At 33.6% G+C, this 139,891-nt stretch overlaps 16 protein-coding genes across 25 annotated transcripts in view; 8 read left to right on the top strand and 8 right to left on the bottom strand.

The window, feature by feature from the left end:
* Positions 1-9,181, bottom strand: part of LOC106721489 (dolichyl-diphosphooligosaccharide--protein glycosyltransferase subunit STT3B) — an 11,010-nt gene extending 1,829 nt beyond the window's left edge. For 2 of the 3 annotated variants that reach the window (XM_014516428.2, XM_014516429.2), the window contains exons 1-13: positions 8,883-9,180; positions 8,591-8,809; positions 8,187-8,430; positions 7,774-7,972; positions 7,000-7,171; positions 6,259-6,437; positions 4,606-4,793; positions 3,020-3,210; positions 2,748-2,850; positions 2,153-2,395; positions 1,750-1,847; positions 1,428-1,556; positions 784-868 (exon numbers count right to left, since the gene is read on the bottom strand). In XM_014516428.2, the coding sequence (XP_014371914.2) occupies positions 784-868; positions 1,428-1,556; positions 1,750-1,847; positions 2,153-2,395; positions 2,748-2,850; positions 3,020-3,210; positions 4,606-4,793; positions 6,259-6,437; positions 7,000-7,171; positions 7,774-7,972; positions 8,187-8,430; positions 8,591-8,809; positions 8,883-9,064 (2,232 nt within the window). In that variant the 5' untranslated portion in view covers positions 9,065-9,180. Of the gene's footprint in view, positions 1-783; positions 869-1,427; positions 1,557-1,749; positions 1,848-2,152; positions 2,396-2,747; positions 2,851-3,019; positions 3,211-4,605; positions 4,794-6,258; positions 6,438-6,999; positions 7,172-7,773; positions 7,973-8,186; positions 8,431-8,590; positions 8,810-8,882 lie in introns of all 3 variants that reach the window. The other variant, XM_014516427.2, reaches the window with a different exon arrangement.
* A 353-nt stretch (positions 9,182-9,534) lies between these two features.
* Positions 9,535-15,396, top strand: LOC106721511 (BTB/POZ domain-containing protein KCTD3). Of its 3 annotated transcripts, none has more exons than XM_045681826.1 (13): positions 9,535-9,708; positions 9,852-10,165; positions 10,427-10,592; positions 10,888-10,946; positions 11,041-11,134; positions 11,545-11,762; positions 12,084-12,296; positions 12,868-12,984; positions 13,374-13,513; positions 14,039-14,213; positions 14,445-14,541; positions 14,662-14,849; positions 15,135-15,396. In XM_045681826.1, the coding sequence occupies exons 1-13, from the start codon at positions 9,662-9,664 to the stop codon at positions 15,269-15,271; spliced, it is 1,965 nt and encodes a 654-aa protein (XP_045537782.1). In that variant the 5' UTR covers positions 9,535-9,661; the 3' UTR covers positions 15,272-15,396. The 3 variants fall into 3 exon arrangements, with proteins under 3 accessions (XP_045537782.1, XP_014371943.2, XP_045537781.1); XM_014516457.2 differs by having other exon boundaries at positions 10,888-10,964; positions 15,138-15,396; XM_045681825.1 differs by having other exon boundaries at positions 10,888-10,964.
* Positions 15,397-23,557: 8,161 nt separating this feature from the next.
* Positions 23,558-26,043, bottom strand: LOC106721661 (CAAX prenyl protease 2). Its single transcript, XM_014516677.2, has 6 exons — positions 25,808-26,043; positions 25,485-25,729; positions 24,865-25,032; positions 24,582-24,650; positions 24,167-24,229; positions 23,558-24,080 (listed from the first exon to the last, which is right to left on the bottom strand). The coding sequence occupies exons 1-6, from the start codon at positions 25,909-25,911 to the stop codon at positions 23,845-23,847; spliced, it is 885 nt and encodes a 294-aa protein (XP_014372163.1). The 5' UTR covers positions 25,912-26,043; the 3' UTR covers positions 23,558-23,844.
* A 791-nt stretch (positions 26,044-26,834) lies between these two features.
* LOC106721662 (F-box only protein 11) lies at positions 26,835-38,898 on the top strand. The gene is made up of 14 exons (XM_045681735.1): positions 26,835-27,216; positions 29,460-29,712; positions 31,181-31,348; positions 31,738-31,942; positions 32,312-32,543; positions 32,852-33,076; positions 33,369-33,613; positions 34,268-34,594; positions 34,827-35,021; positions 35,514-35,819; positions 36,189-36,369; positions 36,773-36,920; positions 37,539-37,637; positions 38,594-38,898. Exons 1-14 carry the CDS (start codon positions 27,120-27,122, stop codon positions 38,721-38,723), a joined length of 2,811 nt encoding a protein of 936 aa, XP_045537691.1. The 5' UTR covers positions 26,835-27,119; the 3' UTR covers positions 38,724-38,898.
* A 2,809-nt stretch (positions 38,899-41,707) lies between these two features.
* Positions 41,708-46,081, bottom strand: LOC106721509. The gene is made up of 8 exons (XM_014516454.2): positions 45,910-46,081; positions 45,652-45,834; positions 45,328-45,558; positions 44,784-44,924; positions 43,875-43,995; positions 43,515-43,659; positions 43,380-43,436; positions 41,708-43,267 (listed from the first exon to the last, which is right to left on the bottom strand). The coding sequence occupies exons 1-8, from the start codon at positions 46,021-46,023 to the stop codon at positions 41,767-41,769; spliced, it is 2,493 nt and encodes an 830-aa protein (XP_014371940.2). The 5' UTR covers positions 46,024-46,081; the 3' UTR covers positions 41,708-41,766.
* Positions 46,082-46,559: 478 nt separating this feature from the next.
* Positions 46,560-48,792, top strand: LOC106721543 (RAB6A-GEF complex partner protein 2). Its single transcript, XM_045681888.1, has 6 exons — positions 46,560-46,771; positions 46,865-47,070; positions 47,202-47,482; positions 47,805-47,957; positions 48,179-48,365; positions 48,528-48,792. Exons 1-6 carry the CDS (start codon positions 46,650-46,652, stop codon positions 48,734-48,736), a joined length of 1,158 nt encoding a protein of 385 aa, XP_045537844.1. The 5' UTR covers positions 46,560-46,649; the 3' UTR covers positions 48,737-48,792.
* A 331-nt stretch (positions 48,793-49,123) lies between these two features.
* Positions 49,124-50,574, bottom strand: LOC106721563 (RRP15-like protein). The gene is made up of 4 exons (XM_014516524.2): positions 50,455-50,574; positions 49,966-50,384; positions 49,408-49,724; positions 49,124-49,232 (listed from the first exon to the last, which is right to left on the bottom strand). Exons 1-4 carry the CDS (start codon positions 50,495-50,497, stop codon positions 49,172-49,174), a joined length of 840 nt encoding a protein of 279 aa, XP_014372010.2. The 5' UTR covers positions 50,498-50,574; the 3' UTR covers positions 49,124-49,171.
* A 556-nt stretch (positions 50,575-51,130) lies between these two features.
* Positions 51,131-59,151, top strand: LOC106721497 (DDB1- and CUL4-associated factor 5). Its single transcript, XM_014516439.2, has 13 exons — positions 51,131-51,418; positions 51,966-52,123; positions 52,367-52,526; positions 53,472-53,601; positions 54,178-54,461; positions 54,544-54,662; positions 54,746-54,871; positions 55,989-56,196; positions 56,607-56,712; positions 57,102-57,366; positions 57,754-57,853; positions 57,928-58,020; positions 58,120-59,151. Exons 1-13 carry the CDS (start codon positions 51,229-51,231, stop codon positions 58,737-58,739), a joined length of 2,559 nt encoding a protein of 852 aa, XP_014371925.2. The 5' UTR covers positions 51,131-51,228; the 3' UTR covers positions 58,740-59,151.
* Positions 59,152-59,595: 444 nt separating this feature from the next.
* Positions 59,596-61,821, top strand: LOC106721513 (tubulin--tyrosine ligase-like protein 12). The gene has a single exon (XM_014516460.2). It carries the CDS (start codon positions 59,712-59,714, stop codon positions 61,551-61,553), a length of 1,842 nt encoding a protein of 613 aa, XP_014371946.2. The 5' UTR covers positions 59,596-59,711; the 3' UTR covers positions 61,554-61,821.
* A 137-nt stretch (positions 61,822-61,958) lies between these two features.
* LOC106721557 (zinc finger protein-like 1 homolog) lies at positions 61,959-64,710 on the bottom strand. Of its 2 annotated transcripts, XM_014516519.2 has the most exons (7): positions 64,631-64,710; positions 64,438-64,544; positions 64,252-64,363; positions 63,933-64,126; positions 63,462-63,696; positions 63,033-63,156; positions 61,959-62,166 (listed from the first exon to the last, which is right to left on the bottom strand). In XM_014516519.2, exons 2-7 carry the CDS (start codon positions 64,537-64,539, stop codon positions 61,983-61,985), a joined length of 951 nt encoding a protein of 316 aa, XP_014372005.1. In that variant the 5' UTR covers positions 64,540-64,544; positions 64,631-64,710; the 3' UTR covers positions 61,959-61,982. The 2 variants fall into 2 exon arrangements, with proteins under 2 accessions (XP_014372005.1, XP_014372004.1); XM_014516518.2 differs by having other exon boundaries at positions 61,960-62,166; positions 64,438-64,682.
* Positions 64,711-64,936: 226 nt separating this feature from the next.
* Positions 64,937-67,159, top strand: LOC106721534 (28S ribosomal protein S5, mitochondrial). Its single transcript, XM_045681883.1, has 7 exons — positions 64,937-65,166; positions 65,257-65,476; positions 65,617-65,750; positions 65,896-65,990; positions 66,096-66,231; positions 66,376-66,575; positions 66,803-67,159. The coding sequence occupies exons 1-7, from the start codon at positions 65,016-65,018 to the stop codon at positions 67,157-67,159; spliced, it is 1,293 nt and encodes a 430-aa protein (XP_045537839.1). The 5' UTR covers positions 64,937-65,015.
* Positions 67,160-67,952: 793 nt separating this feature from the next.
* LOC106707650 (autophagy-related protein 2 homolog A) lies at positions 67,953-88,435 on the bottom strand. The gene is made up of 38 exons (XM_045681746.1): positions 88,183-88,435; positions 87,285-87,453; positions 86,726-86,866; positions 86,367-86,469; positions 84,530-85,108; positions 84,255-84,403; positions 83,989-84,141; positions 83,734-83,819; positions 83,137-83,318; positions 82,625-82,797; positions 82,224-82,344; positions 81,689-81,847; positions 80,600-80,774; positions 79,716-79,819; positions 79,344-79,549; positions 78,690-78,813; positions 77,585-77,730; positions 77,021-77,205; positions 76,661-76,811; positions 76,062-76,246; positions 75,549-75,733; positions 75,058-75,319; positions 74,556-74,751; positions 74,352-74,459; positions 73,998-74,260; positions 73,708-73,916; positions 73,278-73,412; positions 72,629-72,815; positions 72,119-72,286; positions 71,884-72,043; positions 71,479-71,661; positions 71,190-71,361; positions 70,770-70,916; positions 70,333-70,460; positions 69,823-69,977; positions 69,221-69,367; positions 68,576-68,771; positions 67,953-68,126 (listed from the first exon to the last, which is right to left on the bottom strand). The coding sequence occupies exons 1-38, from the start codon at positions 88,348-88,350 to the stop codon at positions 68,110-68,112; spliced, it is 6,477 nt and encodes a 2,158-aa protein (XP_045537702.1). The 5' UTR covers positions 88,351-88,435; the 3' UTR covers positions 67,953-68,109.
* An 847-nt stretch (positions 88,436-89,282) lies between these two features.
* On the top strand, positions 89,283-90,192 carry LOC106721484. Of its 3 annotated transcripts, XM_045682024.1 has the most exons (4): positions 89,372-89,397; positions 89,460-89,535; positions 89,602-89,685; positions 89,884-90,192. In XM_045682024.1, exons 2-4 carry the CDS (start codon positions 89,514-89,516, stop codon positions 90,174-90,176), a joined length of 399 nt encoding a protein of 132 aa, XP_045537980.1. In that variant the 5' UTR covers positions 89,372-89,397; positions 89,460-89,513; the 3' UTR covers positions 90,177-90,192. The 3 variants fall into 3 exon arrangements, 2 of the variants coding, with proteins under 2 accessions (XP_014371909.2, XP_045537980.1); XM_014516423.2 differs by having other exon boundaries at positions 89,283-89,535; XR_006756329.1 differs by lacking the exons at positions 89,372-89,397; positions 89,602-89,685 and having other exon boundaries at positions 89,463-89,535; positions 89,884-89,963.
* Positions 90,193-92,143: 1,951 nt separating this feature from the next.
* LOC106721649 (carboxypeptidase B) lies at positions 92,144-96,364 on the bottom strand. Its single transcript, XM_014516655.2, has 6 exons — positions 96,229-96,364; positions 94,231-94,440; positions 94,056-94,155; positions 93,647-93,958; positions 92,821-93,091; positions 92,144-92,494 (listed from the first exon to the last, which is right to left on the bottom strand). The coding sequence occupies exons 1-6, from the start codon at positions 96,300-96,302 to the stop codon at positions 92,190-92,192; spliced, it is 1,272 nt and encodes a 423-aa protein (XP_014372141.2). The 5' UTR covers positions 96,303-96,364; the 3' UTR covers positions 92,144-92,189.
* Positions 96,365-97,657: 1,293 nt separating this feature from the next.
* On the bottom strand, positions 97,658-110,374 carry LOC106721648 (glucose-dependent insulinotropic receptor). 3 transcript variants are annotated; one of them, XM_014516654.2, is made up of 6 exons: positions 110,185-110,374; positions 109,990-110,088; positions 109,565-109,708; positions 109,113-109,241; positions 100,935-101,069; positions 100,670-100,803 (listed from the first exon to the last, which is right to left on the bottom strand). In XM_014516654.2, exons 1-6 carry the CDS (start codon positions 110,206-110,208, stop codon positions 100,756-100,758), a joined length of 579 nt encoding a protein of 192 aa, XP_014372140.2. In that variant the 5' UTR covers positions 110,209-110,374; the 3' UTR covers positions 100,670-100,755. The 3 variants fall into 3 exon arrangements, with proteins under 3 accessions (XP_045537694.1, XP_014372139.2, XP_014372140.2); XM_045681738.1 differs by lacking the exons at positions 109,113-109,241; positions 109,565-109,708; positions 109,990-110,088; positions 110,185-110,374 and adding exons at positions 97,658-98,432; positions 103,270-103,607 and having other exon boundaries at positions 100,654-100,803; XM_014516653.2 differs by lacking the exons at positions 109,113-109,241; positions 109,565-109,708; positions 109,990-110,088; positions 110,185-110,374 and adding exons at positions 99,089-100,164; positions 103,270-103,607 and having other exon boundaries at positions 100,654-100,803.
* Positions 105,704-107,301, top strand: LOC106721650 (39S ribosomal protein L40, mitochondrial). Its single transcript, XM_014516656.2, has 5 exons — positions 105,704-105,833; positions 105,908-105,997; positions 106,075-106,245; positions 106,521-106,719; positions 107,132-107,301. Exons 1-5 carry the CDS (start codon positions 105,799-105,801, stop codon positions 107,246-107,248), a joined length of 612 nt encoding a protein of 203 aa, XP_014372142.2. The 5' UTR covers positions 105,704-105,798; the 3' UTR covers positions 107,249-107,301.
* Positions 110,375-139,891: the final 29,517 nt, after the last annotated feature.

Raw genomic sequence — 139,891 nt, 5'->3', positions numbered from 1 at the left:
AAATAAAGTATGGATGGATTGTGTGAAAGAGGATATGCGTAAGAAGGGGGTAAATTCAGATATGACAGCTGATAGAGATGTATGGAGGAGTACATACTGTGCCGACTCTCCATAGAGATAAAGGCAGGTTGATGATAAAATGAGGTTATATTTCTCAGTGATAATGAACTTTATCAATAATTTTCAAACATTGGACGACTCTAAAACTATATATTTGGCTAACTTGATTATTTAACTGAATAGAAATTAGCTTGAATTTTCACCTTTGAATGTTAACTTAGAATCTAAGTTAAAAATACTCAAAAACCACATCTTAGACTAACTATAGCACTTATTCATTGAACGAGTAGATTTAATCAAAGTGACTGTTATCAAGTACACCAAGTTCATATCGATGGGTCCTATGTATAAGGATCAAAGTAACAAATTGATGATTTTTACTTCTTTATGTTAAAATCTACCTCTTAGTTTAGTTAACAAGATGCACTAAACAAAATATACATTCAAAGGTGTAAATGTTATTTTTGTGCCAGACCAATGTGAAAGGAAAAGGCCAATGTGGCCTATTTTCATTTATGATTGAAACTTTGAGAACCTTTCCTGAAAAGTTGTTCGTAGGAACCATCAATATATACATAATATACATAAAGAATATTATAAAGATTTTTTTTAAACTAATCCAATATATTAGTTGAAGAAATATTAGAGGCTTGCGATATCTATAGTTAGATAAATATTATTTAACTAACAAGCATAATTTCTGTATTGAGTTGATTATCATACCTTTTTAGAGACTGCATTAGAGGTAGGAATTGTTCTCTTAGCAAGAGGTATACGCGGCCTATTGAACTCGTCCGGCTTCTTTACCCTGGAATAAGTACACAATACATTTGAAGTCTAGTAAAATACTATGTAACACTATGAAAAGAGGCATGCCATTATGCCATTGGTGTGCCATTGCCATACATAAAGAAACCCATCAATCGAAGTGAGTTGGTACAGTCACCTTCATTCGCAGTGTTCCGGTTACAAAAAAGATGTATAGTTACAACAAGATTAATAGTTTTAAATATAGTTTTAAATATGAAATACGGCTAGGGAGGCTCACTACTATTCTCATAGAAATATCATTCAAGAAAGGCTAGCTAGAAAAGGAGTTAAATATCTACAACTAGTTAGTAAACTAGTAGGTAACTGTATATCACCCTGTACACACTTTGTATTATATTAATAAATCTTGTCAACTACTATGTATACGTTATTTCAAATATATTGGCCACTCAAGGTCATCTACGTACTGCGCAGTTCCCGCCTCTACATCCCTTTACGCCCCGCCATTGTGTTCTGCGTAGCGACTCGACCGATGTTCCGAGCCGTTAAGATATATGAAAACAGTTATACAATTAAGCGAGGTTGGAGAATGGTACCTGTATATCCTAACGAGCCAGTGCTCGGAGGTGTAGGCCTCCTCCAGATAGGTGAGCTTGAAGCCGCGGTTGCCGGGCAGAGAGCCACGAGTGCGGTCATACCCTGGCGGACTACCGCCGCTGTCGTATCTATGAATTTTAAACAAGCAATTTACTAAACCTACTAAATAGAAACCTTAAAACAATCCTATTTATAAACTGGAATAGTTGATATAAGGCTTATTCTAAACGACAACCAACAAAATAAATTTATTTAAAATTGTATCTTTAAAGTAAGAGAAAATTTCAGTATTAGCAAAGCAGATATATTGTATGTACTTACCGATAATACGATAATTTGTACATTAAACAATTCAACATAGTTTTCGATGCTTCCGAATCTATCCGATATTCTCCGCGCTCCGTGAAGTAATCCGCTTCCTGTTGACAATATTAAAAAAAATAGTACAAATAATATTACATTGTTATTATAAGATTGCAGGAAAAAACAAATTACAAATCCTTAAATACCTTATCAAATTACAAGGATATAAACAAAAATGTGTCTACGTCTCTAATCGTTTGGCACTACAACAGCTGTTAAGTGCAAGGTAAAAAATCAAATTACAGTCAAATTTCTATTTAAAAAAAATTGAACAAAACCTTCAAAGCCTCATATTATTAAATAATTTAATAAACACTTAAAATTTCACAGAAAAGATTAATAATAATTAAAAATAACTCACATGTATATCTCTAGGATGTTCGCCTTCAGCGATGCGCACCATCCATATAAACTTATTTATATCATCACCGGAGTAACCAATAGCACCGCCGAAGATCACCAGCACATAGTCCACGTCTAACATCGACATTATCTCATACGCTGCGCTTTCATTACTGGCCATTGCTTTACCGACCAGTGCAATGTGAGAATTGTTCCATGTATTATTATCCACTAAAGTTGTTCTATTTCCCATACCAGCTATCTGTTAAAATAAATTAAGTTTTTTTTTGTTTGTAAATATATAATGAATATGAAAATAATTTCTTAGTTAGTCGTTTTTTAGCCGACTTCAAAAAGAAGGAGGTTATCAATTCGACTGTTTTTTTTTTATGTGTGTTACCGCGAAACTCCGCCCCTGGTGGTCCGATTTTGATAAAAAATATTTTAATCGAAAGGAAGTGCTTGCAGATGGGTCCCATTTTTTTTTTTTTTTATAACTAGAAGACTTTCGATATGAAGTACCAAGATGTTTAAATGCTCTAATTTAAACTTCGCCTGTAATTAATAATTAAGAGAATGGACGAAAAAACTTATATTAAATTAGTTAAACTTACCTGATAACCATAATCCCACCATGACATAATTCTCGCATCTTCTGCCGTGTTCTGTGACAGCCAACCATACGCCTCTCGGAAGTCGTCTAAAATTTTTCGAGATCTGTTGAAATTAATCCAATTAAATAAATAATTTCTAACTATAATCAAAATAGTTTACTTTAAAAAGATTTAAATCTAGAGCAACAATTTAACTAATTAACTAATTTCACAACAATCATTTTGGTGCACTGTACAAGCTATGACGTCATCGGTCTCCGTCCTTCACTCACCCGTCATTTCCATAGCTGGCCAATACGATACTAGGACTGGAATACGCATTTGATGTAGCCCAGGTGCAGTGGACAGAGAACAGCATCAGCAGGATCATGAAGGCGATAAGTGTACCGGAGCGCACATTCATACCGAGCACCGCGTCAGCGGGCGGTGGGGGCTCGTGGGTACGCTTCTTTACCTTGCCTGCCTGTTAACATATTTTTGTCTATTTATTTTCAAATAGAATGATAGGGATGATGTTTTCATACAAATTAAACGACTGTAGAAAGTTTAACGACAGTTATCGTAAAAATCATACGTAGGATAACAAACACACCAACAACAATTTCAACTGTACTTAATAATATGGCAATACAAATAAATGTTTGGATCTACTAAAAATAAACCTCTATTTTTCAGTTATTTACGATTTTTTTCATATTACATGGTGGCAAACGAGCAAGCGGCCACATGAATTCGTCGAAATGGCGAAGCGACCGCTGCCCATAGACATTCGCAATTGCAGATGCGTTGCCTACCCTCAATCGACGAAGGAGGAGACGCACAAAAAGAGAATATTCGTCCTATGCATCTCCTCCTTCATCAAATCCACCTCGCCTTCCCATCCTTTCCTTATTAGAAAAGGGGTGGGAAGGGAAAGAGGACAAAATTTTTTACTTCTACAGTGAAATAAATCTAATACTAGAATAAAATAGTTATAGCAAAGAAGGCTATTGTAATCAACTGTTTTATGCCTTTGTTAAAACCCAGACAATAAAGTTTTAGATTCATAAACGTTGAGAATAACTTGGTCTCCATATATTGTAATATCAATATTATGAACGAAATGTTCTAGTCCCAACAAGTTACAATCTTGCTAACGTAAACAGAGCATAACAATGGCAACTAAAAATAGCTCTCATTGACTTTGTAATAAGGTACACATAGAATGACATTGGAAATGCTTGACTGATACAGTATTTATTAACATATTAAATGCAATGGCTGTATAATGTTATATTTGAATATAGCATAATATATTTCAATTTAGGACGAATCTACGTGTTTATTTTAAACTTTTTTTAAAGAAAAATAATTTTATAAAATTAAGATATTGTTGGATTTCCTACAGCATGTCTCAATATGCACATGGAATTTGAAAAATTATACAAAACTAGCTATCGTCCGCGTGGAATTAAAACTTGAGAAACAGCCTATGTATTCTTACATACAATTTCTATATGTATGCTAAATTTCATTGAGATCCGTTGAGCTGTTCTTCAGATACCTTCTAACAAATATCCATCCATCCATCAATCGAAACATTCGCATTTATAATATTAGTTAAATTAAATTTATGTTTTTGATAAATATTAATGTTTCCTGACTCCATAATTCTTAATTTTATCACTGAGACCTAAATTAGTTTTGTTAAACATGCATATTTTTATTTAAACTAACGTAATCAACTTTCAGTAACTTTTTCTAAAACAAAATACATCGGATTTGCGACACAGATAACTTGAATAGAAAAAAAATCGATATAATAAAAAATGTCGATAAAAAAAATATATATTTTTAAGTAATTTAAAAATATATTCACCTTGTCATAAAGATTTCTAGATTCTTCTGGCTCAGATGGTGTCATGATGATTTCGTCTTCCTTCAAGACGAGGTCGAGGAGTATGGAGAATGCTATACCAGCCAGGATGCACACAACTGGTGTTAACGTCAACATCAGTCGCACCATCACGCCCGCGAAATATACCGCACTTATGGCATACAGAGCCACTGAAATTTAACACACAAATCTAATTGTAAAAAAACTTGTATATAAACATATTGCTATGTCTCTCAATCTCTGAAAAAAAAGAGGTACCAAATATGATACATAGATTGAGGTATTTGCATCTTACATTATTCAGTAAATATAACTAGAGACTACTTCAAAGACATCCATCCTTCAAACAATATTAGATTTATTTTTTGGTTAGTTAAAATTTCTTGTACAATATGATTAATGCTTTAAAATCAATTATTCTATCATAAATGCATTTAAAGGTGTAAACATTATAGTAGGTCTTTCGGAAAGTCATTTCATTTTTTCTCGACTTAGGATTCGTGTATTTTCGACGAAGATGCACCAATTTAGTTTTTATGGAAATTAATTTATGTATCACTCTTTTAGAGACACCTAGATTTTCTCATCTTTATTTAATTTGGTGTGTATGTGCCTTATACACACAGAATCGTGTTGTACTAAAAAAAATGGACCTTAATATAACTTATATTTTTAATTAATTCATCGTATTTTAATAAATAATAAAACAAGGGTTTAAAACAAATACATTTCAAAAGTAAAAATGTTTTTTTTTTCAAGATCTTTGTTAGGTAACATTCCTAAAAGGGAAATTAAAATGTCACAATAGTAATTAATCTTAAGAGCGATAAAAATATCTATAATAGTATAGCAACACAATTTCGTACGATTAAAAGAAATTAAACCATGAAACATGAAAATTAATTAGTTACACTTTACGATGAAATTCAATCCTTAGTATTTACTGATAGCGTTAAATGCCATTTATTTATGAACTCTAACTACTAGCGACAAGAGCTTTAAGTTTTCCTATTTATAATGTTTTATTACTTATTTTTATTTTTGATATATGAAGTAATTTTGAATTATTTAGTTCATATTATATTTAAGTTTATGTAGGGTTGGCGACAGGCAATAAAACTTTAAGGTTTATAATACCTTGTGTGCCAACCCTATGTGAGTGGGAAAAGGCCAGCAAGATGATGATGATGTTAAATGCCATTTAATATGACTACTTAAATTCAGTAAGAAATATTTCCCTGTGTATGTTAGAATAACATCACTAAAACAATATACAACAACAAATAATAATAATAAAAAATTCAACCACTTTGTCACGCATGGAGTAAAGGAATTGAATTCTGTTAGATGTAGGGAACACAGATTATTATTATCACTAAACATTAATTGATTTGAATTGACGGTGACAAAGTTTCTGTCAATTTCTTTGTAAAAACTAAAATATCAATGTTTTTGTACTGTTGTATTGACAGTTGAAAATTAAGGGTAACATAACCTTTTCTCGCTTATGGAGGTTTCTGTCTAACCCAAGTCCCTCACTAATGGACGTCTTCCATCGGGACTGAACAAAGACTCACTTATTGAGGTTATCCATTTTCAACTGTATATAGGTTATTTAAACTAAATAGAACTTACCAAAAACTCTTTCGTCATTAACATTCTTGATGCAATACCACAATCCTACTGGGAATGTGCATACAAGAACATGAAGGTCAAAGAAGAATGATGACCAGGTTGTCGGCTGATGTTCTGACACTGATGCTATGATAGGAATGTGGATCTTGGCATAGCCTGTATCCCATAGGGAATAAAACCTAAAAGAAATTATACATGTGACAAAAATGCCTGTATGAGGTGACATGCAATAGGTAATTAATTTAATAACCGCTTAAGGACACTATAACTGTCTTAACATCACTCAAAAAGTACTTTCTCTAATTTGTCAAAATTACTATTTTTTTAACCAGTTACTTATTTTTATAACTTACTAGCTTTAACCCGCGACTCCGTCCGCGCGGAATTAAAAATAGAAAACGGGTTAAAAATTATCCTATGTCCTTTTCCTGGTTCTAAGCTACCTGCCCACCAATTTTCAGTCAAATCGATTCAGCCGTTCTTGAGTTATAAATAGCGTAACTAACACGACTTTCTTTTATATATATAGACTAGCTTTTACCCGCGACTCCGTCCGCGCGGAATAAAAAATAGAAAACGGGGTAAAAATTATCCTATGTCCGTTTCCTGGTTCTAAGCTACCTGCCCACCAATTTTCAGTCAAATCGATTCAGCCGTTCTTGAGTTATAAGTGGTGTAACTAACACAACTTTCTTTTATATATATAGATTAGTTATTCAATAGACTTCTTATATTACTTACCGACCACTCCATGGTGCAATAACACCCATATAAGTTAAGAAAACAACCATGATGAAAACTAAAGCAGCTGCTACCAATCCTCCTACAATTAAAAGCTGTTTCCACTGACCCTTGGGATTGAGACTGTGTAAATACTTCATGGCACCAATAGCCATTAATAATGCAAACACACCTACAAATAATAAAATTATTTAACAGTTTCAATAAACAAATTTAATAGTACATTCACATTAAAATACTAGATTTGGAAAAAAAGCTCTCATACTCTTTTACATATCATTATTTAAGTTTGAATTTCTTACAATTATTATAAATCAAAAGGTCACTTATCAATTGTAGTTCAATTACAGAATTTAGTTTAACAACATCAATATCAAGAAAATTTTACAAGTATGACTTGTTAAAATGCCTAGATCAGGGATCCCCAAACTATTTTGTACAAGTGACCTTTTCCAAAATGAACCGTTACCACAGACCCCCATGGAAAAATTACCTACTTTTAAGATCAATTATTATTATTATTATTCATTCTGACTTAGGTTAACAGAAGAAGACAAAATGAGAATTAGCAATGCTTTAAGTTCCATATTGACCCCTTTGGGAATCCCTGGCCTAGATATTTTCATAAGATTCTATGTTTCGAAGTGGAACAAATTCTAATATCATTATCATAGTAGTTTTGTTAATTTTGTTGTACTAGTTTAATTTTATACAACACATTTATTGTGATACAAGATTTTTATATAGAAACCAATATTAACAATATATTTTTACCTGATGCAGCCATGTGTTCACTGGTTCGTATAGGCTGGAAACCTACAAATGGTATCTGCATAGACAGCAACAATCCTATGATATAGAATACAGTGTAACTCACAAACAACCTTTGTGAGAATCTGCCCATAATAAGCAGAACAAACACATGTAGAGGTATCAAGTTTATTATGAACACATATCCACCCCATGCTGATACCTAAAACAAACATTTCATTGATAATTTTAAATAATTAATTATAATATTCTCTGAGATATTTAGTGACTAACACTTTTCTTATTGGATATTTAACTTTTTAATTTTTAACTATTGACACTAAAACTGAGACTTGCATATTCTGATAACCTAAGATAACTCAGATGGATAAAGTTATAATATTTATTTTATTTATTTTAAACTTAAAATAACATACCATATAGAAATAGGAGAGTGCAGTACATATTGACCAAAAGACTGATCCACTTTTTATACTTTTCAACCAGAGATAATATGTAAACTGTAGAGCAAAGATAGCAATGCCCTCATTGTCATAGCTGCCAGCTACTGACCTACTACTGTAGCCTGGCACTATAGCTATGAAGCAAGCCGCAAATAAACCAGCTCCCCTTGACCATAGCTCTGAAGTTAACAGATAAGTAGCTATGGCCGTCAAACCACTGCAAGAAAAATTACAAATATTATTACATGTTTGTTTTTGTTTGCAACTAAAGTTGCTAATTTTAATGTAATTATATTGTTCTTATTAATGAATAATGCTCTGTAAAATTTAAATCTTCAGTGAATTATTGTCAAATTAATACAAAGGAGACTATATACCTGAATACGGGTGCAAGAAAGACACAAATGTCTCTTATATGAATTGGTATATTCAAGGTGTGCAATATCCAATGTATGGTGCCTGAGGTTATCATGAGGCCAGGATATACTGTTCCGCCAACAATACGACCAAGAGGATACCACGCGCGCTCATCAAACCAGTTAAGAAAGTTGTAAAAACCATGTTGCACCATGTACGCGGTGGATCTATAGTTAAACCTGAAACACGTATGACCACGTCAAGACCAAAATTTTTGATATTATTTTGATGTGTTATTTTATGAATACTTACCAAGGATCAAACTCATGAATTATACTTTCAAAACGTATTACAGCAAATAGTCGAGATGCAAAACCGGCCAACCAAGCTAGTGTCAGAACTGTGACCGTAATCAACGTACTGAAGCCGGCCGTATTTTGGAATAACCCTTTATTAGGGCCGTTAACCGGCTTACCCGCCACGGTCGCCGGCATTTTTTAATTTTAATATTCTTCTATTTATCCTAAGTATTCACAATAATAACTTTTTCATACATCAGTTCCAACAAAACGAATTCTAATGAAATTGATTGACTTTTCAGTGACGGACACGTCTCTCTCTCAGGCCTGTGTTGCTAGGCTTAAAAATGTTAAAAAAACAAAGATAGAGAGAGAAAGAGAAAAGGGGTTGCACTATTGAATTTTGGTAAAGGTAGAATAGAAAAAGTTAAAAACAGAGGTTGACTTATTCGTCATGTTTTGTCACGTTACTACATGCGTGCTTATTATCAGGACGAAAAACAAGTCCATTATACGATTGAGCCCATCTGTCCGGACATAGTCCGGAGTCCGGACTTTAAAGCTCTATGAATTTTTTGGCATTTGAATTGACGTAAAATTGCGTAAAAGTTATACGAAATTGCGATGGCGATGAAGCGATGATATATCCTTTGACAGTTGACAGTTGTCTAGTAGTAGTGATATCGAAATGAAAGTTTTGTAATAAATTTCAAAACAATAAAAAGGAAATTTTATAGCGAATCTATCAACTTTAGAAATATCAAGGCACTACTGACACTGAATTTAATTAATATGGCTAATTATCAAGAAATTGTACACTTAAATGTCGGTGGCACAAGGTAATTTTTAATAGATTGATCTTATTTTACTTTCGTTTCACTTTTCCTTGACTATTTATAAGATATGAATTCATAATAGATTTATTATTGTGGGTACTTTATAATATAAGAGACCGTAGTAAATATATTTGTTACTATTTCAGGTTTGCTACTTCTTGGCACACATTGACTTGGGTTCCAGATACATTTTTTACAGCTTTACTCAGTGGACGTATACCCACAGTGAGAGATGAGACAGGTGCTATTTTTATTGATAGAGACCCCAATTTATTTGGTCTTATTTTAAACTTTCTTCGCACCAGAGACATAGATCTGACCACTGTAAATATAAGAGCACTTCGACATGAATGTGATTACTTCGGTATAACTCCACTGAGTAGAAGATTGGCACTATGTGACGAGATGAATCATTCAGCATGTGGGGATGTATTGTTTTATGGATACCTACCTCCACCATGTAAGTTATCCAAGGAAAAAATAATATCTTTGTATCATTGAAAAGCATAAAAATTAAAATTTTAGATTATTCTTATTGGAACCCACAATTAGAAATATTAAACACTTTATAATAGAATTAATAAATTAAAATTAAACTTCAATTTTAATTTATTAATGAAGGATTTTATTCCTTTGTGTTAATCACAACAACATTTCTAATAATTAATTTTGGATTAAACTTTTTCAATCTTATTAAACAATTGACACATTTTGTTTTTAGTAAACCCACCCATTTCTGGTAATGGAAATAACAGAAATACTACAAACTGTTCAAGAAAGAACTCTACAGCCTCTACCACAGAGGTTGCCACAAATAGATCTCATTCCAGAAACTCATCCCTTGACCTTCGCACAATTGGTAGAATACCTTCACAAGATCAACTCAGGTTAGTACTTACGAAATTATCAAATTTTTATGTAAAAAAATGTAATCTAATGAGTCTTTGAATAAAACACCTAACAGAAAACTTATCCAGGTTCAACTGTATAATGTAATTTTAATGTTGGAACATAATTATGCAAGAGTGAGCAAATATCACATTTTGACATGTCCAAAGCTACTACAATTTTCAAATACTAATATGAATTTGTATGGCGAGTCGGTAGCACTGAATTTGTCAAATTTTATATTGTACTACTAACTTATCAGTCATTTTAGTGCAATATTCTTTGCCTTTTCAGCCGTTGTGGTAGAGGGCACTCTAGGGCAGCTTCTCTCGGCAACACTGAAAGCCATAAAGGTCTGCGTCCACCTGAAAGTATGCCTGATATCAATTCCTTCTTATATCTTGTACATTACAGTATTTAAATCCAAATATCTTGTTTTCTTTTTAGTGAATACTTGGGCAGACAGTATGAAAGTACAAATTATCAAGGCACATCACAACTGGATCGCTGTTGCATATACACATTTTGTTACTGGATACAGGTAATAAAAATACTATTTTTATATAATCTGATTTATTAATTAAAAAATTTATCTCTAAAACTGTTGAATAGAGAACCCTATAAGGCTAAAATGTAGAACCTAGATGAAATAACAAATAATTAAATAGAGAGTAGAATGCTGCATGCCTATGTTTATTAGTATATTGAAATTTTCATTATATTAACTTCAACTGGAATAACTTAAGTTTGGTATTAATAATGACATAGGCAAAGTCCTTTTTTTGTTAAATTCTTTGAAATAATAGAGATATTATTGTGAAATTTCCTATTGTTATCTTATTGAGTCATTGTAGGACAAAATATTTACTATACAGGATGTTCTATTGTTCATCATATACAATAATAAGCCCAGTTATGACTATTTCTTGATAAAACATTGTTTACTTCTAGATTAACTGACTCATGTGGTTGGTATGTGGTATTCCAATCGCCCGTACAAGATTCGGTGATAGAACGTATAGCGTTGAATGCTAAAACTGGAGGTGGTGCTACGTCAAGTGGTAGTAATACATCTGGTACTGATGTTATGTTGGGTATAGCGAGCGGTTCACTTGTGCGGTTGTGGGCCTTCTCAACCCATACAGAGCCAGTCAGACGGACATTAGTAGGTAAGTCAATATTAATAGTTGTTGTTATTCTAAGTAGTAATAAGATTAAAAGGGTATTACTTTTATTATTATGAATTATGACGTAAGATTTTGTAAAGTACAGTACGGTTTACTAGCGGTGTTCCATTTCCGTTCCATTCTTGAAATGTTAAAGTCAGGTAAATTACTTTTTTTTTTTCATTTAACATTGCTGCAATTCTCTGTAACAATAGTGACTGTACCTAAATGTTTCTCTCACAGGATTTACAAAAAAATAGCTCATTTATATTTTCTCTTAATGATTTCATTACTCTATGTTTTACATCTTGTATTCTATTCCAGGTACATTTAACCTCGGTGTCCGTGTGGAGCACCTGTTATTCGTAGGGCCGCAGCTGGTCGCGCTGAGCGGCGCCGGCAGCCGCAGCAAGGCGGGCGTGTGGCACACCAGCACTCAGCACTGGCAGACACAGGACGTGGCACACCTCACCACACACGACACCGCCGGCTCCTTCCTCTTACTGGGCACTGCTACCGGCGCTATTAATTATATTGGTAACTACGAACAGATATAGAATACTAACACATAGAGTCGTATAATGTTTACTTAAACTGTCGATTAGTGTAGATTTTTCAGTTACAGTATAGCAGATATAATGGCCGTTGTTCAGAGATACATTCATAGATTCATCAGATATTTACTACCGGCTTTTGCCCGCGGCTTCATCCGCGAGAAATTAAAAAAAAACAGTAAATATAACCTATGTTATTCAGTGATTTTGTTGTTATCTAATGGCAAAAGAATTTGTGAAATCTGTCAAGTATTTTTTGAGTTTATTCGTTACATATAAAAATATAAATCTTTCTTCTATATTATCTAGTATATAAAATTCTCGTGTCACAGTTTTCGTTTCCGTACTCCTCCGAAACGGCTTGATTCAGTAGGTCTGAGAATCGGCCAACATCTATTTTTCATAACCCCCCCCCCATTTTTTTTTTAACTGCGCGCGGACGGAGTCGCGGGCGACAGCTAGTATTATTATAAATATAGATAGGTATTTAATTGTTGGCTATCAATTATCAGTTTGTGATTTTAATATTTGAGTTTTATTAAATTTATTTTCAGACATGCAAAAGTTTCCGTTGCGTATGAAAGACAATGATCTACTGGTGACACAATTGTACAAGGATCCAAATCAAGAACCAATCACAGCAATATCCGTCTATCTCACACCGAAAACGAGTAAGTGAATCAAATTTCCATTTATGTTTATTTAACTAGCAATTATTTCCTTCTTAAGTAATAGTAAAATGTCTACTTTAAATAATATTACTTTTAATTTTTTCAGATCCAGGTATTTATATTATACTGATTTTCATCATAAAGTTACATTTTCATTTAATACTATTTTACTTTGTCTCTCTCTCTCCCCTCCCTCTTTCTCTCTCTCCCTCTCCCTCCCTCTTTCTCCCTCTTTTCTTTCTCTTTATCTATCTCGCTCTCCCCTTCTATCTCTCTCAAATAAACTATTTTTTATAGATTTACTCATTTATTTAGTTTACAAGTCACGATTATAAATTTAGTTGTTTAATTTATTCGCTTATACATATAATATTATGTTGTTTATTTAGATCTGTGCGGCAACTGGATAGAGATAGCGTACGGCACACGGTACGGCTCGGTGCGTGTCATCGTGCAGCATCCCGAGACTGTTGGCCATGGACCACAACTATTCCAGACCTTCACCGTGCATCAGAGCCCGATTACCAAGGTAAATATTTAACACGAAGAGTATCAAATCTCTTCGCGAGTTCACTTTCACATTTGTTTACTTCCTTCTTTCGTAAATCATTTACTTCCATCTTTGTAAAAACAATATGGCGACGTAAAGTCAGTATTACTGTGGGTTTTAACTTTCTTTTTTTATAAGATAAGGGGGCAAACGAGCAGGGGGAACAAAGAGCGAACAAAGCCTATTAACACATATTGACGTCTCTTTTTTTTTTTTTCATATGAATTTTAAGGGATGACAATACATGGAAATATTAGCAAACGTTCTGCTAGTCGCTTAGTAAAAAAGATTGTTTATTATTTCATCTAAACTAATATTATAAAGTTAAAAGATTTGCTCGTTTGTTTGTATTAAATAGATTTCAAAACTACTGAACCGATTGAAAAATTCCTTCACTGTTGGGAAGTTACACTATCTCCAACTGTCATATTCTATTACTAGATTTTTTTAATTAAACGGAGGAAGTGGCGGGCAAATGCTAGTCAAAATATATTTTGTTACCAGGTATCATTATCGGAGAACTATTTAGTGTCAGTGTGCAGTGAATACAACCACGTGAGGTCGTGGCGAGTGACTCGTTTCCGCGGCATGATCTCCACACAGCCCGGCACCACGCCAAAGGCCGCATTCAAAGTGCTCGCACTTGAAGCACCTACAGCACAGCCGCATAATGACTGTGGTCAGTTTATAATCTTACTAATTCATTTCATGATTTTAATTGCGTTTAAAATCTTACTAATGGATGGATGGATGGATGTTTGAATTTATCTCCGGAACGGTTCAACGGATCTTGATGAAATTTGGCACAGATGTAGAATAGAACATAGTCTGAAAGAACACATAGGCTACTTATTAAGTTTTTTTTTAATTCTGTAGCTAGTGATGTAATATTTATGTGATGTAATTTTAGGTCCTTACGGTGAACAAGATGAAGAACAAATATTCATACAAAAAGTGGTGCCAGATACCGACACTTTGTATGTACGATTGGCTTCTAACGGCAAAAGGTAACCATTATTCCTAAATTTACGTATCTTAACAAAAGGTTTAATAAATATAAATATCGTTTAAAAGGTTTTGACGTTGATTTAGCACTGACTATATTATTTAAATGTGTGTTATGTCAGAGTGTGTACCATCCGTTCTGTGGATGGGTCAGCGGTGTCATGCTTCACTGTGGCGGAGTGCGAGGGCGCGCTGCGACCGCGCCGGCTGCTGCTCTGCGGACATCGCTCCGGCGCAGCTCAGCTGTGGGATCTCACCGCGCCTACAGACCGCGCGGCCCGCGTAGGCCCGCCCGCCGCGCCTAACAGCGGTCAGTACATCCAACCTAAGAAAAAATGACACAGATAATTAAATATTTTAACATAAAAATTATTTCCTTATATACCATTTCTTGAACTCAAATGTTTAGATTAAAAATAAATAAAATTTTACCGACTCTATGTATTTCGATTGGAGGGTGATGACGTCACAGCGTGGGTTGATGCGCATATATATTTGAAACGTATTTCCAACGACTGTCATGATAAATCAAAAGGAATAAGTCGTTTCTTTTCTAAGTCATACTATATCAAATACATAAGTAAAGATTATTTAGCAGGCGAGGGGGAGGAGTCTCCGGTGGGGGAGGGCGGTCCGTCCCCCGACGAGTTAGTACGTCTGCTGTCAGCGTGTGACCTTGACGCTGCGCCTGCGCCGCTACCGCACTCGCCCAGCCGTCCGCTGCAGCCATGAAGTCGCGCCCACACGCTCTGCGACACAATACGCAGGTTGTACTCCTACATTGTACACTGACATATACACTGCTCTTTAACTCACACTGGAGTTATAATGGAAACGCGCGCAAGTGGCCAACAGAATTCGCCGTAATAGCGAAATGACCACTGCCCATAGACATACACAATTACAGATGCGTTACAATCGACGGAGATTCTTATGCGGCCACTCTTCCGTCAAATCCACTTCTCCATCATATAAGAAAAGAGTGGGTAGGGGAAGAGGACTAAAATTACCCTTCGACATACAAAACTGTTACTACTCAGTAATGATATGCTACGACATAATTGACCAAATTGATATTGTCAAGTGAATCTGAAAAATTGTCAACTTAAACGTGAAAAAGTAACTACGATCTTGTTTGATTGAAATACAGTTCAAGTAACTAAATGTGTAATTAGTATATTTGCACTGTATTGGTATTGAAAAAGAATTTAAAATGATGTATTTATACAGACGAGAGAGAGGAATTAAATCGATAATTTTTTACATTGATTGTATATAGCTCTTTTTATATTAATATTTTATTTACATCTTTATATTCGGTGCGTTCTATGATTTTTTTTTTTAATTTATCAAGATATATGTTATACTGCTATTATGATGTTATAAAATCACATATCTTTCAAAATTATTTTACATTAAATTAATGTCATCAAATTCACATTAAATTTGTGTTTGAATAAGGTACAAATTAAGGGCAATTGTGTGCCTAAATTTTATAACATGATATGGCCTTTGTTTGTGTTGTTGCTTACGAGAAGCAAACATCTTATACCACAGTATATAAAAGTCAGCAATATCAAGTCACAAAGTTGTTATTATCCAAGCTATACAATTACATACTGGTTTGTAAGGATGCAAAGTTTGACTCTTTCTTGTCCCATAAATGGCATTAAAAAAATTAGAAGTGCTAACGAAGCCTACTGTAGTATGAAATGAGTATAAATAATGTCTTGACTTGCGTTTATATTTGAATGACTGCTGCATCTAAAATCGAATTTACAAATGAAGTATTGTATGTTAAATTATTTAAATTAACTTGGTAATGTGATGAATTGATTTTAAAACTAGTTAGTAAATTACATTTTGAGGTAATTCATCTACTTTAAAATATTATGATATTAACTTTGATGTTATTAACGTCTCATTTTGTGATAATTATTTAGGTTACACTTTTAAAAGGTAACTGTATTATTTATATTTTTACTACACGTGCGCAATGACAATATACATTTGAAAAATTGATTCCAAGAAAAAAATATATATATACAACTGTATTCAGTACAAACAATAAAATAGATTTATTTACTAGGTTTACACTCAAGTTCGCTCGCATGGTCGTGTTACTGAAATAAACTGAAACTTTTTTTATATGTTTGATCAAACTAAAAATCTAATGTTTTGACTTTCTAATAACGTTCATTTATTATGATTCGTTTTGCCACTTGTCCGTTGCCATTCGTTTTTCCACTATTCCTTTGAAGTTTCACTTCTACTTTATGTTTCAGCACACATTTTGTTCATTTTGTTTATTTATAAGTTTGAAATTGATATTGTACCTTGTACTGTATGACCAGGATGCGACTAAGTTTACCGTACATCGCTTGACGAAGCAATATGACGTCATTATTAATGTGTAATGTTATTGCGCACAAGTAGTCAATAGCTTGTTAAATAACATGTACGGCGGGACTTTTCACCGTATTACTTATGTACGTATTTAAAAAAAAAATCGAATATTAAATGTTTTTCAAATCATTTCCTTTTTATTCGTAAAAAATATTTTTTATAATGACAATTAGATTATATACTATGTCTAGTGATGCAACGGAAGTGTCTTACCGGAACCAGAAACGGAAACAGATGTCAAAAATAAATTTTAGCAGAAACGGAAACGGAAACGGAAGCGGAAACAGAAGTGTAAATAATAAAAAAAAAACATATTTACAAAATTTTTTTTTGGTAAGAACAGTTTGTATTCGTTTTTAATTTATTAAGACATTGGATATCGGTGTCCTTTAGCCTTCAATATATGTATTTTTACTGTGCTGCAATAAGTTAAAATACGTTTTTTTTTAATTTATTTTCATTATATATAATTAAACAAAATTACACTATTTACAAATTAATGTTCGCCAAACCACTCGTGTTGATAAACGACAAATATATTTATTTATTAATACATTCACTGCTGACCACTCGGATCCGAGTGGGCAGAGCTATTAGTAGCGGCGCCTCCCCCTCGGATCGAGCGAGGGGCCCGTTCACTTTGTAGTAGCCAGTAAGCCGCCGGCGTTTGAAGCGAGTCCATGTTGCTTTGTGTGGCCACTCTGGCAATATAGTCAACTAACGAAAAAGAGTATTAGTTTAATTCTTACAGTGTTGTAGTGATTAGTACCACGTTCGTACGGAGGCAAACACACAAAATCTTGTAACATATTAGTAAACAGAAATGCAATCGTGGAACAAATATCTACATATTAGTGAACTAAACCATTGCCATCCCTAGCGCTCAAAATGATGATCCCTAGCGCTCAAAATGATGATCCCTACGCTCAAATACAAAAAACATTAATTTATCTATATGTTCAAACACTCCCAGATATACTAAATAAAAATTTACCATAAAAAGTTTTGGCTCCCAGCTGTTACCTTTTTTTATTTTGTAAACAGTGAATGTGTTAAGTATCAAAAACACCAAATCTAGATAAGAAAAAGATATAATTATTAGGCACTTGACTTTCAATCTGCAGGGCCTGGGTTCGAATCCCGCTATGTACCAATGTTTCTTTCGATTTAGATATTTACATTTATCCGACGTTCCTACCTTGAAGGAAAACATAGTGATGCTGCCTGCACATATCTGAGAAAAAATTTAATGATATGTGTGAAGTCAACCCGCTCTGGGCCAGCGTGGTTGACTATGGCCTAGTCACCCCTAATTTGGGGAAGGCTCCGAGCCCCTCAGTGGGGATGTATAATGAGCTGATGATAATAATGATGATGACATATTACATGGTTATCTCTTATTCAAAAGTACATTTAATAACTCGTAAGTATGAAATAGTCACATTTTGCCAGTTGTCAAATATTATATGGACAACAACTAGACAGTTTACTCCAGCAAGAGAAACTGATTGTTTCAAACAGCAGCAGAAAATATTACGCGCTTAAATTCACGAAAAAGTACGTAAACAAACAAATGCGACAAGTGCCGAAAGGCCGTGCACGGACTGCCCGTCTCGCGCCGCGCATTTGGATCTCTCAGCCGTCGTAAAGTTCCGTTTTATCTCCGTTATAAAAGTTGCGGAAACAGAAGCAGAAACGGATGTTGAAAAGCACGCGGAACTTCCGCACTTGCGGAAACGGAAACAGACATCCGTTGCATCACTAACTATGTCAGTTTGTAGTTTTGTAGCAATATTCTAAATTAAATGTAATTTTATGAGATAACAATATAAATATTTAATATTAATTAGTATTGTTATTGTAAAAAAAATATCAAAAGGTATGTTACTATCGCTTTCGTATAGAGCAGTGTTTCCCAAAGTGGGCGATAACGCCCCCTTGGAGGCGTTTGAAACCTAGAAAGGGGCGATAAGAGGCCCAAAAAATGGGGGGCATTGAAATTAATTAAAGCAATGAAATTGTGGTTTTTAAGTTTTAGGGCTGAATAAAAATTAGGGGCGCTCTGAAATATAATTGATTTTCAAAGGGGGCGGTGAAAGAAATAAGTTTGACAATCACTGGTATAGAGTAAAGACTGAACGTTTATTTTCTCATTTTGATATTTTATTATATAGACTACTTTTAAAAGTGTCCGACTAGGAAACATTCATCTTTGTATGTTCAGAAAATGTAAATGTGTTTTCATCGCCGAAGCACTAATTTGAAAACATATAACATATCTCTGTTTTCTCAAAGTAAATGGAAAAGATAATATGTTTTTGCACAGGTCTTGCGGCATTGAACTCTCGTATAAAATTCATGTCGTGAGAACTTTTTTTACACAGCTATATTTTTCATAATTGTACCCCTACACAGTAACATGAGTAGCAAAGCGACGTGTGACGTATCTATATTGCTTTCGTTAGTCTATTCATGATTTAATTGGGTTCAATTACGCTGTTACATCGTATTTAGGTGTCATGTTATTGCTATCGGGTTCTATATTTCATTAGAGTGCGAAGGCAGAAGTTTAGTTTTTTTTTTGTAGAATAACTGTCTGCAAGCTCAAGAGTGGAAGTAAATCTTATATTCTCATAGATTTTATTTTTGAAAATTAAAAGTTTTACTCTTTTAAGGATAATGTAAGTAGCGTTTGTATAAAAATATCTTAGATTTATGAGATGTTTATGTATTTTTTTTTGTTATTACAATTGATGTTGACATCTGATCACTCTGATACAATTTTACTATAGTAAATATATATTTAAATGTTGACTTTTATTTAAAACATTCCTTACCTATAATGACTTATACAACACCACTGATGTATAATATTTTGTCTATTTTTTACTTACCTTTAGATGAATTCCCCGCGTTATACCTACAAATATATATTTTACTAGCTGTCGCCCGCGACTCCGACCGCGCACAGTTAAAAATGGGGGGGGGGGGTTATGAAAAATAGATGTTGGCCGATTTTCAGACCTACTGAATATGCTCACAAAATTTCATATGAATCGGTCAAGCCGTTTCGGAGGAGTTCAAGTTCGAACCCCGTGACACGAGAATTTTATATAATAGATAGATTAAAGAAAAAAAAACTTGATTTGAAGACTTTATTAGGTTACCGTTTATGTTTCTTATAATTAACATCCATAAATACAATAACAGTATATAATCTGTATAAATTTGTATTAGAAAAAAATTGTTTCAAATATAGATAATAAACGAAATGTTTTTGAATTCCTCGAAAATTTACTATCCATTTTTAAACTATGTTGTATAAAGAATTTTTTTTTTAATTAGTAAACTTTATTATACAGAATTTATACTGTCATCAGTATTAACACATTCAGTGCCACCGCTTTGCTAGTTTAGGTAAATACGAGTAAATCGTAGCGGCATGACACGTGTTAAATAGTAAAATTAGTTAATAGCTACTAAGTAGCAAACATCTAAAGGTGGGTATAGACTAGAGCATTTACTTGTAACAAAACAACGAGCCGCTCTATATGTTGTTGTGTATCACCCTTTCACGAACCAGACGTGCTTTGGAAACTATGCTTTTTACCTGTATCATATCATTCGTTAAAACGTTACATTACATAGAAATGCTCTAGTGTATATTCACCTTAATACATCAATAAATATATCAATTACATTATTTCGAAGGTAGAATATTTTTATTGACTTTAATACTGTTCCGTTTTTTTTTTTAACAAAATACACGAATACGTGAATGTAAACTTTGGCAACAATCCCTGAAAGATAGTTTTAGGAAAAGGTTTTTTTTTACATTTTTTTAATAGATACATCTAAAATACTATTTATGTGTAATTAATTAATTACGAAACAAAAAATGTAAGAAAGTTTTCATATAAATTTTACAATTTCGTAACCTACAATATTGCAAAATAAACAAACCACATTAGACGAGAAATTGTGTCTTTTTAAACCAATTGATACCAACCATAGTTTGAGGATATATTTTTTTATATTTATCAAGCAAATTATGAATTTATAAGGTTGATTTAAAAATGGTTTAATTCTCTATCTGTTACACATAAATCATCAAGCATTATGAAAACATAACATAAAGTATTTATCATGTGTATGTCAGTCAGAAATAATATATTAATTTGTCATAATATGACGAACATTCAGTTATATCATACTATCATATGTTGATTTTAAATCATTCGTAACGTAATAATATCATTATATATCAATTAATATTAAACTAAGCAGACAACGTAAAGAAAATTATACTCAAGACTAGAGTCACTGAGACAGGAATATTCTTACCAATTTTTAAACTTGTCAACCAGAAACATGCAAACACATAATCCATTCAGTTAATATCATAATAATTTTTAATACTGTATGTATTCTGAGTATTAAAATTTATAGAATGAATTTTTATAATGGACGTTTATGTAATTGCATTAATAAGAATAACTTGTAAATTACATTTTAATTTCGAAATGTTAAAATATGGCACGGTTGTATTCATATCTTATTTTATTTAATATTAATTTATTTTCAAAACGATTCGAAACACGTTCATAACCTTAAGTTTTCACTGCTGAAACACTTCGAAATATATTTCAAATATTTCTCTTGAAAAAAAATAGAGACATCAAACATCAATATGTTAAATGTATCCTACACATATCGGCGATGAAATTCAAAGACATATATAAAGTCAAGTAACCCTCCTTCGGCCAATGTTGACTATGGCCAAGTCACCCCTAACTTGAAGTAGTCTCAGAGTCCCTCTGTTGGAAATTATGAGCATTCTTTCTCATTGTTCCGATCGACCCAATGGAATTTTTTCCCAAAAGGAAACACCCGTATAAGCTGATACATGTTTCAGCAATGAAATTAAACATTTACGTTAACACTCCAAACAAACTTTAAAAACTCACAATTAATGATATAAAATCACATTAACAACCGAAAAATATCAACTAAAAACAACTTATGAATTGACTAGTGTGCTACTATGATTACATACCCATTCATAAACCCTGTCATATCTTATGAAAAAAACCCCAACATAACAGATCCGAAAACACTTCTGCCTTTGTCAAGACATTCGAATAGTGATTTGATCGGATATTAGTATCAACAAAATGTATACAACTATTTGTGCTCCTACTAGAGTGATATCAAATGTGACTCACTACCGCACTCTCATAAAATGGTCACTTAAGCTGACCTTCAGTGTAATCTGATACTAAATATACACTAAAGGTCGCTCTTAGTGATCATTAAATGACTGATGGAGAATACAAAACTGTCCCATAGTCCAAACTAATTTTAAAGAATGAATACATCCGAACATTTTATGTTAAACTAGCTTTTTCCCGCGACTCCGTCCGCGCAGAATAAAAAAAAAAAAAAGAAAACGGGGTAAAAATTATCCTATGTCCTATTCCTGGTTCTAAGCTACCTGCCCACCAATTTTCAGTCAAATCGATTCAGCCGTTCTTGAGTTATAAATGGTGTAACTAACACAACTTTCTTTTATATATATAAGATGTACTACATCCCAATATTTCAAAAATTTACTTTAACATTTGTATGTTTCCAATTTAAAAAAAACTTTGGCATACATATAGAAGTACATTTATATGTACTTCTTTTGTTGGAACTTTTCTTCCTTACTTTATGTGGAAAATTTTCAAAAGCTATTTGCCATCCCTTTTCATCCTTCTAACTAACCATTCTAACATAAAGATAAAAAATCAATCTTGTTTTTTTTTCTGTTTTCGCTCATATTTATTAATGTACACTTAATATCAGATGTATTACACATTTACATAATCTGTATTATTTTTTTTAAATTATGGCACTTATTAAAAAAATACATTAAATAAAGCTATAAGCGATATGTCCAACATAAACTTTACGACATAAAAACACATTGTAAAAATCTTATGTTACGGTAACTAAGTTTAGTAATAAGTACATTATAGTTTATAAGATAAATAGAAAATAAATAATTTAGCACCGAAAAAAGCATAAAAAATATATACATCACATTTCAAACAATTCATTTGTAGTATGTTTTGATTATATAATATATAATATAATATATGGAAAAAAAATTAAAAAATCAGTTAAAGCAAAATTACATTCATAAGAAACTTGTTAGGAGATAGTCCAATTCAAAATTCAGATTGCAAAAGATTAAAAAAAAACTTAATTATTTGTATCATTACAGATATATCTTACTAGAATATATGTATTAAATACTATATAATGTAATAGTACCTACCATGTTTTGGGGAATAGCGGGGTTTATCAACATTGATAAGGTTGAATTAATATTACTGACTGTCCTATACACAGTTTCATACCAGCATAATAATACTTACATAGTTTGCTCGTTTGCCCCCTTCTCTTATAAAAAAAATGTGAGCCGTCATGGGACGCCTGGCAGATGTGAAACATAGTGTGTGTACAAGTAATATGTATAAAAGATAATATTATTAAAATAATGTATACCTCAGTATAACGTGGCGACCCGTCGCCACGGCAAGCGTCGCCACGCCAACAATTCGGTTTACAAGTGAGCCTATAGATGTTTCACAACAAAAAGTATTTATTGAATATTAATATTGTTTATGTTAGCATAACCAGTCCTACTTAGAGTCTATTCTGAGAATTACACATATTCCTTGCTAACCGCTGTAGAAATCTCACCCAGGCCACTAGTAGACCTAAAACTGTTACTGCAGTCATGTTATATTTAATTCAACCTTACATGTTATAGCTTGGACACATTGAATTCACAACATCAATGAATAATATGAGAGAATCCTCCATCATAATAGACATATAACACTACTAAATTAGAATAATGAGATATCATTAGGGAATTGGAATCGTGAGGGCCAATACAATTTGTTGTCATAGTATGCAGGCTCGGTTAATGGTGTGAGAAGATTGCACCAGATAGTGAAGCCTAACACCATGTTGCTGATGATGAGGAGACGCTGAGTGAGAGGGTAGTAGGGGATATCTCCAAAGTTGGGGAAACCCATGTGGTTGCAGAATATATGAGCAGCGAGAGGCGCGACGAAATGACCTAAAAATTTATTAATAATTCATTTACCTCATCACTGAGATTTATTTAAAATATTTAAGTTATAAACTGTACTGAGTTTAACTCACCAGTTCGAAGGAATAGGTAGGCCGAGTATGCACCAAAGAGTGAAGTATACATGAACTGGAAAGCTGAAAGTATAATATTTGTGTTAATCAAAATTAATCAATCAATAACACATCAGTCAGATTCATATTAGCATGCATAAATATGTTACTGAATTATTGTTTGTAATCAAATTATCTTGTGCGACTTTGTCCGCGCAAGATTAAAAAACTTCTTAATAGCCCATGTGTGTGAAATTTCATCGAGATCCATTGAGCTGTTCTGTATATACATTCTAACTTCCATCCAACTAAACATTCATATTTATAGTATTGGTAAGAAGTAAGATTATTTGAATCATTTATTTTGAAAAACAAATGCAGTATTACCACAAAAAGAAACTGTAAAGATTCAACATTTTATTCACATTATAATTACCTGAGATCATAATTGATGAGCGAAGATCAAGTCCAAGTTTAATTTGTTCAAACATGTGGTGGAAATGAGCTGTAAATTACAGAAATAATATCCTATAAAAACAAGTCTAATCGGTGATAGAAGATTTCTTTGAGAAGTAGGATTTCCACACAACAGATTCATCTTTCTTCTTTCAAATGAAGAAAACATTTAATTTTGTACAACAAAAAAAATTCATAGATTCTAAAGTATAAACACATCGCCAGCCACAAAGTTTAAACACAAGTTACACATATAAACTTACCAATTCCAAATAGCAAAGGTCCAACAAACACAGCGGTGTATGGCTCAAGACACTGCAGCAGCAAGGGCATCATGCAGGCCCGAAACACCCACTCCTCACTGATTGGTGCCATTATATGGTTCCTCACCCAGGTCAGGTCTTGCCAGCTCGCAAACCAATAGATCGGATCTAAAAAAAATCCCAAGAAGGGTTCCATATATTTCAGAATAGAACCCTAACTGTTGGTTTCTCATACCAAAATATCTGTATAAGACATAATGTCATCCCTGTCATTATCTTTGACAAAGGAGATAATATATTTTAAACGGGTATTGGGATCTCAGAAATACACAGTAAATGGTGTTATTGACAACCAAGTCAAAATATTTTTCCCATAATAAATATTATAATCTAAAGTATTAAATGTCAGTCCTACCAGATTGGGGTAAGATTTTCTATTAATTATTTGCATAAATTTAAGTAAGTAAAGTTAAACAGATTAAATATAATGCAATGCCAAGTATGTACACTGTTTGCGCCAGCAATATTGTTTAAAAGCCAAGACAATGAAATACATGGTAAAATTAACATATACACAAGTTAATAGTGATAATACAATTTTCGAAACAATTTAAACTTACGTATATATATCTTCCAAGCACCAGATAAGAATTGCATAGTCAATGGGCCCAGGAACAAAATCATAGTGAGAGCCAGAGGGGTAACAAAAGCAAAGAGAAGTCCAGACAAACGCAGTCCTAATTGTTCGTACATGTCGCCTTTATTTAATGTTGACTCTTTGAGGAACAGCCATGTCACAATAGGCGCAAGGACCATCACGCAGGAGACACTGAAGAATCGTCTTTTGATAGTAGTGGGATGGTCCCTATAAAATATTGATATTAAATACATTTACTTTAAAAAAAAAACATAAAAACATAAGCTTATTTTTTTTCCTCCTTACCTGCTTAACTTCGACCTCCATACATATAAACTAGCAACATATAAAATTGTTAAAAATACGCTTGCCAGAATAGACGAAGCGCAACCATTTTCATCGAAAACCATTTTTTATTCGAGTAGCAGTATCGGAATGACACCAGTTATATGGAAAACACAATAATTTATTTTATCAATCTTCCTATTTTAATGTTAACGTAAATGATAACAATGAGATTTTATAGCATGAGAATAAATGACATTATGTCAGTTTTCTCACGATTTTCGTTTTCTCGATATTGATTGATTGCGCTTCCTTGTGATTGGTTCTTGGTTCGTGGTTCGAGTAAAGACAGTAGTATTATTGCCCACTAAAAACCAGAAGTAATAAAAAAAGTGCAATGCAAACAGTTGGCAAGCAGTTTAGCCTTCGTAAGCAAATAAAACATCTCGATAAGTTGCAGAAAATCTAAGGAAATGATTTCTGTTTCTCGGTTTTCTTGTAATGGCAACAGTAATTTTATTCATCAGATTATTTTATTACAATCGTGGTGTAACTTGATTATTCATTAAATGTTTTTTACAAATATCCATATAAGGAAGTCCTAAGATTTAATACAATGGATATTGTGGCGCCTTTATGACAATTTTGTTATATATCTGGTCAGGGTATTTATGATATAAGATATTTTGCTATAAAGACTTAGATGAAACTTAAGTCAAACCAAAAACGTGTTTTTGATATTAACAATCATATTGGGGAAATTATAGCAATGCCACGCTCAGTTTCAAGTCTTGCTAATTTCTCTTTTACAAAAACTACCCATGTATATTAAATACTTTTAGTGCTCAAAGTTTATGTAGTTTAAAAAAAACACGTAATTCTAAGGGATTGACTTATACATAAAAATTTCAACATTTTAACGCTTTATTGTTTTTATAAATCGATACGCGAAACGATGGCAATCTTTTTTTTTCTTTGCATGCATTTTGAATAATTTTTAATAGGTGGCGGTATGATCGTCGTCGCCATATTCATTCAAATCCGCCATATTTTTCTGTGAGTCGCCCTTTGCTTTTTAGGGTAGAGTGGATTTTTATTATAATTATTAAAATAATGGTTTTTATGAGTTAACTGCAACATTATTAGTATTAGTGGTTAGTGCAATATACGTGAATCAAAAAGTAATCCTATTTAGTGGCAATTGTGTGATCATATCTCTATTTCCTGTATCGGTTCTTCAATCTATTCTAAACAGAAAATGGCTGACGGTGTTGGTGCGGGTGTCTCCTTTGTTTAGACTGAATTTTAGTGAAAATAAGCATCAAAAGAAATAATGCCTAGTGCCTCGTTTTCCTCTTCGCGTTCTTACGTTCGAAGATCGCGAAGAAAAGGCGGACACAGAATACCACTTCCATCCAGGACACAATCAAGTAAGTTATCCGGGTCGGTTGATGTCGCACAAAGTTTTACAAATGGCTCGTTATCGACGTTTTCATCAAACTTCGTTGATATTTATGCACATAAATCTTAACTGGTCTTTACATGAGTCTTTTTGTGTTTGAAAATTCGTAATTTTTTCTCCGTTTAGTTCGTCTTTAGTAATTTGTAAATTTGATGATCGACTTTTACTGACTTTTGTGATTTAAAGACTATTGTCATCAAGTCGTAGCTGCTTCTCATTCTTAAATTTTTACGTCTATTATTCGTATGTATATATTAGATAGCGCAATTCAGCGACATTTTGCGCAATATGAGTATTGATTTGGTACGTGAAGTCTTATTTCACACGGGCACAACGAAACAGCTGTTTCGAGTCACTAGTGCTGCCTGTACGTTTAGTTACGAAACATTTCGTTATATTGTGGCTGATTAATTACATACAGTATTGAAAATAATTTGCTAATTTGAAGTAACTTCTCAAATTTATGAATTAATAAATAATTATAGAACAACATTTATTGATTTGTTTGTCTTTAACTTATCAAAACATTGAGGAGTTGGTTCATTCACTTCTGATTGTGATTAGGCTCATAATATATTGAAATCACTTATAATAGATAAATATTTACAATGAAAATTTCAAATCAATTTTTCTATTTTTATTTGATCATTTGTGAAATTTTATTGTATGCATTAATCATTATTTAGACACTATAATCTATTAATAAAGCAGTTTTCAAACAAAGCATATTTTGTGAAATTTTCTGGTAGCATAAGGGTCAAAAAATCATGGTTTTTAAAAGATTTCTTAATAGTTTAATCTTATAATTATCTTTTAAAAGCATTGTATGCCTTGCTTGCTAAGGGGTTTAGCAAAATTTTGTAAACTATTGTTAATATTAATTTGTTTACTAACCTAGATGAGATTTTAATAAAGATGTTATAACTGTTTAGGTCTTATTTAACAATAAAATAGAAAGTCATATAGTTCTAGGCAAATTTAATACTATGGTGTGTAAAACAGGTGTAGAGCTAATTTGCACTAAAGAAAGGAACAATACATTTTTATTCTTACAAATTCTGGTTAATTTCAGATCATCAATGAAATTACTTAACAAATTAGAAATTTTGCTATAAAATTTAGTTTCAATTTATTTGGCATACTTAATTGATTCATCAACAAAATAAGCAAACAAAAAACATAACAAAATGTGGCAAAATACATGTAATGCTTAAACACCTGAAAAGAAAAATATTAGAGAGAATTCAATTTCTTGTAGAAAATTTAAAAGCAACCTAATTTTATATACAATGAGACTAGATTTACCTCTCAAATAGGTCAAGTCTCTTGGCAGCAAAACAAGTTTCAATAGAGGATAATTTGTGTTCATAATATACAAACACATGACATCTGCTGTTAAGAATGTCTTTTTCTAAAAACATTTAATATATTACTTAATTTTAACGGAGATGTTTAGTTTGCATTGAAATCACAATTTCAATGGCTCCTGTGTAAATACTTGTCTCCTATAGTTTTGCAATTTACATAATATGAAAGATAAGTAAATAAAAAATAATTTGAGATCAGTTGTTTGTTATGTGATGCTTTTGCATGTTGTTCTATTGGTTACTGGACCCATTGATTCGCTTAGTATGAAAACTGAAAACTATATTGATGGAATATCTCTTATTCGTTATTACAAATTCTTTAACCTATAGGTTTAAAATATAGTATCTCAAACTAAATGATGGGATCATCTAACATTAAGCTGTGACAAAACATCTAGTTGAGATAATTTTGTGATATTAGAAGCAAAAATGGTTATTGTTATTATCATAATGTTGCTGTAGCATTATTGTATACTAAAAAAAGATACATTTCAATAAGATTCAGAAAAACCAATGATGTTTTTAAGAGTACATGTGATCAGCAATGATACCCAATGGTAAACTTCAGTCTCCCAACCCTAGGAATGTAAAAGATACATTTCATTAAAATGCAGTTTTAGATATTTGAATAGTTTTCAATAGTGATGTTCATTTAATATGTTGATTTTTATGGCAATAATAAAATGACACAATTTATGACTTATGCATCATTGGTGTAAATATTTTATTAAAACTCTTTTTTTTATTTATCCTTCTTTTTATTACTATTTGTTTTAATCTGTACAGTTTTGATCAGTAGCCATTCTTAAAAAAAACTCATTCCATGAAAACAAATGTATTCTAGGTGAACCATGTGAATCTGTACCTTGCCCGAACAACGTGACAGGCAGCGCGATGGCGGCGACGGCGTGCGCTGGGCCGAGTGGCAGCGGCGGCGGCGGGTCGGGCGGCGCGCCCCCCGTGCCCGCTGCGCCCGCCGCCGCCACACCCGCCGGACACCATAGCCCCTACGACCTGCGCCGCAAATCGCCACCTGCCTACCACGAGCCCGGCCCCTCCGGCTCCTGCTCGCTGCCCGCCAGGAAGAGGCCTAGGACGTCAGTACCAAATCTATACTATTATTTATAACAACAACTTAATTATTAAGAAAGCCTTTAGATGATTTAACGTTGCGATAAGTCCCTTGGTGCAGACGTATATGGACAGATTTAAGTAGTCAACTTGCAGCATTGTCACCGTTAAGTAATGCCTGTAAACTGACCACTTGGACAGTAACATAAACAAACTCTAAGGGAGAAGAATGTAATACTGTGGGCTAGCACAATTGAGAAATGCTTAACACCTCCAGTGTATTAAAATGATGATCTTTTCCTATTCTTATTCATAATTGGTCGCTGTTAAATACTCACTCGAAAAATTAGTTCTCATTAGAATCTTTGTTTGCAAAGCGATAAATTTATTCATCCTATAGATCTTTTAAGTCAATGTAATTTTGTCGCCTTACTAAAATCAAATTAAAAGTATTAATTGAGATAAAACCATTGGTGTTAAGATCAATGTCCAAAATATATTTTGACATTGTTATAAGTACTTTTGACAACTTATAAGTTACGAAATATATTCTCAGTCCAATTAAAACTGCAAAATATTAAGCAAAATTTGCAATTTAAATTATATCAAAGCTAAAAAAATGTATGTAAATACTAATAGTCATGACCTTAACATGATCTTTTGAGATTTTATTTTCAAATTATATAAGTAGATAGTATCTATTGCAATTATTACTTAACTATGTTCTAATACGATGTATTGGTTAATACATCGTATTGTTTATATTTATGGACATAAATAAATTAAAATTCACTTTATTTTTGCACATATGGTTTTTCATACAAGTAAATGATAAAATCGGTAATATATCGATCGTATGAATTCAATATACAATCGATAAGTAATCAAATATTTGTAGAATTAGCAAATCTGCATTATAACCGCAAAATTCATAGTTTTGTCATCATCGACACACATTCCGAGCATTCTAACGGCGTGTCCCACTTCCCATGACCATCGCTATCGCCGCTACTTAACAAAAAAATATGAATAATATCGACGTCCTTCACGAGAATTTTGTTAATACGCCAAAACATCTGTCGCTTGCAAATTATCACTACGTAGTTTTAAAAACTTAAAACGATGTGTTTTCACACTCAACTTTACAATAAAAACTTCTTTAAAGAGAGAATGGTACCTATTACTATTTATCTCATATTATCTCCATACAAAAAACAGTTTATCAAAAATATTACTTTTTACTCGAAAATCAGTTAAAGCAACATACCGCTTATATTGTCCGATGCTATGGGGTCTGAATGTATTTGATATATGCCATATAAATGCCATTTTTAATTAATATTTATGAAAAAAAAACTTTAAGGTGCCAAACGCGCAAGCGTGTGTGCGCGTTTGGTGACTGCTGCTGTATTTGCATGACTAGTAAAATCACAATTTCTATTTCTACGTCTGATAGTGTTATTTTGTGTATGTAAAGTATGGGTATGTTTGCAGATCTTTGTCTCAAGGCGTGGACGTGTGCAACGTGTCGCAGTACCTGCAGTACGAGCTGCCGGACGAGGTGCTGCTTTGCATCCTTTCCCACCTCACCGAGCGCGACCTCTGCCGCGTCGCGCAAGTCTGCAAGCGCTTCAACACCATCGCCAATGATACAGAACTATGGTATGTTTGTTGAACTATTTGCATCTATACCATGTTGCATTGTTGGATAGTCCGTGTAAATCTTCATTATTGCATTGACAAAACTTTTGGTGGTCACTAAGGGAGACCGTTAGTATAGATTTAAGGTTATAGCGCACTCATAAACTCGCCCATGTTTACGTAAAAGCTATAACCTGTAATATGATAAATCTACAACTTAATATATGAGAGAACTTACTATTAAAGAACTCAAATCGTGTATTCCGTTTGTTTTTTCGACAGCAGACACGATTTCAGATACAATTCTGTGCGGCATTTTTATGATATAGAATTATGTTTATCTTTACTCTCAACAAAGGTATCGAATACGTCTAAAGGAACTTTTATAAAGTGAAAGTTGTGGTGGACAGGAAAAGTCTGTACCAGTCGGTGTTCGAGTACGACACTCCGCTGATGCACCCCGCGCCATGCCAGTTCGAGTTTGTCGCGCCGGACGAGTGCGACGCCGACAACCCTTGGAAGGAGAGCTTCCGCCAGCTCTACTACGGCATCCACGTCCGCCCCAACTATCGCCCCAAGAAGGACTCCCGAATCAAACACTTTAATACTATCCGGGTAAGTTGACAGACCTCTTGACATGTCGACGCTAGAAGAAATGAAGTGAGAATATTTGTATAAATATATATTACAATGATGTCTGCTTTAGATTACGATTAGATTTGCGTTGCGATTAGTGTTGCGATTTATTTCTAACTTTAGGTTATCATTTTACATTAATTATGAATACTTTTAATAATGAAAACTTCTTCACTTATTTAGTATGGTAACATACTTATAAGAAACATGTCAATAAGCTATTGAAGACTATATTTTTGTAGCACTGATTTGACTGGTTTTTTGATCATAATAGCCTTACTAACAGATAGTACAGATAGTTGTTATGTCTTTTGATGTGAGTAAATGATATTGATTGTTTATATGTAGGCGGCGCTGGAGTATGTGGAGGAGCGCAGTGGCGTGTCGTGTGCGAGCGGAGGGAGCTGCAGCTGCGGCGGAGGCGGCAGTGGGGGTGGAAGTGCGGCTAGTGGTGGGGGCGGGGCAGCGGGAGTGTGCTCTTGCCGGCGCACGCCCGCTCCACCCCCTGCGCTGCTCTTTGTACACGCCGGCCTATACCAGGAGGAGTGTCTCGCCATCGACACTGATGTGCAGCTCATTGGTAAGTAACAATACTGCCACATCCTAGATTCCTTAAGTGGTCTCCCAAAGTGACCAATTATAGACTCAGAGCCGCAAGACGTCTAAACAAAGACTTTAGTATCAGTGGGAACTATGTTTTTCCTCATTTTACAATGTCTTGTTGCAGTTATAGGAATATTAAAATTAATGAATTGTAATTAGTAAAAGATATTATTTTTCTTTCACTTTCAAATTTAGTCAAATGTGCTTTAATTATAAATTTTATAGAAGCTTCTTTAGAAGAAGTGTTTTGAGAGTGGAAACTAAATGTTTCATAAATTTTGGTAGGCTGCGCCCCCGGCAACGTAGCGGAGTCTGTAGTGCTGGAACGTGAGGCGGAGTCGACGTTAACATTCGCGGAAGGTGCCAACCGCGCGTACGCTGGCTACATGACGCTCAAGTTCTCTCCGGACGCCACCAGCACGATGCAGCACCACAAGCACTACTGCCTCGAAGTATCCGACAACTGCTCGCCCACCGTCGACCAGTGCATTATACGTAGCGCAAGTGTCGGTCAGTACACCTATTACAATTAGAGTTGTTCTTACATACATTGAATTTTAACTATACCAATGCCAAACTATAAGATATCTACGTTATACATTTACATCATTCTTCAATCTTCTTGAAATCTTAATCAATATGGCGAAAACGGTATGATTCTAAGACATGTTACTTTTATTGTGTTTCAATAAAACAAAATAAAAATTGTACGAGTAACTTACACAAGTTTCAGAAAAAAAAAATGTCACGAATGTAAGCAAAGCTGTGGGCTACATGGTAGATAATGACCTTATGTGTTTAGTGGGTGCGGCGGTGTGTGTGAGCGGTGCGGGCGCTAACCCGGTGATACGACACTGCGATATCAGCGATTGCGAGAACGTCGGCTTGTATGTGACGGATTACGCGCAGGGCGCCTATCAGGATAATGAAATATCACGCAACGCTCTCGCCGGCATCTGGGTTAAGAACTTCGCCAACCCCATCATGCGCCGCAACCACATACATCACGGACGAGATGTCGGTATATTCACATTTGAAAATGGACTGGTGAGTTGACATTTATATCTCCTATTGATTTGTAATGAGGAGAAAAACTGAAAACTCTAAGTTGGTTGCGCTAGCGTCAAAAGAGGGCAGTCATCTGTCAATTTTTATACGTCATTTTAGAGAATTAAAAATGTAATGTCCGTTCTAAATTTTTTGTAATATTATAATTTGTGAACTTTCTTAAAATATTACTTATTTTTAAATTTATTAAGTGAACTTTAACTGATGTCGTTGCTATGACTAGTCCTCTTGAGTACTTTGAATGTAAAATAGTGTTTTTCTATATCTGTGGTATACATCTACTCTCGATTGTGCTGACATCTATTGTGAGCAAAAGGTACTTTTTCTCCCTATTTGAAGATTTTTGACTTATCCATAACAAAGAAATATTTTTAAATGATTTGTATATGTATGATGTTATATTACTTTTAAAGTCTAAATTATTACTCAAAATGTTAAATGGACAGGGTAAATAGAGGTCGACATACAATGAAGATGACCCAAGAACAGGGGCAAGATTGTTGGGTTCTCCAATATACAAGGGAACCTTTGGAGATTGTTGGAGGTTTACATGTCATTTAATGTCTTCTGTTGGATCAGAAAGTTTATATTTCTTATGTTTATTAACTTTTAATAATAATGAAATATTTATAGGGTTATTTCGAAGCGAACGACATCCATAATAATAGAATAGCCGGTTTTGAAGTGAAAGCCGGTGCCAATCCCACCGTTGTTCACTGCGAGATCCATCACGGTCAAACTGGCGGCATTTACGTGCACGAATCCGGTCTGGGCCAGTTCATTGACAACAAGATACACTCCAATAACTTTGCCGGAGTCTGGATAACGTCCAATAGCAACCCCACAATACGTCGCAATGAGATATACAACGGACATCAGGGCGGTGTATATATATTCGGCGAGGGCCGCGGACTGATTGAGCACAATAATATATACGGGAATGCCTTAGCTGGCATACAGGTACATAACAGCCTTATATATCTAAATCAATGTAAAATAGGAACGAATTGATTTCAGTATGACATTCTCAATCATATATAGCAAAATTTAAGAGTGGCATTAATAATAAATAATCTCAACAAAACATATGCAGTTGTTTCAAACTTGAAAAGAAAATAGTTGTATTGTTGCTCTAGATGTTTTCATAACCTTCGTAAATACAATAACAATTATATCCAACTTTGAATTTTAGATTCGCACAAACAGCGATCCTATCGTGAGGCACAACAAGATCCACCACGGACAGCACGGCGGCATCTACGTGCACGAGAAGGGGCAGGGCCTCATCGAGGAGAACGAGGTGTACGCCAACACGCTCGCCGGTGTCTGGATCACCACCGGCTCCACGCCTGTGCTGCGCAGGAACCGCATACATTCCGGCAAACAGGTATAAAAATTTAATTGTTTAAATTTTCGTGAGACATAATAATTAATTAATTAAGATCAGCTTAACTCACTTGTTATCGATCGGTGATGGGACCGACTAGTTTCGGACCCGTCGGGGGTCCATCTTCAGGGTGAGTGTTTATTTTGAGGACTTCGCAGTCGCGTCAGTGCGAGACGCGACGCGTTTTCGTGGTCGCGTCGCGAAGTGTTCTGTTCAGCGACTCGTACGGTGTTCCTAGCTCTTGTGGTGAGGTGAGGTACCTTAAGTGAGGTAATTTTTTGCGAACTCACAGGACGAATTGGTGGCAATAAATGTGTGAAACCTTTGCGAAAATTGCTAGAAAAGGCGAATTATAAATTGTGTATTAGAATGATGTTTTTAATGGATTCCTAGCAAGTTTTTCTATATCCCATTTTTATATAAAAATATGAGAAAGTAAAAATCCATAAATATTTTTTTATTAAAATAAACATTTTGTATAAAACTTGACAGGTGGGTGTTTACTTCTACGACAATGGTCACGGCAAGTTAGAAGACAACGACATCTTCAACCACCTGTACTCGGGGGTGCAGATCCGCACGGGCAGCAACCCCGTCATCCGCGGCAACAAGATCTGGGGTGGGCAGAATGGAGGCGTGCTCGTATACAATGGCGGCCTCGGTCTCCTCGAACAGAACGAAATATTCGACAACGCCATGGCCGGCGTCTGGATAAAGACTGACTCCAACCCAACGCTCAAGAGGAATAAAATATTCGATGGACGCGATGGGGGCATATGTATTTTTAATGGGGGAAAGGTAAGTGTTAAAGGTTACAAGCTATTGCTAATTGTAAGCAAAGTTATTTGTTTGGTTTTTATTTCGACTTTTACCAATTCATATATTAAAATGACTTACTTTATCGACCTGAACTACATATATATATAATTAATATGTGCATGTTTTTATTACAGCCAGTATTTAAAGATTTAAATTATTTAGTTTCGAAAAATTGCTATTAACTAAAAACGTTGTGTATATTTGTAAATTTTAACTACTCTGACATGTAATTGATGAGTCTGTATAATTTTGACACCTGTGACGCCCCTTTATGTCGCGCCTTGGGTGATTACCCTACCTCGCCCTATTTACATCGGCCTTGGTTGTAATAAAGTGTTGTATATGCAGGGTGTATTGGAGGAGAACGACATCTTCAGAAACGCGCAGGCGGGTGTGCTCATCTCGACGCAGAGTCATCCGGTGTTGCGTCGCAATCGCATCTTCGACGGCCTCGCTGCCGGTGTTGAGATCACCAACAACGCCACCGCCACTCTTGAACATAATCAGATATTTAATAATCGATTTGGAGGTACAATACTCAACACTAGATATATATTTATATGTTTCATTTTAGAAAGCAACAGTTAGTTATGTACATGACATATCCACTTTGTATGTTTATATATATAGGATCCCTTCCCAGTTAATATAGCTAAGTTAACTGACTGATGGCAATATTAAATGTTTTTATATTTAATATAGTCGAATTCAATCGTAATGAGAAATTGTATTTACACATTTCGCTAGCTGACAATGTCATTTATTACTTTAAAGGTAAAATGATTTAGATAAGTTTGTTATAATTTCTCTTTTCATTCCAACTTGCTAAAACATAGTACTACTAGTTATTTAAATAATACTGATCACTAAATAACTGAGTGAGAGACATTATTTAATGCGAGTTAACGTGATTTGTTTATGGTTTTGTCCAGGTCTATGCCTGGCGTCGGGCGTGTCTCCGCTGGTGCGCGGCAACAAGATCTTCAGCAACCAGGACGCGGTGGAGAAGGCGGTGGGCGGCGGACAGTGCCTCTACAAGATATCCTCCTACACATCCTTCCCCATGCATGACTTCTATAGGTAATGCTATATGCAACTGTCACTGTGTCACTTTATATTGTTTATTTTAAAGCTTTAAATTATTTTAAAAACCTGTTTTGTTTATCACAAAACGAAACTAGGACTACTGTTGTACTACTCGAGAGATACGAATCGTTTAGGACACAGTAGTAGATTTTTACAGTGGTAGATACCGCAACAACAATATTTGTTGGGTGCACGAATTGACCGGTTCGACTGATGAAATACCACGACCACACAGAAGACAGGCGTCAAGTGGAAGCAATTCCGCGTTTCGTCGCGTTCGGTGTGGTACCGGAGGCCTAATTTCAGTCCTCTTTCCTTTCCCACCCTTTTCTTATTAGGAAAGGATGGGAAGTGGATTTGGCGGAAAAGGGGACGTATCGAAATATCCTCTTTCTGTGCGTCCTCTTCTTCGTGGATTTCGGCTATTTCGGCGAATTCAGGTGGCCGTTTGCTCGTTTGTCAATTGTATAAAACTGTATATTTTGAAAAATTACCCTTCTATCTATTGATATGTAGGGCATATTGAATTTCTTGAAATCAAAGTTTAGTCAAAATTATTGAATGGCTAATAAGGAGACAATAAATAATATGTAATGTAATGTAAACTTTCAGATGCCAGACATGCAACACTACAGATCGGAATGCAATTTGCGTCAATTGCATCAAAACGTGCCATTCAGGACATGATGTAGAATTTATACGCCATGACAGGTGAGTGATAACATTGTAAAATTAATATTTTGTTCTAATCTTAATGTATTAACCAACAAAAGGCCGCGGTATGACTTAAGATTATTAGACGAAGATTTTGTACATATGTTGCCGCTTCGCATCGCAAGTCATTGTATAGGTAACTAGCTGTCGCCCGCAACTTTGTCCGCGCGGAATTAAAAAAAAACTCAATACGTAGCCTATGTGTTCTTCCATATTATGTTCTTCATCTGTGCCTTTCATCAAGATCCGTTAAGCCGTTCCGGAGATACCTTCAAACAAATCATCCATCCATCTAAATCAGGGATTCCCAAAGTGGTCGAAATCGAACTTAAAGCATTGCTAATTGTTACTCTGTCTTCTTCTATTGACCTAAGTCAGAATGAATAATATAATAATAATAATTGATCTTAAAAGTAACGTCTGTGGTAACGGTTAATTTTGGAAAAGGGGTCACTTGTCCAATAAACATTCGCATTTATAAGTAAGATTAATAAACAAATGTTCGTTGTGTATAAGATCATATAAAAATGATGGCTGAAGATTTTGTAATAAATTCGACTGGAATAATATATAAGAAACTAGCTTTTACCCTCGACTCCGTCCGCGCGGAATAAAAAATAGAAAACGGGATAAAAATTATCCTATGTCCGTTTCCTGGTTCTAAGCTACCTGCCCACCAATTTTCAGTCAAATCGATTCAGCCGTTCTTGAGTTATAAATAGTGTAACTAACACGACTTTCTTTTATATTAGATAATAATATTTTGTCATTTTGAAATGGAGAAAAAAAAATAAAAACTAAAAAAAAAGAAATTAAAAAAAAAAAAAAAAATCTATGATTAACTCTATTTAACGATAAATCATGTTAGATAACAAGGATGCTGCAAGAGCAATAGCAGCAGGAGCAACGGTAAAAAAAAAAAAAAAAATATATTTTGTCGTTGTAATTTTCAGATTTTTCTGCGACTGCGGAGCGGGCACGTTGTCGAACCAGTGTCAGCTGCAGGGCGAGCCCACGCAGGACACCGACACGTTGTACGACTCGGCCGCGCCCATGGAGTCCCACACGCTCATGGTCAACTGAACGCCCCGCCCACCACGCAGACCACGCCCACCGCCCCCACCGCCCCGCCCATACACTCAACATACACCACCATACATCTCACACTATGCTACTTATATTGCAATTTACTCATAAGTTGAGAAAGTTATACATTTTTATACCACTCTACCATATTTAATTTTCCTTCTGATTTCTTAATATTATGTTCCGAATGCTGCAATAACTTATCTTTTTTTTTCTTGTTGTAACTGTCTGAAAATATTAAATTAATTTCATCTTACAGTCATTTAATATTTATACAATCTTTATTAAATCTAGGAACATTAGTGGTTTAAAAATGTAGTGGTTTAAAACATAGGCAAGTGGCTTTAATACACTGACAAGTGACTTGTTTGGCAGAAAAAGCTTTAATGAGATTAGTCACTTAATTAGAGCTATCAGCATTCATATGCTTAGAAATATCTAATATATGGGCATTAATACTGAAATCATAAAAAAGTGCATACTTCAAGTTGTAGCGCTGTATGAGTTAAAAATCTGTTGCTTTCAGTTTTTTTTTAATATCGTGAATAAAAGTGGTAAAAGACTTGTAAAACAAGTGTTAAAAATGATTGGAGAAATCTTGATCTCAACAAAATTAGTCCATCCAACTATAGGACGTTGCCTATCTTATTTCCTAGGTCTATTAAAAATGGTTTGTTAATAAAAACCATCTAGGCCTTCCAAAATCTTATTAATTCTGAAGAATTTTGCAATTTACTTTTTGTATACCAGAAAATAATTATAAAACATATCATCCTTAATTATGTTCAGAATTTTGAAACAATTCTGATGATAATTTAATTCTTACTGGAAACTTAAAATTTAAAACATGTGCGTTGAAACAAATATGTTTATGTCCATTTATTTCTATATATTTTTAGATTCTAAGGCTATCTTAATTTTTTTTCTATATATGGACATAAGCAATTTTGATTCAATACCCCTGACATATTGATTTTTTTTTAACTAATTGACATGAAGCACATAAATCATGATAATTATCTAGATTGGGATTATATTATTATTTAATATCAATGGAAATATAATGTATTTGTCTAAATATAATTCTATTGAATATGTAAATGTAAATTATGGAATCATTATAATTTCGTAGTCAACAGTCTGGGTTACAACAGTACTGTAACACTTCCATTATCATTGGATTAATAAATTGAATCATTAATATGCAATAGTATTGTATCATTTGCTTTAATATTTTTTTTGTTTTAAGTTTTTATTTGGATAATTTTGTCCAATGATATATGGAATGTTTGAAGCGGTGGGCGCAGTTTACCTCACGCTACCTAACAATTATTTTTATTATCTAAAACTTGTCATATTCGTGACACTACCAGTCACGTAGCCATTTTATCTTTGTACTGTATTATAGATGATGATGGAATGTTGTTACGCTATTTGTATATGTAGAGGCGTGTTTTTTGTATCATCGGTACTTAATAATAATATTTGGTCGTGTAGTATCCATCTTGCATTCCCAGAAATTGTAATCATCCATGAATTCGTGTTGATATTATAGAGTAATGTTTTTTTTTGTAAGTGTTCTGGTAGACGGCAGAATTGTCTCTGTCGGATAATCCGATCAATTTTCTTTTAATTTTTTTTTTTTTACTGAAGATGACTCGATGCGTACGTTTTTATTATACGATCAGTTGGGTCCGGTGGCTGTTACTGAACCGGACCGGCTACAGTTTTGTAACATTATAAACTTAGGTAATGTTATGTTTTTATCAATTTGACGAGATGATGATTTTTTTATTTTGGAGCATTTATCGAGTAAGTCTCCTGAATGTGAGATAATCGTTCGTGTTTTAGTTAATAAAGATATTTGTACGAGTTAGGTGTGTGGGGGGGGGGCGGGGTCAAGGTCAGGGTCTGGGTCGTGGTCGTGGCCGGGGTCCGCCTCGCCTAACTAGTTTTGGCGCTCCCCTGATGCGCTTTGTAAATATTTATGTCACACAATAATCGAAAATGTAGTAATTAATGTATTTGTATCATTATATTTTTATTATTAACGATCACAAGCTGTATGTTTAATTATTATGAAGTACGTACGTAAGCTCGGGACGCGGGCGGCGCGCCAGCCGCCATTGTATATTGGATGATGCAAATTAAGAAGGAATCTGCGTATTTAATTGGAAAAGATCTTAGGTACAATTGATATTTTATTATATTGTTAATTTAATGGTGGTATTGATGGCGACATGCGACGGAGCATTGCCAGAGCAGGAGCGGTCGTGTGGCAGAGGAGCTCGTAGCTGTAAGTTAGCCGGTAAGCTGTAATGAAGTCTAAAATAACTCAATAATCACTATCGCAAAATTTCGAATTGTTAAAACGTCTCCAAAGCACGGTATGTTCTTGAATCTGCTTTTTTTTATATAATCCTCAATCTGTGATCATCGATAAATGTGTAATTAAATCTAACACGCGCCGGACATCGACAGCGAAATTATTGTGACGCCGACGCTTTATATAATTGAATGTGAAAAATTGTTATTTATTGAATTGTCAGTATGTTCATTATTTATTGAATTCAAATCTGGGATATTTTTGTTTATACCTGAAGATACCACTGTAAAAGCCGTGATATACATCATATAATATTATATATTGGATTTTTATTTCACCCCCCTACCATATCATAATTTGATTAAAAGTACAGTCGAACCCTGGATAAACGTGATTCATTGTCCGGTCCCATCGGGCGACCACCATAAACGGGAAATTAGTAAGAGGGAAACCTCTATAAGCAAGAAATATCTTGGTCCTTTGGACTCTCGCTTATCCAGGTTTGACTATACAACTAATTCAATAAGAAACTTGATTACTGCAACTGAAAGAAGCATTTGTCCCTAAATTGCGAGGTTTTAAAACAAATCATTTATTCAATAAAAAGTTTTATTAATTGTGTATAATATATCTATTTACAAATAATGATCGCAATTATTAGCTAAATCTTACTATTAATACCTTTCGATTTAACTTGTATATGAAAATACTGAATTAATTAAATGAACGTTGCAACTTTTGTCGAGGAGATCGTCTTCGCGGCGACACGTGAACTGCTTTCAGTGGAGTGTTCAGTTTCTTTACATCTCCCGAATGCGCCGGAGTTCGTAAACTTTTCGGTTGGCATAATGGTTTCTTCATAACCGGGGTTTGGGCTTTCGGAGCCCCATTTTGAGGGGAGACTATTTTTTTCACAGGAGTCGTCGCTTTTCTGTTGAACCGCCAGTTTATAGCTTCCTCTTTACCTTCACTCGTAGATGGATAAGGCCGTAAATAGTTTTTATTATACTCTTTGTTCAATCGATTGGGTATATTCGGGGAAGTTGGTATCTTAGATTTGTTATTTGTAATACTTTTTAGCGGTTTGTTTTGTCCGTTCGTTCGAGGTCGTCTCGCGAAATTAGAATCTGTCTTGTCGTTTCTTTCCGAGGACTTGTCGGAACCGGATTCGAAGAGCTTGGCTTTAGCGAGCACCGCGCCTGCGTTCTGTTGCCGCAGCTTGTTAACCGATGGTCTACCAGTTTGACTATCATTCTCCACTTCCCCAGTTTTTTCCATAAAGAAAGCGGCTGCGTTTCGCCATTTTTGTTGCGATGGTCTATTAGAATACTTAATACTTTTCGTGTTATTTCTATAATACTGATATTGATTTGAATTCGATTTGTCGCTATTATTGAGAGAGTTTTCTGAGATGCCGTCGTAACTGTTGTCCATTGTGATATTGAGCGATCTTCTCGGTTGAAGCTTTCCTATAGTTTTGTCTAAGTTGTAATCGGGAGCGAGACTAGTTCGCTTCCGGAGCCTGTACTTTTGACTCGAGTTTGATATGTTATTTACAGAGTTATCGCAATTAGATAGATTCCATTCGTCGTCGGCTTGACTTTTAATGAGCGATTCTGGTTTCATTGTACTCGTCCTTTCTCTAGGTACGACTCCACCGTACGGATAGAATCTATCTGAATTCTGACTAGCTTGCGAATGTGTCGACACGTTCCAAGATTTGTGTCGAACTATTTTAGTTAAGTTTTCCTTTGATCGGCGTCGAATTGAGCCAATTTTTCTAGCACTAGGAGATCTTATAATTTTGGCTTGTTCCTTTGGTCGAATCTTCAGTTCTTTGCTCAGTCTTCGCGCGAGATGTTCAGAGCTGGGGCAGTGCAACATGGCGACCTCCTCTAAGGTTTGTTCATAGGCATTTTGCACATGCTGCAAGGGCTGCACATTGGGGATTACGTCTGTGAATTCTCTAGACAGTCTGTTCTCTATGGCGGATACTCTGCTCTTGATCTCCTCGTACTCCTGCTTGGAGATCCTGACGTAGTCCTTATCAGTTTGCTTCATGTCTGGGGACAGGTCTATGGTGTCGTGAGCGCTGAACAAATTCTCAGAGGACGTCAGCATGTCCTCGCTACTGACGCTGGTTTCCGAGTTTATATTTGGTGTGTTCTTTATATCCTTGAAGCTTAGTCGCAATCTTTTCCTCTCAGTGATGCCCCTAAAAATAGAAAGCTATAGTACTTGTACATCGACGAATAAACAATTACAAGATAAATGTCACTTTTACTTAAGTTAATAACATTGAACAGCTTTAGTTAAATTTTACTTACATTTTCATAGGTGTAAAAGATAATTCTCGCTGAGGCAGATTTTTCGTTACTTCTTTCCTGTAAAAACATATAGATTACGATTTTAAACATTAATATCTATTTAAATAAACTTACAAAATGCATAATAATTTGTACTTTATTTTGGCAGAAAGTCCCTCGTAGCCTTCCATCTTGCGCTTGGCGGCGGACTTGCTGATGACAGGGGTCTTGGAGTGCTCGGGCACCGTCGCTGGAGTGTTAGCGCTCCCAGACACCATTTTACGTAAACCACTGAGCATTCCTGAAATACGAATTTATTATTTCTGATAATATTTTACTATTTAGGAACACAAGGGCTACCATTATCATTATCTACTCTTTAAATTCTTAGATTTTTCACGAAATTAGTAAATCATATGTTATATATGCCTTCTATATTATCATCTATTGGGTTCTTTATAATATCATATTAACTTGTATGTAGTGATAACATTAAACAAACAGTAATACACATACTATTGAGTGAACCGCTCCGTCGCTTCTTCCTCCTGGCATGATGCAGGTCGCAGTCGTCGTCCAGCTGCGTCATCAGCTCCTCCGTTAGTACACCAATGTGCTGCGAGTTCTCTATGAACATCTGCCACCAAAAAAGTACACTTTAGTCATTTTCAACCAACTAAATCCTGAATAAACATATTGCCATCCCTCTTATACTCTTTGAAAAGGCAGAGATAACAATGTTATTGTAGAAAAACATGCTAATGGAACTTAAAAGCGCAAATACAAATTGAACTTCTAAGAAGTCTCAAGACTGAGTAAGAAAGCTGAAAGACTCCCAATTGGAACTATACTAAAATGTGTCCAAGATCTAAGATGATTTTGCAAAATAACCAGATTTCAAATATTGAGACATCTAAAAATATGTCTGCTTCACATCAAATGTTATTCAAAGTTTATGACATAACTAGAATAACAGTTAAATTGTGTTACAAGTTTATTGTACCACAATGCAGTACTTTTATGGGTTCATTAAAGGTTGATTTACAGAATACTATTGATACTAAGCTTAACACATTAAACATTCTCACATCTATTTATCAATACACTAAGGCTTCACATTTTATATGGCTTTGATTTATTTTATAATTATTGTAACTTATTTGACATTTAAAAACATTTAACAAAACTTTTGACATACTTTTTCCAACTGTGATTAACAGATAACAGGAAAATATTTCCTGTTGAACAGGATGGGAGAGCAAATTATTAATATGTTAGATAACAACATTATCTCACAATATTGGAACTTTCTTTTTGTTAACATATGTTATCAAAAAGTGTAGATTACAATTCTTTGACAAATAAATTAAAAATTATAAGACATTTACAATTTATTTATATTAATTCTTTATAAAGATAACTTACTTTAACAAGAGCCACATGGTGTTCCAACCTCTGAGCTGATGATGCAGCCGGCAAGGGCATAATACTGGGCGCCATCACTATAGCAAGGTTTGATGAGTCCATCAGATTGTCTTTGTGTCTTGATGCAATAAAATTAAGTAACTAAAACAATATTTAAGAATTATCAAATTCCACACTCAAGAGTCAATAATTGATCACTAAAAAAGCCATATAGTGTTGATTTTTCATACCAAATCTATAAAAAGAAATAACTGAAAGCATGAATATAGCAGTATGAATGTAAATGGAACATTGACTTGACCCACTTTTGATACAAAACTAATTTGATATTAAAAAAATATTTCATAATTGTACATTTGTTTTTTACATACAATATGTTCTTTCTCTATCTTTTAAACATTAAAAAGAAATAGCTTATGTTAATAATTTATGATTAATTAAAAGTATAAATGAAACTTTATTAAATTTGTAGTATAAAAATTATATTCTCAAACATAAATAATTTTCAGTTAAATATTTGATAAAGCAACAAAAACTTTCTTACCTCCATAATATAATGTAATAAATGAACATGTAGTACTGGCAGAAGTAATAATGTGTGTAAAATAGGTTTAAGCCCATCTTCTCCAGCGGTCACCCTGCATCGGAGTAGTAAATCCTGGACTTCCGCACTTATGAGAGGTTCCGGTAAACAACGCAAATATAACTTTAGCACACTAGCCACGTCTATTGGATGATGACCCTCTGATACACAGCCCCCTGCGTCTAATAATCGCTAAAAATAATTAAGTCAAAGTTAGGTATATTTTATTAGGACTAAAATAAAAGAATATCTTTTTATATAGTAATGCAGCTAATAAAAATATACCTTAATGTCTTTTTGGCGGGTTTGTGAACCAGCTTTACGAAATAAGCCCTCCACATTTGCGTTTGCTCGTAGAACAGACGACATTTCACTCACTACATTAGGAATACTCAATGTACTGCCACAACAAATTACACTACATGATGGAACTTTTACTAAAGGGGCTCCAAATACAGTCTTATGGTCCTGTAAGAAAAACTCGAAACGTGAGATAAAAATAATAAGATACCATTCCTTTTGCGACCGGAAATGTTTACTTACTTTCACATTCTTTAATATGATTTTCTTTAAACGATGCTTTAATCCAGCTTTCTTTAATTCACCAACTATAATTGATTGTAATTTGCCATGATTGATTCCGTCTGATATTAACATTTTAACAATGTATGGCTTTATTTAGGGTTCATTTGCAAAAATTGATGTTTCTCAGTTCTCAAATTGCTTATTCAAATTGACTTTTTCGTTACAAAAGTTACGTTCCATACGTTCCGTTCCTCAATATTTAGTAAAACCAAAATTTCGTTTTGTGAACTAATTCTGCCTTAAAACTTGTACCTAGTATTTTAAAATTATTTTCCTGTTTAAATTAATTTTGCAAGATTTTAAGAAGAAATTAATTTCAAATTACTGATATGACGAGAAGGAGTCGATACGAGTTCAAGAGGATTTTCTAAATATGGACATTCTTATTTATTGAAAAAACAAATGAAGAATAGAATGAACTATTTAAGTTTTCTTTTTAATATATAAATGTACTTAACATTGCACAAATTTAAATTAAAATAATTGATTATTTTGAAAATAAAATGGTGATTGAATTGTTAAAAGGGCTTTTTACTTTCAGTTTTAGATGTCATCACTTGTGTCAAAAATAAATAAAATGTCATATGATGTAAATATAAATTAAATCAAATATTTTGTAAACAATTAAATAACTAACTACTGTTGTTCTTCGTTAATTATTATCGTTCACTGTAAATAATTTAAAAAGTTGTAACAAAATGATTGAACTTTCAGCGAAATTAACTACGGGAACCGTTTACCTAGCTGGTGAAGCATTAGAATGTTGTATTACATTTTGCCACACAACTCAACCTGAACACAGGAATTCGCAAAGCCACAGGTTTAATTACCAATTACTATGTATATTATATACAAGTGCATAATATAATCGAGTTTTTTTTGTGAAAGATTCTAAATTAATTGTTTTCGGCAGTGACATATTAGAGAATTTGGCATGGGCTTCCGCGCAAATACACTGTTTCTATTCGACATCGGGTAATCCCAGCGATAAATCTCTGTCTATAGAAAAGACTACGGCCCTAGAAGTAACATCATGTGATATTGGGGATGTAGTTTTTCACACAAAGCCCAAAATATTATTTTGCGACCTGACCATTCCTCTTGGGGAAACCAAAACTTGTAAGTATGTTTTACTGGATTTTATATGATTGCTAGTTATCAGGGTCATATCTAATACCATACTTAGCATTATAATACCAACCAGTGTACAAAATTAGCATAAGAATTTTTTTTCATGTATTTAATTTCAGTTTGGTACAGAGAATCCCTGCCCATTGAAGCTGCTCCATCATATAGGGGTACAACAATTAAATATTCATACAAAATAACAATTGCCACACAAAAGGTAGGCTCACATATAAAAATGGTAAGGATACCATTCAGAGTATTACCAATAAGTCCCATCATGAATATGCAAGACTTGGCCGCACTTTGTGGTAATGAGACCACTGAAGATCTACAGCCTACAAACCCATTTTCTGAAGAAAGGAAAGTAGAGACACCTTTGACTATGGCTTTACAGGTTCTACAGGTATGCTATGGTGTTTTTTGTTTAATTTTATTTGATGAAAATAACAACAACACAATAAAAGTTATCTAGTATGGCTGAGATGAGAAATATTAAAATGTGAAACAAATAACTAATGTTTTAGTACTAGACTAATACACTTACCGTCGGTTTCTGAGACCAAAATCTCCACTTAAAACATATTGTTATCTCTGTACTGTCAAATATAATGATAGTGATGTTAATATATTTTACAAAGAGAGCATTGTTCAGAAACCCATGGTTAGTAGATAAATTAAATACAGTCACATGAAAACTTAGTGGCAGTTGAAAATTTGTTTTTCAGAATCTTACTGCAAGAAGGAGTCCTAACTCATACATGATAACAAATACTAGAGGTAAAGTTGGTCGGTTCTGTCTGTTTAAGTCAGCTTACAAATTGGGTGAAGATATAGTGGGGACATTTGATTTCTCTGTGGGCACTGTTACATGTATGCAGGTATGATGTTTAAAAAATGAAATCACTCATATTTTTATAATTTTTTGAGACATATATTTACAATATATTAATGTTAAAACCAAGTGACCATAATTATTTAACATTTTCAATGCCAACTCATTTAGAAAGTTCATTTTTTTATAAAAAAATTTTAGTTGCAAGGAAAGTGGTTACATCAGATCCAAGCATTTTTATATCAAATATTAAATATGATATTACAGGTTTCAGTATCACTACAACCAGAAGAAATATTGAAATCAAAAACACCAGCAAAAAATGTTAACAAAGAGTCTAGCAGTAGATCAATGACAGTGGCCAGGTATCATGAAGTGACACTTGGATTGACTCATTCTGAGCTGATTCTCCCAATACCTTTGCATATCACACCAGCATTTGATGTTAATGAAGGTAAATGTTCATTTCACAGGTTTGTCTATATTGACAAATGATTTGCCAAACATTTCCCTACCTTTTTCTCACCTTAATTGGGTTTTCAATGGACATCTAGATTTTTTACTGATTTCAGAAAATATTAATAATAGAAAATTAATTAAATATTTCTTTTTATAGTGTCACTAAGATGGCGACTTCACTTTGAATTTGTAACAACAAATGAAAAACTTAGCCCGAATCCGGAAGAAAAGGATTGGAATGCGCCACTAAATGTGCCTATTGAAACAATGGTTTGGAATCTACCTGTCAAAATATATTCAACATTACCCAAACAAATCACACAACATTCAGTGAGCAGTGATGCTTATACTTTATGTATTAAATAAATTAAACTGGATATTTTTTATTACACAACTATACAATCAAGTGATTAAACTGTTTAACATTGTAACACATTCATTCAGTGCCACAACTTACATATTATGAAAAAATCACAGTGGCATGTGATGTGTTAAAAAAAACAGTTGTACACAAATATTATCTATATATATAAAAGAAAGTTGTGTTAGTTACACTATTTATAACTCAAGAATGGCTGAATCGATTTGACTGAAAATTGGTGGGCAGGTAGCTTAGAAACCAGGAAACGAACATAGGATAATTTAACCCCGATTTCTATCTTTTACTCCGCGCGGACGGGGTCGCGGGTAAAAGCTAGTTTTTTTATAAAATTAATAAAATAATAAATTACATTAAGCTTAAATTTATTTAATTACATTTAAATGTATGTACATATTTAACCAATAAATATTCTAAGTTATTCAGTCATCTGCTGGTTCTTTGTCCCAATCTTTCATTTTTGCTCCCATCATAAAGTCATCCCTGAAAAGTGAAAGTTTATTTTTAATAAACATAAAGATGTGTTGTGTTACCAATGGAATAGACAAAAAAAACAATGTAATTAGATGTAGGCCCAAACATTGTAAATACAATGTAATTACAACTAGTTTTGCCTGTTTCAAGTTTCTGTTGTATGTTTATTAATGAAATGAAATACCTCAATGCACTCCATTTAGGTTTTTCATCTTCAGGTTTAATTTCATTTTTCAAAGACTTAGTTTGTTCATCAACAATTATTGACTTTGTTTGACCCATGAGTGTATCTAAAAATGCTCGCTTATCAAACTTTTTTAATATCTTCTCCTTTTTGGCTTCAGTTAAATCTTTATCTAGTTCTTTTTCCATTGTCTTTTGTTGGTTCCTCACTGCATTGAATAACTGCACCACACCTTTTGTAGCAATTTTCGACAAAAGTCTTTCCCTATCTTTTTCTAAGATATTTGGTTTGATACGTACAGTAGATTTTTCTTCTTTCTGAAAGAAATCATTAAAAGTAAAGCTTTTTCTGACAACTTTAAGGTATACCAATAGTGCTACTAGCTAAACATCTTTGACACTGTATTAAAATGATATAGAAAGTGCTTAAATATAAAATACAAAATCACGTTTCATATCCTACACTTTGATTCTTGGCTACTTGGAAATGCTAAACAATTTATTTTGACAATATCAGGTAATAAAATAACACAATAGTTTGTAATACAATAAACCAAACCTTTTTCTTTTTAGGAGGCTCTGTTGGAACTGTTACTTCTTTTTTAATCTCAGGTTTGATTTCCTCACTTTCCCCAACAACTTCGAAAGCTGGTTTCTCTTCTTTTACTTTTTTTACAATTTCTGAATGTTTTTTAGCTCTTGATAAAACCAAGGTCTTTTTGCTTTTTGGTTTGTTTGTACCCAAAATCTTTGCCACGGAATCAGCCCAGCCTTCATTTGTTAGCATTACTGCTGCTTTACTTCCACCTTCTCCTTCACTGCCACCTTCTTCATCACTTCCAACTTCTGAGTCACTTTTATCTTCGCCACTTCCGCTTTCTCCGTCCTCTCCGCCTCCACCATCGCTGTCAGATTCTTTCGTAGATATTTGATCTTCATCACTGTCATCTACTTCGTATTCTGACTCGTTATCTGAAACTATACGAAGAAAAGTTTTAAATAAGTTAGTTATTACATTATGTTTATATCAATACTTATGTATACTTGCCCGTTACTTTAACAGTCGGTTTTGTTTTAGTAGAAATAACCATATTATTTTCTTGGTAGAATTTAAATATAAAGCTGAAACGTAAATAGTTTTATTGTCTAAAAACGACAAACACACGCACGTGTTGGTTTCTTTTGTCACTGTCACTTCGAATTTGAAAAAAACCAGAGAGAATAGACTTGTGAATGTTTTAATACGAAAAATTTTAATTTTCCATGTGGCTGTTATTTTGAGTCTCCATTCACTTGTGTCCTTTTCTCATTTTTTTCTTTTATAAATTTTGATGTTTCATAATTTTAAAATATCATGTTATAATCGTACTGAAGTTCGAAACCAGTTTTTAGCGCACCAACATAATTTGTTATTCCCTAATTTGTCCAACATTACAAAGAAACGTGGTAACACTTTTGGACAAACTTGCAAACTCCACTCCACCCATAGACATAAAAAATTAAAGTACATAACAGATTAAAATTCTAAAGAACTAAAATCAGAAGGATTTTTTATTTCGCAAATAGATTTTTACTTACGATTTATTAAATGAATTGAAGTTATTTAAAGCCTGAGTTTAAAAAGTACTTATGATGTAATATTTGTCGTTTGAAAAAGAGTAAACTTTATCCTCAGATGAAATTAATTTGAAAAAACTTGACTTATGGATAACAACACGGAACGTCAAATATGTTTAAAAATAAAATACAGCTGATCGTCAAAGAGTGAAGTGTTCGGTGTATTTGATACGCTGGAAAATGGAATGGTAGTAATCGTCTAAATATGGCGAATATTGCGAACCCTTTACCTTATATAACCAAAAGAGAATATGGACTTATTCCTGATGTTCAGTCACAGTTGTTTACTAAACGTCTTAATGCTGCAAAAAATTTGTATCGTCGGGATTTAGTGTGCCACTTCGGATGTGTAAACGCTATCGAGTTTTCCAGCAATGGCGAATTACTTGTATCGGGTAAAATAGATTTTATATTTTTGAATATAATAAAGCTTAAGTTTACCAACATAGCCCATTTATATTTTCGTCAGAATTTGAATAAATAATATTTAATTCATAACATTAATGTCTTATGATATGTTGAATGATAAGATTTTCATTATCAAAGCAACAATACAATTTGATAACAAATTGATACCATGTATATCTGACACAGTTATGTTATTATATATAATATGTCGATGTTGATATAATAAATAGTAAATTATTAGAAATGTACAGAAATCAAAGACAATTTAAATAATAATCTATCTATATGCTTCCAAATTTTCCTTGACTTGACACTTATAAATTGCATAAATAAATTAAAAAGAAAAAAAAATATTTGATTTTGTGGCAACAAGAGGCTGTGTCATTGATTGGCTTCTTTTATAAAAAAAAATATCTCTTTGTCAAAGGATATTTTGAAATTTAATGTTGGACTACATATTTTAATGGTAAACTTTTCAGTAGTCCTGACAATTTGTTTTGTGATTGTTCAGATTGTTGTTATACATGTTATTAGGTGGAGATGACAGGAGGGTGATGTTATGGCAGTTTGGACAGGCCATCCTTGATCATGGGAAGCCAGAGGCAATGAAAGCAGTCCACCAATCAAATATATTTTGTCTTGGAATAACAAGTGATAACCAGAAAATTTATTCTGGTGGTAATGATGATATTGTAAGTGTTAAAACAAAATATTCTTTTTTTTTAAAGGTAATCCAAAAAGTGTATTTTGTAACTGTGGTTACTAACACATAACTAGGATTAAGATGTTACAATGTTGTTTTTCCAAAAATATTTTTTATATTTAAGTAGGTTGGTTTTATTACAAAAATGTATATAAAAATACCAATTTTTACAGCTTTTACACTACATGACCAAAGTAGTATGTAATTTTAAAAAAATTGTTTGTCCAAACAGGTCATTGTGCATGACCTTGAAAGCAAATGCCCTTTGGAAGTTCTTCAACACCAAAGAGCGGTGTGCAGCCTCAGTATAGACCCATTTAATGAGAGAGTGGTGACTACAGCAGGCAATGATGGCCGCTTGCTGCTTTTTGATACTAGACAATCTGTTCATGGTAAGGTTCTAGACTTTTTTCTGTTTGTTTGTTTTTATTTTACACACATATTAATACATATTTTGTCAAAGATATTATAAATGTGAAAGTTTAGATGGATGGATGTTTGTTGGAAGGTATCTCTGGAATGGCTCTACAGAACTTGATGAAATTTGGCACAGATGTAGAACATAGTTTGGAAGATCACATAAGCTATTTATTATGTTTTTTTTAATTCAGCACAGATATAGTCTCGGGCGATAGCTAGTATGTATATAAATAAATACATCTGTCAGTGAACTAATGTTCTGGTGTTATGACATAACAGAAGATACATGTATTGCACTGGCATTGTTAATTTTCATATAAATAAATGTAACACTGTGGTATATGTTGAAATATTTCATTTTTCAGAACATTGTTGTTTATGTCTTTGTTCAGGTTTGAATTCATGTACGTACGTTACATAGTTAAAAATACAATGGCCACTATTTTTTTATGGATTATTCTGAAGGTGATACGCTGTTCCCCAAATGACCTTATTTTATTATTCCTGTTTAACATTCATTGTAAACAGTGTATCATGTAATGTTTATAAAAACTTTTTCTTGTTTTGCTCTTTAAAGCTGTTTATTTAACCACTGCTAAGATTTATTTTACTTTGTAAATATTCTATTTTTGTTTAAAGTGTATTATCAATTAAAGTGTCTTTAGCTAAGCATTTCAAAGTTCTTGACGCCTCTGCTGAAAAAAACAATGCATTAGACTTCTCAGGCATAGTCTTGTAAAAAGTACAGTCAGCTTTGTTCGCGGTATTCTAGTTATAGAAAAAATATCAAGAACCAAACTTTTAACGATGTTTCGTGTTATAAATAAAAAGGAATTAACTAGAATCAATGATTTGATAAAATAAAACGTAGAAGCTCTGTACACCTAACAGTTTATGTATTTACCTCCGTTGCGTAGAGTCTATGGTGATATCGCGGAGTCGCAAGGCGTTCCACGGTGTAATGTTCCACCCTCAACAAGTGGGCGTGTTGGTGTCGGCTAACGCGCGTGGCGGCGTCGCACTGTGGGACTTGCGATCACCGAAACAGTAAGTTCTGATATCTCATGAACGATTTCTTAATGTAAAGGGGAGTAGTGTATGTACAAATGATAGGTAACTAAGACGTAGATTTGTATTACTTTTTATCTATGAATAGGTTATAGATTAATTTTCTTAATTTGATATATGTATTTAAGTGCAAAAATGTCTTAGCAATTTAGTTTCAATTTATTACTGAAGTACAACTATCAAGTTTTTAAATTTCTTACAAGGACTAAGGACTATGTATATTGTTTACATCTCCATTCGTTCGATCGATCGAAGTTTCGAATAATAAGAACAGAGTACTGAATTCTGTAAAAAGCCGTTTTAAAAAAGGTACATACTTAGGCTGCCTAAACACTTTTACGAATAAAAATATAGCTTTCCAACTAGGTGGGTCAAATAAAGTACAACATGCCCATACTAAAAAGCATTAGAATATTTAACGGTGAATCTCCACTGTATTAAGACAATATTGTAATCGCTGTCATTCTCTTCGAATGAAACAGGAATAGCAATAATGCATACAAGTATCACGTCTTTTAAAATTTACGGTAATAATCAATAACGTAACATCTACAGCCCAGTCCTCCGCTACTTCGGTAACAACGGTACATGTCAGAATAGTATGAGCGTCCGCTTTAATTCCGCGGGCACCCACATCCTCGCGTTGCGTCGTCGCTTGGCGCCCGTACTGTACGCTGTGCACTCACCCGATCCCGTCGCGGAGTTCTACCACCAGGACTACTACAACTCGTGCACTATGAAGAGTTGCTGCTTTGCCGGAAAAGGAGACCAGTTTGTTCTGTCCGGCTCTGATGACTTCAATCTATATATGTGGAAGATACCTGATAGTGGGGAGTTTGGTTAGTAGAACAATAATAGCCTAAGAAAATTGTGTTAAGCTCCATTCAATGTATTAAATAACTGAATTAATGTATTTTACAGATATGGTAGTGGAACCGCCGCACATTGTATTATACGGGCACAGGTCTATAGTGAATCAAGTTCGCTACAACTCACAGTACTGCCTCATCGCATCCTCAGGAGTTGAAAAAATTATAAAGGTATTAATGTAACATTTGAATTCACCCAAATTAACATTTTTTTAAACACAATTACTTGTTAATAAATCTGTTGTTGTAATCAGGTGTGGTCTGCGCTGGAGTATCCACAGATGCGCGGAGCTCTGTTAGAGGAGGCGCAGGGCTCCGACAACCCACGCGAGATATACAGCCACGAGGATTATGTGTCTCTCGTACATCATAGTGGACAGGTAGATACATTATAATATAGCATATATGCTGTGTCTTATAGAATACTAAGTCTCAGGTAACGGTCTTAATTGAAATTATCATGTTATTATGTTTAAAATTATTCCATAAATCTTAGGTCTAAAAGAAATGAAATACTTGAAATGTGAAAACAACTTTATCGTGACCCATATTCCAGTTGGTTGATTTATGAAAGTCTTATTCAAGATGAATATGAATCTCATGTGTGTAAATACATTTGTTGACGTCAGTCGCAGTTCATCTGTATTCGAGAGCTTATCAGAACTACAGGGTTTGAAATATTGACAACATTTATTTCAGTTAACGCCTTTTGATGTTCACCTTACATTATATATGTGCAAATTTGGATGAATGAATGTTTGTTTGAAGGTATCTCCAGAACGGCTAAACGGATCTTGATGAAATTTGGCATAGATATAGATCATAGGCTACTTATTATGTTTTTTCTAATTCCGCGCGAACGGAGTTGCCAGCGACAGCTAGTACTGTCATAATTTTGACGTGGTATGCGAGCGATCTTTGTAATAGTCGTTCGATTCATCATTTAGCTACCGATTTACTTCTCTAACGCGCGTAAAAAATAAAACTTCAATATTCATACTAAAAATACATACAGTTTATACGACATACTTTTTTATTATTTGTCAATAAAGTTTCGAGTGTCGTAGGACATTTGGTTCACTCTGTATAATGAAAAGTATTGCGCAGCAGGATGATCATAACAAACAGTTCATAAATATTCGATTCTGAAGATTATAATTTCATATGGAAGCTTCTAGATCTTAAATGTAAACACTTTGGTGCGTATTTCTCGTTAAGTGCATACTGCATGTGCAGTAAGATCTGTTACTTTGTATTGAGTGGCCGTCTGCGATACACGTATTAGAAAAAGTACATAGAAATATGTAATTTAATAGGAAATTAGCATAACAAAAATCTACTTTATTACACGTGTGTTAAAATTTATAAATCCTGATTTAAAAAAAAATAACATTAAAAAGTATGTTAAATTTTTAATCGTTTTAACAAATTTTAAAATATTAACAACTATTATTGGTAGAATTTTTTATGAATAAAATTTTATTTCTTTATTTTTAGTATATTTCACACAACTACGCGGAACAATCGACAGTGGAAGACCAGCGTATGATGGCTTTCTTCGACTCGCTGGTGCAGCGCGAGCTGGAGTGCCTCGCGGCAGAGACGGACTCGCTGGACGCCTCCAGCTCAGCATCGCCGCCCGCCGTAGACTCTGATGACTCCGACCGCGCTGTCGCTGATCTCCTCACCCTGCATCCTAAGCGAGGTAGGCCTTACTACAAATATTTTACACTTCAAATGTATTACCTTTTCAGCTTCGTGTATGATAACGATCAGCAATTATTAAAAAAAAAACTTAAAAAGTAGCATATGTGTTCTTCCAGACTGGTCTACATCTGTGCCAAATTTCATCAAGATCCGTTCAGCCGTTCTGGAGACACCTTTAAATAAATATCCATCCATCCATTTAATCATTCGCATTTATAATATTAAGTAAGAAGTAAAATAACGTTAAGGTAACAGAGCAAATTATGTATATAGTATAATGTATATAGTATAACACCTATATTGTTCTTAAAATAGCGGAATTTACTTCGTTATGTGATGAATTTTCTGTAACTGCAATACCGCAAACAATAGCGACTGTACCATCTTATACAAATATATTTACAACAGTAAATCCAAACGGCAACCGCAGCCAGCGCTGTCCCAACAGGCTGGCTCGCCTTGTCGCCTCGCGGTATCCTAAAAACACTCGCGCACAGAAACGAGGATCGCAAAGGTCAGTTATCTTGTGATTGATACTTGTATCAGTTAATATCTGTAATTCACCAACTACCAGACTCAGAATCGTTAAGTAGTACATTTTAGTGTAAGAAATTGACACTAAGGATCTACCTTAGTGGCCAATTAAGGATTTTTTTGTAACACAATTTCAAAATTGGAGCACGATGTTTACCACCAAGTTTTTTTAATTAACTTGACAAATACTAATTTAAAATAATAAATTTGAAAATGACGTTAGAAAGAAAATATGTGAATTTTGGGTTTCCATTGTATATTTATGTTGGATAAATAATTTAATTGACCATACTTATGTTTGATGTTTTGTCTCGCAAAATATGCGTTTTAAAAATACGAAGGTTTACTTAGAAGTCGATATATTAACAGGCGTAACAAACAGACTCGATCTTGTGTGAGCAAATCCAGCAGTAAGTGCGATAGCGCAGCTGCTGGTGGTGTTGGGGGTGTGGGGTGTGCGGGGGGTGTGGGGTCGAAGGGCAAGCGTGCTGTGGCGCGGAGGGCGCGGGGTCCGCGCCGCACCACGCCCCGCGCGCCCCGCACCCCGCGCCCACAGCGCCCACTCTCCGCACCCTCCAGCGACCGCACAGACTCCGACGAGCCCACGCACACCCTCTACAGGAGCTCCAGCAGGGTGAGAGACATACACAATATAGTTATTTTCTATATTTATAATCTACCCTTTCTAGTCTTAGGTCTCTTTCTTAGAAGTCAAAGAATTAATTAAAGATCTTAATTTTATTCCACGTTTTCTTCCCACCCTTTTCTTATAAGAGAATGATTGGAAAGGGAAGTGGATTTTGCGGAGGAGGAGACGGGGAGGGGAGGGGGACGCATAGGAAAGGAAACATCCTCTTTCTGTTACACTCCTCATTTAAGCATATTTGATTCCCGGGCGTTACATTTATGTGGGCCCGAAATAATGATCTCCTTTGACTTACTAATAAATATTGTTTTTTTTGGAACTGACATAATTCTTATTTCCTTAGTATTTAATGTTAACTAAATAAATTGTTCACAGAGTACAAGACCACTGCGGCGTCGAATGAATTTATCGAGGACTACAAAGAGGAAAACTAAAGTCACTAGTTATAGGAAAGTTATGAATATAAAAAATAATGGTTAGTATGCTAATGTAAAAAAAATTGTGGTTTAATTTTAATGTTCATTCCGTACATTTGGTGTTTGTCCGCAGGCTCTGCCATGGCTCAGGACAGTAGTGATAACAATAACTTTACTAATTTTAATCAATTCGAAGAGAACTTAGCACTGCCAAGCACTAGCACAGGTAATTATTCTAAGCAAATTTATTACTTTTTTAAACAGTTAAAATAAGAAATAAAGACTATATGCGGAACATACGCTCATTTTCTGCACATCATTATAGGTTATAGGGGCCAAAGTTCAGCATTGTTCCGGATAGCGGAGGTTGACTCCGACGACGACCAATCAGTGAGCAGTCGGCCGATATCCCCGCGGGCGCAGGGCGGCGCACCCGGCGCGCCCGGCGTGCCCCCCGACCTCGTCAGCATTGTCCCCACGCCCGTCAACGGTTCGCGCGACTCCCTCGGCGACACGCTGCGCCTAGACCCCCCGGCGCCCTCCTCGCCACCCTCGCCCCGCCCTCGCGCCCCCCAGCGCCGCTCTCGCCGCACCGCGCGCGCCCCCCACTGCTCCGACTCCAGCGACGCACCCGCCGCGCCCCCGCCCCCCAGCAACTACAACACCGTCGCCCGCCTTCTCAACGAAACCAACGAGAGCGAGCTCGAGAGCAGCTGCAGCACTGAGAGTGGTGTCTGGCCCCCCGCCGCACCCACCACACCCGCCACGCCCGCCACACCCGACAGCGGGGTGGGCACAGGTTCGCGTCCCTCCCGCGGCTCCCGCATACCCCGCGCACAAAACGATGTCTCCGACGACCCCGACTACCAGACCCTCAAGTTCCGACAACGCGTCAAACGAGCGAGACGCAATTACAGGAATCACATGGACTCTGATTCAAACTGAAATATCAATAGATAGATATTAAAATGTGTTTCATATTGTTATTATAAGTTATCCGCTCTATGGGCGATTATTTAACTATTTGTACCCTGTGTCTACAAGTTCCGTAAAGGTTTCAGGGAATGTCCCTCCTATAAGTGATTGGAAGATATTCCCTGTGTTATTTAAGGGTTCATCCAAACTGTAAGGCCTCCTTTGAACACATTTTTCCAATTTTATATACTTACAAACGACTAGTCTTTACATTGCCAATATTTTTTAGAAGTTGCGTTTTGGCGCGATCTCAAAAATAAGTGTGTCTGGAGGCCTTATCTCTGCTTATTGTTGTATAGTTGAGTTATTGATAAATATATTATAATTCCCTTTGCAAAAAAGAAGAGGACGCTTACGACTTTGTCGAGTTATAACTTTTAAGGTAAGGAAATTAGATTTTATAAAATAAAATTTAATAAATATTATTTACTAGTAACAAAAGCTTGATTTCTTTCATCCTTATATTTATTGCCACATGGAGATTTTGATTGCATGATGACACTGACGTCAAAAAATACATCAAAAAATATTGGTATGGAAACCAGCACCATTATGTATTAGGGATATCTTCTAATAAACATCCTTCCATCCGTCCAAACATTCGCATTTATAATATTAGTATTAGTAAGATATATGACTGTAAGCCATAATTTTTATTTGGAGCACAGGCCAATAATTCAGAATTGAATTTCTGTACCTTGATAAGTTGAAGAATCGATTCGAAAAAAAATATGCAGAGCAGCAACATTATAACTTGTCAGTTATTTGAAGTTTATATACTCTTTGGAAGTGACTGTCAATGACAACGAGGGCGTGTCATCTGATTGCTGTCATTATCAGTCTGTGTTGTACCGGTACTCATTGTAGCTTTTCTACCAAATTTTTAAATAAGATATAAAATTTAATTTTCTCTAGCTTTTACATAATACATTTTATTTTAAAATGGATGGAATTTCAAACTTCAACACCTTTTTGGCTATGCACAAGCCTCAATTGGTTTCATCAGGCGTTCCTGAACATTTTTGGCACACATTGTGCAAAAAATTACGTGATCAGATACTAGATTCCGGTGTGGCTTTTGAATTGATGCAGATTGATTATGAAGATAAACAGAAAATGCCTTATGATCCCATTTGGTGTATAATGGCAATAAGTGATATTGATAAAGCTAACTCAGATCACATTTATCTCGTAGACCACGCGTGGACTTTTAAAGCGAACAGTGTAAAAAGGAATCTACGAAATGTTCCTGGCCTTTTAGAAACTATGTGTAATTATATGCAAATAACAAGTACAGATACAGAAGAGAGAATAGAAGAAGTATCACATAATATTTGGCGTTACGCTCACACCTATGCTATATCTGGCAGTGAGTTTTCCATAGAAGACCGGGTACCCGTGTGGTATGTTTTAGATTTGTTGGGTTTCGGTATCATACATTCTGATAATCCCAACTTTCGTGCTGTACCATTTATTTATGTGCCTCATCAGTTGACATATACTTTACTTTTTCCAATTGAAAATGTTGAAGAAGGTGACACCATCACTGTGAACTTTGTAGAGGGCCACTACCCTGATCCCAAACAAAGGGAAGCTATGCTGATACCTTGGAAGCATTATGAATATTTTGATGAAGACTTTACCCAAGAAGAACCAGATAAGAGGTACTTCTTAGAAGGACACATTATTGAAACCCTACCCTATGTAGAAATATTACAACTTAGGCAAACCAGATCTGAAAAATTGAAAGTATTTTCAGAATATTCTCTGATCAATGAACATTTGACTTTAGCAGATTTTGAAATTGTTGACAATGAACGTGACGCTGATATTTTGTGGTTAACAAACCATTTTAAAAATTTTCAAGAGTTCAGTGTTGATTCACCACACAAATTCATTAATCAGTTTCCTTTTGAGTATGTCATCACAATAAAAGATCTTTTAGCTATAGTTGCAAGAAGGTGTTGTGAAGAAGGCAAAAACATTGACAAGGATAAGCTAGAAACATTTCCTACATGGTTACCTACCACATTTAATATGAAAACTGAGCTGCCTAAACTCGTTGCTTACTATATGCAAAGGAAGAAAAAGGGTTTAGATAACCACTGGATTTGCAAACCATACAACTTAGCAAGAGGTTTGGACATTTATATAACTGATAATTTGAACTTTTTATGTCGACTGCCATTAACTGGACCAAAAATTGCTCAAAAATATATACACAATCCAGTTTTATTTGAGAGACCCAATGTAGGGTTGGTTAAATTTGATATACGTTATGTAATCCTGTTGAAATCTGTTAACCCTACTGAAGTCTACATTTACAAAAATTTCTTTCTAAGATTTTCTAATAAAGCATTTTCTCTTGACAACTTTGAAGATTACGAACAGCATTTCACTGTAATGAATTATGCTGAAGGTGTACAACTGTATAGAATGCTTTGTGCAGATTTTAAAGACAATTGGGCAAAACAATATGATAACTTTTCATGGGATGAAGTTGAAAAATCGATATTCAAAATGTTTGCTGAATTGTTCACTGCGGCCACATCTAAACAGCCACCATTTGGAATTGCTAAGAGTCCACAATCCAGAGCAGTTTATGCTGCTGATTTAATGTTAAGCTGGGATACAAACAAATCGGCGATGGAACCTAAACTGTTAGAAATAAACTGGATGCCAGATTGTCAGCGTGCATGTGTGTACTATCCTGATTTCTACAATGACATATTTTCTGTTCTCTTCTTGGATAAAGAAGTTGAGACATGCACAAAGATACTCTAATGCAGCAATATAACCACAATTTTTTTTGCAATTTCATTTGCAACAAGAATTCTAGTCAAAACTGGCATAAATTTTGCAGCATATTTGCTTTAAACATTACTGTATAATAATGTTAAATAATGGCAAAAGCTTCCTAAAAGGCTATGCTTTTGCCTGATTGTATAAAATATTAGTGTATGTATGTATGATTACACTGTTTTGAATGTGCCTTGCCTGTATAATTATTAAGACAAAATGTATGAGCTACAATACAATTTTTTTTCCATTAAAACACAATAATGAATTGAAGTTTTTTATTCTCTACTTACTTGTACATTCTCAAAGACAACAAGTTATAAATCATACAATTAAACTTAGTACACATATCACTTTGATAATTGCTTGATTTTAATAAAATAATTGTAATTATAAATAATAATAAATAAGAGATTAATTTTTCTGCAATATTCTATGTCCGTCTTCATGGATAACTCCAAATGGGTTTTCGTCATCAACATCTCGGTGGCTAAGCAGGACCAAAATGACAATAACCACTATCAAAACAAACAGCATGATCCAGTAGCGCCTGTACAGACCACCAGCTCTTCGTATGCGAGAAGAGGGAAGTGTATTCCTGTAAAAGATAATTTCATACTAGATTTTGTCGGCACAGAATTATAGAAATCTTGTTTTCTAGTAATAAATAACAGTGATAATGTAGCTTTATAGTGGTAAAAAAAATATTTGAAATCGATCCAATAATTATTGAATTTATCTATATATAAAAGAAAGTCGTGTTAGTTACACTATTTATAACTCGAGAACGGCTGAATCGATTTGACTGAAAATTGGTGGGCAGGTAGCTTAGAACCAGGAAACGGACATAGGATAATTTTTACCCCGTTTTCTATTTTTTATTCCGCGTGGACAGAGTCGCGGGAAAAAGCTAGTTAAATATAAAAATACAAATCTTTCCATTTGCATCCATAATGGTATAGATCTTAATTAAAGTTGTACAGGTTCTAGAATCTAGGTATGGTAATAGAAAACTGCAGGGGAAAAGCCCGTAATGATAGAGCAAAAGTATACTTTCATTAATGACAGTGTTTGATACACTTTGTTTAAGAAAATACTGTTAACATCTTACTAATATCATAAATGCGAAAGTTTAAATAGATGGATGTTTGTTTGAAGATTTCTCCGGAACGATTAAACTTCATGAAATTCGGCACAGATGTAGAAAATTGTATAGAACACATAGGCGCTACTTCTTCCATTTTTTTTTTTCAATTCCGCGCGGAAGAAGTCGCGTACTAGTACATTTATAAAGGCTAACTGTTGTTGATGTTTAAATTTGTTTTGTTACTGTTGACTATAAAATGAATAGATTTAAAGCCACTTTAATTTTCATGGATTAACGTAAACTTGCAGAATGAGTCATTGCAGTAAATATTTGAAATCAATTAATAATATGTAACCAAAGGTCAAAGTGCTACTTACTTCCACCATCTGTTGACCCACGCAAATGTTGATTTTTGTTTATATTTATTTTCATCATGATCGAAGTTCGGTATTACACTTGTGTTGTCAAGTAATTTGAAACCTTTTCTTGGTGCTTGACCGCCTGAAATATTTATAACATTACATAAAACCCATTTTTTTCCAAAGGATATGACATAAGTATCTTTTCTAACAGTAAAAATAGATAACAGTTATCTAGACATGTAATAAATCCAAATTAATTATTTGTTAAACTACGTTTTTACATTATAGCACACATACATATGTTCAAATATTAAATTTAAAATTTTCAAAACATCAAAGAATAGAAAGATGAAATAAACCACTATGCCATTCTATATTTTCTTGTGTATATGTACTACTTTCAATTTTTGAATATTTATTTATATACATGTAGATTATAAATACCTTGCAAGATATCATTTCTTTTAGATGTACCATCATATATATTAACCGGTTCATCTGGAATTTGAATTATGGAATGTGGTGAGCTCGTTGCAGAGCGGTTCGTTGATTCATCGTCACTCGCCCCGACAGGAGTACCGCGATGGCTATCCATTATATTGTTAGAATATTGGAATTTTTCTAATGGAGATTGACTGCGTCTACTTGCAGCACCTTTCATGTCTTGGTCATCTGAAAGCTGTTGATTTGAATTTTTAATGCACTACTGCTTTTACTAAATAACTACACTAAATTAAGGTGTTAAATTATTTATGCTTAATAATTAATCTCTATACTTATAGAACATACTGTTATTGACTTCACATTTCATATCTTTTTGTTACTTACAGTTTGTTACAAGCAGAAACTTGATCATTTCACTAGAATTACAATTGTTTCATTGCATACAGATTAAAAAATATAAATGCTTATTACCAATGGTAAGCCAAGACCTGCTCTTGCCCAGTTGACACCTGCAAGCTTTTCTCGGAGTACATCAGCTACGGGGGACACTAAGTTGGGAGGAGGAAATACTGGAGTAGCACAAGATGGGCACTGGTAGCCTGCTGGGGCTGTTGTGCGGGGTAATGCACGGTAACGAGATTCCGCGCATTCCCAATGAAATACATCTGTAAAAAATATGATGGAAAAGTGTAAGAATTTACACAATCTGTATATTAATTTGTCACAATTACATCTATTGCATGTATTTTGCCACAATTTATTTCTACTAAATGCAAAATATTGTACTTACGATAGCAAGTTAGCCGTATGCACTCCCCCTCGGATAAACTTTTTGTGCATATTTCGCAAATGGGATTATAATCACTATCTTGAAGCCACTGCAGATAAGACTGTATAATGCACTAAAAGAAAAAGAGACTTGTTTAGTACGATGAGTTTGTTCTTTCATTTAAAATAATTCTGTATTTTTGCTTACCTTTGGATGGTTTGTTACCATACAATTTTCGCAAACATTCACTCTGTGTTCAAAACAAAACTGGTTCGTTACCTTCCTTTTCGGACATTTACAGAGGCCCATTTTCACTAAAACGATAGGAATCTGATTAAATTTCAGTAATATAACGTGTAATTACCAATTTATAGTATTGAATTCAGAAAATCTGCAATACATGACTCGGTTCGGTTTTTATAAAATATATCAATTTCAATCTGTCAGCCACGTAAATTACATGTCAATTTGTCAATATTTTGTTATCGTTCAGAACTATTTACAGGAATTTGTATAAAGCTATAATTGATTATTTTACAGAAATGAATATGAATTTCATGAATATGTATTAATAAGACTGTACGAAACGAAAGTACCAGTCCTTTTAAACCAGAAAGATACTTTTCAAAGTTTGAATAATGTTTGTTATCTGGAATATTTCTGAACGTCAGTGTCAGCTGTCAGTTATCAATTGTCATTATCAAATTTCCTTTTTATTTTTTAAGAGGAATGAGTAAATTTTAATATCTAATTTGGAAAACACAGTATTAATCACTGTGTTTACCATGGCTCTTAAGTTATTTTCACTAAAACATCTAATCAAAAAGCCAGTAAACATATTATTTAACCAAGGATCGATTTATCAAAACAATGTAGTTCATAACCTAAAAAATTTCAGTACATCTTCGATAGCTTGTGTAAACTTTTTTAATAAGTGTAAGTATTGAAGATTAAAAATGTATAAACCTTTTAAAAGCCATGTATGATATAAATCGTATTGTATGTATTGTTTTGTAATTGTGACAGTACCTGCGGAAAAGTTGTGGAAATCCGTGACATCTGTAAGTAATGCTGGAGCGAAAAAAGGTCGTGGTAAAGGTGCTGGGCGTATACGTATTCGAGATTTGAACCGTGGACAAGTAATAGGGGTGGGAAAGGTTAATATGCTGTGGCCAGGATTGTCTGCACCTGTAATTAGGGGTAGAGAGCTGTTGAAACAACAGCGGCTGCCTGATGATCCTGAAAGGCAAGTACTTGTTTCATTATAGCCTTTCTTCTATTATTAATACGATACTACCCAAAGTGTTATTATAGCATAGAGGAACAATTGTATCAAACTTATATTCTTATAAAATTGAACAATACTTATACCTAATTTCTTTACAGAATGGAAAAGCTTATAAAGCTACGTGATTCAATGACAAAATTCCGGAGAATCAAACTGAGTTCTATTGAGCGAGGTTGGTCTGGAACCCGTATGCCAGGACGAAGCATTGGACCTCCTGATCCAGTGGCTGATGGTAATGTTTTGTTTTATTTATAACTTTACCAAAGTCTTACAATTGCCATAACCATAAGTTAACTTAGCAATTTTAAAAATAATTTTACTTCAAATAGGCAGTGTTATAAAATTATAATATTAGTTTTGTCATTTTAATTTTGCAGAAGAGTTTACTGGATTTGATACGAAAGTGCTGCAATTGAGATCTTTGCTGATTATGAAAGGTACTTTAGGCAGAACTCGGAACTACCAGGCAATGGTGAGGTTTAAATTAGCATAATCTGTTCCATCAATAAATTTTTTAAATCAATTAAATCTTTTCATGCTACTACAATTTTTTCTTTTTTATTTTTTGGTTTTATAGGTTGTTACTGGAAATGGTCAAGGTCTGGCAGGTTTTGGTCTCGGTAGAGCAAAGGAAGCCCCGGCAGCATTACGGAAAGCCAAAAACAGGGCTGGAAAGAAATTGATGCACTTTGATATTTACAATGGCCACACAAGTAAGTGATTTTTACTTTTTTCTAATCTAATTCAATGAAATCTAATTTTAATAGAACTATGATTTTAATTTGTTAAAAATATATAGGTTTTAACCTTAATACATTTTTACATTATAAATCCAACTGATTTTTCTTTTAATGTAGTTTTCCATGACTTCTTCACGGCTTTTGGAAAAACGAAAATTTACGTTGAGAAAAAGAATGAAGGTTTTGGCTTGAGTTGTCACCGAGCTATCAAGGAGATCTGTCAAGCTATTGGCATTAAGGATCTGCGAGCTAAGGTGGAAGGCTCCCACAATCTGCAGCACATTGTCAAAGCATTCTTCATTGGTCTTCTGCAGCAGGTAAGTGTTACACTGAGTGCAAAAATGCAATTTTTAAGATTATGAAAATGGATCTATTAATGTTTTAACTATAGTTCACATTTTTTAAATGGTTTATTTTGAAGAAAAAGGATTAAACATACTTTAGATATGCAAAAATTGTTTGACATTGATTTTTGAGTTTTATTGCAAAGTAAGGCTTATTCATTTCGTACTTAAAGTTGACTATTTCAATATTTCACTTGCAGAGAACACATCAAAAGCTTGCGGAAGAGAAAAAATTACACCTTGTTGAATATAAAGCTGAAAACGAATACTATCCGACCGTAGTAGCTAGTCCCAGTGTTGTAAGAACCAAAGACGAAATACCCAAAGATGAAACACTGGATTTCATACAATATGTAATGAATGACAAAGTTGTGTTGAAAAAGAAAAAATTCCCAAGATTCTATGAGACTATGCCACACTATGATATTTATCTTAAGAAATACGAGAGGTACAGGAACCATGAAAAGATTCGATTAAATCTTAAAATTGAAAATGGGGAAGTAAAGAGTTTCCTCAATTACAAATATCCAGAGGAAAATGATGTAAAAGAAACATAGAAGATGTAATGTTAATTAGTTTTAGTTTTAAAATAAACATTATACTAAATCAATAATGTTTTTTTACTTGCAATACTAAATTGAATATTATCTGTTCTCATTGTCCCGCTATTATTTTGAGATAAAAGGATAAAATAAAAAAAATATCCATTTTGATTTTTTATTGATAAAAATTTGATTACAGATTCTTTCAAATAAATTCAAACTCAATGATCAGTATCCTAAAATCTACAAACATATCTCTCATAAACATAAAACATTTCTTGATACTTCGAATGATCTAAAAAATAATGCAATTAAAAACTAATACTTTTTAAAAAGATAAAATACCACAGTTTTTTTTTGTAATTATAGCAATTCTTCCATACATGTCATGGCACCCAATAGTCATTCCAATTATTATAAAAAAATATATTTACATCTATAAAAGATAAGCAATTAAATGCTCTAAAATGCTATACCGATAAAATTGAAGCACCCTTTCTGTGTTCTACACGGAAAGAAAAAAAAATTAAAAATAATCTTCATACATAATATGTACACATTGCGAAGTATAAAACTCACCGTTTTTGTTCATTTTGCTTCAATCCACAGCCCATTTAATAGTCGTTATTATTACAATATGAATTGTAATTATGTAAAAGTTTTTTTTTTAATTTATTAAGGCATTAGTTCAAAAGTTTACTTATCCCAGGGTTGCTAGCTATAACCAAACAAATATGAAAAAAAAAATAAAGGAACCAAAATATAATAATTTTAGATATTTATAGTAAAAACTGAATAATCAGGTTCGTAAATTTAATTGAAAAGAGAAAATCAATTGACAAGATAAAATCTACAAGCTTATTTTAGCGTGGAAAGTTGCTGGATTTTTTTTATCATGCAACGCATGTTTTAAACATAAATTAGATTATAGTATAGAGATCTTATTTAATGATGATTTTTTTAATCTATTCTGCTGCTGAATCTGAAACAAGATTTACTGTGATTAAAAGAAAAACAACACTCATAATACTAGTACTAGAGCCTGTGCGGAACGAGATTGGGCGTGGCGAAAAACGGAACTAACATTAAGATTTTTATATGGCAATCCAACCCAGCCATTTGTCAAAGTTTTGTTTTGATATGGATTTGTTTGTTGTGATTTCTTGCGGTTTTTTGTATTTAATCATGTCTAAAATAGGTAAAACCTTACACAGTTCAATATTAAAGCACTACTGCGCCTTCAGATCTAAATCCCATTCTTTTTACGCACAGATATTAGTTTGATTTTTTTATACACTTCTTTTTCTCAGCGTGTTTGTACGCGTGTGTGTTCGTATGTGTAAATGCGTGCGTGTGCGTATGTAAATGTGTGCGTGTACGTGTGTAAATGTGTTCGTGTACGTGTGTACATTGAGTGTGCGTATATGTTACCTGAAGTCCGCCACTTGTCTGCGTGGTCGCGGTGCGCGTGCGGTGCGAGTGCGGCGCGCACACCACCCAGTACGTCCGCAGCGCCCGCGGCGGCCAGTGCTAGTGGCGTCATGGCCGCGCCCGGCAACTGGCGGAGCACACCAACGCGCGACGACCGCGCCGCTAGCGACATTGTCGCTGCAGTCTCCGCAAAGCCCTGACAAAAAAAATAAACAGTTAAAGGAAACAACTGCAACAGCCAACGTAGAATGAAAAAAATTATTATACAAAATTAAAGCGTAAAATGTTATAAATATTTTTATAGATATTTTTGCACTTTTCACCTTGCCTCCTGTGCATATGATATAATTCAACACAATTTTGTCTTTAAATGAAGCATTAACAAAGGTACTCGTTATTTTGCTTCATTTATATATGAGCCAACCTAGATAATGTGAAAACGAAGAAGTATTCAATGTTACATATTGACTAGTTGTCACCGGCGATTCCGTTCGCGATGAATTATAAAATATTTAATAAGTACCCTACGTGCTTTTCCATACAATTTTCTACATCTGTGCCAAATTTCATAAAGATCAGTTGAGCCGGTCCAGAGATACCTTCAAACATCTATCCATCCAAACATTCGCATTAGTGTGTACGTACCTCGCGTACAGTTGTGTACGCACTGGCCACGCCCTCGCGGATATCTGCGGGACATCGTGCGGGGTCTCGTCGCCGTCGACGTGCACCCGCCGGCAGCGCCAGTGTTGGTGCCGGCGTTAGCATATCTAATGCTGTCTCCGCTGTTGCCTGGTAAATAATCATAATATTAACTTTAATTATGTACATTTCGGTGAAACCACTGTGATATATTACTCCAGAGCCGATGTTACAGTGTATTTGGTACCTGTTGGCGACGTAGTTACCAACTCATGTTACACGTGCCGCCCTTGAACTCGCGTCGCGACACGTTTAAGATTTCAAAGAATTATCGTCGGTTCTATGTTTATCTTGTGGCGCCACAGCGGGCCGCTAAAGGGTTTCTTTGTAAATCCTTTATCAACCGACACCGAAAGACGCGCATTGTTTTAACTGAAGCCCGCTAAAGAACGGTGCGGCACAGTGTTACGTTTGTTGGAGCCGCGGCGAACTTAGTATAAATAGCTATTGTAAGTTGTCAAAATCGTCCAATCGTTTGGGAGCAATAAAGGCGTTAGCATCTCCGATCAAGAAGAAGTTTCATTGAATACAGTCCACTACAGTACCTGTATGAGATGCAGGAGTCGTGTGGTGATGTCCAGGGCGGCGACTGCTGTGCGCGCGGTGAAGGAGGCGGCGCCGCGACGCAAACCGTGCACCAGTCGCCCGTCGCGCCTCCATTGCTCAACTGGCAACCATACCAGGTCGCGGATACCCGTTACTGTACACAAAAGCATAAGCATTAAGTCGCACTCAGAGTGTCGCAGGTAATCTATATATATAAAAGAAAGTTGTGTTAGTTACACTATTTATAACTCAAGATCGGTCTGATTTAGCAGAAAATTGATGGGGAGGTAGCTTAGAACTAGGAGACGGACATAGGAACTTTTTTATCTTGTGTGTATTTTTTTATTCCGCGCAGTCGGAGTCGCGGGTAAATGCTAGTACATGATATATATACTAAGGGATTGATGACCAAGTAACTCTAAGTTCGTCAGTAAGTAACTGAAAATCAATACACTTTTACAATGTACATTAAAGATGTATGGGTGAGGGTAGATTTAATTTGTACTAACTGAGTTGCAGCAGGGAATGCATGGGTCCGATGCCGCTGAGCAGACCAGGCAGCTGGTGCCGCTTGATGTCTGACAGCCACTCGTGCAGCGCCCACTGGACCAGCTTCTCCAGTCCCAGTAATCCCAACCTATAAATACATATGTGTTATTAGAAAGATCAATATTTGCGGAAGCTCCGCCTCTATTTGGACCACGCCCATTCCAAAAGCACCAATCAGGATAAATGTGGATACAATGTTAAATCAAAGCGAATATTCACAATCTTTACAAATCTCACTAATATTATAAATTCTAATGTTTAGAGGAATGGATGGATGTTTGTTTGAAGGTATCTCCAAAATGGCTCAACGGATCTGACAGCATACACACTCGGAATTGTTGAGTTGTCACCATCCTCAGTGCTAATTACTGTGTCAAAATAATTAAAAATGTCATACTTGTAGTCGAGCCTCTTGAGCGTGAGTTCGGAACAGTTGAGCTGTCCGAGGCCCATGAGCAGTCCAGCCACTGGACCCGCAGAAAGGTCCACACGCTTGCCCACATAGTCCAGCCGGATGGGCACCTCGGGTGAGAACACCACGCGTCTGACATACACGAATTGTACATTTCAAACAGTGTTACACCCTCACCATATTGTGACGTCATAGATTTCAAATGAAAAAGGTCAAAAGAACAGTTTTTTTTTTATTTTAAGTCACTGAGTTCAAAAAAAAATTTCAGAAACTAAGTCTGGTAAAATGTACTTATTTTATCACTATTTGACAGTAAAATGATTTAATTAAAATATATTAAGATAATTTACACACATGAGAGAGAAATTTGTTGAAATCAGAAATAAATAAAAATGAACTATTCACCTAAAGTATATGGGGGAGTCATCAAGGGGTTCGTTGTCTACCGGAATTCTAGCGGCGGGCTTCTCTTGACCGACGGCGAGCTTCTGGAAGTCTTCTTCCAACTGGATGAGGTTCTCCGACACCAGACGTTCAGCTTCGTACGTTTCCATCAGTGGCTCATCGTCACGGAGTACTAAAACATTCAAAAAAACTTTTGAAACAAAGAAATAATAAATCTAAATACAGAGATGGATTAGTATTGTATTTCGGTAGTGGAAGCCTACCTATATTTCCAGTTATAGCGACCTACCTGCGTCATTGAGTGAGAGTGAATCCGCGTCTCCAATAGATGTGGGTGTGGGCGGAGGGTCTCGCAGATGGCTGGCGATGCTCATCACAGGAGGACGGTGTGTGGGCGTGGTCTGTCGAGACCCCGCCCCCACACTAGCTCCTCCCTCTGTTGATCCACTGCTCATGCTCTTGCTGTCCTCGTCTATTCACAAAGTATATATTACACAGTTATTGTATCCCCATTAAGGTCTAGAACGATTAAGATCGCTTGATGGTTCAATAACAGTTTAATTTCAATGATAAATTATAACGCCAACTAGAAATTTTGCGAAGACCAGTTTCAGTAGGATTTCACAGTGTTTTCAGCCCACAGATGTCTTCTATCATTCTATCTATTGAACTCCTGCAACCTTATCTAACTAACCGGAAGGTTCATCGGAGCCAAGCTTGGAGAAGAAGGAGACGAGGAAGGCGAGCGTGTCCTGGTCGAGGTTGAAGCGCAGCGGCAGCAGCGATACCTTGAGGCAACACTCCTGCGCGCTCAGCTGCGGCTCCGGACGCAGATGCACCGCTTTCACTACCACCTGCATACAAAGGGTTAATAATAAATGTAAAAATTATGTGTTAAGGTGAAAAATAGAGACGTAATGTTTTATTACCATATGCGCGTTCTTTCTGTCGGGCTCGTCCTTGAGCTTGTAGTGTGAGAGTAGCTTGTTGATGTCGCTGCGCACAAGTCGGTCCAGTACCTCCAGCTTGCCTACTGCCAGCGTCTGACGTGAAGCCTGCGCCGCGCCACCAGCGTACACCTCGTGTACGAACTTCACCTACACAAACATAATATTGTTCACTCAATTTAAATTATTTTTATTTTTTTCATTGTATTGTCCGTGAGTTACCCTCACTTAAGAACAATCATTATACTAATATTGTAAATTGCGTAAGCGTGTTTGTTATGACGTCACCAAAAATTCTAAATGAACCCGGATGAAATTTTACAGATTAGACTTGACTAGACTTAGACTGTTATTTTTTCAATTTAACTGGACGAAGTTGAGGACGACAGTTAATATTTAATAATGTTTCCTTGATTACAGATGTGACTGTTTATTTGGAAGATAACAAATACGTCTGTACGTTTAGTGGGGGGAGGGGATAGTGAGGTATACCTTAGCAAGTCGCAGCTTGACACAGGTGGTGTGGTCACGAGCACGTCCGCCGCGGCTGCGCAGGTCGCGGTGCGCAGGCGCAGGTGCGGCGCGCACACGCTCGTTACCCGCCGTCCAGCTCACGCCGTGCCGGTACGCGTCCGCTAACGCACGACCACTTTCGTACGGCTCGTATTCTTTGCTTCTTCTATATGAATAATTAATCAAGTAAAAAAAGAATAATAACTGCCGCACTCTGGCACTAAGATAGTCCCTTAGTATAGTTTTAGTGCTATTAATCTCTAGTAAAGGTCTTTACCAATAAAGATATTTAAGGGGGTTGTAAGTTACATTTTGTAAACATGTCGACTTTGTACATGACAGTGCCATTTATGGTTACGTAAATTAAACTTTGGCTACGTCGACTCCAGCGCCATCCGTATTAATTAATTTCGAGACTTTTAAATGGCATTGTAAGCTATTAATTTTATCCTACATCATTTCCTCCTTGAACTTGTCACATTTACGTAGGGTCGGTGCACCAGGTTTCCGTCCTCTAAATCAATCTGTCTGCCGTCATCTCCATTGTTACCTCCTTCTTGATCATGTCACATTTCTTCCTAGACCTATTAATTTTATCCTACATTATATATAATGTATGTTTATTTACTTGGAAATGGTAGGTGAGCCATGAGGTCGTTTGTCCTCTATGGTGACCGTCTTCTTGCTGGCCACATCTCCGGGAGCAGTGAAGTCGTGTCCACCATATATATTCCATGTTAAACTCATCTCGCGTAACGTGTACCTTTTAAATAATTTTACTAATATTATAAATGCAAATATTTAGAAGTATGTACGGATGGATGGATGAATGTTTGTTAGAAGGTATCTCAAGTACGGCTAAACGACTTTCAATTAAATTTAGCATGGATGAATAACATAGTCTGGAAGAACACATAGGCTACCGTTTTTTTTAAAGTACGCGCGGACGGATTCGCAGGCGGCAGCTAGTGAATATGTGTGTTATTTATTACCGTTAAAAATCTATATAGGACTCACACAATTCTTCTAAAAACTGTTTGCCTTCTATTTATGCTTACCTTAATACCGGCATTGGAAAACTCTTAGGTGCTTTAAGTACATCAGTCCTTGCTGCGGGTACAGTGAAGTGGTTGTCAATCATGTAGACAGGTCCAGGGCACAGCCACCGCACTACTGGTTCATCCATCTCATTGTCTTGTCCACACCCGCTGTTATCTACTATGCAGTATTCGTCATCTGTGTTGCTTCCGTCTCCAACTGATTTGATCTAAATAAAAAAAAGTGTTTTGCAAAGATAGAGGGCGCTGTTTTCAATAATTATGGTAATGGAGTCTTTAAAAGTGCTTACCTTTTTACGTTTAGGTTTCTTAGGAGTACTTTTAGGTGTTGAGGTATCTGATACATCTTTAGTAGATTGGATTAACGGAGGTTTTGTTTCTAGTACTTCTTCGACTGGTAAAGAAGTGTCTTCTTCTTCTAAGGATTTCGGTTCAGTATCCAAATTAATTGCTTCAGAAGATGGCTGCTTTACTTTCATATTAGACTCATCCGGGAAAAAGAATATTTCAACTCCCTCTTTTTCAGTTGAACTGTTTAGTTCGTTTTCATCAACTAGAATGTGCAGTAAAAATATTTAAACTTAATAAGTAATGAAGAGATTAGAAAAATAAAGAATATAGTACGATTATAAAAAAGTACTTACTAGTATTGTTTGGACTTTCCTTCATTGCTTCGGCCATAAGATCATTGACTTGTTGTATTTCACTAGGCGATAGTTCCCGTATTTCTTCTATGGGTCGATCATCAAGACCTGGAGAAGTGACGTAAATTGTAGAAAGAGGGCGCTGTTAACAATTTTTTATAGGTGAAGGCTGACGAAAGATGGCGTTGTTTTATAATGGCTTACCAACTAGCGTCTCGAGCGGTGGGTCTGAACAAAGGCTGTGTCGAGGTGAAGGAGGTGCAGGCGCAGGAGGCCTGGAGTCACCGTCAGCCGCCGCATACGTCAGTAGACGGCACAGCGCAGACGCGGAGTCCCAGCACGTGTAAACACTAACTTGATTGTTGCTTGCTGTCACCTCCACTTGGGGTTGCTCACCTGACTATAATAAGCAAAGTAAATACGTTAATTGACTCCCTTAGCGTCGCCGAACATGAACTACATGCAAAAGCCACAAACGCCGCCACAAGAAGCGAGCAGTGGCGATTTGTGGTGGCCATAAATTTCTCACACTAAATCTACACTAAGAAACTTCCTTAGTGTTGCAAGTATAGAAAATTTTTCTAAAAAGGTAATGTACGTAAAAATTGCTTTGTAGTTCACAGTTAAGTTAGTTAAATTCTGTACAAAAGCACATACGTGTTAGTGCAGTAGAAACTCACGGTTATGATAATCTTCCCATACTTACACTATTAGCCTTGTCTTCAGTTCTTAGCGCTAGCTCGAACAGTCCTACATCAATAACACAAACATAGTCCCTCTGGACGTCCGGCGGTTTGTCATCATCCTGTGGAACCTGCTCATTTGTCCTGGTACCAGTATGAGACAGGAACAGCGTGCACTCCTGAGCGAGGAACCGCAAGCACGACGTATTAGTCTCCGGGATCAGATTGCTTGACACGCTGAAGTTGCCCAAAGTGAGGACTGTTCGTATCGGCAAGTACAGTGGTCTGGAAGAAATAAACATGACTTAAGGACTCTGAGTAAGTCGGTAATTCTACACTAAGGGAAACCCTGGTATATGTATTTTCAAATATAATGGCCGTTCAAGGTCATCTGTGAGGTACGCATTTTTTTACTCCCTGTTAGACTTAAAATTGTGTTCTGCACTCCTGTGCAGTTCCGAGTTCCTACTCGTACGATGTTCAGAGCTTTTATGAAATTTGACAACTTCAATACCTGTAGTCTATGGCGCAGTCCCAGACGTGCACGTGCAACTCGGATAGTACAGTGGAGGGTATGTATCCTGGCACAGGGTAGTCGAGTACGTCCAGCACGTCCAGTAGCTGGCTCAGCCATGCAATGCCCTTGTCGCCACGGTGTCGCAAAGTCGCTTGCTCTATGCCTATTGCTATGCAAATTGTCTGAAAGTGGTGATGTAGATCAGTGATTCCCAAAGTGCTCCAGGCCCCCTGGGGTCCACGAAATAAAACCCAGGGGTCTATAATGGTAGGAAATAAATTTGAAGGTTGATGTTGAAGATAAATATAGCAGTATCATTTTTGACTTTTCATTCTACAGTTCACCAACACCAGTACAATTTTTAAAGGGACGAGAAAAAAGTCTGGGTGTAAATTAGTTATTACATACTTGGTATTATAAGATTCAAACTTTACAATGGTTTGTAGTTAGTTGCAAATTGTGTAAAAACAAAATAAAAAAAAGCCAATTGAAAATATGTTCTAGACTTACCTTTAAATTAGGAGTCTCGCTGTCAGGATCAGTCTTTAACGCGAGAGAGAACATATCTTTTGTTTGAAGACGATCTTTGATGATAATTCCCTTGTTAGAAGGATATATTGTTGTCTTCAAATGTAATGGTAGAGATGTACCATAGAGACGCAGCGGAGGTTTTTCCGATGGTATAGACAGAAGTGCTGGAATTTTTTTTTAATTTAACAAATTATTTGTTCCGACTTAAACCCATCTGTTGAAGTTCCTGACAGTTCATTATTTTATCATTATAGACCGACAAGACTATCTGAACTGGTAGGCAAAAGTCAAATTAAATTAAGACAGCCCACTAGCGCCCCCCTGTCAACGTCAGAAAATGTCACAAGACTCTTTTTGTACTGTAGCTGTCAAGTATTTTTTTATGTCTAAGTAGGTTCTGACTGAATCAACCACGATAGCAGCGTTTTTCTCACCAGTTCAGATATCTTTATTTGACTGTAATACGAAATCTAACCAACGTTAAAAACCGCAACCATTAGCGTCAAAATGGCGAAAATCAATTAAGCACAAAATACTACAATTTATAGCCTATCCATGTATAGAGGTGAATGACTTACGTTCATGATATAATGTAACTTTTCCTGATCGTAGACAAAGTTGTGCGGTTTTAGATCGTCCGTTAAGACCACTAACTTGACACATGCTCAGTCTATGAGCTTCAAGTACTAATTCACCCATTTGTCCGGGAACAACACGCTTGTTGGCGTCCTGTTAAAAAATTTAGTTATATTTAATCTTAAAATGTAAATTTGAATCTATTAAATCTCAAATTATCTTAGCATTTTGTATTAAGATAGGAGTTTATGTACTTTATAACTAGGTTCCAAATTCGGAGGATTTTGTTACAAAACTAAAGTTTGTTGTTGCATTTTTTAATTTTTTTTCTTTCTAGAAAATGACTAAATAATGTAACTTACTCTGACAGGTGCGAAGATAGTCATAAGACCTTTCCCGACATTAAGAGTGAGACAAAAGTTGTGTTTCTCGTTCTCTTTGTTTTCAGGCAATTGTCTGGAATTTCCGATACCCTTTTTCAATTTGTTGTCATATGTTGAATAATAGAGATTCTCCTCTTCAGATGATGAACTCTCCGTATCGGAATCTAAAAGTTATTTGACAAATTAATAATATATTTAGTATTTTTAAATATTTTTTTTAATCGAAGGCTTCTAGCAACATAAGAATATATATATTTGACAGCATAGAACTTTAAACATGACTAGATTTTTTTAAGATAACACAAATAAAGAAAAGAAAAAAACAGTGACAAATTATGGGATACAGTTATTTAAGTAGGAGAGGTAAAATAGGCTTTTAATGTTTTTTTACATACATACGTGTTTTTTAATTAGTTAAACGAGTTATTTAATGTTTATTGGTTAATTGTAGTTCTTTTTTTGAAGAAACCCTAAGTTTTATTAGTTTAAAAATACACTTTAAAGTAGATAATAACATAAAAAATAGTAAGTAATTTCACTGACCGTAAGCACCACCTTTGCACATCCCAAAGGCGGGATAGATGCCACCGATGTGTGGACTGATCTCAAACTGCTCCACAACATGCGGCTCCCACAGTAATAAGTCTGAGTTGATACGGTTGTAGATTATCTCATACAACTGTTTTGATCTGCGAGAAATAATATATATAAAATTCTCGTGTCACAATGTTCGTTCCCGTATTCCTCCAAAACAGCTTGACCGATTCTCATGAAATTTTGTGAGCATATTCAGTAGGTCTAAGAATCGGTCAACATCTATTTTTCATAAACCCCCCCCCCATTTAGATTTTTTTAACTGCGCGCGGACGGAGTCGTGGGCAACAGCTGGTAATATATAAAACAATACATTACATTCTAGATATTTCGAATGTTAAGATCAATGCAAAAAAAAAAACTTCGACTTATTGAATCTTCAACCAGAAGTTCAAGATATGAAGTATTTGATGAAGAATTCCTGTTGAGACGTTATTATTTACTAATTTACGATTTACAGAGTTTGATTTATTAATTTAATACGAGTTATTAAGTTATTAAATAACATTTTGTTTCCGTTTTTATTAGTACAAGATGATGAGTTTTTGAAGGTTTAGCGGAAGGGAACAGCATTATTTTTTCGATTTTCTGAGATTTTTTGCTAACAAGGTTCGAGTTATAAAGATAAGTAATTGGTGTTGTGTCTTTACTATAAAAAAAATCAAGACAACAAACAAATGGTTACCATATTTTGTAAATTCATCAGAATCTTTGTAATTTCGTAAAAATGTGTATACTATTAGTTTGAATTTTATGTTATAACCAGCTGTCGCCCGCGACTTCTTCCTCGTGGAAATAAAAAAAAGACAAATTAGTATCCTATGTGTTCTTCAAGACAATGTTCTACATCTATGCCAAATTTCCGCTGAGTCGTTCTGGAGATAACTTCTAATAAACATCCATCCGTTCATCCACCTAAATATTTGCATTTATAATATGAATATTAGTAAGAAAGTAATATGAGATTTTTTTTACTTTATAATTTACAAACTTTAACGTAAAATGTGTAATGTTTTTGTAAAGTTTAGGTTTGTATTAGCCGTGAAATACTTACTCTAGTTGCAAGCTGAGTATGGGCAGGTTGAAATCGAGATGTATGTAAGAATTTTCTACAGAACTGTTTGTGAACTCCGCCATCTCCTCATCAGTACCGGGTACTATGAGATCTTCTTCGTGTGCTAAAAATTTAATACAGAAAAAAATATTTAAAGATACTGATCAGAGATATTTTTTCTGTTGTACACGAAAATTACATTTGTTTAAACTTTTTAAATAAGAAAATTGATAAAATATCTATGGTCAAAAAACAGATCTTTAAAATAATATTACGGATTTTTTATTTTTATTTTTCAAGAAATTTTTGATAGATCAATTCAAAAATAAGCACATTTTTACATTTCTAAAACATCTTTAAATTGATTTTTATTTTTCGTTAATTGACTAAGTTTTGATGATTTGGTAACTATATCGAAAGAATCTTATCTGGTCTAGTAAAAGGCACTGCTATTGCAGTTATTTCTGTCACAAAATATGTAATACCTACATTGGCATAAAAAAATGATAAAAAAAAACACAAAAGCACAGTACGACGAGGACATTTTTTGACATTGACAGGAGGGCGCTAGTGGGCTGTCATAATTTTTGTTTGAGTGAAATAACAATTGTTTAATGGCCACCAGGTCAGATAACTTTGTAAGTGTTAACATACCTTGTTGATTATCTTCCTGTTTCGTAATACTCTGATGTGCTGTTTTCTTCCCGCTAAATGGACTGGGCAATGAACTCTTCAAGTTGTTCATTATATACATAGATGTTGTCATCGGATTAGGTATTTTTGGCTCGAAATTCATCTCCTCGTGTAAAGAATCGAAGGGACCTCTGTTCGATTCCCGCGGTAAGAATGTAAGAGAAATCCTGATAAAGAATTGGTGACGTTATTTTTTTTATGCTTTTAATAACTTTCATTTCGTACAAAATATAATATATAAATGTATCCTTTTGAAAAAAAAACCAGTGATTTTTTTACTTTTAATTTGAGTTATGGCCTTTTTTAAATATGAGTCGATGTGAGTTAACTTACATAGGTAAGGGTGTAGTTGTATTGCCTTTAAGAATGTTTCCTTCAAACGATGCAGCGTCCATTGTAGACTGAGCCATGTGCGTTGGCGGTAAGTGATCGTTTTCCTATAATAATAAGTAAAATTAAATAAAAAATAAACTGTCTGAAAGAAAACTCAAGAAATGGAAGCACATTATAAAAACTAAAACAAATTTTACACTAAATTGTCAATCTGCTGAACTCAACAATAATCGATTTTATTCGTTTTTTTTTTCTTTACGAGTGTAAAACAGAGTACAAAAATAGTATTATATTTGCTAATTTTATGTATATCAGTGAAGTTTTTTTTTACACAAACACGTCTATAAAGAGATGAAATCGGCATGTCAATGTGGAGAAAAACTAAAAGTTCTAAGTAGGTGGCACAAGCGCGAAGAGTGGGCAGTCATCTGTCATCTGTCAAAGTCTTTATACGTCATTGTAGCGATTTAAAAAATGTATTCCTTTTTTCATTTTGTGTACACAAATAATTTATGTACTATCTTCAAAAAAAAAATGAAGTTTGGTGAGTGAAATTTCGTCGTAGACAGTAATCATACTTTATACTAATATTATAAATGAGAATGTTTAGATGGATGGATGTTTGTTTGAAGGTATCTCCAGAACGGCTCAACGGATCTTGATATAATTTGGCATAGATGTAAAACATAATCTAGAAAAACACATATGGTACTTATTACGTTTTTTTAAGTTATCGCGAACGGAGTCGCGGGCGACATCTAGTATGCATATAAAATAAAAAAATAAAATTTATATCTGTGGCATACTTAGTGCTTCCACTTTTGACCATGTTGACATCTAAAGTGAGCAAGAGGTCCTTTCCGCCATTGTAGTAGTGTACTCACACAATAGTATAGCTGTATGGTGGTGGCCCTCAATGTGAGTGTGGTGGGCAGCGGGCGCACGCTGGCCACCTGAGACCAGCCCGCAGCCGCCGCCTGCAGCTGCAGCATCAGGTAGTCAGCTCTCACACGACGTGCTTCGTGGTTTACACAGCTACGTAAATCCGCTATAGGGAACCTGCAGATTTTTTTATATAACAAATTAACACTTGGTTATGCGGAGGGATGATAGTCATATAAACAAAAAAATGTGAGCCGTCAAAAAGGGACGCCTGGCAGATGTAAAACATAAAAATATGCATAAAATATTAAATATTTTAATGATATAAATAATAATAATAACGATAATGATAATGATACCTCAGTATAGCGCCAACGCCACGCCAACAATTCGGTTTACAAGTGATCCTATAGATGTTTCACATCAAAAAGTAATGAGATTGAATGTGGATGGCTATAAAGGTAGAGGAAGACCAAAGAATGTATGGATGGATTGTGTGAAAGAGGATATGCGTAAGAAGGTGGTAAATTCAGATATGACAGCTGATAGAGATGTATGGAGGAGTAGTACATATTGTACCGACCCTCTATAGGGATAAGGGCAGGTTGATGATGATGATGAATAAATCAACACTTGGTTACAATCCTAATTGATGAGTAGTGATGTGGTCTAAATTGTTAGTTTAGTAAGTAACTATTAACTTTTGGAGTCCATTGTATTTGACGCGGGCAACATGTTTCAATACTTTGTTGTACGCACAAAGAACGAAGATTCAAAACCTCTATAGTTAATAAAATTGCCGTTGACAAAAAATCATATTTCTTGTTACGTTATCTGCTTTATTAATAACGAAAAGTAATTAAAAAAAATATATCTGTCTGTTTTCAAGTCAAGTTTGTCCTACGTAATCTCTGTAATGGGTAGACTAAATGTGACGGAGCTTTCAGTAGAAGCTGATGTTTGTTTTTTTTTTATCACCGCCGATGAAATCTAAGTCGATCGTTAAATTCAAACAAATACAAAACCAAGTTATTTCTGCCTAAGTCTGTGAATGTTAAAACTTATACTTAAGTGTTAACCTAAGTGTTTACCTTAGTATAACATTTAGCTGCGGGCAATGAAGTGCAAAGTTTATATGGTTCTGTGGGTGTGAGCCTCGCGGTCTGCTGCCGCCCGGGGGGAAGAAAGTCGCAGACATACGGTCTACTAACGTCAGTTCCACGTCCACGAAGAAAGGACTGCATTTTACTCTGTAATATTCGAAAAATAATAATCACCTTTTACAATAGCTCGTTTCAATTTAATGCGGAAATTTTGTAAACATACGAATGTCAAATTGCATACATGGCGGCCATTTTAATATTTGATTTATTTTTTTTTAGTTATTTTGGGAAAATTGTGAAAAGTTAAATTATATTGAAAATGTAGTTAATGTTATAATTTTGGAAGAATTTATACCGCGATTATTTTAGATTTTTTTTTAGTGTAATATGCAGTTTGTCTGTGTATGGTATAAGGTATAATTACTAATTTAACAAGTTTGATCAATACCAAAATAAGTTTTTTTTTTATTTTTTTAGTAACTTTAAAAGTTATATCGTTTTTTTTTTTATTTCAATTACTTACACAATATCCGTGGTAGGAGAAACTAGTTTTTTCTCGCCAGATATTCTCATATATTTAGATGTTTGTTTGAAATTAACTTTTATATTAGGCGTCTGTACGTTAGTTCCTAGATCTGGATTATCTAGAAATATGAAAAAAATCTTACTAATATTATAAATAATGCTAAAGTTTAGAATGATGAATGGATGTTTGTTTGAAGGTATCTCCGGAATGGCTGAACAGATCTTGATGAAATTTGGCACAGATGTAGAACATAGTCTGAAAGAACACATAGGCTACTAATTAAGTTTTTTTTTTATTCCGTGCGGACAAAGTTGTGGGCGAAAGCTAGTAATTAGATAAATGAATATAAATTAATAAAATATCTAAGTTGAAAACTTTATATGTTATGAATTAGTTACCTTTATTTTCAAATTTGATTAAATCAAAGCTTAGAGGTTTGATATCGTCTTGTGACTGTTCGTAAAGACATTCTCTCACTAGAAAATTCTTAATGGCGGCTTCGCACATCGTCTGACTGCCGTGTGACGTCACCTTCTCACTGCCATCTAAACTCATCTCTGTTGTTAATATCCTAAAATCAATAGATAGACGTGTTTTCTTACTTTCTATGCTATTAGGGTTAAATTAGGGTTTCTGAGATGAAAATCTCTGTATAAAACATTAACATGTGTTTTACAGTATTTTTAAATGAAGATTTCAGTCTCAGAAACCAACCATAAGTCGTCTACATAATTTTTTGTTCAATTCTGGTTCTCGACATTATTGTGAAGTTAAAAACAACAAAACTTTTATTAGCAGCTTAGCATATTCATGGTTTGAGTACTTAAAAAAAATAAAAAAAATCACAAAAACGAGACTCAATAAGCTAAAATCAAAACTTTTTATTTTTAATTTTTTTGTACTAAGTTACCTCAAATGATTTCTTTTAGTAGCTTTATCTAATGCGTCATTAACTTTATGGTTCTCTCTGCGCTCCTCACTTCTGCAGAAAGATTCAACATTGTCAAAGAACTCTCTCGAAGCTTGCTGCATTTTGGTAATGGATGCGGGTGATATATAATCCGTACCCATTGGAGTTCCCACTAATATATCCTAAAAAAAAAAATAGATTAAAATAAGGATAGCTATTTATTATCTTACTAATATTATATATGCGAATGTTTAGATGGATGGATGGATTTTTGAAGAAATTTGACACAGATGGAGAACATAGGATGGAATAACATATATGATTATTATCAAGTTTTTTTTTAAATTCCGCGTGGACAGAGTCGGGTGTGACAGCTATTATACATAAATATCGCTAAAACAAGTAATAAAAAAACATGAAAAAACAACTCTGTGGAGGAACAATAGGAAAGAAAAACGGCTAAGCATACATTTCCATGCTTACGTACCCATCAAAAAAATTACCCTACCCAGATAATCGCGAGTTGGGTAAAAAATTTATATTACAATTATACATGTGTTTTATATTCTATTACTACAAAAAATATAAATACTTTACCTTGTGCAGTAAAACGCAATAAAATGACGCCATTCTTAGACTGACGTGCGAGACCTCTGCTGTAGGATCTCCATCAATATGCGGAACTGAAATATTATACAAAAAGCTATTACTAAAATGTACCACATTCACTTAAAATCCATTTTTTTGACTCTAACAAAGATTTTTTAATACATTATTTTTTTCGACAATAGATGGCGCTGTAATTAATTTATTTAAAACAGTTTTTTTTTTTAAGGAATAATTGTTGTATACCTTTCCTGTTCCTCTTGATCCTGGGCTGTGCAGTAGGCATATTGACACTGGATGTCATGCTGGCACTCATGGAACTCACAGAAGATGTAAAGCTCTCCGTCATCTGATTGGTCGTCATCGGGTGGAACTTCTCACTTTCTGCATCACTGTCTTCTGTAACATTTTTTTAAGTCTTCATATTCTTAAAAAATAATCAACTTTTCCGTGCTATTAATTTAAAGCGCCTGATAAACGAATTTTTTTCATTATATTTTTTTAACACTTACCGAAGCTAGGTCCGGACCACCCGTACATATGTGTTGGCTTACTCTGCCGCTCCAAGTTGCCTTGCAGTTGAGCTTCAATTAGTTGGAAATCAGCTTGTTTCATTGGTTTACACTGCATATTTACACCGCTTTGGCGAAGTGGTAAATTACTAAAATATCAAAATTTATATATTAGTTTCTGGTATATGGTTATTGAGAACAAAAAAAACATATGGAAAAATTTAACTATTCAACATAGTAGTTATGGTCCTAAATTAATTAAGTAATTATCTTACCTTGTATCTTCTAAATCCGGTTGATTTAAAGCATCAACAAGTTCGAACAGTGTATGTAATTGTCTGGGTGTCAAATACACTATCAAAGACCCTAATAAAATTTTCACTTCAACTTTAGGTCCTTCAACTTCTTCTGAGTATTTCAATTTCAACGCTAATTCCTGTTGCCCTGTTAATTTAGCAAATACAATGGGCTCCGGTTGCTTAGCTTTTTCTTCAGGAGTTGGTTCTCTTGATCCACTTTGAGTATCTTCACCGATTATCTCTTTAACTGGATCGGATTCAATAGTTGATATGACGCTTCTCGTTTCGTAGAATACATCAGATATAGTACTTTGGTAGTTGACGTCCGATGTTTCTGCAGCATCAGATTTATCAGCTTGTGATGATATAGATTTTTCCATAGTAAGACTTCTAGCCATGGTCCTAAGTCTTGATGGGAACTCATCTATGTATAATGTTACACCATTGAATTTGATTTTCTTATTTGTGTACGTTGAAACAATGTAGGTTTTTGATTGACCAGGATCGGTTGTTTCTGGGACAGGTTCTGCACCGGCTTCATCAAAGTAGTCAATGCTGTAATTAGTTTTTTTTTTATATTTTAAGGTGGCAAAACATTAAGCGGCCACCTAGATTACCCGAAATAGCGAAGCATCCTTTGCCCATAAACATATGCATTAGCCGATACATTGGCGACCTTCAATTAATGGATGAGCAACGCACAGAAAAAGATATTTTCCCTTTCACTGCAACCCTATTCTGCCAAATCCCTTTATTTATTTATAAGAAAAGGATGGGAATGGAAAGTAAGGCCTCTGGCTTGTAATTAAATTATATTGAATTAAATATTCTTGAAAAATATAATCAGACCTACAGACCCCTCTTTTGTTTTTCAGCAATGATCGGAAGATTCCCCAATTATTACTATTTTTTTCCCCTTTCCAAATTATACTTTTTACTCTCAACCTAACCAAAATTCGTAATTATATATCTTTTTTTAGAATCACCTTATTTCACTTATATACTGTACTGTACTGTATAACTGACGCACTGACGTACAGGCTTTTACAGAATATCAGCGCTTATTTCTGAAAAGAAATATGCACAATGCTGAGTCCATTCAGCATTGCAAACCTAGTGGGAACTTTGATTTTTTTATACTTGTTAATATGTGCATGCCTGTTGCTTTTTTATTATTTTTTTATATAGTTTTTGTGTTTTTTCCTTCCTTTCAGCATGTTTGTTATTTTTTTTACTTTTTGTTTACTTTCTAATTAATGTTTTGCTTTCTGAATGGATCAAATGAGTTTATTATTATTATTCTTATTCATTTATTATCTTATTATTTATATAATACATTTTATAAAAAAAAATTAACAAAATATATTATATAAAAAATAGTATACCACCGGCTGCGGAATCCCATTACTCAAACAACCAGTGGTGAGGGCTACAGAGACAGGAACCTCCTAACTATACGCGCGGTTTCTAAAATAACTGCCTTTTGTATCTGGCCCTTAATCCAACTGTTTAGCGAGAGCTTCTTAAGATGTTGGTCGAAGCTCTTCGCTATCAGTCCATTCACCGATACGACTATCGGAATAATGGTAGTCGATTTCATACGCCACATGGCGGTAATCTCGTGAGCCAAGTCTAAGTATTATTATTATTATTAAAAAAAAAACACTTTATAAATCACAATAAAAAGAATGCATATGCATATATGATAGGGTTATAGTAATTCTGCAAGCCGATATAGCATTATCTACTAATATAAAAACTATACTACATTGACTATATTTACAACAATAAATACATATTATAGGAAACTTACTTTTGTATGTGAATTTCCAAAGCAATCCCTTTGACACCATTTTTAGGCACATGTTCTATTCTTATTTTTGTATTGACAAATTTAACCTTTACTCTGCTTAAAACTGAAAAATAAATTGAAAAATAATATTATATCAAATTAATTTAAGAAAAATTAATGTTTCTAACTTTTTTTAGCTTTTTATTTTTAAACCACTTGACAAAATGTTGACAAAACATAAAGGTTATTCCCAAGAAAACAAAAAAGTAATAAAAATAATTTTATTTTTAATTATGTTTTGGTTGCACTATGACATTATTTGACATTAGTACGAAATTGTTATTGCAACATAATATAAGTTCAGCTAGTATTATACATACTTGAATCAATAGCATGTGCAAACATTTCAATCCCTTCTACAGGATTAGATTCCTGTGGTCCAGCTTCTTCCCGGAGACATTCAGCAGCAAGTTGCATTGATGATGACATGGATGACCACATTGACTCCAACATAGATGATACTACATAAGGATATTCATAAGAAGAAAACTTGAAGTCAAACATTTTTTATTGGTGTTACAAAAATAAGGCTGTTTCCAACTACAATACTTTTCAGATATCTTGGCAGCTCTTAACATCATGGTAGTTGCAACGCAGAACTCAGTTTTAGGTATATCAGGGTATAGCAGGATGCAAGGGGCAGCCACTGTAGAGTTTGGCAATGTCCTAAAGCTGTCAAGATATTTGAAAAGAACTATAACAATATGAAAAACTGGTGTCTGTCAAAATATTGGATATGTTTGGAAATATATATTACAATGCAATATTACAGATCAAACCAAGTACAAAGCCATCAAAGGTTCTAGAAATATGCAGTCAACATAATCTATATGTTGTTTTAACATATTATTAAGTGGTAACTTGTGTATTAATATTTACCTGGTTCAGCTCTGACTTTTGGCTGTACTGTAAGTGATAAGCCATTGACTTCAACAATAGAATCATCTTTTAACAATGTTGACCAAGGTATAGTTACTGTAATTTCTTGCATCTGACCATCCACTATTTCTAACGGCCAATTTTGTGAGTCACCCAGTTCATTGAGTGCCTAAAATTAAATAGAAAATGGTGGGTAATAATTTAAAATATGCAAAAACATGTAAAATATGTTTCGCTTTATTCAAAACTTTTTCACTTTATAAGAAAATGTTTTATGTTAAAGTAAAACGTCTCTGAAAATTAATAACAGTTTGTATTATTATAAAGAAAAAGATCATATAAAGTAAGCAATTTTTTCTCATTTTATCAATCTAATTTACGATAGTGAGGCAAAGTAACCAACCTCATTAAGGCAAGAAGGCTATGGCTAAAGGGTTTCAATACAGGTTTCTTTTATCTACCTATATACCAATCATAAAAATGAAACTTGTTTTTAACCAACAAAATGTATTAAAACTCAAATATACATTTCATCCTGTTAAATTATAAATGATTGTTCTCTCACCTCTCAATTTCTTAACGAATTAAATAAATTATCAATGGGTAAATAAGGGATAAACTCTGTTGACTTTAATTAAAAATAAAAGAATATAATAACTATAATGTATGAAATACTTTCAATTTTTGTAATATAATATGATAATGGCATGTTTTAGTAATGGCATTTTCTAATGTTTAAGGATTTCTTTGTCTACAAGGGCAAAGATAACACGTGTTTAAAAAAATAATTGCGCACTTAAATTTGGCGTAGAAGGGATGTGTTGATATAATTATCAGTAACAAAGTTACAGATATTAGCTGGTAAATAATTTATAGATATAAAATAAAACAAATTTACCTCGCAGTCAAGGCTGACATCGCATACCGTCCCTGTTCCATTGTACAAATCCACACTCAGCTGATCTAAAGTGAGTTTTTCTTCAAGGAAATTTCCAAGGTAGCGTTGTAAGAGATATCTACAAGCCCTCTTCTTGATACTTTCAGACCATGGCAGATACCACAGCATTTTAAATTATTTTAAAGATCATTACACTAAAAATTTATACTTTTGTGCGTAATGACTATTGTGATTTGATTTGCGTTTGCGTGTGATTGACTTTTGCACGTAAATAAACATAACGTTCCGTTTCATGTGTGTGAAATCTATCCTTCAAAAACATAAACAGATTAAAAATAAGCAAAATATAAAAAATAAAACCACTGGAATTATCATAATTAGTCAAAGCGAATTTTAATGTAATTATTTAATTTAAATCTTGACTTTTTTTTTAAAACTCTTAATTGTTAACAACGTCGCGATTTTTTTTAGAGTATAAGGTGACAAACAAGCGAGCCACTACCGCGCCAAATTAGCGAAGTGACCGCAGCCCATTGACATCCGCATTTGCACATGGACGCACAGGTACCAGGTACAAGATATTTCCCCCATTCGCTTGGATCTCCTTAACTTCAAAATCCACTACCTCTCCATATAAGAAAAGAGTAGGAACGGAGGAAGGGGAAGACGACCAAAATATTTCTTATATTAGCATTAGTTTAAAATTTACACTACTTAGCTTTTAGTTTGGCTTAGCATAGCTCTGAAACATAGAGGATGGTCTTCGATCCAAGTATGGATATAAGGAACTTCTTTCTCAGCACTTTGAAGAGAAAATTTGATTTTTCAACTTAAAGTAAACGGAGTAAGTTACGTTTGAGGTGACGTCGCCACCATCGATAGATGACCAGAAGAATAACAACATTACAAGTTATTTTGAATTTTAATACGAATACTGCATACTTTCAGTTTTGCACCACTTATCAATTAAATTGGTTACTTTACACATTACACATAAATATGGAACTCCATATACAACTTATAATACGAAATATGTTGATGAAATTAGTATTAGTCCGTACGAACGAACGTGAAACCAAACATGGTTTTCTAGTATAACAATGGGTCGTATCAGGAAAGTTCTTCGTAGAGTTACGTACTTAATTCATGGACTGCAATAAACCTGAATAACTAGCTCGCGATTCAATTTTAAAATGACTCGTGTTGTGTTCGCATGTTCGCATCAATGTTTTACATTTTGCTTGGTGTTTACAGTTTTATTTCATTATTCAAATCAGATTATTTTTTTAAGAACCATAGAAGCAGTTGGATTTCCATACTATAAGTTGTTAATGAGTCTAGGCGATTGTAAAGGTAACAAATACTTCTTTATTTATTATTTACGTAGATTGTTGAGTTAACTATTTTTTTTTTTTTTAGAAAATATATTGTATTTTGAAAGAAAAGTGTGGTCGCCACTTCGTTTGAATAGGGTTTTCGATATATACTACAAGAGCGATGATTGTAAGTATTAGATTTTTTTTTGACAATTTAATACACAGATTATATTCTAAAAGACTCTTCTTTAACTTATACTTTTCATTAATTGTAATGATTATCTCAAAAGTACGATGAAAATTATATTTTTTTAATAAACGTAGACACAGTCCAGCGTAAATATCTTGTTTAAGTCAACCAAAAAGCAAAATAGTTTTTTTCCAGCTGATATCACAGTGTCGCGAGTCGAACTACGGGTTATATCCAATGATACATGTATACAAGCTTTTTCGAAGAACGGCGTCGGTTCTCCAGAATTTTCTGCAACATTATTTTTACCGACAAATCTGGCAACGACTTTTACAACATTAACTATATTTACTTGTAGCAAGAAAACAATTGAAAATAGTACAAAAATTAAAGAATTCAATTTGTTACCATTTTATATGAAACCTGTGACAACTGATGATGAATCAGATTCAGAGGAAAAATCAGATCCACAGATTAAAAAGAAATAAAAGTTCTTAGATGTTTGGACCCAAAGTAAACAGATCCTATTATTATAATAGGCATTTAAGGCATACAAGATTTAGCCAAACGGAACGGGGTAGTTTTTTAAATAAATACCTAAGTCAAAATATAAAACCAAAATCTGGGATAACACCAGCAGTTACCATTCCAATTAGGCCTGTAGTCGCGAAAGCGAACCGGAGGCGATGCGAAAAATAAATGCAGCGTTATCACTGGTGATATTTTCAGGCTTCCTCAAATATACACGTTCCGTTGATTATTACTTTGCTATACCTTGTAATGTATTAAATTAGTGAAGAGTATATTTAGTCTAGTAAGTTTTCAACCAATTTTCTCAAAACCTCGAGTTTAGTTCAGGACTTCGAAGTTAAGTATCCCTCAAGGAAATCACGAAAGTTGATAATGACACCGAATGAACACATTCAGTGCGACCGAATTGACGGGAATTCACTTGTTTAATTTATTTATTGTTTAGTTTATTTTATAACTATATATTTTGGATACAATAATTAATAAGTAAATAAGTTTATTTCATTTACAACCTATTTATTTTTTTAATATTGAATAAGATAGCGCTTGATCAGGATCTCACCTGATATTAAGTGATGATGGAGACGAAAGTCAGTAAAAGCTAGCTTAGTAAATGCCTATACACTCTACTCATTCCTTCGTCATTTCTTTAATTGAAATATATTTTTGTAACGTGAATAATTATATATTATATCTATAATCTAAAATTGTTTTTTTTTTAATCTTTAAAGAGATTACATAAAGATTAAACTCACAAACTTTATTATTGCACGACCTCTAAACAACGGCCATCGTAAAGTTTAGAAAAGCAAAGTTCAAACGTTAATACCACACTTAAAAGTTTAAAATTAATTTTACTCGCTCGTAACGGCTATTTTGTTTTTCATTACTTTGGGACATACCACAAGCTTAGAATACAGAATGTTAGGTTATATATAAAAAAAATAGATGAACATTATACTTCTTGGGGGTACTTCTACAACTCAAAATGGGCACAGTTAAGAAACTTTTTAAGTAAAAGATTGCAGACCTATTGTAGAATAATAATTTTTGGGCATTTTTAAGTTCTTGACATTGTAATGTTTGAAATTTAGTTTCATTACCGAGAGTTTCCACATCATAAACAAAAGTATTAAAACATATAGTTATCACTGGTTTTTTTCTAAGAGAACGAAAGGGACGGCGATATATTTGTACATGTTTTTAGAACTGGAAATCCTCTCGATTTCAACCACGTCGGTTTCTACGTGTTTTCAATAAAACGCAAAGGTTGGATCGTAAAAATTTGTTTTAACCACAAATTATACTCCATTGTCCCTATTAACGTGTAACAGTTTAGTTCCGAAAGCCCTTAAGCGTTTTCAACGTGTAAAACTTTTACTCAGCCTGCGGGCTTTTGTGCAATTAGGGATTAATTTCCGTTATTATTTTACGCGTTCATTCAACACCATCTAATTGAATTGTTAGATTATTAATTTCTAATATTGGTTAATTTCACAATTTACATTACTTGTTCTTGTTTACAATAATTATCTCAAATAATACCTTTATTTAGACTAATTGTTTTTGTACTGTATATGGATACATGCTTACCTACTTCTTCTCAAGCTGACTTGAAGCTGTCAGAAAACATACAGCTACATACATAATACTAGCTGTCGCCCACGACTCCGTCTGCGCGGAATTTAAAAAAAACGTAGTAAGTAGCCTATGTGTTCTTCTAGACTATGTTTTATATCTGTGCCAAATTTCATCTAGATCCGTTGAGCCGTTCTTTAAACACCTTCAAACATCCATACATCCAAACTTTTGCATTTATAATAGTAGTAAGATTTAGAAATGAAAAATGAAATACGCACTTGCAAAATGAATATCACTCTTTTAAAGTAATTCGATATATAAAAGGTTAATAAATAAATTCAAAGATGATTGAAAAATTTATTTTAAATAAATTCTACAAATCAACAAAATCACTGTAGAGATAGTACATAGTGTGCGCCTGCGCTGATTCCGTCCCATGTTTCGGTAACAATTTGTTCGACGTATGTCGGTGGGACAAGGAAGCCGTATTCATAGCCGGGGAGCTCTAAAGTGTAAGTAAGTGGGATTCCGACAGCACGAGTCCAGTCTCTTGATGTTCCAGTGGTGTAGTATAAGACGTTAGCAGCATTACCGACCACGTACCGGTCAGCTTTGTCGAGTGCCATCTCGTCGATAGCAGTTGCCATACGGACACCAGCCACGTGGAGACTCAAACCATTTGATGGCAGGGTTCCTGTGTAAGTATACCATATGAAAAATGTAAAAAAAAACAAGGACTATAGTGATTTCGGTCGATGTGAGTACGAGTATAAGCAAGATAATCGTGTTCTATGAGGGTTTTCACGACTAGCAGTTTATGTTAATAAATATATTATGAATTAATTAAAGAAATCACTTGTTTTTTCTTTAGTTGATCTTAGCTTTGTCAATTCCAATGACAAAATCAACAATCAAACACTTTTTAACACAACTTCGCGTGTACTTCTTTTATTTGTGGCTATGAATTATTCTGCTTTAAAAAGTAAAAGTAAAAATTAAATCATATCAATATATACTTACCATTGTTACCCCAAGCGTACAAGAACATGTTTCCAAAGCTGTGTAGGGAAATGTACATAACTGCGCGGTCTAGATTCTGTAAGACCACATCTCTGATGACGCGGATTTCGGGTTCGGAGAACGGTGCTGGTCCCTCGTAGATGATGGCGCAAGGGTCGGCGCTGGCAGCGCTGGTGCCGAAGTAATGGTCGAAGTTGCGGTTACCGTCCACACCGGGACATTCATCGCTGCCTTCGTGCGCTTTAGAACGAGTTTTACGCCACATACGATCCTAAAAAAAATGTGTAAAAACAACTTTGAATAAAAATGAATTGGAATATTTGTAAAATAAATTATAAGTATTTAGGTACCTATAAATAGGTTTAATTTGAATTCTGAAATATGCTCGTGTAATATGTATCTCAAATAAAATATTAATTGACCATCATGTTTCGAATCTCCAAAAATCACGATTGCAAGTTTATTCACTAAATTTCTATCTTTAAATTATATTGTCACGATGGATTTTCATTACCATAACACATGTGTAAAACATCTTATCATCCCGCCCATTCCTTTTGAAATAGATATAGATAAAAATTAAAAGTGTAATTGGGCTCCCGTTCTCGTAATAAATAGAATTTCCAAAGTAAGTAATACCTACTTCATGAGCAAATACTATTTACATATACATATGCTTGTATGAGATGATAAAACCAAAGACCAATCGTTTTCATTTAAAAAAAAATTAAAGATTTTCCATATCCTATAATCTATTATTTTACCCATTGATCTAGAAAACAAACATACACTAATTTATTTATTTACATAAATAAGTATCAATTACCGTGGTAATAGAGTATTCATATCCGTCAGGGTTTGCCATTGGTATGATCACCCAGTCGAGCCTCTCTGTCAAGTTGTTGTCAACCACATCAACGACTAGTTGATGAATGATGTACAAAGCTACAGGCGCTGTCACCCACTCGCGGGCGTGCACACCAGCGTCAATGATGATCACAGGCTTCCTCAGATCCTCGAATCGAGACGTCGAGATCCTCACGTATTTAATCTGACGACCTTCGTAACTAAGAGCCGCGTTTACAACCGTCACTTTGTCAGGAAACTCCTCGCCTAATTGGTCGATGTAGTCGTTAATCTAAAGGAAATAAATACAGTATATTTATGCGTCAGAGTATATACAATTTTATTATTTTGTATTATTTTCTACGGTAACTATAGGAAACATAATATACCTCTTCCGAGTTGTAATATGAGTCCCAACTGATCGATTTGCCACTTCGTTTTGCAGCATATTTCCTTTGTTTGATTATCGCTTCTTCGTCGCGAAGAATACTGAAATTAGTGTAGTACTATGATCACTTTTATCGCAAGGAAAAACTATTTAAGTGAAAAGTCATCGTTACTTACTCGGCCAGATTATCAATAACTTTAGTGTAAGTCATTTGTTTGGTATCGAAATATTGCAGCCATTTCTGTTTTTCCTCCGGCGCCAGTCTGACTAAAGCTTCCAGGTTGCCGGAGGCGGAGCGAACGGCGGGTGTCGCGGATATGATGTCCAGGTGAGCTTCTAGTGCACCGATTTCATGCCTCGGTCCCGCAACACGGTACAACTGATGACTAAGAAAAACATTGGAAATACTAGCAAGTTTAAGACGACAACATTGCATAAGCTATTTGGTAACCTGAAGTCTTCAACTTTAGAAATTCTTTTTTTATTTATCGATTTCGGCTTGAGAAGTTTATATAATCATCAGTTAATCTGAACTTACTTAACAGTACCTAACCTCTAAGAGATCTCCAATGTTGGTAGCTTTAGGCAGTTACATACGTGTAGTGCGTAACATTCTGAATCATGGCTCAAATCTAAGCCCAAGCATTAGTTTCGGTTATTCGAAATAGATGAAATAAATCTAAATAAGGTTTTGTCAACCAACAAACAAGGATCTTGTATATAGAGGAAATTATCCAGTAAAACTTCAACTCAGTGCTTCAGTACCTATAGTTGTTAAGTCTTCCAGTTAACAAACGCCCGCAGAAATGGTCCGTGCAAGGAGTTGTTGGAGTTATGGAGTAGCGTTGTATAATTTATATTCAATTTGCCTTCATAACTAATATTAAACTTGGTCAAGCGCTGTGTTAACTACATGTGCAGCGGGAACACTAGGACTGGATGTTCTTGGCATTGTACCAAGTTTTAGCGTTAACTTTGCCCAATTAATATTCTTAACTAACCAATTTCATAGATAAAACGGTAATTCGCATAATGCAATTTAGATTATTAATATCAAGAAGTCTTAAATCTTTAAAGATTTTCGACCAACGAATCGTTTGTTAGCCGAAGAAAAATTTAGAATTTGAATTGATTGTGTTATTAAATGTGTTTACAACCAAAGCAAAAAGTTAGTTAGTTATATTAAGACTAGCTGTCGCCCGCGATTCCGTCCGCGCGGAATTAAAAAAAACTTAATTAGTAGCCTATGTGTTCCTCCAGGCTATGTTCTACATGTATGCCAAATTACAGCAAGATCCATAAAGCCGTATAAAGATACCTTCTAACAAACATCCATCCTTCCATCTAAATATTCACATTTATAATATTAGTAAGATAAGTCTCTTAGATAAAAAAAATTGAGTCTGAAAATCTTAGTATTAATTAGCCTTAAATTATAGTATTGGTAGATTTAAATAAATATTACTTATTACAAATGACGAAAGCAAATTTAATTTCCTTAAAAGTAATCAAAGTGGAAAATCCCGACATATTTTTTTACTTATGGTAGGTAAGTAACTATGTGTACTTGACAGCCATATTAAATACGTTCATTGTAAAGCGATTCATGTCTTGTAAAGTAGGTTCTATGTATCTGTTTACATGCATGGAAGGTATCAGATGAGGAAATAAGGTCGAAACTTATTTACAGAAGGAAATTTACGCCGGAAGACCTCGTTACGTGTAGGGTAAACGATGTCAGTATTATTAAAAGCCCTTAGTAGGGCCAAGGCGAAGACAAGTCTCATTACTTAGTTTCGTGACTATATAACTTTCAGATGATGATTAGAATTAAAAATGTACGACCCTGCACTAATGATAATCATAATATTTATAGTATACTAGCAGTTACCCGCAACTTCGTTCGTACGAGAAATTAAAAAAGTCTAGTAATATGTAAATAGCTTATAGTGTAGATTAGATTTTATTTGGAAATAGACTAAAGTCTGTTACGTTAACTTATCAATGGATCAACGCATTTTACGTAGGTTTGAATCCTACTTTAATTTCACGGCGTTTATTCGTAGCTAACAAGCTGCCGTAAAGTTAGAATCTTAAACTACATAGAGAATATATAGCGTACACACAACAGTATTAATCACAATGAGGAAGAGATGAAATGGCTAATATCTTACCCTTCATATTTTTCATGTTTAGCCTGGGCAAAAGCCACGGCCAAAAGTATTACACACAGCACCGATCGCGCCATCCCACTTAGCACTGACCCTAATCTGCTACCGTATTTACTTTTAATTCCTTCTGATAAGTACTTCTTATATACTACTTCTTATATCTTTATTGAACCTTAATCTGCAATTGGATATGATAAAGTGGATAAAATACTACCTTTGATGTATCGCTTCGTTATTATTATAGTAGGTTTATCAATATATTTTATTATACTACTAGCTTTTACCCGCGACTCCGTCCGCGCGGAATAAAAAATAGAAAACGGGGTAAAAATTATGCTATGTCCGTTTCCTGGTTCTTGCCCCCCAATTTTCAGTCAAATCAATTCAGCCGTTCTTGAGTTATAAATAGTGTAACTAACACGACTTTCTTTTATATATATAGATAAGATAGATTGCTAGGTAATAATAATTGTAGTGTTAGGATAATCAAGTACAGATAAGAAATATGTAAAGAAAAATAAGTACTATACTAAAAGTCAAAGTTCTTTGAAGTTTTTGAGATTTTGCTTTGGTGTGGTAATGTTTTAAATTGTTCAGCTTTACTTTGATGATATACGCTGTTACATTATCAGAGCATTACATTTCACGAAGAGATGGTCGAGACGAGTAATAATCGTAATTTTTAATAACATCAACAACCGAAATTTTTTATCTTATTGCAGTAAAAGATCGTCTGCTAAAATAAATCATATTTACATTACACTCAAAGGACCATAAATATTAATAAACACGCACTTTTAACTGAAATTCACGAAGAAAGTACTTAATCATTGGTCTCAAAAGTAAAAATCTATTTCGGTTTGTGATTTTTTTTAAGCAAACAATTTTTTTGCCTGGATTATGGAATCCTACTGCCAAGCCACGAATATACATCACAGAGGACATATTTTATTTTTATATCATAAAGCCATATATTCTCCATATATGCAAGGTACTAATTTATATAATTTATACACACGTATAAAATATGCTGATGTAATTAATAAAATTAATGAGATGCAAATGCATTGTTCTTGTTGATTTCTTGTATACTAGTTGTCGCCCGAGACTCCGTCTGCGCGACATTAAAAAAAACTTAGTGACCTATGTGTTCTTCCTGACTATGTTCTACATCCATGCCAAATTTAGTCGAGATCCGTTCTGAAGATATCTTCCTACAAATATACATGCATCCCATACTTTCGTATTTATAAAATAAAATAAAATATATATAAGTAAGAAGTAAGATTTTAGTAAGATTTTTTATATTGAATAATACAAAAAACAACTTAAATGTATTTATTTATAAAAAGCGATTAAATGAAAAACATAATTAATGATGGACATAATAATGGAAATAGGTAATTGATTTTAATATAGGTATGTTCTCGTATTTCGTGAATAAAATAAATCAAATAAAGTCTAAATTAACATTCTCATGTTCCAAAGAAATTTGTAGTAAATTTTCCGCAGTGTCTTTTTAAAACCCGAATGTCTCCAAGCATAAATTATTGGATCACATACACTGTTACTTACGCATAAAATATAAAGCGGTCCCAAAGTTAATACTTCTAAAGGTATGCAATCGTAACCATTCTTAGTAATGTCGCATTTTACGTATATTATTATTGCAATATAATAAGGTGTCCAAGTACCTACAAAACAGAGAAGTATAAGAAATACTGTTTTGACAGCTTTGATTTTACTCGGATGGTTGACCGCCCTTGCCCTTAGTTGACCGGACATTTTTAAAAAGTTATTTTTTGTTTTTTTTCCAGACAGATTTTTCTCCGTAATCACACCAGCCAGTTCGTGAGTTTCATTAGGGTTGTCAGCTAATTCTGTAACAGTTTGTGACGATATTGTTATGGTTATTGTTGTGGTTGATGTTTCGTGAACGGGATAATTGATATGTTCATCGTATTTAAATGCTTCGTTGATGTAAGATACGGTATGACTCTCTTGGAACTCTCTGATTCTGTCCACAGTTTGTACGGCGTTGCGCAGTATGATAATATACAAAACGCAAACCATGATGATCACTGACAATGCCATTAACGATACGATAATCAGGAGTGGCGGCGGGAAGACTGCGATGTACCAACATCTGTAGCCTCTGAAAGTGCTACCTGTCCAGCCCATTGCCGGTAAGCTGGCGATAAACAGACCTGCAAAATCACATCAAAATTGAATTGGCGTATCGTCTAATACTCAAAGCGTTGGACTTTGATCATCACCTATGCTTTCACATCATGCTTTTCTTTTTCCTGTAACTATTTATCCCTTTTCTGTTCTGCGTAATGATTGGTTTTGCATTTGCCATAATTTAACTTCGCAATTAAATTATTTTCTTTCGAGATCAACTAAAAATCATTGTAATAATTTATTAGCTTTAATTTGCATTAGTGAACTTTGACAATAATTTTAGTTTCTCTGAATACCAGCAAAGCAGCTGTACTGTTTATTGTACATGTCGCAAACATGAATTTTATTATTTTGTATTTTTTATAAAATCTACAATAAAAAATTATTTGCAACACATACAAATCTTTTTCATATTATTGGATATATATAAAGACTGAAAGAAAAGGACAATAAAGTAAAAATGATTTTTTTATTATTGATTAGGACAATCGTGTGTACTCGTGCATTGTTAGAAATTTGTGCGTGATATTTATGGCCACATAAAAATATTATTAAATCTAATCAAATTTGTAAGCAACTGGCATTATAATACAGTAAATTTACAAACATTCATAAAGAAAATTATTAAAAATTATTTTAAAACTTGAAGTGCACTTCTTAATATGTACCCAGTCTTTGGATATAGATCACATGCTGATGAGAAACAAATTGTGACGTTATTTAGCTTGTGGTTACTCAACTTGGAGTAAAAAGCATAATGCCAAGTAGACATTTTACACGAGTAAATCTCGCGAGTATCGTACGCTACCTAAAATATATTATTTCACATAAAAATCGTTTAAATTTATCAGAGGTAAGGATTTTTGAATATACTTTTAATGTACTTCTGGAAGTATGTCTTGATACTTTGTTGGAATCCTTTATGCCACCAGGCGTAAATCAAAGGATTTAAGATATTATTACAAAAAGCTATTACAGCTAGCGGGCCTCGTAATAATATTCTCATATCTATGCATTTTGGATTTGTCAGTTTTTCCTCACAGAATACGTAGATTATAGCCGTTATAAAAAACGGTATCCATGTCGTTATAAAACTGCCCGTTGTTAGCATCACTATTAAGACCGCTCTTAATCTGTTGGGCTCTTTCATCTTCACTTTGCAACGGGTTGTGCAATTTGCTATGGCTTTTGCAATTTTATGAGGCGATTGCCTTATATCAGCTATCGAATCATTTATAATCGTCGACGTACTGATAGTGAGAAAACTTGTGTCAAATACATGTTTGTTTGATGTTTTGGAATAAGTCATGTCATTATTCAAATTTGCCTTTTGATCATTGCTAATATTTTCGGAACTTCTTGATTTATCTTTTTGTGTTTTAAATTCTGTTTTATGTCCATCGGCAGTATCAAATGAAGCACTCCTTTTAATTTTGGTTACGCTTAGTTTTCTAGCAACTTTCACTGATTGTGTTGCTTTATAATTCCCATGTCCACGGTAAGCCCTTATTTCTGGAGAGTCGCTGGACGATTTAATTCTAACAGTTTTCGATGTATTATTTATCTGTTTAGCATTCTTAAGAGCTTTGAAAAGTATAATGGTATACAGAACTGCTACTAATATTATTGGTATTATACTTAAAAGTGAATTTATTAGTATCAAAATACTCGGAAAGAGTGAAACGTAGGTGCATTTAATATCTATGTGATCTTCGTTCACCAGACCAGTGATGGGCATGAATCCAAGAGTTAAACCTGTAAAGCAATACGTGCAGTGAGGTGCTTTGTTACAGACAACACGAAGCATGTTAAACATAGAACATTAAGAAATTACCTTGGTTTCTGAGACTAAAATTTCTTTATAAAACATATCGTCATCCCCATTTTTTTTTATATCATAAAGTTGCGAACGAGCGGGCTGAGAGGCGACTGCTGTCCGCCAATTCAGATGCGTTGCCTACCTCTGATCGATATAAAGAGTTTACTCTACCTATGAAATTCGCTTCTCCGTCAAATTCCTTTCCACTTCCCATCTTTTCCTTAAAAGAAAAGGGTGGGAAGGGAAAGATGGCTAAAATTAGGCCTTCGAAACATTACTCATAAGACGAAATGCGGAATTGCTTACACTTAACGTCTGTCTTCCTGTCCTTATCTTTGACAAAACAGAGATAACAATATGTTTTAAACTGGGCTTTTTGTCTCGGAAACCTAAGGTAACTAATAATAATTTATCAAATCACTTACTGATCATCCAAATACACATTATGATAATTCTCACTTTGGTGGTATTGCACCATCTTTGGTAATACAATCCGTGTAATATGTAGATATAGCGATCCACGGCGATCATGCCGACGCTGAATATTGACACCATGGCTGGACAAACCAGCATACCTATTCACAAAAATAAACAACTTGATTTATTGATTTATCCATCGGTTTTAATATTTAACAGATCTTTTCTGAGAGCTTTTAATTTTTTTTGAAGTAAACTTAATAATATTTTTATATTAATTTTGACTAACCAATTTGGAAAATGCACAGCGTGTTTGAGCTTGCGGCCGTTTCAACGCTGGCTCCGAAAATGATCGATATTCCGATGATTGTGTCGGCAAGGGAGACATTTCCGAGAAGAAGATATGTACTTTTTGGTTGTTGACCTAAAACAAGTAATAAATGAATCGGCTCAGTCCACCTAGATTGTCTAGGCTTAACTAGATGTAAACTATTGTAAAAAGGTTTCCAAGAAGAGGTTTTAATTAATTTCAACCGGCAGTTACTAGCCAAGATGGATCATTCTTTTAACAGAACGTATTTGTTTTGTTAGTTATTTATAGAGTAAATTGTGTAATCACTTTGAGTGTATAAGGTACAAGTGAGTTTGTGTAAATTACTTATTCCATTAGCGATTTCAAGTGTGCTGTGAACAATCAAACTCCTCATTATTCATACGGAATAATGTCGTTGTATGTGTGTTTGTCTTGAATATTCTTGATAATATAGGTTTTTTTATATTTTTTCATAGTAAAACAACAGTAGTGCCTTCCGACATGATGAGTCAAAGTGAAAATTATGTTAGGTACTTTAGGATTATCGTAGTACGACTTTCAAAATTGATAGGTTCAGTAAACTGTAAGTAATAAGTTCGAATCTGTTAACAATTATTGACATGACTTTTTTTCGTACAAGCTTGTTATATACTTGCAATGACAAAATTAATTATGTACTACAAAATAAAAATGAAAGCAATTATTCCAATTCGACGATTTGGAACGATTCGGAAATTATATAATGTTATTAAATATAATTGAATGTTACAGCTTTAGTAGAACTCAAAACGAGTTTGTGTTTTGTTCAAATGTTTATCGTTTTGGCATGTACGTGAGCCAAATGTTCGCATTGGATTGGTTATGCGAGCCATTAACTATGTAACTATGTTGAAAACGTTATGGTGCGCTTGTCGTTTAGCTGGTAATCACGTGTAAGTATACCTTCTACGATCTTGCTTATTTACAGGTTTTGTGTAAAAAAAAAAAAAAGAATCGATGACAAAATGATATCTATCCAGTTATGCACACTATTAACCATTTTTTATTACTTTAAGATGATAAAATTAGCGCCCATAACCACACTGAGGACAGAGGTCACGTACTTCTATTTGGCTAGACCCTGGCATACTTCTTGCTTTGTTCACGCACTGTACCAGTCATATTAGTATAGTCACGACAAAGATCATATTGTGACATAAGTTGCGAGAAAAAACTCTTTAAGACTAAAACTTAAAAACGTCCTGCTGTGTTTTTTAACATATAAATTTTTAAGAGTACCAATAACGATGATATCACATGGATGTTCCGGATTTCCATTAAGTTCTTTTTCGAATTTGTTAATAAATCTTTATCGATGGATTGTAAAAAATACAGTTCTTCGCACGTATCTCTTAATCGCTGTAATAAATTTTGTTTAAAAAAAATGTGTTACTTAGAATCGTGGTTTAAGAAACATCCAAATTATACTTCAACCTTCACGATCACATCACTAGCAGAGATTTTATTTTTTTCTAAGTTGTCTTTCACTTCCTTCTTTGAGAATAAGAAAATTAATGACCCGATTTCAGACGACAAAAAAAAGTGAATAGTAAATAATTAGGCAATTTTGAAGGTAAATCGATTACTTAGCCGGATTTTTGACAATGTTACGGATACGACGATATGGATAGGAGAGACGGTAATCAAGGCTTAGTTTATTAAATATAGGAAATAACTTGATAACCGAAAGTTGTCATTAATCGATAAAAATAGGCTGTCTACAAGGAGCGTTGAAATCTAGTAAGTAATTTCTTTTTTGTTTTATTTGTGGACGTCACTTTTTCATTTTAATGAAACATCGATTAGATTTAATATTATGTATTACTAGCTATCGCCTGCCACTCCTTCCGTCATTTAAAAAAAACTTAATAAGTAATCTATGTGTTCTTCAAGACTATGTTCTAAATTTCATCAAGATCCGTTCAGCCGTTCCGGAGATACCTTCAAACAAACATACATCCATCCATCTACCTGAACTCTCGTATTTATAATATTAGTAAGATTATTGTATTTGTATTTTTTATATAATGTAGGGTTTGTCTAATTTCGTAACGTAGTTATTTACATTTAACGCGTCAATCGCATAAATATAAAATGGAAAGCGGTAAATTCTCGTATGTGTATTGCGGGGTGCCACGAAAAGTAAATGAAATTGTTTTCTTGAAAATTATTTTTTCTTAAATAACTAAATAATTCAAATAACTCTTTCACTGCAATAATTTTATACCCCTACGGCTACTATTACTTGTTTTGTGTAGACATAAATCTTTACCTTTTTTAATGATAAGACCACTGGAGATGACTACTGTCAGATTGCTGAGGAATATCACAACACCAAACACATAAGCGATTGATTTATAAGCACTGAGTTGTTCTCGTTCCTTGGTTCTGTACGCTTCGTACAAATCAAACAGATGCGTTTGCGTCACTTCACTATGATTAGTATAATTATAGATGTCATCACTTAAAAAATTCATCACAAGTTTTGTTAAAGCGTAATCCGAATGATTGTAACTCATTTTGGTCACTGTCACAAACGTGAAGTCAAGAAACTTTTGAATAAATCACTAAAAACGTACGCGCGTCTCGTGTGGCTCATGTCAATATCGGTTCTCAGTTCACAATGAGATGATGCCAAACATTGCGCTTGAGGATAATGCTAAATGACTGAGTTTTGTTTATTTTAATGAGATGATTTACATTTTTATAGTTCTTCGGGTGGTTATCGTTGAATATGAGACACGACACGTGCGGCATTGTAGATTAAATCTTATTTATTTTATTATTCTTTAGAAAATAATTACTACTTAATTATTTACTATCAGATTTTAATAGTGGATCAAGGTAGCACCTATCATTGAGCAATTTCAAGTTAGAGGAAAACCGATGTTACTATGGACACGTAATCCTGAGGACTCTAAGGAGAAAGCATGAAAGATCTAGGACAATTGACTTCCCGTCGACTAAGCATTCGATGTAGATGTTCAACTACTAGGGCGCTATGATCCCTAGGGCTCCTGACATGGTAATCGTGTGATAATGATGTGTTGGCGTGGATTACCCCTTACTTTTGAGATTTACTGGTTTTCCTTTTTCTGACATAAAACATAACTTTTATACATATTTCAAACCAAAAAAAAACCTTTTAAAATATAATGATTAATTAAGCAAAATCATAAAAGAAAACCTTTATGGAAATGATAAATTATATGAATATTACACTTGACCCGAACTGGCAATTTTGTAAGAACTTTAAATGACCGTCAATAAACATGACAAGTTTTATATTTACGTGAGTAATATAAAATTTTTGAATGAATTAATCAAGTTTTGATTGATGAGTGTTTTGATAGAAAGGCTTATAATTAAATCCGTTCAATTAAAGCGACCTCATCGAGGGCTTAAAAAGTTACTGCTTCATTACTTTAAGTATATTCATTAATTTAAAGAATTACCCTTCAATATAACGTGATAGTGAAGTGGTTACTATGTGCCGTACTTCAATATTTTAAACACATTAATCGAATATAGCAGTGTTTATATTAAATAAATAAATCTTGATATTATATATTAATAATAATAATATGTTATACGTTGACTTTTCTGAATTTGGTGGTTTGTTTAGGTAATTTGTAGGTCTTTGCAATTCACCAGGTAGTCTATATAATTATATACAAATGATAAAGTATTAATAATTTAAAATTTTCCTTTATCTAATTGGCGTAAAATAGTAGAGGTTTATATTGGATTCCGGTTAAAAGACAAACTAAGTTTTTCATTGGCCTATGGTCATCTAGTGTAAGGAATATCACTGCCTATGTTTCTAGCTTAACTCTATGTAATTGTAATCTAATGGTGCTTCGCTTTATTTTAATATTTACAGTAGCAGAATCAATTATTATATAAACATGCCGCACCTCTTGTATGTAAAAATATCCCACGCTAAAAGATTGTGTGTTATATACAGAACCATTTATCAGAAAATATTATAAGTCGTCGCATATTCATGTTAGCCTTGGTATTAACGTACTGCGAGTGATTTAATGCCAACTATTTTGACAATATTGGCTTAAGGTTTTGGCTTGAAAATGTTTATCTGGGACAATAAAGGCCGTAATGCTAAATGTTTTAACTGTAAAATTTATAAATATTTACTGCATAGTTTGTATGCCCAGACGCAGATGGAGGTGTTTGGTCGAAAATTAGGCAGTAATCACTTATTGTGGGTTTTTGAGACCAACATCTCTGATTAAAACATATTGTTATCTCTGTTTTATCAAAGATAATGACAAGGATGACGATATGTTTAATACAGAGATTTTTCTCTCAGAAAACCACGGTTAGTATTTTAGTAAAATGGTTGATGAAAAAGTCTTATAAACATATGTACATTGCAGTGTTTACAAAATTGTCTACCAAATGGGTCGTCTCGTCTTACTAAAGCCAACTAACTTAAAATCCTGTTCAAATTTTTGCAAGCTACTACACTCTTGTCTTTGTAATATTTATTATAAATAAAATATTTATATATTCAAAATCCTAATCAATATCCGAAAAGAATTCTTAAAAAAATGGAATAAAAAAATATATAAAATATAGGGAACCATAAAAATGAGAACTGACTAAATAGTTAGGTAAATCGGAACGTAGCACAGCTTCCTCTTCCTTTTTCCTCTGTCATTGTCACATTCATTTGTCAGTGATGACAATTTATTATAGGTTATGTTTATATTGTAAAATAAAAATTAAAAATAACTTAGAAGAATCAAAGAAATTGCAATAATACAGTAATTTCGTCATAATGTTTAGTTTATCGATTTTAAAACAATTTAACAGGTACTATTTTTGAGATGTTAAATCGTAACCTTTTCATGTAATTTTTTTGAACTAATTTTTACTAATATTTTTAGACTGTCGTTATCTACACCTACGGCAATAGCTATAAATCGTAATATTTTCACCGCATCGACGTTACAATTTAAAATAACTGAACAATTATGGTAAGGTATTATTTACGTTTACAAAAACCATTAGAAAATAACTAGATAGCTACTGATATTTAAATTAATGTTATTAGTGCGGAGCCTTTAAAGAAGAAGAAGAAGATGGATCCCGCTATCATAAAAGCTCGTGAAGATAGGCGTCGTAAGAAACTAGAAAAACAAATTAGACGCTTGGAAAAGAATGCTAGACAATTAAAACCTATTGATGAATTAGAGATTCCTTTAAATGTTGTGGATCAAATAGGGTAACTTGTTTTATATTTATTTAATGATTATTTGCACAGTCCATGCTACTATGATTAATTTACATGTGAACTTGCCAAACCAGTCCATGGCATTAGATGTGTATGTATGTGTACTTAAAAAAAATCATACATGAATTTAAAATTTGGCAAATTTTTTTTGTACAGTTGCACAGTGTGTAAGTTTACAATATACTTCATTATAATACTCCATCATAAACAAATATTATTAATGTCTATGTCCTCTCTTCTTAATAAGTGTAGAGATGTTCTTTTAGAAAGCGGAAAAGACCTGAAGTGAAACTGGGTGAACAGGAGGTGGAAGCTCGTGCATTGTTACAAAAAGAATGGAGTCGCTACAAACGTGCAGAGTATATGTCAACTGTTGCACAAATTGACAGAATCATGGGAGCACAAAAGCGTGCATTAGACATGCTCTATGAGGAATCTGAAGATTTGTACAATGAAGCTGTTATGGTATGTTCATAATTTAATTATTTTTTAGACACTTTATGTTATATAATTGTTACTTACAGATAATGGCAAAAACATAATATGTTACAAATGCATTTTATATCTTTAATACACATTTTCACCTTCAACTTCTCATTATCTCCCTTTCTTTGTTTCACTTATATTGGGTTGGTGCACTATGATTTAATTCTCCACATAAATCTATCATTTGTTCAGTTGTCACACCTTTCTCTCACTGTGGTGCCTGAGACCAAAATCTCTGTATAAAACATATTGTCATCCCTGTCATTATCTTTGGCAAAATAGAGATAATCTTACTAATTCGTTCTTAACTTCGTTCCATCCGGGTGTCCCTTGACACCTCTCAAGTTTTTTGTTTTGTTCAGTATATGTATCCAATACATTTTGTTCACAGCCGGATCTAAAACTGATTCCTTACAGTATAAAGGGTCCTGTTGCGACCCCACCCATCAAGAACTATGATTCCCCCGATGGAGAATACATAGATGTTTCCAAAAAGTGGATTAATTAATTTTGGTTTGTTAAGTAGGTTTAATTAGATTGTTCATAAATAAATTATACATTTACAGATTTTAGTTTTTTCTTTGCGAGCATATAGAAATAATCATAGAAAACAACCTTCCTAAAAATATTTTATTCCTTGTTATTTGTGAAAGAGTTATTTTACACTGAGTGAATGCTTATCATTTTATGAATTATATGATCATGAAGTCATTCACCAGTAAAATTGAATTTTCATGCATGATTGAAGACAAAAATACTTTTTAAGAAACCTTTTGGCCTTGTTGTATTTTAGTTATTATTAATGCAGCTTATTTGTATGTTATATTTAAAACAAACTTTTCGAAAAGATGAAAATTCGATTGGAATTAATTACTCGAAAGTAAGTATTCTAGACTTTTAAATTACTGCAATTAATTTCTGTTTTTAATATGTACTTTGATGTTTCAGTGTGCATATTGTTGATTATAGCACAAATATTCATTTATACTAATATAATACATGTAATGACGTCAGATTTAGACGAAGTAATGTATGTGAACAATCCAATAGAAGCTGGATTACCTGGTCATTGGGTACCTCTGAGTGTTATCAAAAGGGTTATTGAAATGCGTGCATCCGCAGTTAATTACTGGACAACTCGCAAAGTTAAATTAAAACACTTGACAATACCTTTATCATTCTTAAAAACAAGTAAAAGTAAACAAAAAACCACAATTAAACATAAATTGGTTACTACGTTAAAAGATACCAATTCGCCTAATAAGTTAACTGGAAAAAGTGTAAAAATTGAACCGGAAATTTGGAATAATATGGGGAAGAAAACTAAACGATTAGAATATACAACTGTAACAGAATCGACATCAGTCAAGGAAAATATAGTGCAAAATTATACTGCAACAATTACAAAAATAAATGAAAACACTGATTCAACACCAACAGGTGTTACAACTGATAAACCAACAACTAGCCCACCAACAAAGGGAACTAGTGAAAACACTGAAATCACCAAGCAATTAGATAATGTAATAACCACACCTAAAACTAAAACATTAATCCCACAAATTTTATTTACAACTACATTATCCACGCCTGAATCTCTTACTGAAAATTTAACCAATGCAGTTTTATCTTCAACATTAAGAACATCTACATCAACTGCAAGTACTACTCCAACTAAACCGACTTCTGAACCGATTGCAAGCACTACTGCATTTATAACCAAGACTACTGAACCGATTGCAAGCACTACTGCAATTATAACCAAGACTTCTGAACCGACAACAACAACTACTACTCAAATTATTACATCCACACAATCCACAGTGACAACTACAGAAGAATCGTCTGAACGGTCTGATACTGGAAATCCATTTTATTAAAATTTCATTATTTATTTTTGTATTTCTGCGTTTTTTTCAGTGACCATGATTTTTCCTTTGTCATATTTCAAACCTTTTACTTTTTCCTTTATTTTTGCACACAAAAACGGATAGTGTTCTGTTTATTGTAAACGTTTTTGGTTATGTGATCGTTTTAGTCCGTTTGTTCATTTTCCATCTCCAGTAAAACAATATTTTATACATAATATATTCAATGAGGTACATGATTTTTTTAATTTTAGCAGAAGATAGACCAAATTTATGTAGAGTAATGACGTCGATGCAATTCTTAATATAATACAATAATGGTCCGTTGAACAAAAATGGAATCTAATACTTTATTACTCAGGAAAAAATGATTTAAAATAAAATTACATTTTTAAACTTCATAATTCGAATTGAATCCGTATTTTATAATAATCAAAATAATGATTTGAAGATGAAAACAAAAGTAACACGAATGAAATGGTTAACTACGAAAAGTTATTTTACTTTCTTAGTATAAAGTTTTCCATAATTTCCGCAGTAGTATCCCAACTTTTGACACATCTGGCAAAGATCCCTCTTATGTTCTTGATTGTCACTTGGTGTTTTAGCAAAGTCTGAAGGACGCAATTCTCTCTGAAAATAAAAAAAAGATCACAAAAGATCTGCTATTTACAAATCTCATAGGTTTTTTACATTAACAAAATTGAAATAATAAAATACCATGGTGTGATGTTTATTTTTACTCAAAAAAAAACACAAAATTGTTCATATCATGGCAATATTTTAACAACAACACAATAATGTAGGTAACATTTGAGTTTTCTCATGACATACTATATAGCTACGCTATTTTAGACTTTTTTATTTTTGTTCCGTACTTCATCCAGATCTTTGGAGTTAGCATCCATTCAAGCTTTCGCAATAATTCTTGTGAGAAGTAATTTAACGTTTTTTACCTGATTAAACGGATAGACGGGCTTCTTACATCGGCTGCAAAGGCTATAGCTATTAGCCCAGCTAAGTCTGCTGGTCCAAGACCGTCCACATGCAGTACATTTATATTCTCCGAATAGAGCTTTCGGTTTTGCTACTGATTGCGACTGGAAAAATAATACTTACAAAATTCTTAGCTATTATGTGCTATAATTAAATATGAATAATATGCCATCGTGCATCAGTTACCTCCCCGTCAAAGTCCCTTCAAAATCGGTCCAGCCGTTCCGGATATCACCCGGAACAAACGCGGCATTGCCGACAGACATAAAGACAGACAAAAATTAAAAAAAAAATGTTTTTCGTTCTCTCAAATGCATCTTGTGTACGAAATGTATATTATTTCAACATTAAAACATTAACTTTAAACAAAATCATAAAAATTTACCTGGCAAATGTACGGCGCATGCGTAGCATTTGTTCTAAAAGTCTGACCACTTCCACTTGAATAATTTTGTCGTCTTTCGTAACGTTCGGGTTCGGACAACTACAAAAACAAAATTAAGAAAGGTATTAAAAATAACAATAGTAGGTATGCACGGTAAAATGATAGTCAACTTGGTTTCGAGATAAACTTATTTACCTCGTGAGACCATAAGCAACCCATTTTATAATGGAAAGTTAAAAAAGTTAAATACTTGTTACACGTATAGTCCTCTGACTTCTGAGAGGTAAAACATAATGAAATTAGTGTGATATTATTTGTAACACCATCGTAATTAAACTCTCTATGGAACTTAAACTACGTCTGCGTAATTTGATTCCTGTTGTTAATGTAAACAATCTTATATATATATAAAAAAAATATTGATAGTCACTTTGTCAGAGTGACTGATATATCAACGCACCGACTGAACTACTGGGCCTAAAGACATGAAACTTTGTATAGATGTTACTACTAACAGAAACAGAAAGTAAATTATATTATATTACGTAGGATGGAAACGTAGAAGGTACTAAGAAAGGATATTACAAATTCGTCTTTTAGTGGGAGGTGAAAGTATGTTTGGAGAAATGTTTTTTCTTCAGCAGAATTACTTAAAATACAAAAAATTAAATAATAAATTTGGGTTTTAAGAAAATTCCTCATTCAGTCGGACGAACTCGCAGGCGCCAACTAGTACGTGACAATATGCTGAAACTGCTAAAGGGACATCCCTCTAGCCAACAATTTAAAATGTTGCCATTGGAAATTAAAATGTTGCAAACATTTTCTCTATGGTTTGGATAAGTTGCCAGTAAAAATTCGCTATTTAACCTGCCTATTACTAGCAGAACACTTCTCCTCTCGCATAACTATATAACCATAGACTTATACCTCAAGACGGAGCATTCGGGGCACCAAACAAACTTAGGTGTGTTTGGAAAAGGAAATGTGAGAAGGCTTTCGGAGGCCTTTTTTGGCGTTAATTTCCCCATTATTGTCATATACGTAACAATATTTACGTAAAAAATTAATTGAATACAACTTCTTTTCTTATGTTTATATTTTATTTCTCGGTTTTTAGTACAGTTCAATAATATACATACATATTTAATCGAGACATTTTTAAAACACTAATGAGTATTTTTACAACCACAATAAAACATAATATCGTGGTTTTTGGTTTATATGTTTTGGATTTTAATTTTTTTAAGTTAAATATAATAGTAAAATAACAATAAAAACAGTTACCAGATTTTTATTTGTGTAATTTGTGTAATTTTTTCATTGTACTGGTAAACATTTCCTTCACACACACTTTTGACATTTAGATTTTTTATATTTGTGTATAGTTAAAAGTCTATTAATTATGTGTATAACATTGGCCAACAAAACCAAAATCACTTCAGTTGATCTAATAATTTACACTTAGTAATTACAAAAGTCAAATATCAATATGGCCAACATGGATGGAATTTAACGTTCTCTGTTCACTTACAGTCGAAACGAAAGATCTTTTCCTATCATATACACTTATTATTATTCTGTTCTGTGAGTAGGTAATATAGGTATCACAGTTTAATTCTGTAATTCCCATAAATATGAGTGTTGCCATATTTATGTTTACGATTATTAATTTATAACTAACTACCGAATAGAATTATTTGTCTGGTAGGTTGTTATCAGATGTCGTGTCCTAGAAATAGCATTACGAAGCCAAATTTGTTTTGCAAAAGGTAAATTTAAAAAATGGTAATACTTTGTAACAATCTTATTTTTAAGTTGCGCGTATTCAATCCCATATTCAGACATAAATTACAACGGTTAAAGGGAACGTAACTGCTATAAAATATATTTTAGGCGTGTGGGTATGCTTTTAAAGGATTTCAGAGACGGAAAATATATCATTGGGAAAGGGATTGAATACGTTTACGGAATGCTTAAGTTATTTCATATACCAACAATTCCAATGCATCATATTATAAAAATATTGCATAATTAAAGAAGTGGTTTTGATATTAATTTATGGTTTTATTAAAAAAATATTATATATGGATATATGAATCTCTTGTCTGAATTTTAATAAATTGTAAAAATTCCACGAATTATTGCAATAGTATGAAATTAAAGAAGAGGTCAATTGAACGTTCATAGATTTAACGAAGATTGTCAATAGTAAAAACAATAATTGGTTTTAACACCGCTTTGTAAATGACTTTTCGTTCTTCAGTAATTATACCAAAGTGTAACCTTGAGTTAACAAAGTGCTCCTAGGATTTATTTTGACAAACGGCATCGCTTAGCTCGACCATTCTATGTTTATAATTGTGACAAACTTGACTCGTCATTGTGTTTTAAGTGATATCTTATGAGTTAAACTAAAAGTCAAATTTCAAGCTTCACCAAAAGGTAAAGTTTTGATGCGGGCCTGTCAGAGCGGCTACCGAGGAGTTTGAAGGTTTACTTTGTAGTTTTTTTGTTGGCTTTTGATCATTATAAATTAATTACATTCCGATATTAAAGTACAGAGGTTTAAAATCGATGGTTTACGACCTAAAGTTAGAAGTACAATACTTACAGCGTCTTTTATCGGAAAACAGTTATGCTTTCAATATACTTATGGACGGTAGAAAAAACTTCTGACAAAAATACTTCAATAGTCTTTAATAGCTTCGCTAACTTGCTACGTATACTGTCTAATTTAGTCTTATCTTTGAAGGGTAAAGTCGTTTATATCCTTTGGGGAAGAAATGTTCTTTGCTACGAAGAAGTTGCGGGTTAGTGCTCAACCGTCTGGAAGTATCTGAGAGCCTTTATTATTTTGCGCTAACTGGAGAGCGCGATGGGAACTTCTTATCTTAACTTTTAACGTGGACTTCCACTGTCAAATACTTGTCCAAAAACGTATTGTTATCTCAGCTATTTTAAAGAGAAGGAGAAGGATAACAATAAGTTGTTGATCTAGTGTTTCACCAGTAGAAAACGACAGTAACCTGTATCTATTCGACTACACGTCATTGAGGCGGCGACCATTTTGTTCATTCGTGCGTTCCCTAATAAGGTATATTTCAGTTAATATAGTTAGTGTTGTATATGCTGTTAGTATTTTTTTTTAATTTTAGAATCAAATGAGTGTTTTTTTTAAAAACTGGTTGATCGTAGCTATCTTTACAATCCACATAAGCAATTAGTGTAAAGTCTAAGTAAATGACTAGATAAGATTACGAGAGGTGGGAAATAATGTTTTTTAAGTAAAGACTAAGCGATATTGAAGACCATATTAAAGCTCGTATCGTATTATAATATATAATATAATAATATAATTGTATAAAATTGTAACTTATACTCTATATATCAAGTTTCTTTATCTGATTCATAACAAAATGTAATGGTGAAAAATATGATTACACTCAAAAGCTTTGCGGAGTTTCATGATTCATGAGATTTAACCGTGGCTCGCTTCTTTGATGCGCGCTCAGGGAATAAAATGAAAATAGAGTAATAGACGTCTGTCTTGTTTAAGGCAATGAGCTCGTTTTAAAATCTAGGAAAAATATTAGATTAAAGCAGGAAGAAGAAGAAGAAGGAAAAATATTAAATTAATATTAAATTATTATAGAAAAATATTAGATATTAGATTTATGATATGAAAAGAAGATGAAAAACCTTTAAGCGAAAATATTTAACAAAACAGTTAAAAATATTTTTGTAAATTTTCGTGCTTGAAACGGAAAATTACGTAATTTTTTTTTGCAAACTAAATCATTTTAGTTATATTATGATCCATGTACATTTAGTTATATTAAAGAACATAAGGCAATAAATAGAATGTGACTGGTTTTACAATTACAATTTTATTACGAATATTTATAACGAAATCTCAATATGAACAAAGAAATTGGATTATTCCCATTTCATTTAGTTTATTCGTTTACAAGAAAATTATTTCTTGACATAAAACATTTACTAAAACCAACGTTTGTTCTTTGTTAAGTGATACAATCTTAAAAGTGCAGTGAGGTTGTAAAATTTAACTGACGCACCTCTTTAATCAAGTTCGTTAGCACGTTTATTTGTCTGGTCTAGACAGTACAGCACCTAGAATATAGAGTATTGATACATATTAAATCAAATTGATGATCAGAATTTCTTTTTCTTTATTTTTTTTCTACATCGTTTTACATAACAAACTCAGAAAGACAATACCGAAACATAGTTCAGCATGTTTTATATTTTTGTGAACTTTAATTTAACCAACATTATTTGATAAGTTTCTGTTAAATGTGTTTCGCAAAAGTAATTTAGCGATTATAATTTGAGGATTGGCAATTTTGCGTTTAATTAAAAATTTCATATCCAAAATCCATAATTAATTAAAATCTATTCGTTTATAGAATATTAATAACTTTAAAGGATATTTTCCGAAGTTAAGAGTAATTTTAGAACGTTTAAATCTCAGGTCGTGATGGGACCAGGTGTATCGTTTGAGACCATTGCCTATTAAATCTGTCTTATCAAGCAACAGGTTTACGATACAAAGCATAATATAACTAAAAAAAATATAAATATTAAATTTTTTATCCAAACTATCACATTTTTATTATAAGGAAAAAAAATAAAAGGGAAATTTACTTATCTATAGTATGATATGTAAAAGTGAATTCTGAGATACATTTATTTTCCTTAAGATGATAAATGTTGCAAGTGGTGGAACATTATTGTTTTTTCCTTCAGAATGCTCCAAGGATTAATTTCAAGTTTCATATTGCATTCGCTTCGCGCAAAGAAAATATTTTTCTTCCTTTTTAAAGTTTATGCTACACCTTTGAATTAAATAAAATTTATTTCACTGCACAATTAATTAAATTAAAATATTAACAATAATAAGCTCTTACTGGAATTAACATTATATTTCATTAATAACTATTGGTTTCCACTGCCCAAATTGTGAAATGAAATATGATACTTACTTCTTTAATTCTCTTAAAAACACTTCTTTTTACAAATGTTTCGACAAAGTACAATAGCTAAATTGAGAGAAAGTATTTATGTGGGTCACATTTGAATACAGCAATCGTATTTGTTATAAAATTGCTGGTGCACTTTGCGGAGGCGCTAAGAGATTCACCTGTTTATGAAATTGATTAAAAGTTTTTGAAAAGACTTAGACATTGCTGTTTCTACGTCGATTTGATAAATGTCTGAATTAAAAATATACACATAACTTTAGTCATGTTTGTTTTCCACACGTATATATTTATTGGTGTAATTGCTTTATAAAAATGATTAATTAACCACTTACAGTTCAAAGTAAATCCGATTATCGTTCCGTTCCTTTATTAATTCCTCAGTAAGCATAAATTAACTCATTCAATGCTGGCGGAGTATTCAATAAATTCTACAGATATTTAATTCGGAATCATTTTCGTTTCATCACTGATTTACTTGTTTTTATAAATTACTAGCTGTCGCCCGCGACTTCGTCCGCGCACAATTTAAAAGAAAACTAGGTAAGTAGCCTATGTATTCTTTCAAACTGTGTTCTACATCTATGCCAAATTTAATTTAGATCCGTTGAGCCGTTCCGGAGATGCCTTCGAAACATCCATCCATCCATATAATTTGCGTCCATTGCGATTCTACGACTGAAACCCAATGTTTCGGTAATGTAAACCGGCATATAGATAAATATGTTTATGATATAATTTTGATATATCCAATTTACTCTTCTGGTTTTTAAATCTCGGTATCGTTCTCAAATCGTCGGTATTTTTTTTTACATTCTGTGCTAGCATGATACTAAGATAAATTGTATCTTGTAATAAATAACAAAAGGATAAACAGAAGATGAAAACTATTTTATTTCTTCTTTTATCCTTTAACATTTTACAGCGTGTATTTCCCAGTAGTGGAACGATTATGTCGTTATGCAAAAATTTAATTTCGCGCGTTCCACGGCGGCTCAGAGATAAACGAGGACGTCGGGATGCATGAGGTTAACGTAAAAGAGAGAAGCTTTATATGGAAAGTGTCAAGAAAGATGCATATTAAAATGGCGACTTTTACTGGGAATACTCTTTTTGCCAGACAGATGGGACTTTTTACGGGTAATTTTTTTCAACGAGTATAAGTTGTTTCTATCTTTGGGCTTGCATGTACATATGTTTGACAGTAGCTTTATTTTAAGTGTGAGAAGTCATTTCTTATGTGTTCTTTCCTGAAATTTTATAGATGTATGGTCTTTTTAAATATGACCTTTTTATTCAAGTAAAGTTGGGTCGGATAACTAGTGAGTTTTTTAATAGATAAATTAATTCTTCAACAGATGCCAGAATTTGCTTGCAAATTTTAATTAAGCCTTTGCTTTGTCTAACCTGCGCCTTAATAAATGATTAACTAAGAATAGCAAGGGTCTATCCTATGAATTTTAAATAGAAACTTAAGTGGAAGTAGCTAACTTGAAGCCTCTTATAACACAATAATAGTACTAGATAAAGGGATCTTCAAAGGATTTTAATTGAATTATTAATGGTAATAACAAATTGCATAATAAACAAATGAGGTCAGAGAATTTATTTTAATAGCACAATATCTATTATTTATGTACTTAATAAATAATTTTTTAATGACATTTGTTTTTTTTTCGCCATACTGCAGAAGCAGGTGGCAAATGCTACCCTAAATACATCATCTGTAAATGTATTGTTCGTCATTGATGCGTCTGGAAAAGTTTAGCTTCAAGTCTATACTTTTTCTTTAACATTGTCTACGGCTGCTTTGACTTTCTGCTGACAATACGCTTGTGCAAAACATATTATCTCTCTCTTTTTTAAAAAAAACATACAATATGTTTTTGAACAGATGTTTTGATGCCCCTGGTAAGTGAGCAAATTACTTTGACGTCAAATTATATTTTATTGTTCTACGTAATTATATTACATTAGTAAATCTTAACTTTTCATACTTTTTCGATGTAATATGCCTTCAAATAATCTCGTATCATTTGTTGCAGTTTTATGCAGTATTTGATATTTTTAAGTACAGAGAAAATAAATAAAATCTCGACTTACGTAACACAGTCTGCTATTTATAGCGAGGGGTTGGGAGCAGTTAAGCGAGATAATTCAGCATCCGACTAGACTTGGGTTGGACTTTTACGTTAACGAGGAATTTTTTCATTAAAGACTTGCAATTATTTTTGTTTTTAAGTAATATATGATTCTGCCACCTGATTTTAATTGACGATGACGATTTGACGGTGGAATTTAACAATCTTAATTTTGGTTTAACGTAATATTAACTGTTGTGTTTTTTTATATTTCTACACGATCAGGTAGCCGATCCCATAGTGCCTTTCTTTAGGTTTATTAAACATGCTGATATAATAGTACAGCCGCATCAGATAAAATAGTACAAATCAAGCCAACCACAGCCGGATTGAGCATGAGCTCTTCGGAATTTTGCTAGCATTCCGTTCTTTTTCCTCTCACACTCCAACAGGAAGTATTGGATTCTGCTTCCTTCATGTCTCTAAATTAGGCGTAAGGTTAGTTCATCAGATATTCAATACTAGGTTGGATGGTAGCCAGAGTGATATGTAGTATTCCTAGGTATGTAATATTCCATTAGTTCCTAGATTCGAATACAACGTTATTTAGTTCCGTTTTTTTCACTCAATTATGTTAAACACCGTTGGGTTCCACTGCCGAAAAATCTTTAAAAAACTTTTTGCTATATTTGTTTTTTTTTCCGAATAGAGTGAGAGGGATGTCTTATTGTTTATAGTAGCAGTAGACAGTAATATAGAGAATCTTGATTTACTTTCTTCAACACCTTTCTATTCAAATAACAGAGATGGATATTGCACCTCTACTATTAAAATACAAATCTGACTCCGCTTTATGTTTATTTTGATTACACAATTTCCTTTTTATAGTTTAATTAAAATCCTTTGAAGAATTTTGTGATGTATGAAAGAATTTAATAATAATTATACAAGGTTACGTGAATTTTACGCTTAACTGAGTGGAAAAAAATATTTGGGAAAAATAATGAAATCATCCGAAGCAAGCGTAGGTATAATTAAGAGTTCCCCTTTGCTTTCACATTTTTTATGATAATATACGAGACGCTTGGAAGAGAATTTCAATTATCTCGAATATATAAGGGTCACACTTTAACTAAGAGCTGATTCACGAGGGTCCTTATCAATGGACTTTTAGAATTTAAAAAGCATCCATTATATTATTATCTACACAATTATTACAAACGTGATTGATTAAAAAATTAAGAGAATAACGTAAAAAAATAATCAGAAAGATTTATGTGCCCACTCACAATATATCTATACTACAATCTTACTAGTATTTTAAATGCGCATGTTTAGATGGATGGATGGATGGATGTTTGTTTGAAGGTATCTCCGGAACGGCTCAACGGATCTTGATGAAATGTGGCACAGATGTAGAACATAGTTTGGAAGAACACATAGGCTACTTATTACGTTTTTTTCAATTCCGCGCGGACGGAGTCGCGGGTGACAACTAGTGATATTATAAAGAGAAAAGATTTCATTGTATATTAGGCTCTGAAACTACTGAACCTATTAAAAACTCTTTTCGTTTTGGAAGGAACATTATCCCCGGATTACTAAGTCGTGGGCAACTGCGAGTATAAAGTAATTGCAAAGTTGTCAACAGTTTAGTAAGCAGTATATAGGCTCTTTTGTTAATAAATACTAATATAGAATCTATTACACATGTAGGAAATCGACTAACTGTAGCAATAGGTGGAGTTTATTTAAAAAAAATCGCATACAATTACGAAGAGCGGAACTGATGTCTAAAGATGTTCTTTATCTTTATCAGTTGATAATAACTATGATAAATTTTAATTCGCTTTTCCTTTGTAAAATATGGGTTTAAAACGCTATCCATGTCTAACCCCAAGATTAATACTGGTGATTTATTTTATAGAAGCAGTTCTCATTAAAAAGGTTTGCAGGCATGTAGGTTCTATATATTAATAGGACCTTAAGCAGTTAGGACGACAACGGCTTGTCGTGAAAGTTAATGGATCGGCCTCTGTGGTCGTTAGAGGAAAATAAAAATGCGTCGCAACTAGGCTTTACAGGTTTAGAAAATATTATTTTGATTTCAAAAATTACCTCAATACTTACAATTTTTTTTAATGTTCTTCCTTATTGACTTTTTGTTAAATTATAAAATGTGTTATTAAATTATGAAACATGATTGAGGTTATAATTACGAAAAAAAAAAATCCAAGTTTTCATACTATTTTCTTAAATGATTTTTTTTAATATTTGTTATAAGAATTTTAAATATTTCAGATAATTTTCTAGTGGAAATAAGAAATTCAACGAAATTTCAATATTGATTCGTTTGAAATTTAACGCACCAAGTCTCACGTCATCTTACTGCGCACGACCTTGAAAAGCAACTAAGTACTGTAAGTTAAGAAATTTCATTAATTTCTCTAATACATTATCTAACATCTTTGACTTCGACGTATAGCGTATGCGTTCGGTAAACTCTATTTAACTATCAGAAGTGAAATATTCTTTAAAAAAAATAGAAAGAAAAATAAAGAAAATATTAATTACTAACAGAAGAGAATAGGATCTAGTCAGGCGCTAGTTAATGCTTAAAAAATACTAAGGGACTCCTAAATAAAATATTGTAACTGGCTATATTATACTGCATTTTAATCCGCCATCCTCCACGTGTGTTCGTAATGCAAGTTTTTGTAATAGGGTCACGTTTCTCCATCTCAGTAGACATCGAGCTAGTTCGGAATTATAGTGTAACTATCCACCCTTTGTAAAAGGGCTGTTTTGAATACAGTAGTACTATAATTCCATGGTGTTAGTGATTATAAAATCAAACAATTCTATTTTGACATACTCCTGCAGCTTAAAATGTTTGACTTATTTCTTCCTAAAGCAGATATTATCTTACTAGTATTATAAATGCGGATGGATGGATGGATGTTTATTATTTCGTAACCCCACAACGGCTAAACAGATCTCGCCGAAATTTGGCATAGATGTAGAGTTTAGACTGGAAGAACACATAGGTTACTATTACTATCCGTTGGTTTCTGAGACAAAAATGTCTGTATAAAATGTCGTCATCCTTGTCATTATCTTTCATAAAACAGAGATAACAATAAACGATCTAGGTCTCACAAACCCACGGTAATTAGGCATCTTTGTTATTTCGCGCGGACTGAATTGCGGGCGACAGCTAGTTTTTTAATATTGCCACATAAATCGATGACCCAAAAGTAATTATTATATTTTTCTATTTAAAGACTTGTTTGTTTTATCTGTTTTGATCAAAATTAATTTCGTATTGTAAGCAAAAACAGTTTTAAACTTCTCCGTTTAAAACTGTTTTTGCTTACAATTGCGAACTAAGTTTTTAGTAGTAGTACAAATATAAGTTTTTCCCTTTGTGTTTTTATTAAATAGAAAAATAAAACAATTCCCTTTTTTCCAAAACAGAGGAAAACATATCTGTAAATTGTTTTATCACGTATGTTTATGTATAAAACAAAATGGGCTTTGAAGAAAACACGAGCAATGGAATTCCAGCCGTAAACGAATTAGGTTTCGATCGATTGGAGCGAAAGCTTTTCCTGTGCACAGATTGGCGTTAAATGAATAACAAGATGAAGATAGGGAGTAAAATAAAAACGGAATTGGAACTCGATGTGACTACGGCACGGATGGAGAGGCAAACACAATTCTGGTAACGGAATTTTTCCGTAAATTCTTGATCAAATTCTCTAATAGTACCATTTATTCGAGGAATGAAATTCAATTATAATTTTGTTGTTTTAGATCTGTTTTAGGTTTATTATCTAAACCTTCGCATTTATAATATTAGTAAGAAGTATTAGGTGTTACATGTTTTAGTAATTTTTCCTGGAATGTTGTAATAAAATTAGTATGATTATGTAATTGTTTTCAACACTACAACTTTTGACCTATTTAATTCTTCGTTAATATGATTTAATTAGGTCACATTCAAATAAATTTCGGACTACATTCAGTTGGCGAAAACTTATAGGACGTATAACGTGAAAGTTTTGATTAATGGAACTTCCTGGTGTGAGTTCGTACAGTTTAGGTCAAGCCTGACTCTTGCTTGTAGTCTTTGTTGCTTTGCTTTTCCATGGCCAATGGACGACAACCTAATGGCTTTAACAACTTTGTTATAGAAAAACTATCAGTTTATATTGTACACCAATAACTTTCTTTCGTAACCTCATTTTGTGCGGCAACTAGATATTGTAAGTAGAATTGAAAAAGGTACACTTAGATGGTTTGGACACGTTGAACGGATGATTGAAAGAAGATTAACAAAGAAAATTGACGCGAAAGTGAATGGCAACGTCAGTCAGGACCGTCCTAGTCGGACTTAACCGTACAGATTGATAAAAGACTCAAGAAGGGAGGTATTTAGAGCGCCCTAAACCGACCTTTATGTACTCGTAGATGTATGGATGTCGAAGAAGCGAGAGAGGTGTGTTAAGACCGTGCCGGGGTGCTCTGCCTATACCCCTGGGTTACAGGGGTGAGTATTGTTGTTGTAGATCTACTGAATTAAGACACGCAAAATACTGTTGCTGTTTATAAAAAAACCCATCCAAGGAAAGTAAAGTGTACTGAAGTACTAAATCTTAACCCGCTCTAAGTGACATTAAAATTATCTGTTCAGTAATTTTTTTCACAATAACAATATAATAGGTTATTAAACGTACATATCGTTAAAAAAAACTCATTCACAATTTAATGTCTTCCTGATTTGTATAAAAAGTTTGGAAATCGGGCTCGTTTTTTTTCTCAATTAATCAAAGTATCCGGCCACGATTTCAATAGAATGTTTGGCAGTGTAGTGACAGTTTACAAATTTCTCTTTTGTACAACTCTGTCGACTTGGAGGCAACGATTTCTTCAGATTTGTGTTCCCTGTTGAATAAAACGTTTTTTGTACTTGTTATTTTCTTGGCAAAATTGTAGAAAAAATAATTTAGTTGGCAACAAATCTGATGATTAGCAGATTTCGTCCTATTATTTATTATTAAGTTATTAATTTTCTTACAAGTTATTTGAATACAAATTTTTACTACTTCATTCGTACGTTCCCTTTCGACATTAAAGCTTATCATAATGTAGTAGTATTAATTGTTAGGATCTTAGAAATGCCATATTTTGTAGATAATCACATATTTATTAAGTTGAATAACGAAAGTGTGACGTCATCAAATTAAACAATTGAATGTCTAATATGGTTTATAATCTACATTTGCGAATGCTCTCGGGATATAAGAAGATAAAAACTCGTCAGGGATTCGTATGTAACAATAAATAAATGGTAAGTGTTCGAATTTTGTTCGTCCGCCGGGACAAAATAACGAATGTCTTCCGTCTGAATGCCCAATGAAAACTTTTCCGCTTTGTATTGCGAATCTCGATGAATTATTTTCATTTTACGTTGAAATCTTATGACTGAATAAAATTTTATTACGATTCTTCGTTTAATAGCTAAGTGGAAGTAGTTATCACTGGAATAATTATATCATCATCTCCCTGGCCTTTTCCCACTCACGTAGGGTTGGCGCATAAGGTTTTATAAACCTTAAAGTTTTGGCTTAGTTTTTACTTCCGGCCGCCTGCCTGTCGCCAACTCTACTTTGGAGGAATATTTTAAAATTAAATATATGTATAAATGGCATAATTATATAGTGCATATTATTTTAATATAGTTAGATCCTGTTTAGTTAACAATTTCATTGTATTTTTGGAGTAATACAGAAAAAGTCTTGTGTGCACGCATGATTGCGTTTGGGATTCATAATTTCCCTCTATTTATGAAATTAAAAGATTCAACTTTAAATCTCTGTTTACCTTTAAACCTTTCTCCAATATCTTTAACAGTACGAGGGCTGATTGATAAATATCCGGAATGAAGAGGAGAAAAAAGAGATATTTGAATAAATTTAATTTATTTTTCTACATATGTTCCTCCTAGCTCAATACACTTAGACCAACGCTTCTCCAGGGCTATTATTCCATTTTTATAAAAAAAAACTGTCAAGTCCTTCAAAATAGCCATTAACGGCGTCAATCACTTCAGTGTTGGACGAAAATTTCTGTCCTCCTAGCCATTTTTTCAAATTTGGGAACAGATGGAAGTCGCGGGGGGCCAAATCTGGCGAATATGGCGGGTGGGGCAGTAATTCGAGGCGTAACTCTTTAATATTTGCCATCGCAACTTTTGCAGTGTGGACCGGTGCATTATCGTGGTGGAACAATATTTTTTTCCTGTTCAAGTGGGGTCTTTCTTGTTTCACTGCGTCACTCAACTTTTGCAACAAGTTTGCATAGTATGGGCCATTTATTGTTTTCCCCTTTTCAAGGTAATCCACATAGATGACACCTCTAGCATCCCAAAATACGGTTGCGTTTTCGCCTTCTTTGGTGCGGGTTCGCCGCTTTTAGTCCACTGTTTAGACTGCTCTTTGGTCTCCGGCGTGCAGTGGTGGATCCAGGTCTCGTCAACTGTTATAAATCGACGAAAAAATTCATTGGGATTCCGTCTAAAAAGTTCCAAACACTCCTTTGAAACATTCACTCTTTGTTTCTTTTGCTCGTCGTTCAAAAGCCGCGGCACCCATCTCGCACAAAGCTTTTTTATAGATAAATGCTCATATAATATGTTCAAAACGCGTTCAGATGAGATGTTCACAATTTGGGCTATCTCCCTGAGTTTTAATCGACGGTCTTCTAATACGATATTTTTTATTTTACTGACCATTTCTGGGGTAGTTACCTCATTTGGTCTTCCACTACGGGGAGCGTCATTGCAGCTCGTTCGTCCTCGTTTGAATTCTGCCACCCAAGAGTGGATAGTGCTAAATGAAGGTGAAGAATCCCCTAACCCACTATTCAACTTAGTTTGAATCTGGGTCGCCGATTTCCCTTTTAAAACATAGAACTTTATGACGGCACGAACCTCCGTTTTCTCCACTTTCATGAAAATGAAAACTGTCTCACTATAAAGCTGAATATTTTTTAAACAAATAATTATTATTTACCAAAATTACATGTATTGAGATCGTAAAAGACTGCAAATGACGTTTCTAGTAAAAATGAAATTTATTTCTTTTTTTTATTGTCGTTTCGGATTCTTTTCAACCAGCCCTAGTAAGTATCTAAACTTAATAATAAAATTGTTTAATATTGAATATTATATATTTAGGCAATAGAGTAATTAAGAAGATCTCTGGCAAAATTAATTGTATTGTAATTTTATTATCGCGCCTTGTGTCTGATATCGTATTATGTAAATAGCACGAACCTTTTGTAACCGAAGAGGAAGCCTATATAAGTTATTATTATTAAAATAAAGTGAAGATATACCGACTGGTTATTCAATATTTCTGAGATATACCTAAAACAAATATTAAATGCAGGGTTTTTCAATAGTGTTACACTGTTTTTTTTATAGGATATTGTTTGGTTAAGTTTGAAAGCATTTTCTACATACCTTCTACTCGCTGTCCACGGTTCCGTTCGCGCGGAATTAAAAAAAAACGTAATAAGTAGCTTATGTGTCCTTCCAGACTATGTTCTACATCTTCGCCAAATTTCCTCAATATCCGTTGAGCCGTTCCCGAGATACCTTTAAACAAACATCCACCCATTCATCTAAACATCTGTATTTATAATATTATACTAGCTGTCTCCCACGACTCCATCCGTGCAGAAATAAAAAAAACTTTAACTAGTAGCCTATGTGTTCTTTGAGACTATGTTCTACATCTATGCCAAATTTCAACAAACAAACTCTTCAAACAAACATCTATCCATCCATCCAAACATTCGCATTTATAATATTAATAAGATTATTATTATATAAGTTTAAGTATGAGAGCATCCACTATTTTTATATTCTACATAATCTGATGCTACATGCTGACTACCCTGGGCCAGTGGAATGCCTTATCAATCATCCGTATAAACAAACATGTGTAAAAACGTACTACACGTTTTATGATTGAAAAACAAAATAGATAAGAAACGGAAAGATTCACAAGTAACTAAAAAACTAATTACGTTCTGGGTCTCATTAAAGAACAGAGGGCCTACCACGATTACTTGTATTTGTGATAATCACCATTAACAAAGTTTGTACTACAAAGTTTGTAAAAATTGTGCAAAACATAAAGTACAACAAAAATCTTATACTAATTTTGACATAAGTGACGATGACGATATGTTGTTGTTGCTGGCATCTAACACTGTTAAAGTGGTCGCTTAAGTTTAATTTATATGCCTGTTATTAGACAAAATTAATTAACAGTCGGTGACATCTATAAGTAAACTCAAAAGAATACAATGTAAAGAAATATATTTACACTTTTATTTTAGTTTTAACTCTATCTGCATGATTATAACTCTCTGTGAATTGAATGGCTCAATAATATCATTCAGTAGATGGCCTCTTAGCAAATTGAAATTTGCATGTTATTGGCATAAACAATTGTATTGGATGGATCGTGAGAAAGTATTCCGAATTGTTTTTACCTTATAACTTAATAAAGTTATGTAACACAAATGGATACTTATTTTATCGTCCTTTGATAATATAAGAGAAATTTCGATAACAAAAAAAATAGCAAACCTTGCCATGGATTCGGATTGGTAATGATTTACAAAATCTTTTCCCATACGTACACTAGCTGTAGCCTGCGACTCCGTCCGTGAAGAATTAAAGAAAAACAAGTAGCTTATGTTCACTTACACAAAAGAACATTTCCAGACTATGGTCTACGAGTATATCTGATCAAGATCCGTTAAGTCGTTCCGGAGATACCTTCAAACAAGGTAATTTGTAAGATATAGATTAAGTGGATAAGATTTTATACATAAGTCGTATTTCATGCCATGTTTACAACAAAATTACGATTGTGAAAGGCATTGGAACTGAAATAAGAATAGCTACGCCGTTCGAAGAATAATTCTTTTAAGGTTTACGAACCATTTGGTTAGTACTTAGGTAACATACTTTTCTTTTATGGGGAGAAAGGAATCCTTTCTTTGAGCTACATTTCTACTTTGAGATACATTAAGTTAGTCTTTGAACTTTTGCATTAAGCTAATAAGTAGAAAAACATAAAGAAGTTATCTTGTGAACTATTATTTTATTGTAATCAAAGCAACAATTCGTAAAAATATATGCTAATGTTTAATTTTAGTAGATAAAGTATTTCCTCCAAGTCTAAATATTACGTTACTGTAGTGTATGTAAACAGAGTGTCGTTTGTCTCGAGCGTATACGTCACAAGTGCAAGCCAGTATACCTGTACTAAAGGTATTACCTACCGAGGTAGGGAGGAGTCGGGGTCAGACGGTTGGACCCGTAGCACGTGGTGGTACGTAGGCGAGCCAAATATAATGGACGAATACTACATTGGCGACGAGGATAAAACTGTAAGTACGATAATAAATTGTATTTGAAAAAAACGAAGGAAGAGACTAGTGTGTATGAATAATAAAGGAAACTTCAATAATTGACCGTCAAAATTATTCTTAATATTATTTGGCCTTACGTGCACCCAATTAAAAACAATTTGAAATGGAAGCTATTGATTGCCAAAATGAGCAACGATTTTCTTTTTTCGCATATGATACTTATTTGTAAAATGTGGCTTAAAGACGTTACTAGCTGTGAATATTTTACAAACGGTTGAAATGTAAACTAAACCAAATATCGAAATAAGATCACAATACAGTGCAACCAATAATATAACTCTTAATCTTATAATGTGATTCATGTCTTGACATGTTTCGACACGCTTTTGTTTGTACAGTAATCATTGTTGTTTTGATGGAAAGTAATGTAAACAGAGTTCGGGATTCCCGCAAGTACAATGGCTACAATTTTAAAATTTAAAGATAAGTTTTCAGAAGAAAGTGGTTTGAATGTAAATTTTTAATGTCTGTCCTCGGCGGTATTTCCAAACAAATACGACTTAGGGTCCTTCAAGAAGCGAGCATATATCTTTCTTAAAGGCCGGCAACGCATCTGCAATTCTCCTAGTGTTGCGGATGTCCATGGGCGTCAATGATCACTTCGGTGTTCGCGCAGCTCGTTGGCCCCCTTCTCATAAAAAAAAAAAAAAAAAACAGTAAAAGATTAAAATCATGCGAGTTCAAAGACGTAGAGGAATGTATGTCTTTTACCTCTTTATAACGAATTTTTAGCCAATCTAACCTCAACATAACAAACCTCAGTTCAACGAATTACTTGATATTACAGATATTTTCTTGTTCCCCTCCGATTTGTTGTATCGAGGTTGCACTGTAATTGGTTATCACAATATTAATTTTGGTTTAAGTTGTTTACTACAAAGTGCACTATGATGAGTCATAATGAATGACACGTGCAAGTGACAGATTGATTTCCGGTGTATTGATAAAAACTTACTCGGATTAGCAAGAGACGAATGATGTTTAAGAAAATATTGAACTATTATGATGATAAAATAAATATTTATTTACTACCCTACTAGTATATCCACGACGTACAAATTAATTAGACATACACATATTTCATGATTGCACGAACGACCTAAAACAATAATCAAATGCATTTTTAATAATTTACAACTACATCCTAAGACTGTCTTCGACCTTTGCGTGACTGACAGTGTATTGATGGACTGTAGTATGAATTAAATAATAATCTTCTATATGTTAATCTCTTTCAAACTTAAGTTATGTGTAACAAACTAGGTACACTAAAGTGTAAATTTGCACTTAATGGTAGATTTCCACTTAATCAGCGCTTGCACCTGATTACAAAGCAGCACAAAGTTGATCATTAAATTGATTATGTCATGGATATGACATAGAAGCAGCATGGCTGATCGTTAAATCGATGAATTCATGTATATATATATACTAGCTGTCGCCCGCAACTTCATCCGCGCGCAGTTAATAAGCTTATATGACACGTTCGTAGATTTACCATAGCAGCGCCATCTATTGATTACTTACTCAACCCAGTCGAAAGGTATCGACATCTGTTAGAATCATTTGGAGTTAACAGATAATTGTGACTGTCAAATAATAACAGACAAATAATTAGCAATAAATTAAAATTGCGACTATAATTCGAGATTTAAACTATCCTATCTCTCAAGTTGGATCGAACTGTACATGGTGTGCGAATTTTATTATAATCGGTTAAGTGGTTTAGGAGTCCATTGAGGACAAACATTTTGACACGAGATTCATATATATTAAGATATATGACATGGAAGCAGAATAGCTGATCGTTAAATCGATAAGGTTAAGTAGATAAATGACAAGAAAGCAGCATAGCTGATCGTTAAATCGATAAGGTTAAGTAGATAAATGAAAAGAAAGCAGCATAGCTGATTGTTAAATCGATAAGGTTATGTAGATATATAACATGAAAGCAGCATAGCTGATCGTTAAATCGATAAGGTTAAGTAAATAAATGACAAGAAAGCAGCATAGCTGATCGTTAAATCGATGAGGTCGTGTGTAACACGGAAGCAGCATAGCTGATCGTTAAATCGATGAGGTCGTGTATAACACGAATGCAGCATAGCTGATCGTTAAATCGATGAGGTCGTGTATAACACGAAAGCAGCATAGCTGATCGTTAAATCGATGAGGTCGTGTATAACACGAAAGCAGCATAGCTGATCGTTAAATCGATGTGGTCATGTATAACATGGAAGCAGTATAGTTGATCATTGATAGTATTTCGTAGAAGAAAACTTAAATTTTAGATACCACGCTAATTTGGCCCAACTTACGTTGGAAAAGTTTGAATACGAAAGAGAAACAACATCCGTCAGAGTAAGCTGGAAGCGAATACTATTTATATATATGAATGCAACGGGTATTGACGACATTGGGTAGGAAATAGTCAGTTTATTACATTTTGGTTGCTTGGAATTACAAGAATTATTTTATAATTATAATAATGCTGAATGAGTTAATAAGTGACATTTTATATTTGAGATGTCTTAGACCGAGTTCCGTTTATGTCCCTACTTAGGCCGAAATTGACTCCAAGATAACAATAATTATACAATATAGACATGTTTCTTACTTTTGAGAGTTTTCATGACATTGTTTTGTTACTTTTTAGTGCATTTTGTTTGACACTGTTTTTAAAAGTCGACTTTCATTTTTTCTTTAAAAAAAAAAAAATGTATATAAATTATTTCTCGATTTTTAGGGAATTTGAAGTTTGGCAACAAAAATTCCTTAATACGTATGAGGACGGAAGTAGGACATAAAGAAAGGGACTTACTTCAATTCAGGGGCTATCTTTTAAACAAAGAAATAGTTATCAAGATCTGTATACTAATTGAATATTAACGAACTAATACATTCCTTTAATTCTGTGCAGCCGCGCGCCACAGTAGAATTTTTCGGATGCACGTAGTTTTTAATCATTTGATATCTTCCAAACTATTGATCGGAATTACATTGTTTGAAAAGCAAATGTAATCTGCATGTAATAATACTCTAGTCTTAAAACATATTTATTTTGATAAGAATTCATATCAAATGTGGTATAATAGCGCCGTAAACTTATGACGCTGTTTTCGTGCAACAGGCTATTGTGAGACATCCATAGATGATAGATATATGCCACCGTAGACTTTTATTTAGCAAATTTAAGGATTTATAATTGCTCCATACATCATTTTAATGTAGGTAGTTTGACCTACGTAAGCCAGAAAGCGAAATTGTTTCTTTTCATTGTAACGCGATGTAGCATTTATTCGTTATCGCGTAATTTTATTCCTTCGATATCTCCTAAACTATTAGACAGAATGATATAGTTTCAAGGGCAAATATAGTCTAAATTAAATTCTCTTGATAATGAACATATTTATTTACATAAGGGTTAATACTGAACTCGAATAATAGCGTCGGAAATAGAGCATGAATTTAATTGATGTTTCTAAAAAAAAAAAAAAATGGTTATTGTGAGAAAACTATAAAAGGTAGATATGCTATTGCGGAGTTTTATTAAGCACATCTAAAGAGCTGCAATTCTTCCACACTAAATTTTTATGCAGGTCCTATAGTTTAGCCTACGTAAGCGCTGAAGGCAAAAATGTCCCTAATTTTCGCAACGCATTTTTAAGCTTAACTCAAAATCTACTACCATCCCCATGCCAACGAGGGTCATCCAGGAATAGTTCTCATGAAAGCTACATTGAGGATCAAAGTTTGGTGGCATAGGTAATATCAGCTCCAACCCCTCTTAAGTCCCCTTACGCGACAAGAATTACCGAATGAACCTTAGGTCGACATAGCCATCGATTTAATGGAACCTCTTTCTCGTCGTTACTTACTTGACATTATAAATGAGAACGTAACTCTGTCTGTCTGCCTGTCTCGTTTTCACGCCAAAGCTGCTGAACCGATTAAAGTGAAGTTTGGTACACGGATGGTCTAGAGCCTGAGGAAGGACATAGGTCACATTTTGGCGCGAAAAAGGGGTTGTAAAGTGTTGAAAGTTGGGTAGAAATTTGTATGGAAGTATCGTCATTTTTACAGTTAGAATGTGGAAACTTATTTTTAGGCTGCTGATCTGATATAAATAAATATGACCACCAGTCCCACTCACCCTGATGAAGGGCCCCCGAAGGGCTCGAAACTAGTCGGTGACGACACCGGATATATAGACGTGAGTGTTTAAGCTGTTTCTATATAAGTTAATAAATATGACATTTGAAGTTTGTAAAAGTTTTAGCCTCAAGGTTGCAATGTAACAAAACGGAATAGGGAATGAAAGTTTTTATGGGAAGATGTGTTTGTGAATATTTTGTAAGTTTAATATTTTTGGCATAAGTTTTTATAAGTTTAATTAAAATACCACAAGAACAACATAATTCACGACCCGTAACCCAGAGGGGTAGGCTGAGACACAGGACCTACATTTGGCGCGGTCCTGGCACACGTCTTTCTATGTCTTCTACATTCATACGTCAAAGCATAGCACGTCGGTTAAGTAAAATAATTAACAAAAAAAAAAAATGTTACCCGAGATGGTATTTCACGCGGACACAGCTAGTCTAATATATAAGTTTTCACATATAAGTTCTCACTGAGACATACATCATTGCAAAAGAAAAAAAATTACATACTAAGTGTAAAGTGACAAGTGATAATTAGTGATGTAACGGATCTCTGCTCCTGTTTCCGCTACTTTTACAGCGGAGATACAAACGTAAGTTTACGACGACTGAGAGTTACACATGCGCGGTTCGAGACGCCCAGTCCGTGCACGGCCTTACGGCATTTGTTTGTTTATGTACTTTTTCGTGAATTTAAGAGCGTATTATTTTGCTGCTGTTTGAAGCAATCGGTTTCTCTTGGTGGAGTAAACGGTCTAGTTATTGTCTATATAAAATTTGACAGCTGGCAACATGTGACTATTTCATACTTACGAGTTATTAAATGTACTTTTGAATAACTGATAACCACGTGGTATGTCATCATCATTATTATCATCAGCTCACTATGCGTCCCTGCCGAGAGGCTCGAAGCCTCTCCCGTGTTGGGGGTGATTGGGCCATGGTCAACCACGCCAGCCTTTGTAAATATGTTTTTCATATTATTTACACTGCTGTTTCCGTTTCGGGTTCCGCTAAGACGCTCCCGTTGCATTACTAGTAATAATATATATAAGCTCGGAATGATTTTACGGGATTAGTTCCGTTGAGTGTGATCAAGGCGAAATGTAGTTAATTTAAAAAGAATTGAGGGACTCTGGCGAGTTCTAAATGACAATGAGAAGAAAGAAATAATTTAAATAAGGAAGATAATTACAATATGGTATCAGATTAAAATAAATATGTATGTGGTTGTTGTGAAAACATTTGTGTAGTGAATTTATAACTGATTATTGAATCAAAGTTAATCAAATTAACAAAATTAGTTTATATGTAAAAGTGTAGAGAAATTTATGATATCAAATAACAATGTTACAGAATAAATAAAGATTACTGCTATACCTACACGCCTAGTGATTTAATTACGATCAAATACAAGTATACATACAAAGATCAAATAAATTAAAATAAGGAAGGGATGTAGTGTATGTAAACAGAGTGTCGTTTGTCTCGAGCGTATACGTCACAAGTGCAAGCCAGTATACCTGTACTAAAGGTATTACCTACCGAGGTAGGGAGGAGTCGGGGTCAGACGGTTGGACCCGTAGCACGTGGTGGTACGTAGGCGAGCCAAATATAATGGACGAATACTACAGTTACAATAACACAGATGAATTTTCTTTTAATAACTTAAATATTATTGATTTTTAAAGCATCAACTTACTTATAAAGGAAAAGTTGTACGAAGCATATATTAGTGTTTTATTTGAGCCAAAGTTATCACCATAGACGAGTTTAAGGAAAGTTATGTGGGTGCTAAATTCAGTATGGGCCTTTTATGAAAGGTCCCCCACATAGTTTTGTAATAATTCCGAACTTGCTTTATGTTCGCTGAGATGGAGGAACGTGAGGGTATTACAAAAACTTGTATTACAACCGAGACATGTGTGTAAGATTAAAACTGGACTGTTGGGATTCATATTTTGTACTATGTTAAAGATTAAATTAATACAAATAAAGATACCATCTCTTACAATCTAAATAGTTTCAAAGAATCCATTTCATGTATATATTTTGTTCATAATTATATGAAGCATTTTTTTGTTTTTACTTCGCCGAGCATCCGTGTCGGTGTAGGGTTAGGTATGGCGTTATGCAAAAATTTAATTTCGCGCTCTTTGCAAAAGATTCCGGAAATAAAGGCAAAACGCCACGATCCTCGGGAATTGGAGGTCAAGGAGAAAGGAAATGAGTATTGTAGAACAAAGAATATAGTGAAATATGTCATATTATTTCTCGTCTCCTTTTATTTTTTGTATTGTCTGCACAAAACGAATTTATTATCACCCAGAATGTTATTCAATTGCAATGAATTCTGGTATTAAATGAAAATTCATCATTATATATGTTTTGTTGCTTACAAAATATATGCAAAAAATTAATTAGTTTGTACTTTCCCCAACTCTTGACGAATGATTAAGCAAGAATTAAACTCGAGTGAGGATCTATTGTGTAACCGCATAAGCTCTCGAGCAGATGAAGGGAAGCGGCGGAGGATGACTAGGTATAGTTAGAACTTTACTGATTATTTTGTAGACTTAGGAGAATTTTTAAAAGCAACATTATTTATCATTTTTATTCTTCAACTGTACTTTAGACACACCCTTTATAAGATTTCTTTTCTTATTATCTATTCACGAAAAAATATGGAAAGGGTGGCAAAATTATTCTGTTAAACAATTTTAGAACGATTAAGTGATTTTTAACAATAGATCATTCCAATATTAGCTAAAGGGATGAATGTTCAATGATTTGTAAAAAAAATCTGTTAGGATCTCAGAGGGTTGATATGTACCTACAAGCTTTAAAAAACGCCCCCGTAGACCAGGTAAAGAAAATTTAAGCGTCGGTTTCTATTGCCAAAAGTAAAATTTTAATATACAAAATGCCCATTTTTCCAAATAGTTCAGAGGGATGAGAATATTTTCGTATAGTTCGTTTATTAAAATAATATTTCTAGATTATTGTAAGACCATTTAAAAATCTAGCACTATCTATCTAGAACCATTGGTTAAAATTCGATCATCATTTAGAATTTCAATTTTTTTTCCCATTAAATATGCTTAAATGCTTTTTATTCCATATTAACTTTTTCATATTTCACTTTCCTTAAAATGTAAGTTTCTTTTCACATATTTTTAAAACAAATTTTAAACTTTGTCGATGGTTTTCATTTATTTGTAAACAAGACTATAAACATTGACAAGTTTTAGGATTTCAAGCGCAATTTAAGTATAATACACGAATGCTCCTTGATGATATGTTCTACAATACATTAAGGTTAAGCGTTTCCATTTCATTCTCCACTTCAAATAAATGGCCGCGAGATATTTCTGAATCATCGAACTTTATAGTTCACTGTTACACAAGAGACTGTGTTTAAAATTTTTCGCGTTATTAATATTATATTTTATTTTATTATATTTTGATATAAATCACAAGCCAAAATTACATAAAGTAATATTGAAACATAGAAAAAGGGCTATAAATACTTATAAAAAAACATAAATAATTTTCATAAAAACAATTCATAAGTACTTATAAAAGTAACTAGCCCTGAATGTGGCAGTAAATCTTTTATTAATTTATTTTATAATTTAACAATTTAATATTTTCATTGTAATCAAAGTAATTGTTCGCAAATAAATTACGGTGGGATGAAAATTTGTGCGCCGTCGACTGCGTCTCAATTTCAAAGATAATTTATCGACGCCTAAAGAAAATTAGTTTTTCCTCGAGTAATACCGCCGTGTCCCATATGGCTACTGGGTCACTCCAATTTCCATTTACTTATTGAACATTTATCGTCGGGCACTTTTGGGAACATTGAAATTACAACAAACTATGGTGCGTTGTTCTTCTAATATATGTATTTAATTTTTTTCACTATTGAATATAGTATTGTGTTTCATCTTACTAATCTAATATATAAAATTCTCGTGTCACAGTTTTCGTTCCCGTACTCCTCCGAAACGGCTTGACCGATTCTCATGAAATTTTGTGAGCATATTCAGCAGGTCTGAGAATCGGCCAACATCTATTTTTCATACCCCCCCCATTTTTTAACTGCGCGCGGACGGAGTCGCGGGCGACAGCTAGTATAATATAAAAATTCCAAGCTATTTCATCAAAATGGATGGATGTTTGTTACGCCATAACTTCAAAACGATTGAACAGATTTCAATGAAACTTGGATCATATACAGTTTGAATTAACATTTTTTTATTGGGACAGGTTTACTATTTTTTTTTAATTGTGATTTTAAACAAGTTAAAAAGTTTGTGTCTAAGAATGATTTAGCGAATGAATTATGTTCAATTATGGTAGCTTCCGTTGTTGTACGTTCATGTAATTTTCATAATTTTTATGATGAGATGTTCACGTTGGTTGTAACCGGTTTTTTAATATGGTACTGAACAGTATTAGACTGGAATCTCGTAAAAGAAGGTAATAAACGCTACAGCGTTATATCCGAGAGGACGCAGTTACAATTTTATTGTATTCCTAATATATTTTATATTATTTCGTTGGAATAAATAAAAGGAAAATAACACAACTGATTCCGAGAATATTCTGTTCCAATTCATATTTGGGACAATAATAAGATTTTTTTATAATGAAAACGAACAAGCGGCTCGTTTGATGTAGGTTTTTTGGAAAAAAATATATTTTTTATTAAAATCGGTTATGTCGTTCGTTCGCTCTTTATATTTACAGATCAATTTAGTATATATCGCGAGTTAAATTCCATGATTACTTTCTTTCTCTTCCAAAACATCTTGATGAATCATCTTCATCACCTCTATATTCTCTCTATTATTAAATAACTTTACACATCTTTGAATTTCTTCGCACTGATATGCAGCACTAATATTTTTATCCTCCACCGTAAGAACGTCGGATATATGTAAACTATGAAATTCTTAAATGGAAAAATACATTGTTACTTGGCGAGCCTCGAAGCCAAGATTTCGGTAGTCTTATACATGCTATACACCGCGTAAAATACCAATCTAATTTAATATTAACTTCATAATTAAATCTTTATTCCTTCCTCAAAGCATAACTTTAATCCCACAGTAGTAAAATTAATTAAGACTCTAATCTTTTTCCTTTCTTTACAAGCTTATTTATTACCAATTTATATCTTAAGCGCGGCTGTATCCTATTAACTTAAGAACCACTGTAATTCTATAATATTCTACAGGACGGTGATGGTATTACATATATAATGCCTATAATAATCGTTTAGTATATAATATATTTCGGTGTTATTTTATATTCCGGATATGTTAAAAATTTATTCTCTTTATAATCTTGAATATCCGGTAGCTAACGCTACGTGAAATTGAACCTATATTTAATTAAAGATTACATTCTCGAGGGAAATTTTGGTCAAAATTAGATACATTTATTTTGTGTGCGTATTCTGTTAAGGTGTTTCTTAATTAGTTACAGAAATTTAATTTTCGAAGAAAATTTGGTTTCTAGAGGAAGAGTGTAATTTTATTTAATAAATATTGGGAACGTGTTTAAATTTGAATACATATTAATAATAAATTTAAATAAGTACAAATAAAACCGTGTTTCTACGTAATCAGCAGTAATTAAAATGGCTAACGCAAAAAAACTGTTTTTTTTTGTAAGAAATAAAAACACGCAAGTGGTTGGCGTTTTTCATTCATGCACTAAGTGCAATTTCGATCTTTATGCAGTAAAAGCCCGGCACATTTAGCGCTGGGATATGAAAGAAAACGCCGTGTTCACGTAAAGTGAGATAGTGACGAGGACAAAAACATTTGAAAAACGACTCCATTGAATTGGAAAGAGTTTGTAAGTAACTATTGTCCAATGAGTTTCAAAATCCTTGCTTCTTCTTCTGTTTTTTTTTAATGAGATTTGTCAATTTGTACAATTGTTCCGGTAGTAATAACTCAGCAATATAACAGTTATGGATACACTCGCTGTCGTCCGCGACACCGTCCGCGCGGAATAAAAAAAACACTTTAAAAGTATGATATGTGTTTTTCTAGACTATGTTCTACATCTATAACAAATTTCATCAAAATCCGTTCAGCTGTACCGGATATACTTTCAAACAAACATCCATACATCCAAATAAATATTCGCAGTTATACATAATATCAGTAAGATTACTGCTCTCGTTGTATAAGTAAAGATCTTCTTAACATGAAGAATGCGATAGGAGAAAATCAGTTGGAAGGATAGAAATATTTCGTTACTGTTAACGTCATTAGCATTTACTTGTATTAAAAAAAGCTATTTGTACCCGATGTATCAAAATATATCCGTAGTTCTTGTCACAAAATGAAGTGGAACGGCACTAAGCATCGGATCTCTTTAAAGTAAAAAGCGCTGGTGCCATTTGCAGCGCGAAAGTAAAATGCATCAAGAAGTAAAATGTTTACACAACAGATTGGAAACGGCGCGGGCGTGTCATTACCGAAGTGCTTTTAGTCATCACGCCATCGTGCATTAATTTGAAGTTTTGTTTTGTTTTAACTTACTGTAAAATGTAAATTACAAAATGGTTTCATCTTTGATTCAAAGTTTTTTTTGGTTGCTAAAATGTTCAACTTACAGCATACCTGATAATAATTAATGGTACATTTATTTTTATACTTGGAGTTATTCGTTATTTTTTTTTTAAACAGTGGGGCATATCGTATCGTCTCAGACAAAATTTGTTTTAAAATTTATTCAGCGTTGTACATTACAACAGCCTACCGGGCATAAAGTACACCAAAATCTTGACATAATTGACGATCACGATACGAAGGCGATTTTCACAAATATTCGTGCTAGGCCCACTGAAAATTATATAAAAATTTAAACAACATTTAATTACCTATTTACGTTTTAACTGAACAGATTGTTCAGTTAAAACTAAAGATGCGTAATCGACTTGAAATGAAAGAATTCAGAATTTTTCATGTTTGAGCTGTAGCAAGTATAACGTTAAAAGTCGGTAAACGTTATGTCGATAAACACTGATAACATTTTTACATTTAAATGTAAATTGAGGTTTTTTCTAGACCTATACGAAATCGAAACCAATTTCTAACATTCTGACCTTTGAATGTAGAGGGTGTCTAGACAGTTGCGTTAAAAAACAAATAGTTATTGTGTGGCAAACATGTTGTTAGACCAAGTAAATGTTGTGGATGGTATAAGTTTGTGTAACCACATTCAATAATATTATTTGAACTAGTCATAACAGACGCGAAGTCAAAACAACATTGTAATATAGACCTAATTTTTTTCTTTGGGTTTTGACAGTTTTTGTCTGGAACATTTGGATCCGTACCAAGAAAGATTACAATATTTTTATTACATATACGTTTTGGTGTTGTAGTAATTTAATTTAATATTATTTTATTAAGAAACTGTAAAAATTACTTAAACACAATGGACTATAGGGTAATTAAAGATTATATTAAAGAATCCAATATAGTTTTGTTAAGATGTAATTTTTCAAATACAAACTCTTCTAAATTCAATGAGACAATTTCACTTATCGTAAGGACTCGTTCAAATGTAATTTACAAAAGGAGGATTTCATAAAATTTTGTGTAAGACAGAATTTGCAGATAAAAATCTAGCCTAATTTTATAAAGAAAAATATTTCAGAAACAAACTTTAACAAGCTACTTGTAGCTTCGTTATTGTACTTCTTAAAGACAAAGAACAATGGAAATAACATTTATACGGAATGGAAAAATACCTTTTGATTGTTCCTTTGTGTTGCATAATGTAAACAATGTTGCAAAGTTGGTCAACTGTAGCGTCTAACCACTGTGGATTACATTAAGCCCTCGACCTCAGTTATCGCTGCATCGTTAGCCAGGCTACGGCCGTCAGATTAGCATTTCAGATATCTACTCTTGTGTAACTTAATATCTTTTACTTTGAAATTTCATACTTCTATTGACCTATATTGTTTATCAACATTATCATTATCATTAAGACTTCCCCAATTCGGTTCACCAGTGGAAAATCACAATTAGAGATTTTATTTAGTATAGTCAAATATCAGAGGTTATAAAAAAACAATTTCAAACAAAATGCACTCAAAAGTAACGTAAAAAAACAATTTCAAACAAAATTCACTCAAAAGTAACATAAAAAAACAATTTCAAACAAAATGCATTCAAAAGTACCATAAAAACAATCTCAAACAAAATACACTAAAAACAAAAAACAAAATAATGTCATGAAAACTTCTTTCTTTCTTTCTTCTCTCTTTCAAAAACCCTCTAAACTCTAAAGAAAGTTCTCTTCTTTCTTGTAACATGTCTATATTGTATAATTATTGTTATTTCGCAGTCGGTGTCGGCCGAAGTAAATAGGTGACATTTTATATTTGAGATGTATTAGACATACTTACGTTTATGTCCCTACTTAGGCCGAAACCGACTCCAAAATAACAATAATTATACAATATAGACATGTTACAAGAAAGAAGAGAACTTTCTTTAGAGTTTAGAGGGTTTTTGAAAGAGAGAAGAAAGAAAGAAAGAAGTTTTCATGACATTATTTTGTTTTTTGTTTTTAGTGTATTTTGTTTGAGATTGTTTTTATGGTACTTTTGAATGCATTTTGTTTGAAATTGTTTTTTTATGTTACTTTTGAGTGAATTTTGTTTGAAATTGTTTTTTTACGTTACTTTTGAGTGCATTTTGTTTGAAATTGTTTTTTTACGTTACTTTTGAGTGCATTTTGTTTGAAATTGTTTTTTTTAAGTTACTTTTGAGCGCATTTTGTTTGAGATAGTTTTTTTTGTTTTGAAGTCGGCTATTTTTTTTTCTTAAAATGTTTGTTTTATTTCTCTATTTTTAGTGAATTTGAAGTTTAATTACAAATTTCCTTAATACGTATAAGGACATAAATAAGACAAATAAAGAAAAGGACTTTCCTATTTAATATGTGTGTACTTCAATTCAAAAACTAATTTAGAATACACCAGATAACCACTTATCCTTTAAACAATGAAATAATTATCAAAATCGGTATACAAATTGAAAATTAACGAACTAATACATCGTAGCGTGCCTTTAATTTTGTCCAGCCGCGCGCCGCA

The sequence above is a fragment of the Papilio machaon genome, chromosome 17 (genome assembly GCF_912999745.1).
Source record: "Papilio machaon chromosome 17, ilPapMach1.1, whole genome shotgun sequence".
Classification (NCBI taxonomy): Eukaryota; Metazoa; Arthropoda; class Insecta; order Lepidoptera; family Papilionidae; genus Papilio; species Papilio machaon.
Note: the sequence above shows the minus strand (reverse complement) of the source record. Positions and strands in the feature narration are given on the sequence as shown.

What these genes read in the sequence shown, in the direction of transcription:
- LOC106721509 (XM_014516454.2), bottom strand. Translation starts at nt 46,023, where the DNA reads ATGTTAATATCAGACGGAATCAATCATGGCAAATTACAATCAATTATA. An exon ending in TCATATTAAAGAATGTGAAA is followed by an intron (nt 45,835 to 45,909) that starts GTAAGTAAACAT and finishes TTTTTCTTACAG; the next exon opens with GACCATAAGACTGTATTTGG. An exon ending in TATTACATTATATTATGGAG is followed by an intron (nt 44,925 to 45,327) that starts GTAAGAAAGTTT and finishes ATATTGTTTTAG; the next exon opens with TTACTTAATTTTATTGCATC.
- LOC106721661 (XM_014516677.2), bottom strand. Translation starts at nt 25,911, where the DNA reads ATGGTTTTCGATGAAAATGGTTGCGCTTCGTCTATTCTGGCAAGCGTA. An exon ending in TGGAGGTCGAAGTTAAGCAG is followed by an intron (nt 25,730 to 25,807) that starts GTAAGGAGGAAA and finishes AATATTTTATAG; the next exon opens with GGACCATCCCACTACTATCA. An exon ending in CTCATCAATTATGATCTCAG is followed by an intron (nt 24,230 to 24,581) that starts GTAATTATAATG and finishes TTATACTTTCAG; the next exon opens with CTTTCCAGTTCATGTATACT.
- LOC106721511 (XM_045681825.1), top strand. Translation starts at nt 9,662, where the DNA reads ATGGCTAATTATCAAGAAATTGTACACTTAAATGTCGGTGGCACAAG. An exon ending in CTATCTCACACCGAAAACGA is followed by an intron (nt 12,985 to 13,373) that starts GTAAGTGAATCA and finishes TTGTTTATTTAG; the next exon opens with ATCTGTGCGGCAACTGGATA. An exon ending in GCCCGCCGCGCCTAACAGCG is followed by an intron (nt 14,850 to 15,134) that starts GTCAGTACATCC and finishes AAGATTATTTAG; the next exon opens with CAGGCGAGGGGGAGGAGTCT.
- LOC106721557 (XM_014516519.2), bottom strand. Translation starts at nt 64,539, where the DNA reads ATGGGCCTCTGTAAATGTCCGAAAAGGAAGGTAACGAACCAGTTTTGT. An exon ending in CAGGTCTTGGCTTACCATTG is followed by an intron (nt 63,697 to 63,932) that starts GTAATAAGCATT and finishes TCAAATCAACAG; the next exon opens with CTTTCAGATGACCAAGACAT. An exon ending in TGGGTCAACAGATGGTGGAA is followed by an intron (nt 62,167 to 63,032) that starts GTAAGTAGCACT and finishes TATCTTTTACAG; the next exon opens with GAATACACTTCCCTCTTCTC.
- LOC106721563 (XM_014516524.2), bottom strand. Translation starts at nt 50,497, where the DNA reads ATGGTTATTTCTACTAAAACAAAACCGACTGTTAAAGTAACGG. An exon ending in ACCGACTGTTAAAGTAACGG is followed by an intron (nt 50,385 to 50,454) that starts GCAAGTATACAT and finishes TTCTTCGTATAG; the next exon opens with TTTCAGATAACGAGTCAGAA. An exon ending in AGCCTCCTAAAAAGAAAAAG is followed by an intron (nt 49,725 to 49,965) that starts GTTTGGTTTATT and finishes GATTTCTTTCAG; the next exon opens with AAAGAAGAAAAATCTACTGT.
- LOC106721497 (XM_014516439.2), top strand. Translation starts at nt 51,229, where the DNA reads ATGGCGAATATTGCGAACCCTTTACCTTATATAACCAAAAGAGAATAT. An exon ending in TCGTACATCATAGTGGACAG is followed by an intron (nt 54,872 to 55,988) that starts GTAGATACATTA and finishes CTTTATTTTTAG; the next exon opens with TATATTTCACACAACTACGC. An exon ending in CAGAAACGAGGATCGCAAAG is followed by an intron (nt 56,713 to 57,101) that starts GTCAGTTATCTT and finishes ATATATTAACAG; the next exon opens with GCGTAACAAACAGACTCGAT.
- LOC106721648 (XM_014516653.2), bottom strand. Translation starts at nt 103,516, where the DNA reads ATGAGTTACAATCATTCGGATTACGCTTTAACAAAACTTGTGATGAAT. An exon ending in TGGTCTTATCATTAAAAAAG is followed by an intron (nt 101,070 to 103,269) that starts GTAAAGATTTAT and finishes TACTTGTTTTAG; the next exon opens with GTCAACAACCAAAAAGTACA. An exon ending in AATGTGTATTTGGATGATCA is followed by an intron (nt 100,165 to 100,653) that starts GTAAGTGATTTG and finishes ATTGCTTTACAG; the next exon opens with GTTTAACTCTTGGATTCATG.
- LOC106721650 (XM_014516656.2), top strand. Translation starts at nt 105,799, where the DNA reads ATGTTTAGTTTATCGATTTTAAAACAATTTAACAG. An exon ending in AATGTTGTGGATCAAATAGG is followed by an intron (nt 106,246 to 106,520) that starts GTAACTTGTTTT and finishes ATGTTCTTTTAG; the next exon opens with AAAGCGGAAAAGACCTGAAG. An exon ending in TGTACAATGAAGCTGTTATG is followed by an intron (nt 106,720 to 107,131) that starts GTATGTTCATAA and finishes TTTTGTTCACAG; the next exon opens with CCGGATCTAAAACTGATTCC.
- LOC106721662 (XM_045681735.1), top strand. Translation starts at nt 27,120, where the DNA reads ATGCCTAGTGCCTCGTTTTCCTCTTCGCGTTCTTACGTTCGAAGATCG. An exon ending in TCCATCCAGGACACAATCAA is followed by an intron (nt 27,217 to 29,459) that starts GTAAGTTATCCG and finishes AATGTATTCTAG; the next exon opens with GTGAACCATGTGAATCTGTA. An exon ending in ATTTAATAATCGATTTGGAG is followed by an intron (nt 36,370 to 36,772) that starts GTACAATACTCA and finishes GGTTTTGTCCAG; the next exon opens with GTCTATGCCTGGCGTCGGGC.
- LOC106721513 (XM_014516460.2), top strand. Translation starts at nt 59,712, where the DNA reads ATGGATGGAATTTCAAACTTCAACACCTTTTTGGCTATGCACAAGCCT.
- LOC106721484 (XM_014516423.2), top strand. Translation starts at nt 89,376, where the DNA reads ATGACTCGTGTTGTGTTCGCATGTTCGCATCAATGTTTTACATTTTGC. An exon ending in GAGTCTAGGCGATTGTAAAG is followed by an intron (nt 89,536 to 89,601) that starts GTAACAAATACT and finishes TTTTTTTTTTAG; the next exon opens with AAAATATATTGTATTTTGAA. An exon ending in ATACTACAAGAGCGATGATT is followed by an intron (nt 89,686 to 89,883) that starts GTAAGTATTAGA and finishes GTTTTTTTCCAG; the next exon opens with CTGATATCACAGTGTCGCGA.
- LOC106721543 (XM_045681888.1), top strand. Translation starts at nt 46,650, where the DNA reads ATGATTGAACTTTCAGCGAAATTAACTACGGGAACCGTTTACCTAGCT. An exon ending in AGGAATTCGCAAAGCCACAG is followed by an intron (nt 46,772 to 46,864) that starts GTTTAATTACCA and finishes TGTTTTCGGCAG; the next exon opens with TGACATATTAGAGAATTTGG. An exon ending in GCACTGTTACATGTATGCAG is followed by an intron (nt 47,958 to 48,178) that starts GTATGATGTTTA and finishes ATGATATTACAG; the next exon opens with GTTTCAGTATCACTACAACC.
- LOC106707650 (XM_045681746.1), bottom strand. Translation starts at nt 88,350, where the DNA reads ATGCTGTGGTATCTGCCATGGTCTGAAAGTATCAAGAAGAGGGCTTGT. An exon ending in CTGAAGACAAGGCTAATAGT is followed by an intron (nt 74,752 to 75,057) that starts GTAAGTATGGGA and finishes TGCTTATTATAG; the next exon opens with TCAGGTGAGCAACCCCAAGT. An exon ending in ACAGAAAGAACGCGCATATG is followed by an intron (nt 72,044 to 72,118) that starts GTAATAAAACAT and finishes CTTTGTATGCAG; the next exon opens with GTGGTAGTGAAAGCGGTGCA.
- LOC106721649 (XM_014516655.2), bottom strand. Translation starts at nt 96,302, where the DNA reads ATGGCGCGATCGGTGCTGTGTGTAATACTTTTGGCCGTGGCTTTTGCC. An exon ending in GTTATTGATAATCTGGCCGA is followed by an intron (nt 94,156 to 94,230) that starts GTAAGTAACGAT and finishes CACTAATTTCAG; the next exon opens with TATTCTTCGCGACGAAGAAG. An exon ending in GTACGCTTGGGGTAACAATG is followed by an intron (nt 92,495 to 92,820) that starts GTAAGTATATAT and finishes ATACTTACACAG; the next exon opens with GAACCCTGCCATCAAATGGT.
- LOC106721534 (XM_045681883.1), top strand. Translation starts at nt 65,016, where the DNA reads ATGGCTCTTAAGTTATTTTCACTAAAACATCTAATCAAAAAGCCAGTA. An exon ending in TGTAAACTTTTTTAATAAGT is followed by an intron (nt 65,167 to 65,256) that starts GTAAGTATTGAA and finishes TAATTGTGACAG; the next exon opens with TACCTGCGGAAAAGTTGTGG. An exon ending in TATTTACAATGGCCACACAA is followed by an intron (nt 66,232 to 66,375) that starts GTAAGTGATTTT and finishes CTTTTAATGTAG; the next exon opens with TTTTCCATGACTTCTTCACG.